The sequence below is a fragment of the Peromyscus maniculatus genome, chromosome X (assembly GCF_049852395.1).
Source record: "Peromyscus maniculatus bairdii isolate BWxNUB_F1_BW_parent chromosome X, HU_Pman_BW_mat_3.1, whole genome shotgun sequence".
Taxonomy (NCBI): domain Eukaryota; kingdom Metazoa; phylum Chordata; class Mammalia; order Rodentia; family Cricetidae; genus Peromyscus; species Peromyscus maniculatus.
The window spans coordinates 134965307-135073230 of record NC_134875.1 but is presented as its reverse complement, the minus strand read 5'-3'; the positions used below and the strand labels follow the sequence as shown (position 1 = coordinate 135073230).

The 107924-nt window shown below is 50.1% G+C and overlaps 7 protein-coding genes and 1 long non-coding RNA gene across 12 annotated transcripts; 5 read left to right on the top strand and 3 right to left on the bottom strand.

Moving 5' to 3' along the window:
• The first annotated feature begins 2027 nt into the window (after positions 1-2027).
• Foxp3 (forkhead box P3) lies at positions 2028-18639 on the top strand. 2 transcript variants are annotated; one of them, XM_076562489.1, is made up of 13 exons: positions 2028-2116; positions 2289-4176; positions 10788-11012; positions 11530-11634; positions 11732-11870; positions 12257-12344; positions 12427-12531; positions 13351-13441; positions 13574-13654; positions 16537-16687; positions 17336-17412; positions 17543-17644; positions 17809-18639. In XM_076562489.1, the coding sequence occupies exons 2-13, from the start codon at positions 4120-4122 to the stop codon at positions 17950-17952; spliced, it is 1365 nt and encodes a 454-aa protein (XP_076418604.1). In that variant the 5' UTR covers positions 2028-2116; positions 2289-4119; the 3' UTR covers positions 17953-18639. The 2 variants fall into 2 exon arrangements, with proteins under 2 accessions (XP_076418604.1, XP_015844090.2); XM_015988604.3 differs by lacking the exons at positions 2028-2116; positions 2289-4176 and having other exon boundaries at positions 10408-11012.
• A 96-nt stretch (positions 18640-18735) lies between these two features.
• Positions 18736-30385, bottom strand: Ccdc22 (CCC complex scaffolding subunit CCDC22). Its single transcript, XM_006995060.4, has 17 exons — positions 30176-30385; positions 28851-29028; positions 25384-25516; positions 24427-24533; positions 24229-24295; positions 23959-24137; positions 22353-22547; positions 21684-21746; positions 21364-21483; positions 20784-20903; positions 20585-20701; positions 20389-20490; positions 20199-20306; positions 19842-19937; positions 19588-19647; positions 19437-19511; positions 18736-19082 (listed from the first exon to the last, which is right to left on the bottom strand). The coding sequence occupies exons 1-17, from the start codon at positions 30223-30225 to the stop codon at positions 18969-18971; spliced, it is 1884 nt and encodes a 627-aa protein (XP_006995122.1). The 5' UTR covers positions 30226-30385; the 3' UTR covers positions 18736-18968.
• Positions 30386-32186: 1801 nt separating this feature from the next.
• Cacna1f (calcium voltage-gated channel subunit alpha1 F) lies at positions 32187-59090 on the top strand. Its single transcript, XM_006995061.3, has 48 exons — positions 32187-32211; positions 33793-34042; positions 34557-34662; positions 34868-35007; positions 35248-35390; positions 35478-35630; positions 36228-36424; positions 36532-36635; positions 37199-37389; positions 37617-37709; positions 37824-37917; positions 38065-38091; positions 38240-38400; positions 39375-39600; positions 40442-40649; positions 40810-40930; positions 41042-41123; positions 42198-42243; positions 43117-43168; positions 43911-44064; positions 44223-44352; positions 45310-45369; positions 45516-45622; positions 45712-45799; positions 46199-46306; positions 46385-46437; positions 47958-48104; positions 49243-49444; positions 49537-49695; positions 50419-50529; positions 50770-50853; positions 51582-51602; positions 51950-52078; positions 52340-52405; positions 52658-52749; positions 53336-53495; positions 53728-53855; positions 54114-54210; positions 54396-54498; positions 54748-54849; positions 54971-55101; positions 55323-55466; positions 55728-55900; positions 56515-56622; positions 56730-56857; positions 56943-57055; positions 58349-58546; positions 58790-59090. The coding sequence occupies exons 1-48, from the start codon at positions 32187-32189 to the stop codon at positions 59018-59020; spliced, it is 5946 nt and encodes a 1981-aa protein (XP_006995123.1). The 3' UTR covers positions 59021-59090.
• Positions 59091-62267: 3177 nt separating this feature from the next.
• Positions 62268-77443, top strand: Syp (synaptophysin). The gene is made up of 7 exons (XM_006995062.4): positions 62268-62362; positions 63471-63536; positions 64387-64511; positions 67621-67816; positions 68515-68706; positions 72857-73187; positions 76005-77443. The coding sequence occupies exons 1-6, from the start codon at positions 62327-62329 to the stop codon at positions 73181-73183; spliced, it is 942 nt and encodes a 313-aa protein (XP_006995124.1). The 5' UTR covers positions 62268-62326; the 3' UTR covers positions 73184-73187; positions 76005-77443.
• Positions 77444-78675: 1232 nt separating this feature from the next.
• On the top strand, positions 78676-88998 carry Prickle3 (prickle planar cell polarity protein 3). Of its 3 annotated transcripts, XM_076562228.1 has the most exons (10): positions 78720-78824; positions 79318-79466; positions 79955-80040; positions 80865-81048; positions 84425-84538; positions 84993-85130; positions 86065-86268; positions 86361-86547; positions 87304-87612; positions 88156-88998. In XM_076562228.1, the coding sequence occupies exons 2-10, from the start codon at positions 79335-79337 to the stop codon at positions 88755-88757; spliced, it is 1956 nt and encodes a 651-aa protein (XP_076418343.1). In that variant the 5' UTR covers positions 78720-78824; positions 79318-79334; the 3' UTR covers positions 88758-88998. The 3 variants fall into 3 exon arrangements, with proteins under 3 accessions (XP_006995125.1, XP_076418343.1, XP_076418342.1); XM_006995063.4 differs by lacking the exon at positions 79318-79466 and having other exon boundaries at positions 78676-78824; XM_076562227.1 differs by lacking the exon at positions 78720-78824 and having other exon boundaries at positions 78861-79466.
• Plp2 (proteolipid protein 2) lies at positions 88981-92430 on the bottom strand. The gene is made up of 5 exons (XM_006995064.4): positions 92194-92430; positions 90715-90867; positions 90515-90610; positions 89942-90032; positions 88981-89546 (listed from the first exon to the last, which is right to left on the bottom strand). The coding sequence occupies exons 1-5, from the start codon at positions 92287-92289 to the stop codon at positions 89527-89529; spliced, it is 456 nt and encodes a 151-aa protein (XP_006995126.1). The 5' UTR covers positions 92290-92430; the 3' UTR covers positions 88981-89526.
• Positions 92431-92450: 20 nt separating this feature from the next.
• LOC143270908 (uncharacterized) lies at positions 92451-95908 on the top strand. Its single transcript, XR_013048118.1, has 2 exons — positions 92451-92770; positions 93418-95908. It is a non-coding gene; the product is annotated as an uncharacterized LOC143270908 (long non-coding RNA).
• Positions 95721-101556, bottom strand: Magix (MAGI family member, X-linked). 2 transcript variants are annotated; one of them, XM_006995065.4, is made up of 6 exons: positions 101404-101556; positions 100396-100542; positions 98280-98362; positions 97443-97679; positions 97181-97349; positions 95721-96282 (listed from the first exon to the last, which is right to left on the bottom strand). In XM_006995065.4, exons 1-6 carry the CDS (start codon positions 101450-101452, stop codon positions 95990-95992), a joined length of 978 nt encoding a protein of 325 aa, XP_006995127.1. In that variant the 5' UTR covers positions 101453-101556; the 3' UTR covers positions 95721-95989. The 2 variants fall into 2 exon arrangements, with proteins under 2 accessions (XP_006995127.1, XP_042125446.1); XM_042269512.2 differs by lacking the exon at positions 100396-100542 and having other exon boundaries at positions 101404-101518.
• Between the last annotated feature and the right edge of the window lie 6368 nt (positions 101557-107924).

Here is a 107924-nt window from a genome sequence, read left to right as displayed (position 1 = left end):
CACGTTGCACCCCACAGCGGCTTCCTCTCCCCCACTTTCGTTCCCCATCTCTGTTGAGACCATCTCCTCTGCCCAGGGTGCTGTCTCATCTGTTTCCTTCCTCTAGTGAATTCCTTTCGTTCTCCCTTTGAGACCTCACCTACTATGGGAATGGAATAGACTCTGCCAGCATGTTCATTCACACATCACCGTTTCCGTCTTCCTAACTTACTTATTAGGCCCTACCGTCCGCCATATGCCAGGGTCGGGGAACGCTTTTATCTAGCCCTCACAGTCCCCCTAGCAGGAAGGCCATCTCTTGGCTCCTCCAGTCTCTCTGCTCCTCCAGTCTGTGGCCGGGGTCATGAAAGGAGTATGTTCAGCTACAAGAAGCAGAAAAATAATAAAAATGATGAAGGCTTAAACAAAGCAGAACTTTTCTTTTTTTTTTCTCATCTGAAAGTTCAAGGTGGCAAGTACTCTCAGGATTCTTATCCTGTCTGCCCGTTTTAGGTATCAACTGTGCCCTGGGCTCATTCTTTAGCAAATCCTGTAGGTTATTTATCCAAAGCATTTCCCAAGCAGAATATGGTGATGCACATCTGTAATCCCAGCACTCAGGAGGCTGAGGCAGGAGGATCACTGAATTCAAGACCAGCCTAGGCTACAAGTGTGATCTTGTCTTTAAAAAGAATGGTTAGGTGCATTGCAGCTCAGTGGTAAATCACTTCCTAGCAAGTGCATGGGCCCCACCTCTAGCACCATTTTTTAAAGTCCCAAATCCACCTTTGCACTATCACTCTACCCACAGGACCAGCCCCAGTGCCAGTCACCTGGGCTACTATAGTAGCCGCCTTCTGCTTGGTCTCTGCCCCATGTCCCTACAGCCTATTCCACACTCAGCAATCTAAGGTATCATCCTAAGTCCTGACAGTGATGTCCCTCCTCTGCTCCCGACACTCCAGTGGCTTCCTCCGCACTTGGAGGAAAAGCCAACCCTCCAGGGTGTTGTAAAAGGCATAATCTAAAGAGTCCTCTTTGACCTTACCTCTCGTTCCTCTTGCTTTCGCTCACTGCACTCAAGGCACACCAGACTTCTTGTTGCCGCTCTCCAAATCCAGTACACTCACCTCAGGGCATTCCCATTGGCCCTTCCCTCCAGGTCTGCAGACCTCTCCATGGCTCTCTTCCTCACCTATGCCAGATCTTTGTCAAAGATCCCTTTCCCTGGGAACTTTCCCTGACCTGTTCAATTCTACCCATTCATCTTCAACCCGCAGCCCTCCAGATCTTCTTCCCCAGAATCCTACATGAGCAGATATAGTTAAGGTGGAGCGGAGATGCTGACCTCTGACAACCTGACCCCCCCTCCAGCCCTTGTTCTGCAAAGATCCTGGCTTTCGGCTTCAGTAACCTTAGCCCTCCCTCACCTGAAGCCCCACTCAAGTAGACTCCTGGGAATCTCTGTCGCTAACCCTCACTCGTGGTGTTCCCTGCCACCTCTCTGGCCAGTCTTCTCCACAGAGTGGCAGGAACAGGCAGATGGTCACGGGGATATAAAGGAGGATGCAGACCATAGCATGACCCCTGAGAAAGCCAGCACCTATTCCAGAAAGAGACGGGTGCCAGGGCAGGGACCAGAACTGTCTCAGTCACATAGAAGATGCAAGGGACTATTCGGGCCCAAGTGTACAGGGAGCAGGGATCATTAACTCTGGGCATGCCCACAGTCAGCTGCCCAGGACTCCCTGTTAGGTATGCTCTTCCCCCTCCCCCTCTCCCCTCCCACACACAACCACTCTGTTAAGCTCCTAGGATCCCTGCAAAGCTCCAAAGTCAGAAAGGAGACCTCATCCCACCTCTGTACCTCCCTTTCGCCTCGGCACCTCCCTCTGCTTCCAGCCACCACACAGGCCATGTTTGCGCTTAGATATATGTCCCACCAACTTAGAAGCCCCAGCCAGTGAAAGTTCTGCTTTGAGCTAATGGTAGGAAGGGTGGAGGGTTTTTTTTTTTATTGTTGTTGTTGTTGGCTGATATTTTTAGGTCTTTTTTTTTTCTATTCACTTTTTTCCCCTCTTGTCTTTACAAAGCCAGGCCATCATCAGTTCCACTCTTGTCTTTCTTTTCTAGAAAGGTGAGTTAAGTTGAAGAAAGCCACTCTCTCTTTTATTTTGGCGGGGGGTGGGGGGTGAAGATAGGCAGAAGGAAAAGGGGGCAAAGGAGGAGGGAAGCGGTAAAGGGCTGGGTATTTGCCACTAGACTAGTATCGTGTGAATAAAAACTCACTTCTACTTTCTCTTCATCAGGCCCGAAGCCGGTCTTGCAAAGAAGTTGCAGTTGGATACCTGGAACTCTACGCTCTCCGGGGTGCCAGGGCACCAAAAGCTGGAAGCTTTGGCCATGCCTGGTCAGGAGAAATCTGTAGAGGCTGGTCTGTGTTAAGCAGTGCTTGGAGGGAGCGGGTCTGGGCCGAAGCGAGAAAATGCAACTGCCAATCTTGTACAAAAACTCTAAAAGCTCCCAAGCGTCAAGCTCCAGAAGAGTCTCCAAATCCCAGAACTTCCCTGTCATCGAAGCCTAGAAATTAAAACCCGACACTGTGGGCTTCAGGAAAACTGGGCGCTTCAGAACCCAGTGCTAAGGACCCCTATTTTCCATCTTTGTGACCTTGGGCAAGTTGTACCTCCCTTTTCCCCATCGGTTTATTAGCAATACAGTAATGATGAGATGGACCTCAAAGGGTGAGGATTGGACACAATTATTTGTGAGAAATGGTCAGCTCTGTGACTGGAATGCGGACATTTCTAGATAAATGTTGGCTACCAAAATTATGGCAGTGACTTAGAATCCTAAACCTTTGGGAACTGTAGCTTTTCTTTCGTTTTGTTGTTTAGGTTTTTGAGACAGAATTTGGCTATATAGCCCCAGGCAGCCTTCAACTCTTGATCCTTCTGCCTCAACCTCCTGGGTGCTGGGATTACTGGTGTGTGTTAGGATGCTGGGTGAAACTGGGGCTTTTCATAGTAGAATGTCACAAAGGCTGGGGCGGGGGGGCGGTAATCAGAATCATCAGGCTATATAGTTATATTGTTCCTGACAGGATGGGAACCCTGGGCTGCCTTGTGTATGACTTTTTTTTCCTTAATCTTGTGTTGGTGGTGCTGAGGATGGACCCAGGAGTCTTGCACATGTTAAGCAAGCCCTCTGCCTCTGAGCTGCATGGCGGGCGAGCCTTTCTTACCCTAGCCCTTGGGTGTGATGTTTGATGCATTAGTATGGGGCCGTTAGGACCCGTTCGGGCTGTTCCCAGGTGGGTGACGGCTGGGTCAGAGCGCTGAAGCATAAACAGCATGTGGAGAGTCTTTCCTCTTCACACAGAGACTCGCAGCAGATTCTAGGAGCCAGTGATTCTGAGACTGGTTGATTCTATGAATTTGTGGTAGGAGTACACCCCACTTTCTTTCTCCATGAACTGCATTACATAGCTCTTGCCTTCTATGGGAAGGAAGGTTACAGAGGTGTCCAGCTCTCCCACCCTCTGGCAGCAGGAATGGTGATGATCATATTGATTCTACCTGAGGAAAAAGCGAGGCCTGAAGCAGGATGCAGCCTCTGGAAACCAAGCACTAGTCCATCTCTTTCTTTGCTGTTTCCCATCCAAATGTTGGGCTTCAGATCCCTTCTCCTGTTCTCCTGTTCAGACCAGGGGTACTCAAACATCCTGCCATGCACAGAACCGTGTCTCTACCTGCCTTGGGATGCCTTTGTGATTTATCTTCCCTTATTTTTTTTTTCTGACTCTACACACTTTTGTTTAAGAAATTGTGGTTTCTCATGAGCCCTGTTATCTCATTGATACCTTTTACCTCTGTGGTGAGGGGAAGAAATCATATTTTCAGATGACTTGTAAAGGGCAAAGAAAAAACCCAAAATTTCAAAATTTCCGTTTAAGTCTCATAAGAAAAGAATAAACAAAGCGAGAGAGAGAGAAAAAAAAAACTATGAGAACCCCCCCCACCCTGTGATTATCAGCACACACACTCATCAAAAAAAAAATTGGATTATTAGAAGAGAGAGGTCTGCGGCTTCCACACCGTGGTTTTTCTTCTCGGTATAAAAGCAAAGTTGTTTTTGATAATGTGGCAGTTTCCCACAAGCCAGGCTGATCCTTCTCTGTCAGTCCACTTCACCAAGGTGAGTGTCCCTGCTCTCCCCCACCAGACACAGCTCTGCTGGAGAAAGTGTCAGGGAGATAGCAGTTAGGGGGGTCAGGAGCCCTCCAGTCCAGCTGGACACACTCAGCCACTGTCAACTCCAGGTAAGGACTTTTGAAACTAATACCATTTATCCTAAGTACCAGATAGGTGGAGCAGTCAGTCCTTAGACAGGGACAAAAAGAAGAAAATTGATGGTTTGAGGCACAGATGGACAGGGTTTTTAAATGCAAGTCTCTATGAATGCCAGAGCTTTGGGCCACTCAGCATCTTGTCCAGCTGGAACTGGGCACTTGAACTGCATCTCATTTCTTTCCTCTTGATGCCCCCCACTTCTTTTCCTGTCTCACCCTGTTCCTTTGTCTGTCTCTGTCTTTCTCCGGTGAATGGCCACTCACTGTCCATGTCTTTAAGAGGCTCTGACTAGATTCCTCTCTGTCTCTTCCATCCTGACCACCTGTGTCCCATTGCTTTCCTCCACCTCTCCGACTCTCTGGGCTCGCCTTCCTCCACCTGCTTCTCCCCCCAGTATCCAGCACAGAGAGTGGACCACCGCTGGTGCTTGCTAATAATGACTGGAGAGCTCCGTTTTCCAAAAATGGCTATCAGTTTTGTTGGTCCTCTGGGGAGGAGGGTTGTGAGCAGCAGGTCAATCTTAGCATTTAATTGAACTTCTGCTGTGTCACATAATAGAACACGCTCTCAAAAGGCACTTCACAGCGTGGTCAACCATGGTTTATCTAAGGACTGTGTGAGTGTGACCAGAGTTCATGTCCATGGAGAACAGGCAGTTCAGGACAAGGGTGAGCTAGTCTCTTCAGGCTTAGTCCTGTGGCACTGTATCTGGTATATGGTAAGTTCTCACTGTTAGCTGTTAGTATTTTTAAACAAATTAGAATCACGCTGTATTTGGGGTTTGTTCCTGCTTTATTCAATCAACACCATTTTTGTAGCATACTAAAAAAATGAACACGTGATCTTTTATGTCTGCCATGACTGTCCTCACATCACGCTCTGAATTGCCTGAATTAAGTGCTGATGGTTGGATATTCAGGTTTCTTCTAATTACAAAAATCCATGTCTGACTCCTTGGACCCTGAAAATGGAGTAGCTGGGGAAGAAGGAGTATTCGTTTTTTAAGGCTTTTTGTGTTTTGTTTTGTTTTATTTTATTTTTTGTTCTCTCTGCAAATTGCTTTTCCAAAATGCTGTCTTGTTTTATGTTGTTTCTATTCAAGCTAATCTTAGAATTGTAGGTGGGTATTACCACTTTTAATCCATCATAAGAAGAAGTTACATTGTCAAATTTTGCATTCTTTGGTGACTTTTAATGACTACTGGCCATTTGTGCTTTGTGAACAAGAGTTGTATGATCATGTTCTTACTCCTAATAGAGTACTCAAGATTTTTTTCTACAGATCTTAATTTGGAAAGGATAATAACTTTCTATTGGCTATATGTATATGGCAAACATTTGCCCCAAGTTCATCATTTGTGAATATGTGTGTTTTAATTTTATTTATTTACTTATTTTATGGGTATGCATGTTTGCCTGCATGTGTACCATATGCGTGCCTGGTGCCCATAGAGGCCAGAAGAGGGTGTGGGATCCCATGGGACTAGAGTTACAGATGTTTGTGATTTGCCACATGGATGCTGGGAATTGAAGCCACCTCCTCGGGAAGAGCAACCATTGTTCTTAACCAGTGAGCCATCTTTCCAGCTCCATTTGTGTGCTTTTCTATTGTTTTTGTTTTGAGACAGGGTCTCACTGTATAGCCCTGGCTGGCCTAGAGAACTCACTGTGTAGACCAGGCTGACCTCACATTCACAGAGACCCAGCCATCTGCCACTGTCTCACGGGTGCTTGGATTAAAGGCACACGTCACTATACCTGACTGTCATCTGCTTTTTTTCCTACTTATTGTGCTTTGTAATGCACATGTGTTTTATGTATTCAGACTACTCTTTTCTCATGTGGCTTCTGTCTATGGCTTTGTGCTTTAAAAGTATTTTGCCACTTGAAAATGAGATAGTTGTTCACCCCATATTGGCTTCCAGTCTCCTTTATGGCTTCATTTTTTCCATTTACTACAGAGGTCAAAAGTGTGGGTACTGGAGCCAGACTGTCTGGAACAACCTAGCCTCACCTCAAGTCATCTATGTGAATTTTAACCATCACTCAACCTCTCTGTCCCTCCATTTCCTCGTATGTACTGTGATGGTTATATTAGTACCTACCTCAAAGGCTCTTTCTGGGGATTGGATCTATTAATCATGCTAGGTGCTTAGCACAAGGCTGAACACACAATGACAGGCATTAAAATGTATGTCTTCGGGGGATCTGGAAATTATTCTAGAGCCTGTGATGCTGGAGACATTTCAAGTGGGCAGAGAGCTGCTGGTGGGAAAGTGGACTGATCATTCTATCCAGTCACTTGACTTTCTCCTGTCTCAGAAGCATTTGTTAACCTAGCCTGCACGATCCCTCATGTTGAAACATTGCATTCATCACAAATCCCATTCTCTGCATGCATAAGTCTATGGCCAAAGCTTTCTACTCTGCTCTGGTCCTTAGTAGTTGTCCTTGTACAAGACCAATACTGCTTTTCTGATGTTGCTTTGCAAAACAATTCAATACCAGCCATGGATGTCTCTGGCAGCTAGCGGCCAGAGGCCAGTGATTATTTGAGTCAATCCTCTCTCTATCTCTCTGTTTCTTTCACTCTTTTTCTCATTATTTCTCCATCACTGTTTCTCTAAATAGCTCTCACATCTCTGTGATCTATTTCTGTTCCATCTCATGTCCCTCACTCTATATCTCTATCTCTCTCTCTCCACCTGTATCTCTTCTTCCGTGTCTGTTTCCCCATGTCTTTGTTCATACACATATGGGCACACACAAACACACATGATGGATGGATGCATGGATGGATGGATGCATGCATGGATGGGTGGGTGGGTGGATGACAGGACAGAAAGACCCTGGCCTTCCTCCATCCCATACTCTTTCCAGGCCTCACAGAGATGTTGTGTCAGTTAAACTCAAGATCAGATCTCAGAATTCTCAGTGGGACCTTGCCTCTGACCATCCCCCATTGTGGCCTCAGTTTACCCCCACAGTACCCAGGAGACTTGAGATGTCAGTCCCCCTTTCTGCCTTCTCAAAAATTGGATCCAGATTTCAGCAAGATGATCCATAATCATGGAATGAGGCCAAGCCTCAGAAACTCTGGCCTATGTAAGACCCCGGGCCCCATGAGTCAGAAGCCCTAGCTGACCAGAGAATAGTAATGATGAAGGGATATCAGTAAGAATGTGTCCTCAGAGTTGGTGCTAGATTCCTGGAGATCACTATTCTGAGGTCTTTCCAAAGAGCCTGGTGGTGTGCTCTTTCCATGAGTCCCAGGCCAAATGTCTTCCTCTTGCCCCTATCTCTGGCAGAATGTTATGATTTGGGGAATGCTGTCCCAGGATAGGGGGCTGGAGGAGCCATATGTAAGTGTCCATTTATCAGCGAGACATTTTGCTCAGCATTTTATATGTACTAACTTTGGCAAGTGGCCCCTGTTACTGTCCCAAATTAGAAAGGAGGGCAAAGCCTGTCCTGCAGATCAGGGCAGAAGAGGGTCCTTCCAATTCTCTGCCTTTAGGGAGCTCGGGGAGGAAGCTGAGGAGAACTTGCTGACATTCCAGGCCCAGCAAGAGGCCTTATAGAGTTTTGGGCTTCCTAGCCTTTAGGTGGTTCCCATTTCTTTGGACTCTGGGACAGGGATCTACACAGTGAGGTGAATCCATGCACCCTACAAAGTTTGTATTCCTAATATCCTGAAATCCATTGGCTCTAAGAAATGAGACCCTATAGTTCTAAGTTTCGGTTACTCTACCATTTGAAGACCCAACGGGTCCCAATATCCATGAGGCCTGCCTAACACCCACCAAGCGTCCAACCTTGGGCCTCTCTGACATCCAAGAAATACAGGATCTACAGAACTTGGGGTTTGCATGGTGGCCAGATGGACGTCACCTACCACATCCGCTAGCACCCACATCACCCTACCTGGGCCTATCCGGCTATGGGATGGACCAGGCAGTTCTCGGAACGAAACCTGTGGGGTGGGTTGTCTGCCCCCTTCTCTTCCTCTCTGTTGCCGATGAAGCCCGGTGCATCCGGCCGCCATGACGTCAATGGCAGAAAAATCTGGCCAAGTTGGGGTTGTGACAACAGGGCCCAGATGTAGACCCCGATAGGAAAACATATTCTATGTCCCAGAAACAACCTCCATACAGCTTCTGAGAAACAGTCAAAAAGGGACGCCCCAACAGACAGTGCAGGAAGCTGGCTGGCCAGCCCAGCCCTCTAGGTCCCTACTGCCACCAGACAGACCATATCCAATTTGGGTCCCCTTTCTGAGAATGTACTGATGCTTCCCAGAGTCAGTTCCAGATGTATTTAGGGAGATTTCTTATAAGTTCTGGCCAAATATCTAGACTGCTTCAAAAGTGACCATGGTCCGCCCATGAGGGCTAAGCCATTATGGTGGAAAATTCTACTCACCGAACTTGATACATGTTTGCTTGGACTGCTATAATGAAGTATCACAAACTGGGTGACTTATACAGCATAGTTTATTGTGTCACAGTTCTGGAGGCTAGAAGACCAAGATCAAGATGTCAGCAGGGTTGGCTCCTTTTATAATCTCTTCCTGGCCTTCTCCTAGTTTCTGATTGTTTTCTTTGCTGCCCTTTGCCTTGGAGAAGCATCACCTCGTGGCTGCCTGCCTTCATTCAGTCTTTCACCTCCTCTTCTCATCACTGTTGTATGAAGCCCGTGTCCTCAGCCTCCACAGACCCAGACCCCTGGTTCTCACGCTAACGGTTTAACCCCTGAGACACTACAGTTTTAATACCCAGGTATTAAACGCACACCAGTCTCTGTCAGGACCACAGTTCTGATGATCCCCATGACATGACAGCAAAGAAGAAACTGCCTTCCAGAACACTTCTGTGCTCCCTGGCTGTTTTCAGAAGCCGTCTGCCCAACCCATGTAGACTAGAGAAGGACATACACACGCGCACACATATACAGAGCAGGGAGTTTCTGACCTGTAGACACGGACACGGACTTCCTAGAGGAAGATGTGGAGACAACAGCCTGGAATGGTGGCTTGTAATCCCAGCACTCAGAAAGCAGAGGCTAACAGTTCAAGAACAACACAGCTATGTAATGAGTTCCAGGACAGCCCAGGCTAAATGAGACCCTGTCCAAAAAGGCTATGGAAAGACTATAGACTTATGAACCTGGGCACCCCTTTAATTTAAAAGGGGGGGTAGAATTATATAGTCACTTCAAGATCTGGTTGCCTCTCTGACTAGAACTGTAAGATCCTGAAGGAAAAAAAAAAACCATGCCTCTCAGGGGCTGTAAGGTACTGGGGCTCAGCAGAGAAGCCTGGGTCACCACACAGGGCTTTGAGGAGGAACACCAAAGACTGAGGTGTGGCTAAGGGAAGAGGATATGGTGTAGGCATTCCAACCTTGAGGAACATAGATTGGGGCAAGTAGGGGTGAGGCTAATTTGGGGGGCACCCAAAGGCCCTAGATCAAGAAATCCTACCCCTCTTTTTTTTTTTCTGGCACCTGCCATGCTAACTCCGTGCAGGACAGAAGCCCAGAGAAGACTAACCCCCACCGCGGCCCTGAGCTCTGCAGTCTTGAATTCAGTTCCCTGCCCGCAGGTCTATCCAGGCATCTAATGCTTACCTTTGCGTCTAGCCACGGCTGAGTGTTACCACCGCAAACTCTGCTCCTCAACCCTCCATCTCTGGTAGTGCCCACTTTGCCACAGCTGCTTATGCTCAACCCCAGAAGTCATCTTGACCCTTTCTCTCATCTCCTACACCCAAGCTTCCAGCAACTTTGCCCGACTCTGTCTTCAAAGGAGACTTAGTATCCAGCCATTTCTTCCCAGCTCCCTCGGCCATTATCCACGTTAGCAGCAGCAGCAGCAGCATCACTTGCCTACACTATTGCTGTAGACTTCTCACTAGTAGTACTAGTTCCCTGGAACCTTCCCTCGCATAGCTTCCAGCTGAATCTTTGAGCTCATGCCCAAGTCACTGGAATAAAATAATGAGAAGAGAGCCTAAGACGAGCCCCAGCAGAGTCAGCAAAGATTGCAGCCTGTACAGAATGCAGGGAGTACCAGAAGGCTGAGGCCCCGCCAACCAACTCCCATTGCCCCACATTCACAACAGGGCTCTGTGGTGCATGCAGACAAGTCAGGTGCTGGACATGTACATGTGGGGGATATACATATATGTGATATAGATAGATAGATAGATAGATAGATAGATAGATAGATAGATAGATAGATAGATAGATAGATAGATAGATACACACATACACACGTATCAGGGTAGGGTGTATGTGTGTAAGACACACAAGGGCTGGGGTATAGTTATGGGCCCCTTTGGGGCATGCCCTAGCCAACATCTGCTCTGACCAGAGGCTATGTGTATGGTCCAATTGGATGACCATCTTACACTACCCCTGGAACGCATGTGACTCCATTCCACTGTTGTCCCTGCAGCCTGCCTCTGACAAGAACCCAATGCCCAACCCCAGGCCAGCCAAGCCCGTGGCCCCTTCCCTGGCCCTTGGTCCATCCCCAGGAGTCTTGCCAAGCTGGAAGACTGCACCCAAGGCCTCAGAGCTCCTAGGGACCAGGGGTCCTGGGGGAGCCTTCCAAGGCCGGGACCTTCGAGGTGGGGCTCACACTTCTTCCTTGAACCCCCTGCCACCATCACAGCTGCAGGTGAGGCCCGGGGCCCAGAATGGGGCAAGCAGGGTGGGGTACCTGAGCCTATAGGTGCCGACCTTTACTGTGGCATGTGGCAGGAGGGGGGCTGGTTGGGGCACAGGAAGTGGTTTATGGGTCCCAGGCAAGTCTATGACTTATGCAGATGTTGCAGGGCCAAGAAAATCCCCACTCTCCAGGCCTCAGAGATTCGAGGCTTCCCCCACCCTCCCAATCCTTGTCCCAAAAGGAGACCTTATTATGATCCCTTGGGCATAGCCATGTGTCTTCATCTCACTGTGACAAGAGGAGATGGCTGGAGCCCAGAAAGGTAAGGTGACCGTGTTGGGGCCAACTCTACCACTTGTAACTGTTGGATACTGGTGAGTCGTGTCTCCATGAGCCCCAGAGTCCACGTGTGAACTGGCTATGTGAATAGTTGCTACCACGTGGAACTTTAGTGAAAAGCTGATGAACGAGACACAGGACTGTGACGACGAGGCTAGCATCTCATGGCGTCTGCCTCCCCTTCCAGCTGCCTACAGTACCCCTGGTCATGGTGGCACCCTCTGGAGCCCGACTAGGCCCCTCACCCCACCTGCAGGCACTTCTCCAGGACAGACCACACTTCATGCATCAGGTATGGAATCTGAACAGGCTGGGAAGAGGGAGCAAACAGGACAACCGGGAGGCAGAGCCCGAGCCAGGCTGAGCCATGGCCCATGTCTGTTCCTCAGCTCTCCACTGTGGATGCCCATGCCCAGACCCCTGTGCTACAAGTGCGCCCGCTGGACAACCCGGCCATGATCAGCCTCCCACCACCTTCTGCTGCCACTGGGGTCTTCTCCCTCAAGGCCCGGCCTGGCCTGCCACCTGGTAAACACCTCAGCTTTCTCCCTATGGCTTCACAGAATCTCCAAGTCCTCAGATCTTCGAACATACACCATGTAAACTTGTCTGAATTGCAGCCCTATGGAGGTCTAGAGGGGTCTTAAGAGTCATGAAAACTCCAACTTCCAAAAACCCCCAGGCTTAGAACCCTGAAGACATAGAATGTCAAAAACCATAAATCGCTGCCATTCGTCAAAATGTCACTACTTGCCAGTGGGCATCTTTAGGCTGCCCTGTCGGAAGCCCTGCTCTGTGGGAACAGCAGTGCCCTATGAGTCAGAATCTTCAAGATTCAGGGAACGGAGAAGCCTTCTGGGACAAGCTGCAGGGCCTGGCTTGCAGCTCCAGAAGGACACGGTCTCTGCCCACAGGGATCAACGTAGCCAGTCTGGAATGGGTGTCCAGGGAGCCGGCTCTACTCTGCACCTTCCCACGCTCAGGGACACCCAGGAAAGATAAGTAAGTTGGCAGTGTTGGGAAGACCCCGTTCTCTCTGGCCACCCCTCTGCTCATATCCTGGGTTCTCTCACCCCCAACCTAGCAACCTTCTGGCTGCCCCGCAAGGATCCTACCCACTGCTGGTAAACGGAGTCTGCAAGTGGCCTGGTTGCGAGAAGGTCTTCGAGGAGCCAGAAGAGTTTCTTAAGTGAGTATCCTGACTCTACCCATGGGGTTCTGGTGTCTGAGCAGAGGTCTGGACTGCATATCTCAACTCAGAATCCTTTTGATGGATGACAAGGAGAAAGTGGTGAAGGCTGAGACTTCATCCCTCCCTGGTCTGTGATCGTGGACAAGTTACTGGGCTTCTCTAGGCCCAGGCTGTCTCACCTCTATGACGAAACATAATAATGAAGGTATATGCTGAGAGTTATCTTAGTTCCATTGTATACACAAAGGAACTAAGGCCCAAACAGAATTAAGTCTCAATGAAGCGCACACAGGTGTGATGACTGTTGGCCATGAACCCAACTGCTCCCCCACCCCACCCCACCCCCTGCTTCCCCCCACGCAACACACATTTCTGAGCCTCCCATTTCGGCCCCTCTAGATGGCTGTGGCTCTTTCCCCTCGGCTTCCTATCTGCTCCCTTCCCCTTCTGTATTTCACTACTCACCTAACTCTTGGCAACGACACAGGCCCTGTACGGCCAGGCCATTGCCTAGGCTGTGCCCACCACCTGAGGTACCGTTCTCCCTCACCACCTTTCTGATAGCTCAGGCCTGGAAGCCAGAGTGTGTTGTTACCGCGGTCCAGATGGGAGAGAGAGAGAGAGAGAGAGAGAGAGAGAGAGAGAGAGAGAGAGAGAGAGAGAGAGAGAGAGAGAGAGATGGGGCTCTGGTTGGGTGTAGAGAAACTGACTCTCAGGAGAAATCTCCCAAAGGGTCTTGGCTGTCCCTAAATGGAACACCAAGCCAGGAGGCCTGAGCCGGCACGGTCAGCTACATGGAATCTTCTCCTTGCTCAGGCATTGCCAAGCAGATCACCTCCTGGATGAGAAGGGCAAAGCGCAGTGCCTCCTGCAGCAGCGAGAAGTGGTGCAGTCTCTGGAACAGCAGGTAATGCCTGCAGGGGGGGTGGCTGAGGGCAAAGAAGGAGGGGGCGGCACTCCAAGGGAAGGCCTTAGTGCAGCCAAAGGTGTGGCTGAGAAAGACCAGGTGGAGAGCTCACTTTGGTGGACATCCCCACAGCTGGAGCTGGAAAAGGAGAAGCTGGGTGCTATGCAGGCCCACCTGGCCGGGAAGATGGCACTGTCAAAGGCTCCAGCTATGGTGAGTACCCCAAGTCCAGAGGCAGAAGACTTTAACGTCTAGGGGCAAGAGAGAAGCCCTTACAGGCCAAGTGGCCTCTTCTCGCATACCAGCCCTGGCCTGTACAGGCCATTCCCGCCTCTTTAATACGCGTACACACCCTCCGACCTTGTGACCCCAAAACATCACGATTCTGCTTTTTCAAAGCAATAATAGGTAGCCACATACAGGGGGCAGACAGTAACCCCAGTGCACCAGTGGCAGACTCAGAGGGTGCACTGCAAAAAGAAAACGGAGGGCCCTAGATTCAAATTTCAGGATAGCAACCTCAGAACACTGAACGCTGTAGGGTCGGTCCTGTGTGACCCTACATTTCACACAGCCAGTCCCAGGCACTTTGCTCATGTGAGCTTACTCAAGTCTCATACTACACCTGAGGTAGCTACCACTGTCGTCCTAATGACCACATGAAGACAACTGAGGCCAGGAAGACTTAGCTGATTCTCTCAAATTCACAGGTGGATGCTAGGGGATCCCAATTCAGCCCCTGCTCACCCCCAGCCTCAGCATCTCTGGCGTCATAGCATGCTCACTCCTGTATCTAATCAAGATGTTCCACAGCTACTTTGTGGAGTTCCGCCACAGCCTGCAATTGGCAAGAGGGTGGTGCCCTTCTCAAAAGCACTGACCTCACTGGACACACGCTATGCACCTGTAGTTCTAGCTACTTGAAGGAGGATCACTTGACCCCTTGAGTTCAAAACAATCCTGACCAACACAGAAGACCTTGTCTCTAAAAAAAAAAAAAAAAAAAAAACTGAGCTGCCACATCCAGCCATGATATGAGGGTCTGTGCCCAGTCTTATTTAAATCAGAAACAAGAGGAGTTGATCTGGGGGAGAGCGGATGTGGAGGGAGGAACTGGGAAGAGTGGAGGGAGGGGAAACTATGGGTGGGATGTAATGTATGAGAGGAGAATAAAAGTTTAAAAAATACAAATAGCCAGAGGGTGGTGGTGCACACCTTTAATCCCAGCACTCAGGAGGCAGAGCCAGGTGGATCTCTGTGAGTTCGAGGCCAGCCTGGTCTACAGAGTGAGTTCCAGGACAGCCAGGGCTGTTACATAGAAACCTTGTCTTGAAAAACAAAACAAAAAACCCAAATAAACAGGAGGAGTTGGGGAGAATGTTCAATGGGAAGAGTGCTTGCCATACAAGTAAAAGGATCTGAGTTTGGATCCCAGCATCCACACCAGATGCAGAGTATACAAGTCTGTAATCCCAGCGCACTCAGGTGGAGACACAATTACCCAAAATGCTGTGCATGTTAGCACAAGCCTTTAATCCCAGCACCTAGGAGACAGAGGCAGTCAGATCCCTATAAATTCAGGCCAGACTGGTCTACATAGGGAAACTCTGTCTGAAAAAAACAGAACCTCCCAAACTCAAAGCTCATAGGCCGGCTAGCCTGGCATAAGCAGAGGCATACAAGAGATCCTGTCTCAAACAAGGTGAAAGGTTAGGACTAACATCCAAGATTGCCCTCCGATCTCTACACATGCACCAGCACTTACACACATACAAACATGTATGTGTATACACATCATACATACACACAAGTGAGATATAAATATAACCAAATAAGTAAATGCAAATTTTAAAATCAAGTGGGGTTGGAGGACTGGAGAGATGGATCAGGGATTAAGAGAACCTGCTGCTCTTCCAGGGGACCAGAGTTTCCCAGCACCCACAGGGCAGCTCACAACTGTCTCTAACTCCAGTTCCAGTGAATCCAGTGCACTTTTCTGGCTTCCACAGGCACCAGGCACATATGTGGTGCACAGACATGCATGCAGGCAAAATGTCCATACACACAAAATCCTTTTGTTCATTTACAATCAAAATAGAATGGAAGCTGGGTATAATGACTCGTACCTGTAATCCCAGCACTCCAGAGGTGGAGGCAAGAGGATCACGAGTGTCAAGGTCATCCTACCATACATAACAAGCTAGAGGGCCAGCATGGGCTACATGAGACCCTGCCTCAGAAAAACATTTTTAAAGTAAAAATAAAATGGAAACTGAGTGGTGGTTAGGCAGAAATCTCAGCACTTGGGAGGTTGATACAGCAAGCGCGTGCCCCAAATTTGAGGCCATCCTGTGCTACATAGTAAATTGCAGACTAGCCTGTATTACAATGTGAGACCCTGCATAAGTAAATAAAGAAACAAGCAAACATTTTTAAAAGTAAAATGGAAAGCCAGTATGGTGGCACACGCCTTTAATCCCAGAACTTGGGAGGAAGAGGTAGGTGGATCGCTGTGAGTTTGAAGCCAGCCAGGTCTGCAGAGTGGGCTCCAGGACAGCCAGGACTACACAGAGAGACCCTGTCTAAAAAAATAAAATATAAAATAAAAATAGAAGCTACAAGTGTTGACACACACTTATAATCCCGAACTCCAGAGGTAGAGCTAGGAGATGGGAGGTACAGGTCAGCCAGATTTATATAGTGAGACTATCTCAGAAAAATAATTAAGTAACACAAAAATAAAATGAATAGACAAGGCATGGTGGTACACTCAGGATGCAGAGGCAGGTAAGTTTCTGTAAGTTCCAGGCCAGCCAGGGCTACATAGTAAGACCCCATCTCTAATAGTAATAATAATAAAATTAATATTTTTTAAACAAAATAGACATGGATGAGAGAGAGATCTGTGAGGAGGAAGCGGGTAAGCAGTAGAGGGAGGAAGTAGGGTGAAGTGGTCTGTACGTATTGCATACATGTGCAAAATTGTCCAGAAACAAATTTAATTAATAATACAAATACAGAATCATTTTGGAAAGGATAAGAGGAAATGAAAAGCTTAAGCCTCTCAATCACGAGCCTCTCCTAACTCCGCCCAGGCCTCGGTGGACAAGAACTCCTGCTGCATTGTAGCTGCGAGCTCGCAGGGCAGTGTTCTCCCAGCCTGGTCTGCTCCCCGGGAGCCCTCAGACAGCCTGTTTGCCGTGCGGAGGCACCTCTGGGGAAGCCATGGAAACGGCACCTTTCCAGGTCAGTGGACTCTGCACCCCATCTGACGACCCCACGCTCCTAATACCAATTGGTGCCAGGAGGTACAAAGGAGTTCCCCGTTCCCCTCTCACCCTCACCAGCGGCTGGGAGGAAAGGGCACCCGAGTTTATTAGGCCTAGAAGCCTGCAGTGGGTACAAATCCATAGCTCCGGGCCCCTGTCTTTTGGGGATTGGAGCCATGCCCCACCCACCTGGCATCAGCTGTTTCATTTGGTCATGAGAGAGGGACCTAGCTAAGGAATTCCAAGGAACCCTCCCTTCTTCCTACCTCAAGGGGAATCAGGTGGATTCTTCCAAGCTCACCAATCCACTCCCACCTGCCAGGCCTAGGTTGTGGATTTACCAGGAACCACAACTCTTTGGTGTCATACCGGCTACACCACTTGAACTGCTTACATGCCTTGGATGTGCACGTTACCCAACTTCTTTTTAATGGGGGGGGGCGTTATTTTGGGAAAAGTGGTGCAAGGAAGAGTTAGCTGATGGCGGGTACTGAGTAAACAGTACCTGTGTGTGATCACAGACCCACCCCCTCCACCCTTGGTGCTAATGGGGGGCTTTCAGGCCTTGGAGACAAAGGTGGGTGTGAGGAGGTCGTGGGGCCTGATCTATCCCAACCCTCTGCAGAGTTCTTCCACAACATGGACTATTTCAAGTTCCACAACATGAGACCGCCCTTCACCTACGCCACCCTCATCCGATGGGTAAGCGGGCCAGCCTAGGCCTGGCAGCTGGGGGTCGGGGCTGCTTGCCTCCCACCCTGCTGCGTCCCTCTGCACCGAGAGTGCACAATTCTGAGGAAGCATGCTCACCCCACCCGACTCCACCTTCCAGGCCATCCTGGAAGCTCCAGAGAAGCAGAGAACACTCAATGAAATCTACCACTGGTTCACATGCATGTTTGCCTACTTCAGAAACCACCCGGCCACCTGGAAAGTGAGCACCTCCGTACACAGCCGGGGGGGCTGGGATGGCTCCAAGGGGTGGTTAACCTTGGGCTAAACATGTGGGGAAGGGGCAGGTCAGGGCTGAGGTCTGCTGAACTCACTGGATGACTGTCCACCCCCTCCCCGCCCGGGGGCCTGGTCTTCCTTCCACAGAATGCCATCCGCCACAACCTGAGCTTGCACAAGTGCTTTGTGCGAGTGGAGAGTGAGAAGGGAGCAGTGTGGACCGTAGATGAGTTCGAGTTTCGCAAGAAGAGGAGCCAACGCCCCAGCAAGTGCTCCAACCCTTGCCCTTGACCTCAAAACCAAGACAAGAAAGATGGACAGGGGCCAAAACACGCAACTTAGGCTGTGGAGGCAAGGAGGCAAGTCCCGGACATATCTACAGAGACCAGGCAATGATGCTTCCACCGTCTTGCCTGTCTGCTCCCGGTCTAGCTGCCCTCCTGGATTGTATCTTCTGCCGTAAGGCTGAGGGACACCAATCCCAGCCCAGCCCCTATCCCCAACCCATTCCCAAGATGGGCTTTCCAGCCAAACAGCCCTCATACATACATATACATACATACAGCCTGCCTTGGCCACTCCCAAGCAGGAAAATGACACAGACACACACAGTCATAATCCTGTCCCCTGGACTCAACCCAAACCCTAAAACACAAAGAGCCTGCCTTGGTACATTCTTCTGCCCTCAAAGTTGCATGGTCCTGCAGTCTCACACGACTGCAATCTTATTGACTCCTACCCCAAAGCCCTCACGCACAACATCTGGAACCATGGGCACTATCACATATAGGTGTATAAGCAGACCCTTGCACAAGAGCAGCACTGGAACCTTCCAGATTACATCCCAGAAAACCACACAGGCATAACTGGTCATACACAGCCTCATGCAATGCCCCCAAATAATCAACAGTCAGACACAGCTTGTCAGAACTCACACATGCACACACATGTAGCCCCCTCCACTGTATGTCCTGAGCTCCATGAATACACACTGACTCACCAAAATGTACCCCATGTCTCACTTGCCACTGACCCCAGTCCCCGACCCCAAGCCCCAATCGATGCCTCAGCGTGGACCACAGAAGAATTTCTCTTTTATTTGGGATCCAAGCCCCCTGGCCCCCAGTGCCCATCCAATAAACCGTGGCCAAGCTAGACAATCACCCTGATCAAAGAAAGATGGGACCAGATAAGCAGGCACCTGGGTTTAAGATGCCAAACAGAAGGCAGTGCTGGAACAAGTGCTTGGGCACTGTCTCCAGCACCCCCAAATTCGTGCCTGTGGCTAGGAGACCTCCATCAGGGCTCTAGGCCTCCCGGACCCGGCCCAAGAGGCCAGCATTCTCCTGGCGAAGGGCTCGGTAGTCCTCACAGATCTTCTCCAGGTTGCTCAGAGTCTTCTTGCCCATCTCTGTCTCAATCTAAGACAACAGGATGCACACATCTTTAGCATGCAGGGCCCATTTTCCAGCCCCTACTGGCTGCCCCTCTACTGCGTTACTCTGCTCCTCCCACCCCTGGAACAGTGGCCTGTCCCTTCCCATCACCAGGCCATTGTGTATGTCCTTCCCTCCGCCTAAAGTCACAGCTTCTGCCATGGGTTCTGGGAGGTGGGCATTAAGAGCCTCAAGCTAGAAGCCAGGGCCCAGAGTAGACAACTGGCTAGCTCCAGGTCCCAGGCACAGCAGACACTCTGGCTGAGCCTCTAGCTGTAAGTTGTCTGCTTTCACGGAGCTACCCTCTGGCCTGCCTCCATTCCCCTTCCCAGATCTCACCTGCTCCTCAAGGTCTCGAACTTCCCTCATAATAGTGCCTGTGTCCTCAATGGTCTGGATGAGCTGACTGCAATTCTGGAGACAGGAATACAAGGCTTGCATCTGTGCTAGCCCTCCACAGCCAGCCCACCGGGAACATGGCTCCCCTCACCTCATGCAGGGCCGCTAGGTATTTGTAAGCTTTCCGAACAGCATCATCCTTCTTAGCATCCTGAAAAGACAGAAGGGACCACAAACGTGTCAGCCAGACATTCCCGCTTTTTCCACTACTCCATTCCCCTACAGAGCCATCCTCTACTACCTACCACTTTACCTCCAGCCTCCACAGAGCAAAGCCAGGCCCAAGCCACAGGCACCAGTGCCCAGTCCCACCCCTCCCCTCCCCCAGGCCAGCCTGCTTCATACCTTGAACACCAGCTCATCAGTCACCGCAAATGTCCGGTCCAGCTTCCCAGAGAGAGAGTTGATTTCCTTCTGAAGTTCCTTTGTGTCCGACAAGATCTGGCAGAAACCAGGGTAGCCATCAGTCCATGTCTGGGGGCATGGTGGCTGGCCAGGGATGGTACTCATGTGCCTGTACTTACATCCAGTCAGGGCCTGTGTCACTCACTGTGTTGGGGTGGCTGGGGTAGACTGTATGTGACTATTATATGCTGGGGGGTGCTGAAGCAGCTCTACCTATCAGAGACCATACAGTCCCTGTGTAACTACCCTATTCCTGTCTGCCCACATGACCCACCCATCAGAGCCACAGTGGCACACCTTAGTGATCTCTTCCTTCTGCTTCCGGATGTTGCCCACAATCTCCAGGATGCGCTGGGTATAGGCCAGCCGGGACACATCTTTTGGCAGACTCTCCAGCTCCGACACCTAGACAGGAACATGGCAGGCATGAGCCCAAGCCCCACACCTCACCCACCATGACAACCCGGGGCCCTAAAATCGGCCTCACCAGCTGCTTATAGACCTCCTCCTTCCTGCGAGCCTCTTCTGCAGCTGCTCGAACACTCTGGTGCAGCTCCTGGATTTCTGCCAGCCGTCGAGATGATTCCAGCTGCCAGGAACCCATAGACAGAAGGCAGTGAGCAGAGCTCAGAGACAGCCCCCAATGGAAGCAGTACATCTCCGCTCAGGACTCTGCCACCTACCTCCCTACAGTCCTGGAGTTTTCGGAGGTGGCGGTACTCAGCAAGAAGCGGGACTCGATGTTTCTCCCACTGACTGGCGAGATGAATGACCCGCTGGGCACTACTCTCCACCACATGCTGGCAGGAGTCGGGGAGTATGTCAAAACGGGCTGGACCCATCCACCCCGCCCTTCTCAGCCCAACCCCAACCCCAGCCCACCTGCAGCTTGGCGAGGTTGGCAGCCCCGTCAGGCAGCAATTCCACCGCCCTGCTCTTCAAGCGTAGGGCCTGCTCCTGCTCAGCCACGCTGAGTTCACTTTGTCGACACTCGGTTTCCACCTGGTATACTCACAGGCAAGCCCCCAGTCATATACACAGCTCACAATCCTAGTGAGCCCATCATGGCCCTGGCCCAGCTCAAGGCCTTACAGAGCACCCCATGGCCTCTACCTACTCCAGGCCTCTGGATCTTCAGCTCCATACCGACAGCCAGAAGCCCCAAGAAGCCCTGCAAGTCCCTGCCCATACAGACCCATCTTGCTCCACTGATGCCCATAGCTGCTATGTCCCCCAACAAAGCCTGACTGGTACCCAAATGTGCCTCTAACCCCTATAGGTCCACCAAGCCATCAATCCAACATCTTTCTTTGCCTCACAAGTTCTCCCGAACCTTCAATAACACCAGAGGTCCCTAGCATCCTCCATCAACAAGCCTGGCATCTATGCACCTCTACGGAGCATCTCTCAAGGCCCTAGTTTGGGACCTGATCCAGCCCAAGTCCCTCTCCCAGCCCCTCACCTGCATAAGGTTCATTCCCAGGGTCTTCATGTCAGCTTCAACCTCCTCAATGTTGTGGTTCACACTTGCCAGCTGCTCCCGAAGGGACTCTAACTCCTGCTCTTGAGCTGCCCGTGTGTCCTGGGAAGCACAGGCCAGTCTAGGTGGAGCTACCAAGTCCAGGAGACAGGCAATAGCCCAGCTGGACTGACAGAGACACACACACACACACACACACACACACACACACACACACACCCTCTCTCTCTCTCTCTCTCTTTCTGTGTGTGTGTGTGTGTGTGTGTGTGTGTGTGTGTGTGTGTGTGTGTGTGTGTCCTTACCTGTTCAGGCCTCTGGGAGGTAGCTGGTACGTCTGGTACCTGGGTGGCCTGGACCTGGGGCTCCTATGGGTAGAAGCAGCAACCTGGTTGTCAGTCACACAAGGTCCTATCCTTCACAGCCTAGCCTTAGACCCCAAAGCACCCTCAAGCACTGTACCCATGTCCGCTCAACCACTGACAGTTTTCAGACTGTGACTACAGCAGAGTGAAGCACCATCTGTAACTACAGGTTAGAGTGGCGACCACAAGGAAACCTCCCTGACCACCCCGACCCTATAACCACCCGGTCCTATAACCACCCTGACCCTGTAGCCACCCCGACCCTATAACCACCCGGTCCTATAACCACCCTGGCCAAAATGTCCATGAGAAAGGCAGGTGTTCCTCTGGGTGAGTGTCCAAGAAGAAAAGATATTCTCAAAGCAAACATGTTAACCAAAGGAAAGCCCAAGGAATGATGGGATTTGTGTGGGAGCACTGCACACCTCTTACACAAGTCCCATCTATCTGCCCGTTCTCCACTCAAGTCCCAGGAAGCTAGGGGAGTCTCTCCCAGTTAGACAGGGCCTCTTCAGTGGGCACAGGGAACTTGTATAGAATACAGTGGTGTTAATACATAAGGCAACCCTCAAAGTCAGCCATCAACACAGTCCACTCTGGCCTACCCACCAGATGGAAGGTAAACTTCTCTGAATGGGTGAAGCGGGAGCCTTTGGGGGTACTAGTCTTATCCCTAGCACCCCAGGCCTGTAGCATCTCTCCTAGATCTCGGACTTGTGTCGGGGCTCCAAGTGGGCCCCAGCTTTGACGCAGATGTTCAGCCAGCTGCTTGTATAGTCGCTGCTGTGGAGCCCGGGAATCCTCCTGGAAAGAAAAGACGGGAAGAGGAAGGCATAAGGACCTGCTGGTTCTTAGAACCCTGCCTTCCCACCAAGGCCGTCCCTGCCCTATTGGCCTAGGAGCTCCCCACGGACAGAGAGGTGCCTTTCTCCACAGCTACATCTCTCTACCCGCTCACTCCTCACCCTGCAGAAGAATGTGAGAAGAGAGCAAAGTGAGCCTGGAGCTTTCCAATCAGAAGGAGACAGAAAGGATGGTGGGCAGCAGACACAAAAGGGAGAGTACCAGACCAAAATGGTTCCAAGTTCGGGACAGAGGAAGATAAGTAAAGGAGAGAAGAAAAGAGACCATTTCAGTGATAAAGGGTACTAAGAAATCATTCATTTCATTCAGTATGAAAATGGCAGAATGGTTACATAAAAAATGTTCCTATGAGTAATGACACGTCATCTGGACTCCTTAAGAGTTGAAATTGTGTGGCAGATTGGGTTGGCTAGGGTTTGATCCTGAACATAGAACCCAGGGCCTTGTATATGCCAGGTAAGTGTTCTACCATGGAGCTACATCCCAAGCTCTGGGATTTACTCTGAAATATAAGGAGAAAGTTAAAAGAGAATGGAAGAAAGGCGGGAATCATTAGAATAACCCCTCTATATTTATGCTTCCAAATGCCTGCCAACTTAGAGAGGAGACATGCTTGTAATCCCCGAACTCAGGAGGCCGAGGCAGGGGGATTGTAAATTGTGATGCCGGCTTGGGTTATATAGTGAGACTCTGTCTCAAATCTCTCCTAAAAAACCTGAGAGGAGGCAGGGAGAGAGAAAGAAGAAGCAAACGGCAACCGGAGTAGCAGAGATAGATAGAAAGAGACACAGCGGAAATGGACTGGGGGGCGGGGTGCAGTGGGGAGGGGGGACAGGTGGAGAAGCAGATATGGGGGAGAGGGGACAGATACAGAAGTGGGCAGAGGTGGAGAAAGAAGATGAAGAGGTAGGAGGGGACAAGAAGGGACAGGCAAAACTGAACAGAGAGATGCCGTATACAAATGGAGAGGCAGAAAGGGTGAGAAGGAGGGACAGGGAAACTCCACAACAAGAAAGACAGGAACAGGGGGAGATGGTGCAGACACCCAGAGCCAGAACCCATGAGGATCACTGACAAAGGCAGAGACAGAGACAGAGCTCAGGGACGTGCCCCAGTCTGCACAGTCCCGGGGAAAATCCATGCAAGGTCACTACCCCACCATCCCCCGTTTTCAGAACAGGAAAGCAGGCAAAGGGGGAAGACTTGCTGCAGGCTCCGTCCTTCTCATCCGTTCTTTCAGGCAGGGAGAACAATGAAGAGAGGGACAGAGTGGGGGAAAATGAGATGCGGAGAGCTAACAGGAGCCACCGGAAGCAGAAGCCTTGGGACGAGAGCTGAACACTGGTGGTACCTGGGTTTGCAGGCGGTGTGCCCAGCACACTCGGTCTTCATCTCCTGGGCTGTCCCTGTTCACAGGCTGGCAGAGCTGGACGGCATGATGTTCGAGGAGGGAGGCTGCCCTCCGCATCAGCTGGGGCACCTGTGTGGGGGCTGGTAGCAGCAGAGGACTTGCCTGGAACTCCCGTGGCTCTGGAGGCAGAAACAGTGTCAGCCAGCTGCCCCACCGTGCACCAGCGCCCATACACACACCTCTCCCCTCCTCACTTAGCTGCAGCCTCACCTCCTCTGGAACTCAGTTCAGACAGAACCAACCTGCTCGTGTGGAACGACTGCTCCAGGCCGGAACCCTGTGGGGAGAGCAGAGTCAGCCTCGGGAATGAGGCCCTAGGGAAAGGGGGCCAACAACCTGGGCAAGTGGCTGAGGACCAAGAAGGCAAGGAGGGGGCAAGTCCAGATGGATAGGAGGTGGGGATCCCACCTGGAGGCGTTGCAGCTTGGGAGTTCGAAGGAGAGGTGGGACCCAGGGCACGGCCAGCTGGTCCCGGATTTGGCTCCCAATGGCCCGGAGGAAAATAGCCGAGTCACCTATGGGGTGAGGGATGGGGGGGACATGCCACAAATCTGAAAGGACTGGGAAGCCAGCCAGAGCCCCTGATCCCTCGCCTCCAGATGCAGTTGGACTCAAGTAGCATTCTCAGGCATTCAACAGTTACTGAGCTTAAACTAGGTAGGTACCAGTTACCGGGTTAAACACCACTTCAGGGGAAAAAGTGATAAGGTCCCCCATCTTCATGGAGTCAGCAAGATAACAGAAAAGAAACTTCATGAATAGGACCATCTATTCTAAGCAGGAGAGAGAAGGATTGCTAAAAGGAGCCAGAATGTTCCAAAGAGCAGGCAGTGAAAGGCCCTGCTGAGGTAACAGAGCAGAAGCCACAGAGAGTGAAGGATGTATTTAACCTTTTGACATTCTGACATGATGTTATCATCTACAAAGTTCATGCTCAAGAACAGTGCAATTGAGTCACGCCAAAAAAATCTCCTAACATTTTAAACAGCTTTGCAGCTGTGTCTTGGTTGACATTCACGGCTATCTTCAGCAGCCTGTGCCCCCAGGGCTGGACTCACCTGACACGGAGTTGACTATGAAGAGATCTGAGAGAAGAATAATCCAGGGACCCAAACACCCTGAGGCTAGACTGTGCCTGGCACATTTAGAGAACACCAAGAACACCCACGTAATGAGCATGGAGTGAGTGAGGATCAGAGGTACAGGAGCTCCTAGCTACTTGTCTGGTATCCATCTGCTCTCGGTCCTCGGTCCCACCCAGGTCCCCTGAAGCTACATCCTGCCCCCTACCCTTCCTGCCACCTCTCTCAGCCCCTGTCACCCTGGAAACACAGTCCGTTTCCCCAGTCCTGCAGGACCCCGTACCTGCAGGCTGATCTGCATCCTCAGAGGCATCAGTGGGTAGCCGCTCAGCCAAGAAGAGAAGCAGGTCTCGGAGGTCAGGCTCACTGGGATAGAGGAAGTTCTGATAGCCAAGCTCCAAGGGATAGCCCAGGTCCTGGGGGTTGGCAAGTACAACCAGACAATGAGACTGAGGGTAAGAAGGCAAGCCCGCATTTGCCAAGCAGGGAGGCGCCTCCTGCTCTGGGGGCCACGGGACTATCTATCACACCTTCCCTGACTCTCACCTGCCATCACCCTCTCACGTCCCCCCTGCATCACCAAGGCATCCAGGCCTCAGCGACAGCCACAAAGCCTTCATAGTCAGTATTGCAAGGTCAAGAAAAGAGATCAGAGCTCAGCAGGCTTGCTGCTAGTGGCGGCGCACGCCTTTAATCCCAGCACTCGGGAGGCAGAGGCAGGAGGATCTCTGTGAGTTCGAGGCCAGCCTGGGCTACACAGTGAGTTCCCGGACAGCCAGGGCTACACAGAGAAACCCTGTCTTGAAAAACAAAAACAAAAGCAAAGCTCAGCCTTGCTAACTATTACTCAAAATCCAAAGGCCATAAAAGAACACAGGATTTCTGCTCATATGAAAAGACAGAAACAACTTTAAGAAAAATATAATTAACAAAATCAAAAGAGCAGTGACAGCTTAGGAAAACAATATCTATTATCTACGTACTGCCTAAAAAAGAGAACTGGGGATGTGGGTCAGAGTGCTTGCTTACATGAGCAAGGCCCTGGGTTCCATCCCTAGTACCCACAAAATAATTATCACCATACCATCATCATCATCACCACCACCACCAACAGGCAAAGATCAGCAAACACACAGCTCAGGAAGGAAGGACTAGCAAGGGTTCTAGATAGGTTCAAAGACGTCCAGACCCTGAAAGCAAACTGCCTAGACGCAAACCCAAGCTTTGCCTCTTACCAACTGTGTGACCTCGGGCCAATACTTCTCTGTACTTCACTTTTGCTATGTAAGAAAAAAATTATACCAAGGGCTAGAGAGATGGCTCAGTGGTTAGAAACACTGGCTGCTCTTCCGAAGGACCTTGGTTCAATTCTCAGCACCCACATGGCAGCTCATGACCACCTGTAACTTCGGTTGAGGGGGTCACAATGCCTTCTTCTGACATCTGCCAATACCAGGCACACAAATGGTACATACACATACATGTGGACAAAAGCTCTCATATGCATAGAATAAAACATAAATCTAAACAAATACAAATTTGAAATATTTTTTTAAAAAGATACTAAAACATCTGAGACAGCTGTCACATGCTCAAATGAGTTGTCAACATGTTACCACAATGCCTGGGCACAGAGTATCGACTCAAAAACCATCATTATGATATGTATCCATGTATTGTCACAACAGACGCTGTGTTAGAGGCCCATGGCCACACAAGTGTAAAAACAACTGGCTTCTATGCTACATTATTTAGTTTTTTTTTTTTTAACCTGACATCTATGATCTAAGAGTTGTCACTGATATAGAAACTCATTCCAGGAGTGGGCTGTTGTGGTGGTTTGAATAAGAATAGCCCCATAGGTTCATAGATTTGAATGCTTGGTCACCAGGGAATGGTACTATTTGAAAGGACTAGGAGGTGTGGCCTTGTTAGAAGAAATGTGTCACTGGGGGTGAGCTTTGAGGTTCCAGAAGCCCATGCCAACCAAGCCTAGAGTCTCTCTCTCTTCCTGCTGCCTTGGGATCCAGACATAGAATTCTCAGCTACTGCTCCAGCCTGTGTGCTACCACGCTCCCCGCCAAGCTGATAATGGACTAAACCTCTGAAATTGTAAGCCAGCCCCAATCAAATGCTTTCTCTTATAAGAGTTGCCGTGGTCATGGTGTCTCTTCACAGCAATGGAACACTGACTAAGCAGCCATATACAGTGACAAATGCCAAAACACAGGTGGTTTGGATACAGAAGTGGATACCAGAAGCAAGATACATAGAGAGGAAGACACCAGAACACACAATGCTGAATTGGAGACCCTTTCTGATTGCTGCTGGCAAACCATGGCTGCTGAACTAGACAATCACATGTATCTCTTGGCCACCAAGTTCTTTGCCCCACACTGAAATTCACATGAGCCACAATTTCCAGAGGCAGACAGCACCGAGAAGGGAACCTCAGAGAAAGCCTCATCCCAGCACCTTGGTGCTTCCCACTGAGCATACTCCACACCCGACAGAAGACAGAGCTTCTCTCTTGGAAGGCCATCTTCCAGAACGCGGCCCCAAACAGGGGCAGGCTGATCACTTCATGAGGCCACCAAGCGCCCTAGACAGAAGAATATGAGACCTCCTGACAGCTAGGTGAACCTTAGAGTAATGAGCTAGCTAGGCAGAGCTAACGAGGGTACTGCTCAGGTCAAAACTGCGTGAACATTGGTCCAAGGCAAACAGCTGTGATGACCCTGTCCCCTTTGGTCTGCAAGGAAGTTTTCACTGGCTATTCTAATGGCCTGCCACCATAGACTAGCAACTGACCGAGTATGCTCGAAGTGTCTACATTCACTCCATAGCAACAGGCTGCTGGGATGCAGGCAGCCAGATGATGCTACCAACTGTTCCTATAGCAACTTAGTTTTTGACTGAATCCAGGACCTCATGCATATGAAGTACACACTGTAAAACTGAGCTACACTCGGACTCAGTTTAGCTTTCACACTCATTCTACACAGACAGAAACTGAGGACCCAAAGGTTAAAAAGCAGGCCCAAAGTCACCAAGACAGTGAGCTACAAGAAAAGGCAGAACTCTCAGCTCTGGACCACAGGAACTGCTCTGAAATGGAGGGATGGGCGCTTCATTGAAGAAGTTCTCTATTCCACCTAACAGAGTAGCATTTTGGGAACCAGGAGAGGCATAATACAATGTAACAGACAATGTTTTCCTTAAACAGAATGCCTTTCTCTGGGGAAACATCCCTTCTCCAGCTCTATGGGATGAAACCGCAGCTAATCCATCCTATAGGCTGTGTCCATATGATCTGGGCAGAACTAAGCAGAGCTTTGTTTAGGAGTATACAACCCAACCAAGGTCTTTCTTCAGCCCTAGTAAGTAGGTAAATGACCACTCTGTGACACTGGGGTGAAATCTGGATGCCAAGCTTAAAAGACGGGTGCTGAAGGTAGTCCGCGTGTAAACTGAGCCGGCTCGCTTACTCCACACAGCCTTCCTTTTATCGTCTCCATTTCACGGATAAGGAAACAGGCATGGAAGGGTTGGGGTCACACAGCCAGCATGGGTAGAGCTAGGTGGAGTCCGGACTGGCCACGCAGTGTGGCCTCCGAGGAGGCAGCTTTAACCATTAATGAATGCCAAGCCACCAAGAGGGGCAGAGAGGAAGGCAAGGGGGTCAAAGAACTTGGTGACTCTGTGAAAAGGGAAGGAAGATGGTGTGCATCCTGGGAGGAGGGCACTCACCATGCAGGCCTGAGCCAGGTTCATGGCCAGGCGGAACCGGGCAGACATGGCTGGTGGCAGCAAGTGGCTGAGGCCAGAGCCCACATCAGGATTGATCACTCGAAGGCATCGGACGACAGCCTCTACAACCAGCTCCGTGGTGAAGGCTCGCAGAGTCTGCACTTCTGGAGGGACTGCCCTAAAGAGGAAGGCAGCAGGCTTAAGGAGGAGCAGTTAGGAAGAAAAAAAAAACAACAGCCTTCTAGAGAAGGAAGCTCTAGAACCCGGGTGGGGGCGGGGAAGAAAGAACCTAGGCTTCAACAGACCCTGGGTGTTAGCAACTCTGACTTCTACTTGGTCCTAAGACCTCAGTGAATACAAGTGACCCGGGTTCAGCAAAGTCTCAAACTCCCCTGCACTTCAAAGTTTCAAACCTCTGCGATCTGAAAAGGTGAAAATGCTCCCAGTGGCATGGTCTCCACAGCTCTAGGTCCCGAGACATTGTGTTCTTTGCATGGCAAGGCCTCCTAGATCTACCAGGCTTTGAAAAAACTACACGGTAAGAGGCTGGGGTTTTCAGAAGTCTCAAATGCCAGGGTCCCTGAATAGAAACAAAAATCAGGCACCTTAAATCTTGGCATCCAGGACTTTTAGGGCCCTCAAACAGAAGATTCCTTGTGTGTCAATGGTTTTGTTGTTTTGTTTTGTTCTGTTTTTTTTTTTTTTTTTTCAAGACAGGGTTTCACTGTGTAACAGCCCTGGCTGTCCTGGGACTCTCGCTGTAGACCAGGCTGGCCTCGAACTCACAGAGATCTGCCTGGCTCTGCCTCCCCAGTGCTAGGATTAAAGGCGTGTGTCACCCCCACCCAGTGTGTGTGTCAGTATTACCATCTGCTGCTGCGGCCAGAATTTAGGGCCCCGGTGTTTTGAAAAGCCCTGAGTGTTTCAAGAGCTAAAGTCTTAAGATCCTCAAGTATCCAGTTTCAGGGATTCTGGAGACTCTGAGTGCCAGTCCTGGGTTGTAAGCTTCCTGAATCTCAGAGTCCAGGTGTCCTACAGCCTCTAAATATCAGGGTCTCAGCGTATTAGTGTCCAGACCACACATTTCAGGTCTCAGTTCCTAAGGTTCCAGACTTGTAAGGTGTCTGAGTCCTTTGGGCTTACCAAATGTCCAGATCAAAGGGTCTGGGAGATCCATGATGTTAAAGTGTAGGGGGGCTTAGGATCCTGTAAGTTGGGGCCCTTGGGTGCCAAGGTCTCGATTTTAAGGTTCCCGGGTAATGGGGTCCAAGGTTTTGGAGTCCCGGATGTGAGCAATTGGAGGAGAGTGGGAGCTGCGTACTTACGTGCCCGCCTGGCGCAAGGAATGGATGAGGATTCGGTCGGCCTCTTCCATGGTGGAGTCAGTTCTAACTCTGGGGCTGGGTCCAGGACCAGATCAGAGAAAGTGGAGCAATGCTGTAGCAACTGCTCTCCCCGCGCCCAAGGAGGACAGAGCATCACGTGCCACGCAAGGAACATTGGGAAGTGTAGTTCTGAAAGTGATCGCTGGGCAGGCAGGATGCCTGGAGGCGTGGTATGTTGTATACACTCAGAGCTAGGCACGCAATGGCTGCTGGAAGCTGTAGTTCTTCCACCTGAAGTCCCGCAGACTCCTCCAAGGGAAAAAACCGAATTGTGCTAGCCGCTAAGGGACAGGACAGAGAAAAATTTCATTTAAGGACGCGTTCATCTTCCAAGTTGCAAAAGCCTACAAGTATAGAAAATGACTGTTCCCCTCTGTCTTGCTTTCCTCATCTGTAAAATGAGAATCTTGATAATACCTATGTCCTAGGGTTAAGATATAATTACTGCTACTGGGGAGGCGGCTCAGGATAAGGGCTCCTGCTACCAAGCCTCACAACCTGAATTTTCTCCCTGAGATCCACATGGTAGAAGGCGAGAAATGACTCAATAGAGTCTGAACTCCACATGTACACTGTGACACATGTATGCCTGCGTGTGCACACACAAACAATCAAATAATACATCTTAAATAAATAAGCAAACATAATTACTGGACCAGTAAGATGGTTCATCATGTAAAGTCTCTTGCCACAAACGCTGATAAACTGAGTTAGATCCCTAGGACCCACAGGGCATATAAAGAGAATGGACGTCTACAAAGTGTCCTCTGACATCCACACATATGCTGCAGTACCACTGGCGCGCACACACACACACACACACACACACACACACACACACACACACACACACACACGACGATGAAAAAAGAAACAGAATTACTAAGCCGGGTGCAGTAGAAAACACCTGCAATCTCAGCACCTGGTTGGAGTGTAGATTGGGCTACACAGGGAGACTACCACAAGAGAAAAGAAGAAGAGAGTGAGGGAAGAGAGAAAGAGCTGTCAGTTATACCTATTCATTCAATCAATAAATGGGCCATTTTAATATGCTATACATGCATGTTCAATCAAAAAATATTGACACAGCAAATATCTATATAACCATTACTTATTGAACAGCCTACTTTGTCTCCACTGCCCAATAGTGCTAAAATTTGTCATACATCACACACACATATACACACACATCACATGCATGGCTCAGTTTCCGAACTATACTTTTTTTTTTATTGTTGTGCTGTTTTGTCTCCGTTTGGTTTGGTTTTAAGACAACCGAGTCTTGCAATGTAGCCCAGGATGACCTCAAATTTGTAATGATAATACTCCTTTCTCCCAAGTTCCGGGATTAAAAGCTTGTGCCACCACCCATGGCTGTAATCTATTTTTAATTACTGTAGATTTATAATAAGCCTTGATATCAGATACGGCAAGTCTTCCCATCTTGTTTTTTTTTCCCAAAAAGGTTTTGGCTTTTCTTGGTCTTTTGTATCTCAAAGATATCAATTCCAAAGAAAAATATGCTGAGATTTTGTTTGGTATAGCCAATGCAAAATGCCAAACCAATCACGTTGGGAAAAACTTACATCATCACTAGATGTTATATATTTCTCCATTTTATATCCCTTTGATATTTACTATTTGACTCTTTTTTTTCATAGAGATAATGCACATGCTAGTTTTGTCCTAAGTACTTAAAATTTTGTTATTGGAAAATGACACCATTTTTTTCTTATTTTAGCTTTTGCCTGCTTAGTGCAGGTATCTATTTGGTAAACTCTTAACCAGTGCCGTTTCACTTGCCAGCCTCTGGCTTACAAATATCCCATTTGCTCCCTGTTCACCCTCCCAACTGACACTATTATTCCCCGCCCCCTGACCTTAATCCCTCTAAGGCTGGAGGAGAAGAGGGGGGACTGTGTGCAGATGGCCCTTACATCTCCAGAGGAGGATGTCGGAATCTGAAGGAAGGAAAGGTGAGAGCAGCCATCCACCCCTGAAGACCCTTGGAGTCACCCTGGGCTCTGGTCCACCCTCACCCTCTCACCTACCCACTGCCCACCTGGATCCTACTCCTGGAGAGTCTCTGGTTCCCCAGAGTATCATCACCCTCTTCCTGCCCTAGCCACCCCTAAATAGAGCTTCTTTGCCACCTGATCTCAGATGCACCACAACCCAGCTCATATGCTATCCCCAAGAGCCCCCCAACCTTATTCATAGCCTTAGTTCCCAAATGAAACCCTGGCTCAATCCTGACCCTAGCACTCCGTCCAACTCAAACTCCAAATCCAGCCTCACTCTAAATCTTAATCTAAACCCTCCTAACCAGAAGACAATCCCCTACATGAGACATTAGAATCCAAACCTCACAATGGCTACAGACTTTAAGGTCATCTAACCTCTAGATGCCAGTACTGCTATTGAATGATTTTCCCTGGCTGTCCAGAAATAGCACAGACCCCTTTTCAAATTTCTATTCATATATGTTTTATAAGTATATGTATGTGCCCGAGTTTACGTATGAATGTCATATATGTTCAGTGCCAGGAGAGGCGAGAAAAGGATGTCAGATCCCCTGGAACTGGAGTTACAGGAGACTATGAGCTGCTGTGTAGGTGCTGGGAACCAAACTCCCCTCATCTGGAAGAGCGGTGTGTGCTCTTAACCACAGAGCCACCTCTCCAGGTTGAACAGACCCTTTTCCAAATACAAAACGAATACAGAGAAAGAGCATACAGCTGATGTTGTTGATAGTCAGAACCCCTGGTTTGGCCCCTACAGCAAATTACTAACGCCTTTCAATTTCCTCATTTTCAAAATAGAAATAATACTACCTCCTAGGCATTCTTATGACTAGTGAGCTCAATTACTCCTCACAACACCCTTATAACGCAGGCAGCCATTATTGTCTTCCCCATTATACAGATAAGAAAATTGAGGCTCAAGAGTAATCCCATAATTTACTCAAGGCAATACACAACTTCTAAATAGTAGTCAGAATTTGAAATCAGACAGCTTATTTCTTTCAAATCTGGGCATCTTAACCAGGCCAACCTACCACCCATCTCAGAAGCTGAAACAAAGCCACAGAATCTTGATACTGAGGGATGAAACCCCAATGAAAAAATGCAAATTCTACTCAAAATTTATCCCTCACTTTGATCCCAATTCCAAGCTCAACTCATTCAAATACCCAGCTTCAACCCTAAATAAAATCTCAACCAAACTCCATTCTTGCCTATATCAAGTAAGGCTAAGCCCACTCTGACCCAAAATCCACCACTCAGATTTGACCTTTAGTTGAAGTACACTGCATGGCGATCATCCAGCCAAGCCCTTCCTTGCTTGAAATCACTCTTACCTCCATCCCTCAACAAAACACACTCCACCCTAAACTTGATTCCAGCATTGATTCTTAACCCTCAACCCTTAACCCAAGCATCCTCCATTTCTCCATAGCTTTCCATGTTCTTCCTTTAAAAGAGGGATAGGACTGGACAAGAAGTTGCCATAACTGTCCTATGCCATCCCTTCCCTGACTCTGTTTCTCCACACAGACACCACTCCAGAGCCCAGTCCAGCCAATGGGACAGGCCCTGGTCCTGAATGGGGACTGTGTCCCGGGCCTCCAGCCGTGGGGGCTGATACCAGTGGGGCATCAGGCCTAGGGACCCCAAAACGAAGGACCCAGCATAACAAACACAAGACTGTGGCAGTGGCCAGTGCCCAGCGATCACCTCGAGCACTCTTCTGCCTCACCTTAACCAATCCCCTTCGGCGGTCCTGCATCAGCATTGTGGAGTGGAAGTATCCTAGGAGGCTCTGGGGTAAGGATTCCCAGGGTATGAAGAGTCAAGGATTAGGTCAGGCCTGGAATGGAGGAGGGCTGAGATGACCAGGGACCAAAGATCAAATATTGGGGGGAAAAAAGATTCCTGGGGTGGGACTGGATAGCTCAGTGGTAGAGCATTTACTTAGTGTGTTAGATGCCCTGAGTTCAATCCAAATCATTACAAATTGAGAGAGAGAGAGAGAGAGAGAGAGAGAGAGAGAGAGAGAGAGAGAGAGAGATCAAGAACTAGAATAGAAAGGGAGTCCAGAGAGATGACAGTCACCAAGATCAAGCACTAAGCTAGCCATACGTGCACACACCTATAATCCCATAACTCAGGAAGCTGAGGTAGGAGAACTGAAAATTCAAAGACAGCCTGGGCTACATAGCATGATCCAGTCTAGAGTCAGCACCGGGTGGAGAGGGCACCAAGGGAATGTGGGGGTTTCAACGTCACTCTTCCTGGGTCCTTGACTGTGTTCACCTGAGACCTTTTGACATTCTCATCCTCCTGACCATCTTTGCCAATTGCGTGGCCCTGGGAGTATACATTCCCTTCCCTGAGGACGACTCCAACACTGCTAACCACAACTTGGTGAGGCCTACCCCATCCCCAGCCAGACTGCAGTCCCTTAGAGTCACAGCTTAAGCCACCCAGCCAGGCCCCACCCCTCCCGGACCTACCTTATTCCACTCGGTTCTGGCAAAAAATAACCTTAACCTGTGCCCACACCCACCGGGTCTGACCCTGCCCCCAATAAGTCCCGGTCTTCACGCCCCGCCCCCGGCTCCGCCCTCAGGAACAGGTAGAATACGTGTTCCTGGTGATTTTCACCGTGGAAACAGTGCTCAAGATCGTGGCCTATGGGCTGGTGCTCCATCCCAGCGCCTACATTCGCAATGGTTGGAATCTACTCGACTTCATCATCGTCGTGGTCGGGTGCGCGTTTGCAGGGGGAGGGGCACCCCACCCTAGTTTGCAGTCCACTGAATTCTGGGGCTCAGGGAAGCGACTGACTCAGACAGCCCTTATTCTGCAGCTAAAATCACGAATATTAACATATATAAAACCATTTGCGTTTCCAGTTACAGAGACTTGTGCTTTTCTGAACAGAAAGGAGGGAAGGGGCGGGAGCCAATGGTCTCACTCTCCCCTCCTCGTCCCCTGCTCCCCAATCAGGCTGTTTAGCGTGCTTCTGGAGCAAGGACCCGGGCGGCCAGGCGATGCCCCTCATACTGGAGGCAAGCCGGGAGGTTTCGATGTGAAGGCACTGCGGGCATTTAGGGTGCTACGGCCACTGAGGCTGGTGTCTGGGGTCCCAAGTAAGTGTATACGTCCCCGACCCCCGAGTTGGAGGTGGGGCTCCAGGCCGAGAGCAAATGCGCTGAGCCCGCCCATCCCTGCCACAGGCCTGCACATAGTGCTCAATTCCATCATGAAGGCGCTTGTGCCGCTGCTGCACATTGCCCTGCTGGTGCTCTTCGTCATTATCATTTACGCCATCATCGGACTCGAGCTGTTCCTCGGCCGCATGCACAAGACGTGCTACTTCCTGGGATCTGGTCAGCCACCCCCTTTTCACAGGACAGGACACGCCCCCTGCCCTCACTTCTGGGGCCCCCTCTTGCTTCTAGAAAGCCCACTCGGTTTTGCAAGACTCGGTCTCTAGGCTCAGGTTCTACCTCTGTATAGTCAATCCCCACCCCTGTATTCAAGACTCCGCCCTAAATACCAGAATACAACCCCCTCCCTCAATAATGGCTGTGCAGGTATCCCAAGACTCCACGCACAGGACCAGTCTGCCTAGCTGCATTTCAGACTTCAAACTCCACGACTCGCCTTTTTAGGCATTTATGGAGACCCCTTTTCTCTGCCCTCTTTTCGAGACCCTCATACTCACAAGATTCACTGTTATTTAAGATTCTATACAGGATTTACACTTCACAATTCCCGGATCCATATTGGAAGGACTCAGCTTCCCAGTGGTTCAAATTAATACCTCCAGGGGTTTGGCCCTAGCAGAGGAAACAAGAATTACTTTTGCCTTTAAAATATCTAGGGCACTAAAACAAAATTCCTATGAGGAGGAGGCTGCAGTGGCAAGGAACTAGTTAGTGTGTGACTTTCCTTCATAGCCCCGGGCTTCAATTTTTCTGCAGATGTGGAGGCAGAGGAGGACCCATCGCCTTGTGCGTCTTCTGGCTCTGGGCGTTCATGCACACTGAACCAGACTGAGTGCCGCGGGCGCTGGCCAGGGCCCAACGGTGGCATCACGAACTTTGACAATTTTTTCTTTGCCATGCTAACTGTGTTCCAGTGTATTACTATGGAAGGCTGGACAGACGTCCTCTACTGGGTGAGGTGAACAAGCCCTCACAACAGTGTGGGGGCTGCACCTGCCCTTCTCTCCCAGCTCGGGTTGTCCTGTCTGCACGCCATGAGGGAAATATGCTCTCTCTCCAGATGCAGGATGCCATGGGGTATGAGCTACCCTGGGTGTACTTTGTGAGCCTCGTCATCTTTGGCTCCTTCTTTGTCCTCAACCTTGTACTTGGCGTCCTAAGTGGGTGAGAAGCCCGGATAGTCTCCCCTACAATCCCCTTCCACCCTTTTGTGCTACCAAATTCTTTTAAAAATCAGGAAAGACCTCTTGAGAAGGTGTTGATAGTATTCTTTTTTCCCCTTTTTTATTAAGAAATTTTCTATTCACTTTACATACCAACCACAGACTCCCCTCTCTTCCTTCTTCCCACCCCCCAGCCTCCCCCCCAACCCATCCCCCATCCCCACATTTTCCAAATCAAGGTCTCCCATAGGGAGACAGCAAAGCCTGGCATACTCAGCTGAGGCCGGTCCAAGCTCCTCCCCCCTGCACCAAGGCTGTGCAAGGTGTCACACCCTAGGCACTGGGCTCCCAAAAGCCCACCCATGCACCAGGGATGGATCCCGATTCCCCTGCCTGTGGGCCCCCCAAACAGTCTAAGCCATAGGAACAACCAATGCAAACGCTTGGAGGCTAGAATGCCCTTGGCATATCCAAAGAACAATTAGAAAGCTATTGCGACTGGTGTGGTAAAGGCAAGGTGACTGGGGTGACTGCCCTATGGAGTCTTCTGCCCTCCTCCTCCAGGGAGTTCTCCAAGGAAAGAGAAAAGGCAAAAGCACGAGGTGACTTCCAGAAGCTTCGAGAGAAGCAGCAGATGGAAGAGGACCTTCGGGGCTACCTGGACTGGATCACACAGGCTGAGGAGTTAGACCTCCACGACCCTTCCATAGATGGCAACTTGGCTTCTCTTGCTGAAGAGGGACGGGCCGGCCATCGTAGGCAATTCACTTCTAAGCCAGCTTCATTCCCACCCCAGATGTGAATTTGCCCTCCTGAGACTCAGACCAAGCCTGCAGCCACCCTAGGCTTTGCCCCAGATCTGGCTCAGGACACAGAATCTCAACCCAGACTCAGACACAGACTCCAACCAGCCCCTTCTCCCCTAGATTTGACCCTACTTCTGCCTCCAGGCCATCCTTCCCAGTTGGCTCTATCCCCACAGGACCACAGCTGTCAGAGCTGACCAATAGGAGGCGTGGACGACTGCGATGGTTCAGTCACTCTACGAGATCTACACACTCCACCAGCAGCCATGGTGAGAACCAACCCAGCAAGGGGCAGGGTAGAGCTGGGGTAGTAGACGGAGGGAAAAACCAAACGTGGGACCTAGGGTCTTGGGTCCTAACCTCTATCCTCACTTTGCCCACAGCCAGCCTCCCAGCCAGTGACACTGGCTCCATGACAGACACCCCAGGAGATGAGGATGAAGAAGAGGGGTCTCTGGCTAGCTGTACACGCTGCCTGTAAGGGATCCCAGCCCTTGAACCCTAAGTAGCCCAAACCTCCATCCTTCCTTTAGCTTCAAATCTTGACCTCAGTCCTGACCTCTAGTCTGGATGCTGATTCCCTCAGCCCCTTATGACACCCCATCCCTTTCCAATCATTTCTAGAAACAAGATCATGAAAACCAAGGTCTGGTAAGTTGTGAAAGTTGTGCAGCCTTTTGACCCCATGGCTTTGAGACCGGTCCACCGCCAAGGACCATGTGACTTCTGGGCTCCCCGACCTGAACCCCTGGGCGGACCTAGGCCATCTCAGTGATGTGATGGGCTCTCCTCTGTCCAGCCGCCACTTCCGCAGAGCCAACAGGGGTCTCCGTGCACGCTGCCGCCGGGCTGTCAAGTCCAACGCCTGCTATTGGGCCGTACTGCTGCTCGTCTTCCTCAACACATTGACTATCGCTTCGGAACACCATGGGCAGCCTGTGTGGCTCACCCAGACCCAGGGTGTGCCTCCACTTGCCAGCTCTCTTCTTCATCCCTTGCTTCCTCCACCCCCGAAGTTTAAATGCAGGCTCTCTAGAGAGTCTTAGACCCCAGATACTATCTTCCAATCCGTATGAGTGCAGAAACCTTAACCTGCCCTATCCCACCCTGCAAACCACACTTATGTGGTACTTACTATGTGCATCAGTCTCTAGTATTTCACATGTCCAAACTCAAACTGTATTCTGCTAGACCCTTAGTACCTAAGTACTAAAGCCAGCCAGAGGTCCTGATCACCACAGCACTGATGTTAAGCAATTAACCCCAGGACTCAGCTCCTGAGGGGCAGAGCAGGAATCCTAATCCAGGCTTTTAACATCATGCCATCTGGACAAGTTAACTCCTCTGTGCCTCAGTTTCCCCATGCACAAAATGGAGATAATTCTAGCTATCCACGGCCTGGAGTGGTTGGGAGGATTAAATGAGATCAGCTTAGAATATTGTTTGGCCCACATCATGTCAACTGTTGCTATCATTCCTTGCAATAGAAACCCCAATTTTACCACTGATCCTGCTCCTAACCCCACCCCAAACCAGTTCAGTCCTAAAGAAACCCTGGGTTTGGAGTTGGGGGTATGGCTCATTGGTAGAGAACCTGTGTGAGCCCCTGGGTTCCATCCCCAGAACTAAAAACATAAGACATAAACATAAAAAAAATAATTTGAAAATAATAAATCCTAGATACTAACTGTACCATTGAATTTGGAGTTGTCTTGGACTCACATAGGCTGACTCTGGTCCCCATCTCAATTCTACCCTCTACCCCAGCTCCAAACCTCACTTGCTCTGACCTACAAATTCACCTCAGTCCCTAACCCCAGTTAAACCCTAGCCCACACCTGGCTGGCTCCCTGCTACCCCGAGATCATGCCAAGGTTCCTGGCTTCCTGCATGCTGCCATGGCCAGCTCAGTCACCTTCCTGCTCTCCCTACAGAGTACGCCAACAAAGTGCTGCTCTGTCTCTTCACGGTGGAGATGCTGCTCAAACTCTACGGTCTGGGCCCCTCTGTCTATGTTGCCTCCTTTTTCAACCGCTTTGACTGCTTCGTGGTCTGTGGGGGCATCCTAGAGACCACTCTGGTGGAAGTGGGGGCCATGCAGCCCCTCGGGATCTCAGTGCTCCGATGTGTGCGCCTCCTTAGGATCTTCAAGGTCACCAGGTGTGTATACATGGGGCCCAAAATGCAGACCTAATTCCCCACCCCAGCTCTGGAGATAATTCCATCAGCCTCATCATTCATTTAGCAAACATCCATTGAGCGCCTACTGTCGTGTGCTGACCTTCTAGGCCCCAGGGAAACACCAGAAAGCAAAGCAAACACAAGTTCCTGTCCTCTTGGAGGGGAGAGTCACCTAGGGATAGTGCCTCTTCCATCTCCATCCCATTTCCCGACATGACTTTACCCCCAAGTCCACCTCCATGCTCATCTCCAGTCCCAGCCACACTACCCTCTCTAATAAGCCCAGCTACATGTCATCCACAGGTCCACTATCTAACCCCAAGCCCAGTCCAACCTCCCACCTCAGCGCTAACTCCCAGCCCCAGCCCCAGCCCCATCACTGACCACCAACCACAAGGCCTCTCTCAATTGTCTGATGCATGCCTACTCCTGGCCAGCAACCTTTCTCCAACTGCAACCCCAGTTATGGCTCTCCCCATACCAACCTTCAATCATAACCTTCTCCCAACTCCTCCAACCCCAAATCACCACAACCCCATGCCCAATTCATCCCAGTCCCAACATGCAACCCAATTCTATCTATAACTCCTTCCTAGTTTCACTTCCCACCACACCCTGAATGCCAACTCTAACTCCAAGGTTAGGGGTCCCCTCCTTTCTTACTCTTATCACACTTTGATTCCAAAAATCACCTCCACCCTCAGCACCACAACCTATTTTAACCCCATGTGTCCCAGTGTATCCCAAGTTGGAGGCCTGCCTGGCTCAGGAGTCTACAGGGAACAAAACGTCAACCCTGCTCTTTCGACCTCTGCCGCAGGCACTGGGCATCTCTGAGCAATCTGGTCGCATCCCTGCTCAATTCCATGAAGTCCATCGCATCCTTGCTGCTTCTCCTCTTTCTCTTTATCATCATCTTCTCCCTGCTTGGCATGCAGCTGTTTGGGGGCAAGTTCAACTTCGACCAAACCCAAACCAAGAGAAGCACCTTTGACACCTTCCCCCAAGCCCTCCTCACTGTCTTTCAGGTATGGCCTGGAGACCCTGAGGGGCGTGGGGGTGGTGGTGTGGTGTGTGTGTGTGTGTGTGTGTGTGTGTGTGTGTGTGTGTGTGTGTGTGTGTGGTGTGTTAGTAGGACCTGGAGTTATAGGGGGTCCCAAGAACTTTGTGATGACTTCCTACCCTCAGATCCTGACAGGTGAGGATTGGAACGTGGTCATGTATGACGGTATCATGGCCTACGGCGGCCCCTTCTTCCCAGGGATGCTGGTGTGTGTTTATTTCATCATCCTCTTCATCTGCGGCAACTGTATCCTCGGAGCTTTGGGAAACAGGACAGAGCAGGGTGAGGGGTGGAGGGGAGTGCTGGGCAGACCACAGGCAGGCACTCCTCCATCTTTGCAGCCTGAGCTCACTCCAGACATCCTGTTGAACGTGTTCCTTGCCATTGCTGTGGATAACCTAGCCAGCGGGGATGCAGGCACGGCCAAAGACAAGGGCAGGTGAGCTCCATCTCCAAGACATCCTTTCCCTATGATCGCTGACTTGGCTCTCACACACGCACATCCTACAGGTCTTCGTTTGTGATGGCAGTTCCCAGCTCCAGATACAGGCCTCATTCGCTCATCCCTTCAACATGAATTTATTGAGCACACACTCAATAATTTTGTGCTGGGCCCTGCTGCAAATGCTAGGGAGACCGCATGGGTTCAGGCAGACAGAGTCCTTGCTGTTCGTAATTGAAGAAGACGAGCAAACTACAAGAAAATAGATACAAACTTTTAAGGTTATGTTAGTAAGCCAGGTGCTGTGGCACATGCCTTTAATTCCAGCTCTCAGGAGGCAGAGGCAGGTTTGTTTATCTGTGAGTTAGAGACCCTCCTGGTCTACATAGTGGGTTCCAGTCCAGTTATGGACTATCTCAAAAAAAAGAATATGTTAATAATAAGTAGTGAAGGAACAGAAAACAGAAAAAAGCAATAGTGAAAAATGAAACCAAATTATATATCTAGCTATATAGTAAGCTAGAAAGCCATACCTATATTCCCTGCATTTGGAAGGCTGACACAGGAGGATAAGGAGTTCAAGGCCAGCCTGGGCTCCACAGTGAAACTGTAGCAGACAAGGTTCAATAAATTTGCTCCTTTGAAGTTGTGGTGTTATCAGCACATTGACAACAGAACGCCATGGCTTGGGACCTAGCTGAGAGGAAGAAAACTGACCTGTTTAAAGTTGTGCTTTCTACCCCAGCGCCATAAACAAGCAAACAAAACCCATCAGTGAGGTACGAATGCATCAGAGAGGGAGTGGTAGGAAACATGGGTAGATGTTGGGAGGAATAAAAGAACCAGACTTTGATTCTGGGTCAAGATGAGATTCTGGCTTTTGTTCTTGCTGGAGAGAGGCATGAGAGTGGTGGGTTTTCATGGGCTCCTTCTGTGTGCTGTGAGGATAGACTATAGGCATTGGGAACAGAAGCAGGAAGCCCCAAGAAAGGTCTGTCCTGACAGCACTGTCCACCCAGCTTTATCCATCTGTTCCCACCTGCAGCAATCACCCCTTATTTCCTTGAACAGAGAGAAGAGCAGTGAAGGAAACCCCCCACCAGAGAACAGAGTGTTGGTGAGTTCGAAGCCTGGGTGTGCTGATGCATGCCTTTGATCCTAGCACTTGGAAAGCAGAAGCAGGGGAGTGTCTATGAGTTTTAAATTAGCCTGGTCTACATAGTGAGTTCCAGGCAGTTAGGGCTATATAGTAAGACCCTGTCTTTAAAAAAAAAAAAAAAAAAAAAGGTGGGGGAGCTGGAGTTAGGAGTGCTTGCTGCTCTTCTAAAGGGACTGAGATCACAACTACCTGTTATTCAGGTCCAAGAGTTCCAAGGCGTTGGAACTCTTGCATTCACACGCGCATACCCACACACAGATACACATAATTTAAAAAAAATAATAAATCCCAGCACTCGGGAGGCAGAGGCAGGCGGATCTCTGTGAGTTCGAGGCCAGCCTGGTCTCCAAAGCGAGTTCCAGGAAAGGCACAAAGCTACACAGAGAAACCCTGTCTCGAAAAACCAAAAAATAAATAAATAAATAAATAATAATAATAATAATCTTAAAGTTGGGCAGTGGTGGTGCACATCTTTGATCCCAGCACTCATGAGGCAAAGGCAGGTGGATCTCTGTGAGTTTGAGGCCAGCCTGGTCTACAAAGTGAGTTCTGGGACAGCCAGGGCTGTTATACAGAGAAACCCTGTTGCAAAAAAAAAAAAAAAAAAAAAAAAAAAAAAAGCCTAAATAAATAAATGAATAAATGTTAAAGGAAAGAAGCCCGGGAGTTGTCTGTACCTCCTCCTACCACCCACACCTACGGGTGTGTACACGGTTTAACCCCATCCTCTGCCAATCCATTTCCACAGTATCCTGTCTCTTCCATACCTCCTTTGTGTCCATTTCCTGGTGTCTCTAGCATAGTCAATAACTCCAATTTTCCTATCTCCAGGAGCCTGGTGGAGAGAACGAGGAAGCAGAGGGTGCAAAGAGTGAAGGAGCAGGCAAGTAGGCAGGTCAGATGGAAGAGGTATGGAGTCTTGGGAAAGAACCCAGGCAGAGAACTCCCGACCCCTGACAAGGTCCTCTCTGGCCAGCAGACTCTTCCAAGGCCATCCTGAAGGCAGTAGGCAGAGTGGCACATGCCTGTAGTCCCAAAACTTGGGAAGGGTGGCAAATTCAAAAACACCTTGTGCTAAACAGTGAGTTCCAGATCAGCCTGGACTATATTAGAGACACTGGACACTATCTCAAAAATGAAATAAACACACAAATAAGAACTGGGGATATAGCTCAGTGGTAGAGTGCCTACATAGCATGTACCAGGCCCTAAGTACAGTCTTAAGGACTGCAAAAACGATTATTCTGAGAGGAATGAATAGGCTTGATTCCTAGACAGCAACATTTGGGACACCAAGGTTAAACAAGACAAATGGACATTTTATTTTACTGTGGACCTTCTCAGAGCCTTTGTATTAAATTGTGTGTGTGTGTGTGTGTGTGTGTGTGTGTGTGTGTGTGTGTGTGTGTGTGTAGCACTCACTAAACACACTCACCAGGTTCTCACTGTGTCCCAGGAATTGTTCTAAAAGCTAGGCATCTGTTAAACAAAACAGACTTAAGAACCTTTCCCTGAGGAGCGGAGATTCTGGGCAGGAAATGAGAAGAATTTGTCCTGTACCAAGCACAGTTCCAGGAGCTTTCCATTGCCTTCTCAACCAGTTTCGCTTCTTGCTCTTTTTCCAGCACCAGGCGTAGAGGAAGAGGAAGAAGAAGAGGAGGAGGAGGACGAGGAAGGCGGTGCAGGGCATGTGGAACTCTTGCAGGAAGTTGTACCCAAGGAGAAGGTGGTACCCATTCCTGAAGGCAGTGCCTTCTTCTGCCTCAGCCAAACCAATCCGTGAGTGCTAGAAGGGGCAGTGGGGCAGGGTAACAGGGCTGGCCAGCTGGAGAGCCCTAGAACTACCCAGGAGGCACTGGGGCACAGATGTTTCCCTGGAGGTCTCCCCATAAACACTGATCCTGGTTTCTGATCACTGCCTTTTTCCCACTCCCCAGACTTCGGAAGGCCTGCCACACCCTCATACATCATCATATCTTCACCAGTCTCATCCTGGTGTTCATCATCCTCAGCAGCGTGTCCCTGGCCGCTGAGGACCCCATCCGAGCCCACTCCTTCCGCAACCATGTGAGCCCGTGCTGAGGGCTAGGACGAACTCACAGGGGCATGCTCCTGGGCACAAGTTCCACCCAGTGAGGAGAAGACCCCTCACTGGGCTGGGGAAGAGGATCAGTAATGGTGGAGACTACAGTGCCAGCAGTCATTTCCATACTCCAAGAAGTGCGGGCAGGGGATCAGGATTAGACTGGGAATGAGAGGAACCTGTGCTCAAAGAGGTTAAACAGGCCAAGGGCACTCATGCAGCTGGGTAGAGACAAAGGAGTCTAAATCTGAGCCCTCATCTCAGATGGCCAAGCCTTTGGCATGTGTACAAAGGTCTTTCCTAATGCTGAGAGGAGGGAAGGAGGGAGAGCAAGGCTTACACTGAGTGGTGCACACACAAGCTGCCGTGGTGGTACCTGCCTGGATTTCTAGCACTTAGGAGACTGAAGCTGGAGGATTACTGCAACTCAGAGGTCAGCCTGGGCTGCAGAGTGAGGCTTTGTCTCAGAGAGAGAGAGAGAGAGAGAGAGAGAGAGAGAGAGAGAGAGAGAGAGAGAGAGAGAGAGAGAATAGATAGATACAAAGATAGATACATAGATAGATATAGATACATAGATAGATACATAGATACATAAGTGATAGATAGATAGATGATAGATAGATGACAGATACATAGATACATGGATAGATAGATATGTAGATGGATGATAGATAGATAGATAGATAGATAGATAGATAGATAGATAGATAGAAGTGATAGATGATAGATATGTAGATAGGTAGATGATAGATAGATATGCAGATAGATAGATGATAGATAGATATGTAGATAGGTAGGTAGATGATAGATAGATAGATAGATAGATAGATAGATAGATAGATAGATAGATAGATAGATAGATAGAGAAGGAAAAAGAAACACACATACCTATCTATCTCCTTTAGTAATGACAGTGTTCCTCATCTTTCTCATTTCCTCAGATTCTGGGATACTTCGATTATGCCTTCACCTCCATTTTCACTGTGGAGATTCTACTAAAGGTGATAACTGAACCCCCAACCATACCCTCAGTTGCCCCCCATACATTCCCCGCCACCCCTACCACCTATCTCTCTGGTCTCTCTCCCATCCTACCCACCAGCTCGCCTCATATCCGAGGTCTAATCTAATGTCATCTGATCCCCAGATGACAGTGTTTGGAGCCTTCCTGCACCGAGGCTCTTTCTGCCGCAGCTGGTTCAATATGTTGGATCTGCTTGTGGTCAGTGTGTCCCTCATCTCCTTCGGCATCCAGTGAGTAACACCTGCCCCTGCCCGCCCCACTCCTCCCAGAACCAGGAGCAAGCCCTAATTAAGGCCTGAAACTCCCCACCCCACCCCAGCTCCAGTGCCATCTCAGTTGTGAAGATTCTCCGAGTCCTCCGTGTCCTCCGGCCCCTCAGAGCCATCAACAGGGCCAAGGGACTCAAGGTAAGCCCAGCTTACCCAAGCCCACAGAACCCAGGGCCTGGGTCAAGATCACAGATCCAACTGACCGTTGGCAACCTGAATCCAACATGTGACCACAGATTCTTGACTACTGGCCATGTGGTCTGACCCATGTTCCTTACAAGTGACTATACCATTGGCCACAATTTTCTGACTCATGTCCTTGACATGTGACTGACTACATGTCCCTTACCTAGAAAACACTTATTCTTTGTTAATACCCATACATGCTAGCCCACAATCTGCCTTTGACCATGTATGTGTTCCTGACTTGTAACCACATACCCCTGGCCCAAGTCCCTAAGCTGTATCCATCACCCAAGTCCCCATTACATGCTATGGCCTGCGATGCCCATTAGTCATGTGTGTGTGTGTCTGCAGCACGTGGTGCAGTGTGTGTTCGTGGCCATCCGGACCATTGGAAACATCATGATCGTCACCACCCTCCTGCAGTTCATGTTCGCCTGCATTGGTGTGCAGCTCTTCAAGGTGGGGGAGAGCCAGGGAGAGGCCCAGGTCAAGGTGGGGGTGAAAGGTGAACCTGTTTGACCGATGTCCTCCGTACAGGGAAAATTCTACAGTTGCACTGATGAGGCCAAACACACCCTGAAAGAATGCAAGTAAGTGTTTGAGGCTCGCCTTCTGTGGAATCCAGAACCCCTTCCCAATCACATAGAGAAACACAGGCCTCTCTCTCTAAGGTCCCGGGAGCCACTTAGAGTCTTTTGCCAAGAACTCTAGACATCTCCGGTTTCCTCAAAATCCCTAAGACCCTCAGAAGAACTCTCCCAATAATTGTAGAGGCCTTCATATCAGAGCAAGCACTCTAAGTCGCCCCATACCCTTTCTCCACATTCTTCAGCATTACCTACATTCCACCCCAGAAGCCCTAGCAATCCCTGCTCCCCCCCCAGAATCCCAGCTTCCCTCTAGAGATGTTTGGAGGGGGAGGTGGTTTCAAGCAAAAACCATGAGGCCAGGAATCCCTGGCTCGAACCCACTTCACAAGGCTTGGAGGCATTTAGTCACTTTGCTGGGTCCCAGGTAGCTCAACTGAAAATGGGGATAAAAAGAGTGCTTGTCCAGCCTGGTCTAGAGAGCGAGTTCCAGGACAGCCAGGACTGTTATACAGAGAAACCCTGTCTCAAAAAAACAGAGAAAAGGGAGTGCCTATTTCACAGGGCTTAGGAGAGGCAGCGAGTCAGGGCATGGAATATGTAGACACAGTAAATTACCTACAGGGCAGGCCGCCACAGTACCTGGGAGAGTCAGCGCTAAGAAACTTTGGCCACTTGGAGAACTACTTTCCCCTGGTGGCAAAAAAATGCTAATGGCCATGGTGACGATGCTATCCCAACTGTGTTCCAGAAATTAGGCTTGGTTTTTTTCTTAAGTTCTCGTATTTATTCATATGGGGAACCCGCCTGCCACTGCAGGTGTGGAGACCAGAGACCAGCTTGAGGGGGTCGCTTCTCTCCTCCCACCCTGTGGATTCTGAGGCGCAAACTCAGATCATCAGGTTGGCAGCAAGGACCTTTACCCACCAAGCCATTTTGCCGGCCCTTGTTCGGTTTCTGTTGTTGTTGTTTTGAGGGGCATGGTTGTTTGTTTGAGCCTTGGTCTCGGTATGTCTCCAGCCAGCCTTAAGCTCTCAAGCCAGCCTTAAACTCACAAGTTGCCTGTCTTCTGTCACCTGAGTCGCTGGGATTATAAGCATGTGCCACTATGCCTGGCTTTGTTTGTTTGTTTGTTTGTTTTGTTTGTTTGTTTGTTGTGAGACATGGTCTTAATGTGCAGCCCTGGAAGACCTGGAAATCATGTAGGCCAGGCTGGCCTCAAACGCTAAAAATCTTCCTGCCTCTGCCATGATTAACTGTCGGTTATTGACTTAATCCTAGTGAGAAAGGGGAAATGAATTCTGTTAGAATCCTCATTTTTTGAGATAGATGATGAAAACAAAAAGTCCACAGACAGAGACTGAACGTTTACAATAATCCAGGCAGGAAATTAAAGGGCAGGGTGTGAACTCAAGCTGTCTAGGTACACCACTGTGCCCTGCTACATCCATAATAAAGACCCTAGGCCCTTCCCACAGCTCCTCACTCCTCCTCCCTCACTAGCCTGTCTACAACATTCACAGGGGCTCCTTCCTCATCTACCCTGACGGAGATGTGTCACGGCCCTTGGTCCGAGAGCGGCTCTGGGTCAACAGTGATTTCAACTTTGACAACGTCCTTTCAGCCATGATGGCCCTGTTCACTGTCTCTACCTTTGAAGGCTGGCCTGCGTGAGGGGCAGGGCCTTGGGGATCGCAGGGGACTGGGCAGATGATTGCAGATAATTGCCTGGGATCAACTGGGAGTGAATGGGAGTGTAGCTTAAGGACGCATGGAAAGTCTCTTAAGCCATGATAGGGTTTTCCTTCTTTCCTTTTTCCTCTTTTCAATGCTTGAGAGTGGAACCCGGGGTTTGTAGATGCTAGGCAAATGGTATAACATTAAGCTACATCCCTACCACCCCCAAAATTCTTGAGTCAGGGTCTTACCATGCACCCACTTTGACCTCAAACTGGTGGTCCTCCTTCCTCATCCTCTTGAGTGCTGGGATTTAGGTTGGCACCCCCACTTCCCATTGGGTGTAGCTTTCTAGAGACTGGTGAGTGTGTTGGAAGACTGGGTGGGAATTTCCCAGAACCTCACTGTGGATTCATTGGGACTTTGGAGAAAGGTCTCTACAAATTGGGAAAAGGTTTCTGAGGGAATAGGTGAATCTAGAAAAAACTGGGTGAGTGTTATAGGGTGATACAGAATGTAGAGGGATTCAAAGGGGGGTTCACTGAGGAGATAGGATTCAGAAGTTTACAGAAAGCTACAAAAGCCTTTGGGTATACTAGCTAGAAAGTTCTGGGGGGGAATTGAGCAGATTATTCAAGGCTGTGGGATGGGTTCCAGGATCTTAGAAGCTTGTGGGGGAGTTCTGGAGAACCCCATGGGGGAGGTGCTCCAGGGACCATTGTAAGGGGATAAGGTATCTGTAGATACATAGGGGATTTTGAAAGGTCTGGATAGGATTCTTTTGAGGGCTGCATGGGAATCTCTGAAACTTTGAGGTGTCTGGGATAAAATATTTGGGATCCTGGCCTACATAGTTGAGTTCCAGGACAGCCAAGGTTACATAGTGAGGCCCTGTCTCAAAAAAAAAAAAAAAGGAAAAACAAAAAACAAAGACTTAGGACCCTTTAAAAGGCCTGTGGGAGGTTCTTTGTGGATGTATAGAAGTCCCAAGTGATTGGGTTGTAAATTTAGGGAGGTTGGTATGCCAGGAGATTTGGGAGGTGAGTATGATAAGTAGCCTGGGAAGAAGTCTGAGGGGACTGGGGTTCCCCTGCCCATGCCCTCATCTCTACCTCCCACCGTCTCCCACAGGCTGCTATACAAAGCTATAGATGCACACGCAGAAGATGAGGGCCCTATCTACAATTACCACGTGGAGATCTCAGTCTTCTTCATTGTCTACATCATCATCATTGCCTTCTTCATGATGAACATCTTCGTGGGCTTTGTTATCATCACCTTCCGTGCCCAGGGAGAGCAGGAATACCAAAACTGTGAGCTGGACAAGAACCAGGTGACTTCTCATTCCCGACCAATGACCACCAACCTGTCTCTCCTTGTCTTGTGAACCTCCTCTGCTCACTCATGCCCTATACCATTATGCAGCGCCAGTGTGTAGAATATGCCCTCAAAGCCCAGCCACTCCGCCGATACATCCCCAAGAATCCACATCAGTACCGCGTGTGGGCCACTGTGAACTCTGCTGCCTTTGAGTACCTCATGTTTCTGCTCATCCTGCTCAACACGGTTGCTCTGGCCATGCAGGTCGGTCTGAGCCCCCACCCCCATCTTGATCGTGGTCAGACATTTGTTCTTTTCACACCATCCCTTGAGAGCTATTAGGAATACATTAGGCAGCAAGTAACAACCCCACGCCCCACCCCCACGTAACTGACAGAGCCTTAAGTTATCATGACATTTGTAACTTTTCTTCAAATCTAAGGCCAAAAATGGAATTCTGCTTTTAAAGATGCAGGAATGTGAAAACAACGGTCCATGACTGTTGCAAACTGTCACAGATTATAAACTGCGCTCCAGACTCAGATTCTAAAAGGAAAGTGGTTGTGCATCCTAGAGTCAGTGTAGTTTGTTTAGTTACCTCAAGTGTTGAGGAACACGTTGTTGATTAGTGACCCAGGCTCTGTCCATCTTCCTGCCACGCCATTCTGCTGTAAGTTGGTTGTTGTTTCAGGGTCACAAAACAACTATTCCAGACATCAGTTCCATGCTCAAGGCAGGGGGAAGAAAAGAGAAAAAGTTGAACCAAGCAGTAACTCTTGCATATTTTAATGAAATAAAATTTTTTTCACAGAAGCTGCCAACCATGGCAGTCTGGGAATCGAGAACCAGGCTTTGCAATATCCATAATGAGAGACAATGCAAACAGTGTTTCCATGTCCCCAGACTCCTCAGCTCAAGCCAGGGACTATGTGTTTGTGTGTAGGGTGTCTCTGCCTTAGGCTCTGTTCCCATCTGATCTCCCCACAGCACTATGAGCAGACTGCTCCCTTTAACTATGCCATGGACATCCTCAACATGGTCTTCACTGGCCTCTTCACCATTGAGATGGTGCTCAAAATCATTGCCTTCAAACCCAAGGTACACCCTAGACCCACTCCCTGTGAATAAACTCCCAGGGGAGGAAGCACATTCCACAGCGCTGGGAGGAGGGGTCGTAATCAAGCATTCATAAGACTAAGGAATGAGAGGGACCCAGATACAGACCATCTGAGGCCCAAGCCAGGCCCTGTCTCCTCAATACCACCTATCCTTTACTGGTCCCCTACCCTGGTCTGCCGGCTAAGAGAACATAGTACACTGCTTTCCTCCTGTCTACAGCATTATTTTGCCGATGCCTGGAATACGTTCGATGCTCTTATTGTAGTGGGCAGCGTAGTGGACATTGCCGTCACAGAAGTCAATGTGAGAACTGGGCTTTGTGCTAACCCTTCTACCTTCTCCCTAGAGCCTTCCTTCACTTGGGTAGGCAGCTTCTACTCACATCCTCCCTGGTTCTAGAGACTGAGCACTCCTCATTCTAGATCTGCCTTTCTTGAATCCTTGCTAGGCTCTGGCAAAGTACTCCTCCCTCTCACCAACCCCTTATTCCATTTGCAGCCCACCCAGTGGCTCTGCTGCCTCCTAAAATGCCTCCCTTGTTATTTCTGTTATCTCTTCCATTGTCTCTACCCCACTCCGATGTCTCTATCATCTCCATTGACTCCTGCTTTGGCTGCATCATCTGACTACTTCATTGGCTCCATTTTCTCCACCAATTCCATCATCTCTACTGGCTCTTCCCTGGCTCTGTAACCACAACTGATTGCATCATTGGCTCCATCATTTCATCCAATGGGTACTGACTGATGATAACCCTGACTGACAATGCTTCTCCAATGATCACCCATTGGTTCTCATTTCCATGAAACTTTGGCTCCATCGTTTCCTTCAATGTCTTTGCTCCACCATCTCCTTGACCTGATCCTTTTACTCCCACCCCATTAAAACTTTGTCTACAACCATTATGATCTACTACCGTATACCCTTCCCCACCATTCACTGAGTATGCACCATCATTTCCCCCTATCCGTTTGGGCATATGATCACATCATCTCCTTTATCACCTCTGTTTTGGTCACATGTCCCACCAGAATGGAGGCCATCTTGGCGAGGTAGCGTCTCACCCCTAACAGGAATAATTTTTTCAACCATCCCTCCCAGCCCAAGAGACCTTAGACATGCTCCCTGACAGCTGGGCAGTGGTGGTGCATGCCTTTAATCCCAGCACCTGGGAGGCAGAGGAAGGCAGATCTCTGAGTTCAAGTCAAGGCCAGTCTGGTCCAGGGCAGAGCTACACAGAGAAACTCTGTCTCGAAAAGCAAACAAACAAAAAATGCCCTGTGACCACTCTTGGGCCTGGGTTCTGAGAGATTTGGGGACTGAGAGGGCCAAGGCATGAGGAAAAGAAGTTGCTAGACCTGATGCAAACTGATCCCCCCCACTGCATCCCTAACTCCAGAGTTCAGAGGACAGCTCCCGAATATCTATCACATTCTTTCGCCTCTTCCGAGTCATGAGGCTGGTCAAGCTTCTCAGTAAGGGTGAGGGGATCCGCACACTTCTCTGGACGTTCATCAAGTCTTTCCAGGTAATTCCCCACTCCGAACTACAGTTCCCAGTCTGCCATATCATTTCCAACTTTCTTTCTCTGAGCTCTCAATCTTTAACAAGCCTCTAGTTCACTGACTTTACCCTATTCTATTTAATATTGTGTCGACATTTGGGAGGCACATGTAATCCAGGAAACTTTGAGGGTAGACTACATCCCCAGTAGGCCCAGGCTGTGCATTCTGGGATTTATAGTTCCATGACTGCACCTGAGATGTCTGTCCCCTTCCCATTCTCCCAGGCCTTGCCCTATGTGGCTCTTCTCATAGCAATGATATTCTTCATCTATGCAGTCATTGGCATGCAGGTAAGTGGAGAGCGGAGAGAACACCCCTCTGGAACCCTTCTGTCAGAGAGACTTGGTAGGAATAACCCCAAGGTGAGGCTGGAGGAGCAGAAAGACAGACAGACTGGATGACCCTGGGTAAGCCTGCATGTGTGAAATGAGCTCATTAGGAAGAGATTTCAAGATTAGGAAGATCCCTTCGGCAACAGGAAATGTGAAGTAAATGGGAACGCGTGGGTTCCCTCCTGGCACGCAGCCTTTGTATGTCTACAGATGTTTGGCAAGGTGGCTCTTCAGGATGGCACACAGATAAATCGAAACAACAATTTCCAGACCTTTCCACAGGCTGTGCTGCTTCTGTTCAGGTAATATACTCTCAGTTCCCTGCTACCTTGCTCCCCAGAATACCTAGGGTCCCCACATACCCTCTCTGGGCCCCAACATGCCTGAACTGTGGAAATATCAGGGCAGCCTGAGTTCCACGTAAGCTGAGGCCATTTCTGACTGTGATCTGAAGAGTCTTCCAAAATATTCAAGTCTCAGCCATTCCTTTTCTGGCTGTAAGATGGGCCTCCTTTGAGTCCACAGTGCCCTCATCTGTAAGAGGCCTTCTATAACTGCCATTGTCATGGTCATGTTAGTTGTTAGTGTTGCCATGGAAGCTGGTGAGACGGTACAGCAAGCAAAGGCATTTGCCGTCAAGCCTGGCAACCTGAGTTCCGATTCCCAGAATCCACATGGGGAAACGAAAGAAAAGACTCCCACAGATTGTCTACACACACACACACACACACACACACACACACACACACACACACACACACACACTAAATGTAAAGTATAGCTTCAGTGAGAAGTAGGTCATCCCCTCACTCCTCTAGACCCCCACAACTGTACTTGACATAACTTTAGAGCCTCTCCAGAATGCCACCCCTCTGTGACCCTCCCCAGGTGTGCCACTGGTGAGGCATGGCAAGAGATAATGCTTGCTAGCCTTCCCGGAAATCGATGCGACCCTGAATCTGACTTTGGCCCAGGCGAGGAATTTACCTGTGGTAGCAATTTTGCCATTGCCTATTTTATCAGCTTCTTCATGCTCTGTGCCTTCCTGGTAAGGAAACATTTCTCCACTACCACCATCATTGCCATGGGGGCTGGCCCTGAGTGGTTCAGAGATGTCCAAATGAATTAGGCAGCCCACATCTTGAGAGGGCTGCCCCAACAATAAGATCAACCAAGGAACTTGTGACCCAATGGCCATATAAGATCATCCTAGCTCCTACCCACCCCCCAAAACCCAGCTCTGTTCCTTTACTTAATTCTGCTTGCTCATTGGCCCACAGATTATAAATCTCTTTGTGGCTGTGATCATGGATAACTTTGATTATCTAACCAGAGATTGGTCTATCCTGGGCCCCCACCACCTTGATGAATTCAAGAGGATCTGGTCTGAATATGACCCTGGAGCCAAGTATACCCTCTAACTTCTTATCCCGAATCCTAGAGATAATGTGCTGTCCTCCATGGCCCCTAGAACTTCAGACCCACACATTCCATTACCCAACGATAAAAAAGTTTCTACTGCCTTAGCCTCTGTCTTCTCCATCTGTGCTCTTCCCTGGAAAGCCTTGAGGTGTTGGTTTGGGAGATAATGATTCACTTGGGGCAGGGCTTAAGAAAAGTCTAAAGGAGTACTGTTGATCCAGTGGCATCTCCCCGACTGCCCCAGGGGCCGCATCAAGCACCTGGACGTCGTTGCCCTGCTGAGACGCATCCAGCCCCCACTGGGATTCGGAAAATTGTGCCCACACCGAGTGGCCTGCAAGGTCTGTGCACTTGCCCATCTACTTACCTGCTGACCTCCAAGAAGGCTCTATACTCTATGGGAACAGGCAGGGACTTTCTTTGGTAGGGATGGGTGTATGACTGCATCCACAAAGGTTTCTACCCTGGGAATTCGGAGTATATCTAGCATTTTCCCAAAATGAGTTCTATGTCTCTGCTGTTACAGAGACTTGTGGCAATGAATGTGCCCCTCAACTCAGATGGAACAGTGACATTCAACGCTACACTCTTTGCCCTGGTTCGGACATCCCTGAAGATCAAGACAGAAGGTGTGGGGGCGAGGAGGAAGGAGCGGGAGTGAAAGGGTCCCTGGGGAGGGATCAGGGGGCAAATGCAAAGAACGACAGATATGCATCTCCAAACTCTGGACCTCAAAATGGGTGGCTTTGGCTTCTCCAGGCCTGCTTCCACACCCTATCTGATATCAGGGATGTGAAGCTTCAAATCAAAGCCCCACCCCCCAGCAATGAGGAGCAGCTTCTCCTATTTCCCCTACCCCACACTCTCCTGCGTTGCAGGGAACCTGGATCAAGCCAACCAGGAGCTTCGGATGGTCATCAAAAAAATCTGGAAGCGGATAAAGCAGAAACTGTTGGATGAGGTCATCCCCCCTCCAGATGGTGAGCTGCCCACCCCCAATTCCTTAATTGTCTGCTCGGATCATTGCTGGTGGGTAGGAACTAGGAGGCAGTAGCAGTATAGAGGACCCCCGCCTGACTTTGCCCTCTTTTCTTGTCCCAGAGGAGGAAGTCACCGTGGGCAAATTCTATGCCACATTTCTGATCCAAGATTATTTCCGAAAATTCCGGAGAAGGAAAGAAAAAGGACTACTAGGAACAGAGGCCCCAACAAGCACATCCTCTGTCCTTCAGGTCTTAAGGACAGGGCCTGGTGTGGTCATGTGTGTAGAGGCTGACCTCCCTCTTGATCTCCTAAAACCCATGGCACAGAGGAAGAAAGTGAGACCTAGGCCTCACAGTCAAGGGAGCCTCAGAGCCCTGGCACACACACGTCCACATGGGAAGCAAGCTCATAGAGGGCCACTCTGGACCATGAGCTACCAATTTCCTTATTTTTCCATCCATCCCCACAGGTTGGTCTAAGAAGCCTACAGGACTTGGGTCCTGAGATCCGCCAGGCCCTCACCTATGACACTGAGGAAGAAGAAGAAGAGGAAGAGGCAGTGGGTCCGGAGGGGGAGGAGGAGGAAGCTGAGAACAACCCAGAAACATACAAAGTGAGGACAAGTTTCTACTCCCCTCCAAACTCTTGCCTGGAAAATGCTCCCTCAGACCCCTAAGTCAATTCAATACTGTCTCTGGGGAGAAGCCTCCTCTACAGTGGAAAACTGTTCAATATCTATCACCGGCTGTTGGAAAACAAGACCCAGATTCAGCCCTCAGGGAGTGATGGTCCCCATGGACCAGTGAGGGAAGCACCGATGAAGTAACCTAGCCATTGCATTAACAAAACACTCAGCCAAGTAATTTCTCCTCAGGACTCCATAGACTCCCAGCCCCAAGCTCAGTGGAACTCCAAGATTGCAGTGTCTCTACCTGTGAGGGAGAAACTCCCAGATTCTCTCTCACCCGGGCCTAGTGATGATGATGATGGACTGGCTCCCAACCCCAAGCAGCCCAGTGCGCTCCAGGCTGGATCCCAAGCACACAGGTATGGTCAAGCATCTGGGGAAGGTTGTGAGAATGAAGAAAGACTAGCCACTGTATTGGATGAGCTGGAAGAAGGGCTAGAGGCATTGAAAAAGAAATTTGGGAAGGATAGATGTGTTTCAAGGGCTCAAGTGAGAGTCAGATGTAGTGGGCCACAGCACCTGGGAGGTGGGGGCATGGGGATACAGAGTTCAAGGCCATCCTTGGCTATATAGTGAGTGTGAGACCCTGTTTTTAAAAAAGACGAAGATAAATCAAGGGCTCAAATAGGAATAGAGGATAACAAGAGAAAAATGGAAAAGAGAATAGCAAGAAAATATGAGAAATGCAGTGCAAAAGGTTAATGCAAATCAAGTGTGGTGGCACGTGCCTTTAATCCCAGCACTCAGTAGGTAGAAGGAAACAGCTCTCTGTGAGTTCAAGGCCAGCCTGGTCTACATAGTGAGTTCCAGGCCAGCCAGGATTACATGGTAAGACCCTGTCTAAAAGTAACTGTATATCCTGGTGTTTGTATAGAGAATGGAACATGCATGGGATGAGAGGATCAGGGAGCCTTGGATCATATATTGGGGGTTGGGACATGGTCTAACTAATATGCATCACCCACTCCCCCAGGAGGAGCTCTGGAGTTTTCATGTTCACTATCCCAGAAGAAGGAAGTACTCAGCTCAAGGGAATTCACGGGCAGGACAATCAGAATGAGGAGCAGGAAGTCCCTGACTGGTACACTGGCCACACCACAGGGGCTGTGGAGAGGAGGGCAGGAGCGTTGATAACCCCAACTCTGAATCTCAGACCTCAGTTCACCGCTAGCTCTGCCTTCTCCACAGGACTCCCCACCTGGATGAGCAGGCAGGGACTCCCTCCAATCCAGTCCTTTTGCCACCCCACTGGCCCCAGAGACACGTAAATGGGCACCAGGGACCACGCCGACGTTTGCTGCCTCCGACACCTGCAGGTAAGCAGACGAATGGGCCCGATGGAACCCTAAGGGCTAGCAGAACAGAACAAGGGAAGGATTGCCATTGTCCTTTGCCCACCAGGTCGGAAACCCTCCTTCACCATTCAGTGTCTGCAACGCCAGGGCAGTTGTGAAGATTTACCCATCCCAGGCACCTACCATCGTGGACGGACCTCAGGACCAGGCAGGGCTCAGGTGAGGAAAAGGGACACTGTGGCCTTCAGAGATGTAGCATCTGGGGCTGAACTCTACAAACGTACTCCGTCTCAAGGCCTTCCAAAGAATGGGGCACTTAAAGGACTTAGGAAATGGGTTTGCTGTCCCCGGTTTACAGGTGAGGAAACTGAGGCTCAGAGAAGTTTATCCTCCTGTGATCACATAGTTAGTAAGCAGCACAAGCGACATTTTAAAAAACTTAGTATTTATTTGTTTATTCATTAACTCTTGTATGTGTCTTTGTGTCTTTGTGTGTGTGTGTGTGCGCGCGCAGAGTCCAGAAGAAGGTGTCAGTGTCCTCCTCTATCTGTCTCCACTTATTACTTTAAAGCGGTTTCTTTCCCTGAACCTAGGACTCACATTTTTGTGGCTAGGCTGGAAGCCAGCAACCTCCAGTGATCCTCCTGTCTCTGCTCCCCTTAGAGTTAGGGTTAGCCCCGACACACACACACACACACACACACACACACACACACACACACACACACAAACACAGGGTTTCTCCGTGTAGTTTTGGTGCCTTTCCTGGAACTCACTCTGTAGACCAGGCTGGCCTTGAACTCACAGAGATCTGCCTGCCTCTGCCTCCCAAATGCTGGAATTAAAGGCATGAGCCACCACCGCCCAGCATCACAACTGACATTTAAATCCAGGTTTTTGAGTCAGATATGATGGATGGCACATGCCTGTAACCCTGTCACTTGGAAGGTAGGCACAGGAAGATCAAGAGTTCAAAGTTATTCTCAGCTACATATAGAGTTGAGGCTAGCCTGGGCCACATGAGACTCTATTTCAAAAGAACCAAAACAAGCAGATGAGGTGGTTCATGCCTATAATCCCAGCTCCTGTGAGGCTGGTACAGGAGGATGACTGCAAACTTGAGGCCAACCTGGGCTACATAGTAAATTACAGGCCTTGATAATAGAGTAAAGCCCTGTCTCAAATAAATGAATGGATGGATGGATGGATGGATGGATGGATGGATGGATGGATGGATGGATGGATGAATAACACGTAATGCACACAAACAAAGGCTTTCTGTACTCTGACATAAACTCAAGTCTGGAGCTGGTGACACATTTGCCTAGCATGTTTATGACTCTGGGTTTGATCCCCACAAATAAAGAAGTCATTTATTTTTCCCCTGATTTACATCCATGCAGCATGACTCCGGTTATGTATATTAGAGAAGAGGGACAGAACTCACAAGAGTGAATCATAGCCCCTCACACTCATCAATCTTTGCCCTCTCGGGGGTTTATTCTGACCCAGGGTTCCTGGGCAGCCCCTCCTCAGAAGGGTCGACTGCTGTATGCCCCCCTGTTGTTGGTGGAGGAAGGCACAGTGGGCGAAGGATACCTCAACAAACTCAGCGGGCCACTGCGTACCTTCACCTGCCTGCAAGTGCCTGGAGCTCATTCAGATCCCAGTCGCCGCAAGAGGGGCAGTGCCGACAGTTTGGTGGAGGCTGTGAGTCCTGATGGGGGGCGGCGGGGGGGGGGGGAGGCGGAAGGGGTTAGTGCTGGAGTAGAAGGGGCAGAGGTGGGAGCAGGGAACAGGCACCAAGGAGTGGCCAGACGCTCTGTTGAGCTTGTATACTGTACTTGACTCTGCCCCCCTGCATTCTGCCATCAGCACATCATTTATTCGCAGTGACTACTCTGCACATTGTGCTGTTGATCACCATTATTCCCACCTGAACCCCCTCCCCAGGTGCTCATCTCTGAAGGCCTGGGTCTCTTTGCCCAAGACCCACGATTTGTGGCCCTGGCCAAGCAGGAGATTGCGGATGCCTGCCACCTGACCCTGGATGAGATGGACAGCGCTGCCAGTGACCTGCTAGCACAGAGAACCACCTCCCTTTATAGCGACGAGGAGTCCATTCTCTCCCGCTTCGATGAAGAAGATCTGAGAGATGAGATGGCCTGCGTCCATGCCCTTTAATTTCGTACCCCCCCCCCATCCACTGCTCAATAAACCCCCTGCCCTTCCTTTGCCCAGAAGGAGGCAAGCATTGACCACACACTGCTGGATTTTAGTGTCTTTGCACTGGCAGTCTGGGGCAGCCCAGCAGTTTCCATCCATCCCTTATTGCATCCCTGAGCCACTGCCCACACATGAGTATTTCCAGAAACCAGGACAGCTAGGCCTGATTATTCAGCGTCAGGGAAGGAGGGAGGAGGAGGAGGAGAAAGAGACAGCAGCCAAAAAAAGCTGGAGACAGAGTGGAGGTGGGGGAGAAGGAGAGCACTGGGCAGATAGGGGGAAGGGAGCAGAGGAGATACTGGGTGTCCGGATAACAGGGAAAGGCAGCGACGTCACAAGGGGTCAGTCAGGTCAGCCCAGAGAAGGATGGACTGTAGAAGAGTTTGGACAGGGCAAAGGCCTGGAGGTTAGAGTTGGTAGCTTAAGCAGAAATGTCCTCTCACAGCATCAAGAAGAAAAGTCTAAATCCATTGGTAGAAATTTTAGGGGACAGCAAACAGTGGTGCTTCCGGCTCCAGGGAACCCATTCCGAGCCCCCCCCCCCCCCGTGATCTCCCGGAAACACCTGAGAGTGACTCTCTTCCCACACAGATGCCTGAGCTCCTCTTTCTGCTTCTCGCTCTGCCTTGGGGACCTCATTCATTCAGGGAAAGCTTATCAGGCACTTGGCGTGGGCCAGGTACCTTGCTGGTTTCCCTCGGTTTGGCAAACTAAGGTGGCTTAGACACATGACACGTTTATCTAAAGTGGGAGTCAGCGCCACTGCAAAGGAATTGACCACCGTTTAATCATCCTTCCTCACTCCTGAAGCAAGGGGTTCTTAGCTGTATCTTTTGTGTCAACCAAGCCAGGGAATTTGGGGGGAGCCACAATCGAAAACCGGGACTTCTGAGCACACGATTAATTACACTGGGCCTTGAAACAAAGGTTTGAAGAAGTTGGGCTGGTGTGTGATGAAAGCGCAAGTTAGGGGAAAGCGTGGAGAATGGAAACAGACTACTGAGAACTAAGGCTGGAGGCCAGATCACGCAGTCTTGAAGGCCAGGTCCTGAGATGTCTGCTCTTTCTATCTAAAAGCATGGGGAACCACAGGAAAGCTTGAGTAAGGTGGTGACATAGTTAACTACGCATTCTAAACAGATGCTCTGGTGGTGTGCTGAAAACAGACCAGAGGGGAAGAGAATGGAGATGCTAAAATTGTCAGAAATGATGGTTACCTTAGCCAGGGAAGGTAACAGGGGAGATGGTGGGAAGTCAGTGGATTCCAGAATAGTAAGGAAAATAAAATGATCCATGCCATGATCCCTGTACTAAGTACATTAGAGTTGATTGTCTTTTTTAATCAGTATGACAACCCTACATATAACATTTTAAAACATTTTACATGTCTAAGGTCAAACAGCAGTAAATATTAGAAATGAGATTCAAGCAACTGAGTGCCCAAATCCAAACAACTAGGAAGTATCTATTACATACTTGTGTTTTTTAAAATAAATATAGGGGCCAGGTACGGTGGTGCATGCCTTTAATACCAGCACTTGGGAGGCAGAGGCAGGCAGATCTCTGTGAGTTCAAGGCCAGCCTGGTCTACATAGTGAGTTCCAGCCAGGGCTACACAGAGAGACCTTGTTTCAAAAAAGTAAAATAAAATAAAGTAAATATGGGGGCTAAGGAGATAGCTCAGCAGTTAAAAATGATTACCACCAAGACCTGAAGACCTGAGTTGGATCCCCAGGACCCAAGGTAAAAAGAATTGACTCCCACAAGCTGTCTTCTGTCCTCCCCCTGTGCATCCACGCACACACACAGTAAATAATTAAATGTAAAAAAAAAATAGGTATAAAAGCCAGAGCAAGCCTAGCTGTGGTGGCTCACGCCTTTAATCCCAGCACTTGTGAGGCACAGGCAGGAGGATCTCTGAGTTCAAGGCCATCCTGGTCTACAGATCAACAGCCAGGACTGTTACACAGAGAAACCTTGTCTGGAAAAAAACAAAACAAACAAACAAACAAAAAAGCCAGAGATAGCATGATGGTACTTACCTATAATTCCAGCATCTGGGAAGTAGAGGAAAGAGGATAAGGAATTTAAGGTCACCCTCAGCTGCACATGAAATTCAAGGCCAACCTGGGCTATATGAAATTCTAATAAATAAATAAATAAATAAATAAATAAATAAATAAATAAATGGCATCCATTCAAATGTTTCGAAACCCAAGCATACCGAGGGTTATAAAATGATGTTCTTTTTCCGCTGCTGACAGTGTTATCCATTATCTTTTATTATCCGTGTAAGATGATGCACTCATGGGTTAGCACTTAGAATCTTAGTGCTTTTTATATGCATTTCTTAATGTGGGGTTGACCATCTTAACCTCAACTATATTTTATCCCTTGGATTTTGTAACATGGCAATCATCACTGACCTTGATGGGTCTCGGTTTAGTATCATGAAAGAGGGCAGTCCATTAAGAGATGGAGGACCCACACAGTGAAAAGAGAGAGCCTACTCTGGCAAGCTGACCTTTGATCTCCACACCTGCATTATAGTGTCCCCCCCTTCCTTCCCTCCCTACATCCCTCTCTCCGTACTAAGTAAATGTAGTTATAAAAAGAAAGAGGGTTAACACACAATAAATAAATGTATTAAAAGAGAAGGCCAAGGGAAAAACAGAAGGTGAAGTACAGAGTTAAAGTAGGCAATAATTTACCAAGAAGAAGAGCGAAATTGAGGTGGTTAGAGTTTGGGGATGTGCTTAAAAAGGCAGATTTCGCAAAAGGAATCCTCTAGACCTTGAACTGTCTTTTAAACTGTGGAGACGTTTAAACTGCAAAGGCTCTGAACACTGCCGATTACTAACTGTGTGACCTTGTGCAAGTCACTTAATCTCTCTGGAGACTCATTTTCCTCATCTGTAAAAACAGAACTAACAGTCACTGCTACACAGGGATTAAATGAGTGAACACACGTAACAAACACAGCGCTCGGCTTGGCCAAATATCGTAGAACTGAGCGGTCCTCCTGCCCCTAGACCGCTACCAGTGTTTTCTGAAAGATTTACCGACTCCAGCCTCCAGGATGGAATGGCCGCAGGCAAGCTGGGGGAAGGGAGTGCCGTGGTGCGCAGGCGCTTGCGCGAAAGAGAGACAGGGTGTGAGGGGCGGGGCTGCCGCCGACTGGGCTGTTCCGACGAGCGCGCGCCGCCCCCGCCGCGCCCCGCGCCCGCCCTTGCTAGCAGGCACCTTCCGCCCCCTGCATTGCTGATGCTGCTGCTGGCAGACATGGACGTGGTGAATCAGGTACGCGCTCCAGCACCGTGGACAGAGCCCGGCGCTTGCTGGAACCCCGATAGCTTTGGCCCTCCAACCCGGAGAGGTGGTGGCCAGGGTAGCCGAGATAGGGTCACCGGGGCTGGGGCCTGGGGGGGTCTGCAGCAGGCTAGGGGAGGGAGGAAGGTGGAGAAAAAGGAGTGCGCTCTTTGCCGCATCGAGGACTGTCCTCACTGCCGCAGAGGGGGCCTCCAGAGCCCCATAAGAATTGTCGGCGGGGGGAGAGAGGGGATCTCGGGGGGTAGGAAGAGGGCAAAGGGGTAGGGGAGGGGAGAGTGAAAAGAAGACTTGGGGGGGGCTGCAGATGAGCTAGGAAATAGAGCGACAGAAGGTGTGGGGGCGGGGTGGGGGAGGGCTGGCACCCGCCCCTCCCAGAGATTTCACCCCGGTAGATGACCACCTTTTCCCCACTTCCCGGGGCAGATCTAGGGAGACGATCCGATTTTCCCTCTCCAAAGCCCCCAGCCTCCTCATTCCCAGCTCATATCCAGTGAATCCATGCCCCAGCTCTCTCCCACCTTAATCATTCCAGACCATCTCCGCCATCTCCCTCTTCTTCGTCACCTCAGAATCGGCTTCCTCCCTAAGCAGTAGCGACCCCTCCCCACCCGCATCTGCTCAGACACAACCACCATCATCGGATTCACCTTTACCGCTGCCGACCTCTCCTCTATGCTGTTGGGACTCACCTTCAGCATTCAGTGCCCCCTCCCCCACTTAGCGAACCCCGTCTTCTTCTACTCAACCTTTTTCCCTATCTGAGTCACCTTTAAGCAGTTCAGACCTTCCTTTCCTAACTAGTCTGGACCCCCATCTATTTTCTACACCCAAGCTCCTCTGCCATGTGACTCATCACCTCACACTTCACCACTCCTGAATCCTGGGGGGTTTCTCTGAGACCCTGGTGTTTACTCTTTCCCCAAAGCATCGTTTTCTGCTCCTCACTCCCTCTCTATATGTCACCCACTCTCAGGGGTCACATGCCATATCCCCAGGGATCGTTGCCTGGCAGCCTGGCCCCCTCGCCTCCATCTCTATTCCCCATAACCCTTCCCCTTGCCCACTTTTTTCTCCTCAGCTGGTGGCTGGGGGTCAGTTCCGGGTGGTCAAGGAGCCCCTTGGCTTCGTGAAGGTGCTGCAGTGGGTGAGTGTGGTCTGGGTTGTGGGGTGAGGGAAGTGCAAGGAGACAGGGTGGTGATGGGGTCCAGAAGATTAGGGGTGTAGAAGAGTCAGGGAGCCAGAAAAGAACTGGAGTGAAGGAGATGAGGGAATTGGGTTCCAGAGTAAGGTCCCAGGGGTTTAGGGACAGGGGACAGATCAGCTATGACGTCACATAATGCCGAGGGTACCCCTGTTGTGGAGTGACAGATTATGACGTCCTATCTCCTCTCTTGAACTAAAGGAGGGAGGGATGGGAGGTGGAGCCTGAGGCCGCCTGCTGAGAAAGAGAAAGATGCAAAACCAGAAAAATCCAGAGACAGTGAAGGAGACAGAGAGTGAGAGGCAGGGATGGATGGTACAGACAGTGATGGAGATGCTGAGAAAAAAACGAGATGAGAGCCAGAGAACTGGGTATGAAGCAGGAAAACGTGGTGGAGAGAGAGAGAGAGAGAGAGAGAGAGAGAGAGAGAGAGAGAGAGAGAGAGAGAGAGAGAGGCAAAAGACAGAGATACGACGAGTGACAGAAGAGGAGAAAATGGAGGGGAGAGGAGAAAAAGAAGGGGGGCTGAGAGAGAGGGAGGGGGGGGAGAAAGGGAAGGGGAGGAGAAGCCAGAGCACCTAGAGGTAAAAACAGAGACACAGGGAGAGAGAAACAGCCACACCCCTGTAATCAGCTTGTGCTAGGACCCGGTGAGCCCTGATTAGGGGGGTGGGGGTGGGGACCTCTCCATCTGCTGCTGTCTCTGCTGCCCCCCTCAATCTGTCCAGAGGAGGGCACTCCCTCCCGCATGCATCCAGGCTCACTGCAGCCATCCACTTCCCTGCTCCCCAAGGTCTTCGCCATCTTCGCCTTTGCCACATGTGGCAGCTACAGCGGAGAGCTTCGGCTGAGCGTGGAGTGTGCCAACAAGACGCAGAGTGCCCTCAACATCGAAGTTGAATTTGAGTACCCCTTCAGGTGTGCTCCCGCCCTGGTATCCTGAGACGTGGGAGAGGCAGGGGCAGGGTGAGGGTGGGTCTGGGCAATCCTTCCCCGTGACCTTCACACAGCTCACACCTTTGAGGCCACAGCCACTGGGATCCCTGGCCATGCACTGAACACCTGCTGCGTAACTGGCACTGATCTAGATCTCTGTGGCGATGCGGTGCGCAAGAGAAGACACAGGGTGTCACCCTCTCTAGCTATATTCTGGCCAAAGGAAGGAATTGAAGACAGGAAATAAATGAGATTCATAAGCAAATGACGGAGATGGGGCTGTAGTGCAGTGGTAGACAGCAGGCCCTGGGCTACAGAGAGACAGAGACAGAGACACAGAGAGCTACATGGCTGTACACACACATACGGACACGTTCATGCAGCCAAGGTTCAATTAATGTTAGTTGCTGGGTATGGTGGCAAATGCCTGTAATCCCAGCACTTGGGAAGCTATGCAAGAAAGACTGTGGTAAGTTCCAGGCCACCCTCAGATACAAAGTCAGATCGTGTCTCAAAATAAGGGGTATGCAATGGCTCAGCAGATAAAGGCACTTGTCACTAAGCCTGACAACTTGAGTTTGATCTCCAAGTCACATGAGGTAGAAAGAAAGACCAGACTCGCTGCAAATTGTTCTCTGACCTCCACACATGAGCTGCACGCACACACACACACACACACACACACACACACACACACACACACACACGCATCTGCCTACATACACAAAGGCATGCATACACTAAAGGCAATTTTAAAAAGACGTATTTTAAAATAATGTTAGTTAACGTTATTTACGTCTCAAAGTGCTGGGGTTTAACAGTGACTGAAGCAGACCAAGTTCCTGGTCCTTGTGACTCTCCATTAGAATAAACAAAAGAAGATAACTGCACATGCAGAGAACTACTAGAAGCATATCCTCATGTGGGGGCTTTGCTAGACAAGAATGGGGATGCTAATGGGTCATGGGACCAAATTAGAAGTTCCTGATATTTACCGAGTCCCAAACATGTAACAGGCGCTGTACTGGGTGCTAGGTGTACATGAGAAAGGACAAGCTGAATGAACTGCTGCATCTTAAGGATGGGGAGACAGACGCCCAGTTTCACTTGACTTTCCTTGACTACTGAATTAAATCATATAACAGTTTGAGGGTCAACGTCCTCATTTGTAAACAGAGATAATATTGGTGCTCCACAAGGTGATGGGGCATCTTTCTCTAAGTCGATACTTGTAAAGCACTCAGTGCAGTGTCTGGGACCAAGAAGTGCTCAGCATATGCTTATAAAGTATAAGAAATCAGATTTAGGAACTTGGGGAAGAGTTGGAAGCTGGGAGCTGGAGAGCACTAAGGGCAAATGGAGGCCCAAGAGATCACACAGTTGGGAGAGGGAAGACAGCTCAGGCCCTGAGCAGGGATAGAAACAGAAGATGGTAGGGGAGCATGGCCTGAGAGAGCGCAGCCAGGGGTATCCAGCTTCACATAAGCCAGGGAGAAAAGAGCTGGGGGGGGGGGCTAAGGGTGTAGCTCAGTGGCAAAGCACTCTGTCTAGCATGCCCTGGTCCATCCCCAGTACCTCGGAGGAGGAGACACACAGAGAGAGACACACACATGATGTTGGGGGTGAAGGGTAGTTAGCAGCATAAGAGCCAGCCTTTGGGGAATTCCCTAAAGGCCGCAGAAGCCTTCCATGACCCCCCTCCAGCCCCAGCACCTTCCATGCTCGGGACCCCTGCTATACAAGGACACCAGTTCTATTTCCTCAGGCTCAGGATCTGATCTCCAAGCTGAGACCGGAGCTGCAGGCCCCTAGTCCAGTTCTATGAGGCTGTCCCCCATGAGGCTGTCCCCCACCACAGCACAGGCAAGGCCTTTGTCTCAGAACACCTTCCCAGGCTGCCCTTCGCACGTCCTGTCCCAAGGTCCCTTGGACCCTTCTGTCTTTGCCTATTTCATAGCTGGTTGGCTGCTCTGCCACACATACTTTCTTTTTTAAATCTCAGGGACCTAAAAAGAATTTCTAAACAGAGAAAGGAGTCAACATGATTTAGGAGGAGACAGAAGTCATACAGGGGCTCTGTCCTTCCTCCACTAGCCGCATGACTTTATACAAGCAAATTCACCCCCTAAGCCTGTTCCCATCTCTGGGTGTTTCACCCTAAAAACACTGCTTGAGGACCTAATAGGTGCCAGCACTGTTCCAGACCCTTGGGATCTGTCAGTGCATGAAAAAGAGGAGCAAGCCTGCTCCCTCATAGTTACAGGGGGGAAATCAAGGTGAAAAAGCAAAGCCTAGCCCTGGGGAGACAGCTCCATCAGGAAAGTGCTTGCCTTACAGGCTTGAGGACTTGAACTTGAGTCCCAGAGCCCACATTAAACAAAGCCCAGCACGGTGGTTCATGCTGGAATCCCTGGCACTCCGTGGCCAGCCAGCTTAGGGTAACTGGCAAGTTCCAAGCCACAGAGAGAGCCTGTTTCAAAAAGAGGGGGGATGGCACCTGAGGAACAACCCATGAGGTTCAAATTTGGCCATCACAAGTCTGTGCAACTGCATACACACCAACAAATGTGCACCTGCACATACATGCACGTGTACACACACACACACACACACTCCTATGTTCAATCAACAGCACCAAAAAAAAATGAAGTTTTTAAGGTGAGGTGCAGGAAGTCTTTAATGAGAAGGTGATTCTTAAGCCAAGTTTGAAGGAGCTGGAAGAATAAGACATCTTAAGGAAGAGCATTCCTACATTTGATCTTAGCCAAACAATCTGAGAAACAGAAAGGTGAGAGCATTCCTGCTGAAGAGAACAGCCAGCGCAAAGATCCTAGAGCAGAAAGGTATGATATGACACCTGGCACGTTCTGGGATGAACTGAGAAGCAAAAGTCCCTGGGTCGCAGTGAGGGGAGGATACCACGTATCTCACCAGGCTGCTTTCAGCATCCAGTGGGATATTGCAAGTGCTCAGTGCACGGTTCTTTCCTCCCCTTCCTGGGACCTCAAAACAGTCTGGGAGAGCCGTGGCTGGGAAGGTGAGAAAGGGATTCTTAAGAGTGTGGGCCACACCTGCACACCTCTCTCCACAGGCTGCACCAAGTGTACTTTGATGCACCCACCTGCCAAGGGGGCAACACCAAGGTCTTCCTAATTGGGGACTACTCGTCATCCGCTGAATTCTTCGTCACTGTGGCTGTGTTTGCCTTCCTCTACTCCATGGGGGCCCTGGCCACCTACATCTTCCTGCAGAACAAGTATCGCGAGAACAACAAAGGCCCCATGATGGTGAGTCCCCACCGCTGATTGCATGCTTTGGCCAGGGACATGAGGCTGCAGGGACGAAGCTCATTTGGCTCACGGGCCAAACCAACTTCAAGACAGGCCCAGACCCAAGCAACCCGACACTGCTGGGTCTGCCGCCGCTGCCTCCTTAACTCTACACTGGGCAGCTGGCTTGTGAAGTCACAGAGTCACAGGGACATACTCGCAGCCCACACAGAATGCCAGACCAGCCCACAACCTGACCCTGTTATCTCGCACACAACCACACAGACTAGATCAAAGGAAGGAGTACTGAGATTCACCGTGACAGTCGAGCATGTCACCCTGCCACACAGACACTGATTCCTACACAGAGATATTCTCACACCCTCATCCCAGACATAAAATAAAAATAAAAGTGGTAAGACACACTTTCTCACCGATTCAGAAGCATCCCACAGAGTTAGTTCCTCCCTCAACATCCGCACCCACATGTCACCAGGCACACTCCCACATCCTCTGTATCATACACACTCACGGGAGTGCAAGCTGAGAGGGCTATCTCCAAGTGAATATACTGAGAGCTTCAGCGCTGCAAAGGCCGAAGAGAGGCAGGCCCCTTCTAGAGGACCCCTCCCACAAACGCTTGTGAGCTGGAAGGGGCGGGGGGCTCCACATGAAGCAGTCCATTCGTAGTGACATCTTCCTCATCCCCTGCCTAGGACTTCCTGGCCACGGCAGTGTTCGCCTTCATGTGGCTCGTTAGCTCATCTGCTTGGGCCAAAGGCCTGTCCGATGTGAAGATGGCCACCGACCCAGAGAACGTTATCAAAGAGATGGCTATGTGCCATCAGAAAGGGAACACATGCAAGGAAGTGAGGGACCCTGTGACTTCGGGACTCAACACCTCAGTGGTAAGCCCTGGGAAGCTGGCTGGGCTGGAAGAGAAAAGCTAAGAGACATAGTCTGGCGGGAGAGGTGGGAGAGATGGAGAATGAGAGGAGAGTAAGTATCCATGGGGTTCCCAGGAGGAGGCATGCCAACAAAAGAAGGCTGAACAATTATAACCACTAGGATACCACACAGTGTCTGTCCCCAATAGCGGGGAGCGTGCGGCCTTTCAGATTAGGCTGGGACCCAGCCCAATCTCCTGAAACTCAGTATCCTCCTAGGGCCTGTTTCCTTAAGCACAAAAGAAAAGACTATCTAGAAATGTTTCCCTACTTGGACGCCCCCTACTGGCTAGAATCAGTCTGAACATAGATCCTGCCACTTGCAAGCACTGTGACCTATAACTAGGGACAAGCCTCTCAGGGATCATTTTGAGCGTGTAATTCAAGACTAATGATAGGTCCGGCTCCAAAGTTGAGTACTCACTGAATTCACAACACACAAAGTGCTTAGGAAAGAACCTAGCACAAGATCACATTCTGTATCACTGTTGTAGGTGCTAAGATTTGAACTCTTCTTTCCCGCCACTTACTGACTGGGTTATCTTGGGTAATTCAGCCTCTCTGGACTTGACTTTAAAATGGACATATCAGGGCTGGAGAAACAGCTTACGGGTTAAGAGCACGGGCTGCTCTTCCCAGAGGACCCACACTCAATTCCCAGCACCCACATGGCAGCTCACATCTCTCTGTGACTGCAGTTCCAGGGGACCTGACACCCTCACACAAACATGCATGCATCCAAAACACCAATGCACATAAAATAGAAATAATTAATTAAAATAAATAAGTAAAATAAAATGGACATATCAAGAGATGGATCAGTGGTTAAGAGCACTTGGTACTCAGTTGGGCAGTGGTGGCGCACGTCTTTAATCCCAGCACTCAGAAGGCAGAAGCAGGCAGATCTCTGAGTTCGAAGCCAGCCCAGACTACAGAGTGAGTTTGAGGGCAGCCAGGGCCACACAGGGAAACTTTGTCTCAGGGGAGAGGGGTGGGAGGGAGTGGAAATCACTTGCTACTCCTGCAAAGGACCCATATTCAGTTCCTAGCACCCACTCATTGACTCTGAACCCTCCATAATTCTAATTCCAAGGAACTTGTGACCTCTTCTGATCGTCTCAAGGACCAGGCATGCAGGTGCCACACATACACACGTGTGGGCAAAATGCTTACATACCTAAATGAAATATAAAAACTTTTTAAAAGGTAAAATAAAATGGAGATATCAGCCCAAGTGTGGTGGCACGTGCCTGTAATTCTAGCACTTGAGAGGCTGGGGCAGGAGGATTGCTAAGAGTTTGAGACTCTGGGCTCTATAGTGAGTTCCAGGACAGCCTAGGCTACAGAGTGAGATCTTGTCTCAAAAAAGAAAAATAAACTGAAAACACTACAAATAAATAAACTGGGGCTGTCAACTGGGTGTGGTGGTGCATGTCTGTAGTCTCGGCTACTAGGCAAGCAGAGGCACCAGATCGATCACTTGAGCCCAGGAGTTCTGGGTCAGCCTGGGCAACATTTCAAGACACACACACACACACACACACACACACACACACACACACACACACCACAAAAGAATAAAATGAAATGTAGGTTTTACTTCCTGTTCAAACATAGAACTTGAAGTGAACTAATAACACATAAGGTACTCAGGAGAGGGAGTACCTTATGTGTTATTAGTAAATAGCATATAGCATTTTGTTTTTTAAATAGTTTATATATTTTTTTTAATTTTTAAATTGTTTTTCTTTAAGAGCATATACTTAGCTAGGCATGGTAGCATATACCTTTAATCCTAGCATTTGGGAGCAGAGGCAAGTGGATCTCTGTGAGTTCGAGGCCAGCCTGGGCTACATAATGAGTTCCAGGTCAGCCAGGGCTACACAGAGAAACCTTGTCTCAAAAAAACAAAAACATAGAAACAAACAAAAAGGATATATTTAGAGTCAGGGATGTTAATACATGCCTGTAAACCTAGCACTTAAAACACTAATTTTTAAAAAATATTTATTTGTTATGTGTATGAGTATTTACTTACACATGTGTATATGCACCACTTATATTCTTGGTGCCTATGGAAGTTAAGAAGAGGGTGTCAAGAAACAGACATAAGGGGTTGGGGATTTAGCTCAGTGGTACAGCGCTTGCCTATCAAGCACAAGGCCCTGGGTTCAGTCCTCAGCTCCGGAAAATTTAAAAAAAAATTAAATTAAGGAAAAAAAAAAAACAGACATAAGGGCTATAGAGATGGCTCAGAGGTTAAGAGCATTAACTGCTCTTCCAGAAGTCCTGGGTTCAATTACCAGTAACCACATGATGGCTCACAACCATCTGTAATGAGATCTGGCGCCCTCTTCTGGTGTGCAGACATACTTGCAGACAGAACACTATATACATAATAAATAAATAAATCTTTAAAAGAGAGAGAGAGAGAGAACCAGACATAATGGTGCACACCTTTAGTCCCAGCACTCAGAAGACAGAGGCAGAGCCAGGTGGATCTCTGTGAGTTCAAGGCCACTTGGTAAGTGAGCTCCAGGACAACAAGAGTTACATAGTGAGACCCTGTCTCAAAAAAGCTTTAAAAAGAATAGGATGCCAGATACCCTGAACCTGGAGTTACAAGTGTTTGTGAGCCACCATGAGAGTGCTGGAAATCGAACTGAGCCTAGATCCTCTTAACCCTGAGCCAATTCTCCATCCCCGGGGCTAATTTAAAGCCAGACTGGCCTACATAGTGAGCTCCAAGCCATCCTGGGATAAATGACAAACTCCTGTCTCAAAAACAAATAAAAATCAAACAGGGGCTAGACCTCCACAGGCACACCATGTCTCTGGCACTCTTGAGCGCGCGCGCACACACACACACACACACACACACACACACACTATAAATAAATGAATTTAATAAAAAAAAATAAAGCCAAGAATATCTGTTTTAAAAAGTCAAAGAAAACAGGGGGTGGACAGATGGCTCAGTGGTTAAGGAAGGGCACTTACTGCTTTTCCTGAGGATGGGCGTTCAATTCCTAGAACTCTTTCATCCCATCACTTGGAAGGCAGAGGCCAGCTTGGCCTACATGGTGAGTTCCAGGGCTGCCAGGCTACACAGTAAAACCCTGTCTCAATAACCACAAGAAGCACTTGGAAGGCAGAGGCAGGTGGATCTCTGAGTTTGAGGCCAGACTGGTCTACATAACAAGTTCCAAGACAGCCAGGGCTACATAGAGAGACCCTGTCTCAAAAAAACAAAACAAAAAAAAATTATATATATATATATATATATATATATATATATATATATATATATATATATATCATGTACATTTGTTTTATACATATGCATCTGTGCTAATTTGTGTATATATATATGTGTACATATGCATCAATTAGTGATGTCCATTTCTTTAAAATGTATACTTCTATTTTATCAATTTAAATTTATTATATTTCGGCCGGGCGTTGGTGGCACACGCCTTTAATCCCAGCACTCGGGAGGCAGAGCCAGGCGGATCTCTGTGAGTTCGAGGCCAGCCTGGGCTACCAAGTGAGCTCCAGGAAAGGCGCAAAGCTACACAGAGAAACCCTGTCTCGAAAAACCAAAAAAAAAAAAAAAATTTTATTATATTTCATACATGTATAAACATGTATACTTAATAAGTGTGTACTTAAATACAATTTTTAAATTATGTTTTCTTTCTTTTGAGACAGGCCTGATCTGTCTACATGGTCCTGGTTGTTCTGGAACTCACTCTGTAGACAGAGTGGCCTCAAACTCACAGATATTCACCTGCCCTAAAAATTAGTTGTTTGAGGCTGACTTTCATGTAGCCCAGGCTGGCCTCAAACTATGGAGCTAAAGCTAGCCTTGAATGGATCGTCCTGCCTCCAGCTCCCTAGGATTACAGGTGTGGGCCACCAGGCTCAATAAATATTTGTATGCTGAATCCTAACAAACACCCCAGTCCCAGACTTTTCTGTACATCGATAGTCACAGAGATCCACGAATTTATACCCTAAAAATGCCCGTTCTTGTTGGCTCAGCCTCAAAGTCCCCGGGGCTGCCAAGGCAATGGGTGAGAGACAACAGCTTGGTCTTGTCTTCCGGCAGGTGTTTGGCTTCCTGAACCTGGTGCTCTGGGTTGGCAACCTCTGGTTCGTGTTCAAAGAGACAGGCTGGGCCGCCCCGTTCATGCGCGCACCTCCAGGCGCCCCGGAAAAGCAACCAGCACCTGGGGATGCCTACGGCGATGCGGGCTACGGGCAGGGCCCCGGAGGATATGGGCCCCAGGACTCCTACGGGCCTCAGGGTGGCTACCAACCCGACTACGGGCAGCCAGCGGGTGGCGGTGGCGGCGGCTACGGGCCTCAGGGCGACTATGGGCAACAAGGCTATGGCCCGCAGGGAGCGCCCACCTCCTTCTCCAATCAGATGTAATCTGGTGAGTGACGGATGGGAGGATGCGGTAGGGAGGTACAAGAAATGAAGTTTGAAGGAACCAATAGACAGACAGAGCTACAAAAAAATTGAACGCAGAAAAACTAGCCAATGAGTGGCGAACAGGAGAAGGAAGGGGAAGGAGTAGTGCTCAGAGTAACCAATGAATGGAGTGCAGGAGCACTTGCGCAATGGAGAATCACCAAAGTAATGTAGTTTCCAGGTAGGGAAGGGGAGGTGGGTCTTCGGAATGATTGATAAACCAGTAGGAGAGAAAGCCAGTAGAGGGGTCGGGGCACGGTAAGCACGGTGGGCTTTGAGGGTCACCAGCGCAGGAGCAGGATGTAGATCTGCTGCAACCTCTCCTTAACTCTTGTAGCGAAAGAGATGGTGTGCAATTTCAAATGAGGAAAAGGGGAGGGCCAGGGGCATTGGAAACACGCGTGTGCCTTCTTGTTGGGCCGTAAAAGAAATGAATGCCTGGCGTGATGGAGCACATATATGATTCCAGCACTTGAGAGGCTGCGGCACAGGGATTGCGCGTCCTGCTTGGTCTATATAGCCAAATGCTGTCTCAGAGAGTGGAAGGTGGCGTAGATTTGGTAGGGGGTGAGCCGGGAGGGAGAGTCTTCCAAAGCAGCCCACATTTAATTAATCAAAAAGTCTTTGGCCATGTGTGGTGGTCCCAGTGCCTTTAATCCCAGCACTGGAGAGGCAGAGACAAGCCGGGCTCAGTAAGTTCAAGACCAGCCTGGTTTACAAAGCAACTTCCAGGTCACTCAGAGCCACACAGTGAGACCCGAACTCAAAAAAAAAAAGAAGGAAAGAAAGGTCTTTTTCTGTTGGTTCCTAGTTTTCAAAATATCTCCAGCCTTTACATTTTTCAAAATCATCTGAGAGAGAGAGAGAGAAGGAGGGAGGGAGGGAAGAAGGAAGGAAGGAAGTCAGTCTTGTCCTGTTGGTTCCTAGTTTTCAAAATATCTCCAGCCTTTCCATTTTTCAAAATCATCCTCCCTGTTCACAAGTGCCTAGTCTATCCCATTTACAACCTGTTCTGCCCCAGCATCCACGAGGATTCTGCTAGGCCACTGGTCTCCTCCATTCAGAAATCGCTGCCCTGTAGTCCGAAGTCAGTTGTAGCACCTCACTTAAAGGCAAACTCGTTCAGAGTGGTCACAAGGCCCACATATGCAGCGCTATCCCCTCTTCCCCCAAGACACGTGGCCTGGCCTGCTGGCACTGAGCACCTGCTCTTATCACTCTGCTCCAGTCAGTCTGGCCCGTACCAGGTCCAGTTCTACTTCAGGGCTTTTCCACTTGCCTCCCCACCAGAGTTTTACACATACACATCTTTCCCTAGCCATTGCTTTGGCCTCTCACTCAGTGAGGCCTGTTTGTTTGTTTGTTTGTTTGTTTGGGGAGTCGTTTTGTTTTGCAAGTACTAAGAATTGAGCTCAGGCCTCCCTCATGCTAAGCAAGTGCTCTACCACTGAACTACATAACCAGCCTCTTTTTACTTTTTATTTTGAGACGGAGTTTTACTAAGTTGCCCAGGTTTATTTGGAACTGGCTCTGTAGCCCAGGCTGGCTTTGAATTTGCAATCCTCTCACCTCCCATGTGACTGGGGTCACAGGCCTACACCGTCACAGCTGGTGCTGCGTTGTTGATGTTATTTTTGAGGCAAGATCTCCTGTAGCCCGCACTGGCCTGGAGTTCATTGTGTTAGCTCAAGATGACCTTGAATTCCTGATTGGGCCTCCACCTCCCTGTCTTGCTTTTTGTTTGAGCTAGGGTCCCACTAATGTAGTCCAGGCTAGCCTCCAACTTGTTTTCCTCATGCCTCTGCCTCCTAAATTGTGGGGTCATAGGCATATACTAGCAGCTCCACAGCAGTGATTATTTGTCTAAAACAAATCCCCCTTATTATCTCTCTCTCATCCCACCCTGTGTTTTCCCTTATCACAAATTTTAATTACTAACTTACAGTTTATGACTGTACTCCACTAGATTGGAGGTGCAACCAAGACTTATTCATGCTATACACACATCACTTAGAGCACTTTTTAAAAAGATTTTATTTGTATTTAATTATGTACATGTGTGTGAGTATATGCGTGTGAGTTCAAGTGCCCATGGAGACCAGGAGAAGGGTCAGATTCCTTGGAGCTGAATTACTGATGGTTGTGACCACCCAGAGTGGGTGCTGGGAGTCAAATGTGGATCCTCCGGAAGAGCAGCAGGCACTCTTCACTTCTGAGCCGTCTCGACAGCCTCACTTAGAGAATTTTTTGGTTTGGGGTGACAGGGTCTCTATATAGCATTGGCTATCCTGGGAGTTGCTTTGAAGACCAGGCTGGCCTTGAACTCACAGAGATCCACCTGCCTCTGCCTCCTGAGTGCTGAGAGTAAAGGTGTGCACTGCTATGCCTGGCCTATTATCATCTTATATTAGATAATAACTAATATGTCATGTTCATCCTGTGAAGCCTGTCTCCCCTGATATAATGTAAGCCCCATAAAGAGAGGGCTACTTGCCTTGATGTCCAACTGTGACTAGAACGGTACTGGTTAGTGGGCTTTCTTGTCTAGGAGAGGGGACCTTAATTGTTCCTTTGGTACCCAGTTTGAGCAAGGTTGGTAATATCTCCCTAGTGAGAGTAGCTAGGATGAGGCTGACTCCAGAGCTGTTAGAGCAGAGAACATGCCAGGCAGAAGAAAAAGTGTAGTGGCCCCGTCCCTCCCTGGGGATATCCCCCTCATCTGGGAGGGTACCACCCTCATCTGCACCCCTTCTCTGTTCTGTGTCTTTTGTCTCTACAGGTCAGTGAAGCCCACGAAGACCCCATGGGTGGGCAAGAGCTCAAGAGAAGGCCTGCCCCCCTTCCCATCCCACACCCTAGGTCTCCACCCCTCAACCCGGGAGACCCTAACTGTCTTTGCTGTTTATATATATATTATATTATATATAAATATCTATTTATCTGTCTGAACCCTACCCTCACCCACTTCTCCATGCACTAGGGGCCCAGTCCTGAATGGGCTCCTCCCTTACCCTGCCCTTGCATTCCTCAGCCCCTATCTGTTCCCTAGCCCTGTCCCTTGAGGTAAGGGGGCTCTAGAAAGAGGACAGGAAGGGGACCAGACCTTGGCTGCATGGAGAGGGTCAGTGTGGCTTTTCCTTTCCTTCTCTCCCTCTGCTCCTCCTAACTCTGGCCTTGGTTCCTCCAGCACCGCCTGAACAGAAGCTAGAATGGAGTCCAACCCCAAGAGTAGGACAGTGGTTTGGGTGGGGATATGGGAGAAACAGGTGGAGCGGGGAGGAAGTCTGGATAGCGAAGACTAGTCAGCAGAGAGTTGACTTCCAGACATGCTGGACGTGGAACCTAAAAGGGTAGTGATGTCCTACAGGATTCTGGACCGGGCTGGAAGGGACCGAGGCAGTGATTCTGAGAGGGGCGTGGCTGTAACACACGGTGGGCTCTGAGTGGGCCCGCCTGGGTTGGAACCAGCATCTCTGGAAGGGTTGTGTCTTGAAACATGCAGGAGTCGGTGTTTGATTCCAAAGAGCTTGAGAAGGGATAGAAATGGGGTTCAGGAATGATCTAAGCTTGAGATGAGGTCCTGGTCAGGATTCCCGACAGGCATATGAAGAGTATGAGGAGTGTGTGATGGTTTCAGAAGGGGAAGCCCTTCCTGTAATGGGGCAGTAAAGAAAATACGTTTCAAATGAGTGGGGTTTGAGCAGTGGGTGTGGGCGGCCGTAGTTAGGAGCTGTGAGAGCAGTTTTGTTAAAAGTAGGAGGGAGAATACTCCTGGCCCCCTGGGAACTGAGGTAACCTGGGAAGAGCCAAGTATTGTGGTTTGGAGGGTGAGGGGTGGGATCCAGAGAGAAATGTCCCTGGCTCACCCCCTCAAGAGACAGCTAGATTATCAGAGGACAGAGTCTACAGGTCTGCGGGGCTGACCCACCCTCTCCCCCCCCCTCTACCCTCTCCCTCCACCCTTCCATGTGTCCCGGAATACTTGGAGGCTGGGTCTGGAGCCCCCACCCTGTACCCTCTGCTGTGTCTGTGATGGTGGTAGTGCCTGTGATCGTGTGTATTGCCATTTTGTCTGACTGTGGCCCCTCCCTCTTCCCTCCAGACCCCCCTACTTTCCCTTCGGTATTGTTTGAAGACTCCCTCCCCGAGGAAGAACAAATACGAGAAATTCCCTTCTCCCAAATAAACTCCTCAACCACCTAGCCCACCCGGCTCTGATTTCTCAGTGTGTCTTTTTTTGAGGGGTGCGGACGAAGGGAGAGGAAACCAGAGGAAGCTCAGCCCCCAGGAGCATCCTGCTGACGCCTCACCTACAAAGTATTCCCGTCGAGGCTTTCCAGGGCGTGGTCCTGGTGCTGATCCCTTAGCCACCACCCTCCCTGGTCCCAATGAAGTCTTCTCAAATTCTCAAGGCTCTCTACCTAGGGAGACTCCACAAGACCTCGTCCTACCCAAGCCCTTAGGTCCTGTGGTAGCTGTCTCCTTCTGTCTCAGCCTAAGCAGGAGAACCAGAGACCTACCAGGTGGGGAGGCTGATGAACTGATGAACATACTCCTCCCCGGACCCCAGTTCCTCCCTGGACAAGGGTCAGGAAGTGACAGGGTTGTGTGTAATGGGGTTGGGGGGGGGGTGGAAGGGGGAGTTCCTGGGCGCCCAAGATGAAAGGCCTGTCTGACCAATTGCCGCCTCATGCCTAATTAAAGACTCCACTCGGGCGCCTGAGTTCTGAGTTGTGGCTGCCAATACTTGACCCCTTCCTAGCCCCAAGGCCCAGAGATGCCAAGAGCAGGAAAGAGAGACCCAGCTCTGGAAGTGCGCTCAGGGAAGGTGAGATCTACCTGGCTAGAGAAAAATAGGGAGCAGGAAGGAGAGCTGTAAGACCTACTTCTTTGGGCTGGGGTCGGTGAGCACAGTGGCTGGATGTGGATGCCTTGGAAAGACGTGGAACAGGCCTCGGAACCTGGCCAGTGACTTCAGTCTCTTCCACATAAATCTTAGGTCTGGTTCTGAAAATGGAATAGGTCTAGGACCGTCAGAGCACCAGAGCACCAACTAGGACTGGAGATGAGGTTGGAACCATTCTTGTAACATTCATCCTGAAAAAAGACTCTGGGAAGGGACCAAGAGGTGCCTTTGACCCTTGCCCCCCAAAGCTTTCAAGATAAATCGACCTTATTCGTCCAAGCAAGCACTCTAGTATACCATCATGTCTCCACGTCCAACCTTGCTCGCTTCCAGCTTTCAAACTCTAAAGGCCCTGTGGCACCGCAGGGACACTGGAGGTTCAGCCTCCTGACACCTTGCTCTGGCTCTAGCCCTGGGATGAACTCCCAACTCCAGGCTTTCCAGCAAGGCGCTCACTAACCTTTGCATTGGGGCCGCGTGGTGGTGACTTAGACACTCCAGGCCGGGGGGGCGGGCCCTACGAGGCGTGCTCCTCCCACCCGGGAGTCAAGTTTACGGAATAGCGCTGCCAGGCCGGACGCGCCGTGGCCTGGCGGCCCGGAGGACTACATCCGCCTGACCCAGCTGAGCTTGACTCTGTCTAGGCGCGCCATGTTCGCGCGTGGGTCCCGGAGGCGCCGCTCCGGGCGTGCGGTGAGCAGGGCTCAAGGGCAGTGGTGGGGGTCAGGGGTAAACTGAGACCCGGGCGAGGGGGCAAGGCACTCGGACAGAAGGGAGGCGCCCCAAGGAGGGCCTGGAAATTCCCTTCTCCAGCTTTCCCTAGACTTGGGCGCTGGGATCGAAGCACACTCGTGGATGCAGAAACGTGTAGATATGGTGGCTCAACCCCCTAACACATCTCACACTTTTATCCCCGCTGCAATCTGGGGACACCTCCCTTTCCTGTGATTTAATCCTAAAGGTGAAAAGAATAGAGTCTTGGGATATGCGGTTGGGCAGGGACGTCCTGAGTTTGTGAATAAGGAACCGCTTACATTGGAGGACTGTAAAATGAGACTGGGGGTCCTTCACTTGTGAGTACCAAGAGTCAATAAACTAAGATTTAGTATAAGATTTCCAGGCTTCCATCGGAGTTTGGAAGCTTTTGACTTCCTAGATAGGAGGATTTCCTCTCTTTCTTTGAAAGATCTCTAACCAAGAAAGATGGAATCTGGACCAAAGAAGAGAATAGTCCTCAATATGAAGGGTAAAGGCAAAGATTTCTTGGGCTGGGGCCTTCTGAATGGAACAGGGACATCCTGTGGTCCTAAAGATAGATACTCCTCAATTTCTCAGGTAGGAGAGATGGAAGCAGGGTTTGGGGGAGGGGCAGCAGCACTTCTTAGGGAAGGGCATTGCCCAGAGTTCATGAGGGATTTCAGGGAAGGATGGGTTCGCAGACGCCTACCTTGTGGAACTGGATGTTGAAAGGGTCAGAATGAGCCTTGAGAGGGAATGCCCATATTAGGGACCCTTCTCTTAATAGGGAGAGGACTCTCTCTGACGGACCTGTCTGAGAACTAGACAGGGGACAGAGCAGCCCAGACTGGAGAATTCCCTGAAAAAGGAACGTACAGGAAAGTGGTCTCAGCTGCCCTGCCTCTGGTTTGATTGTTTCCTCCTCCCCCGCGCTCCAGGCGCGGTCTCAGCCTGCCCAGCGCTGCCCCCAGTGAGACAGGCCCCAGCCTGCGGTTGCGAGCCTGGGAGTGGAGAAACGGGCGTTGACTTCTCCCTCCCCACTCCCGCACCTTATTTCGTCTTGCATCTGCCCTCACCCACTACAGCCTCCCGAAGCAGAGGACCCTGCTCATGGTCAGCCCTGCAATTCCTGCAGGGAACAGTGCCCAGGCTTCCTGCTGCACGGCTGGAGGTAAGTGACCCTAGCCTTGGTCAGAGCCCCGCCCCAAGGCTTGGGCTCCGCCCACAGAGCAGAGTTGGGAAAGGAGCCTCCAAGTCCTTTCCAGAGCCCCGCCCCTTGACTCATTCCCAAGAGACCTGTTCCCAAGAGAGTTCCATAGCCCTGCCCCCCCCCCCAAAGAGTCTTCTCCCAAGTCTGAGTCCCAGCTCTAAAGGGACCTTCTAGCCCTTACCACAGACTCCCTCAGCCCTCTTCTTGGGCTCCGAACTTTTCTTCTAGACCCAGTATTCTCTCCTACCGGAGCCTTGCACCCAAAGTCTAAGAATCCATAGTCCCACAGACTCACAGTCATGTTCCCACTCCCCCTATACAGAAATTCAGGGCCTCAACACAAGATCTGCCTTCAGGGGTAGTTACCCCACAGAGTACAGACTCTTTCGCCTTGATTTGTGACATCAGTCTCAGTCCCGGAGTCCCGCCCCCGTTGTCCTGAGAATCTGACCCACGTACCAGAGCTGGAAGAGTTAGGTGATGTCCTTCAGCCCCTGAAGCCCCACCCCTTAATATCCTGCATACCAGGATCACACCAACCCCCAGTCCTCTAGGCCCCAGAAGCTGAGCCTGGCACAGTCAGTGTCCCATGGCCTGGTCACAAGCAGAGTCAGACCTTGGCTTAGCCCCAACTCCTGTCAGCCCTGGTCCCAGCACAGAGCTCTATCCCAGCTCGGAGCCCTTTGGTGTTAATCTGCGTGTCCTGCCCTTCTGCCGGACCTGGGCTGCCTAGGGGTCCGGGTGGACAACTCCTTAGTAACTGACTCCTCTCCTGGCTCTCGCAGAAAGATCTGCCAGCACTGCAAATGCCCGCGGGAGGAGCATGCCGTGCACACCGTGCCTGTGGACCTCGAACGCATCATGTGCCGGCTCATCTCAGACTTCCAGCGCCACTCCATTTCTGATGACGACTCAGGCTGTGCCTCAGAGGAGTATGCCTGGGTACCCCCTGGCCTTAAGCCAGAGCAGGTGACCACCCTGCTGGCCACCCACTCTCATTCTCCAGTGGGTGCACACATATGCAAGCACATATGGATTTGAGTGCGAACCTATTTCTGGAGTAATGCTGGAGTGTGGTCCAACTGTCAGTGTCTCTCTGTTCTGAGTGATCACTGGGCCAGTTCCTCTGGGTCTTGTTCACTTTTCATCCCATTTCTTTTTTCTTTTTTTTAAAGTGTGTGTGTGTGTGTGTGTGTGTGTGTGTGTGTGTGTGTGTGTGTGTGTTTATGCACCAGGTGTGTATGGGTGCCTGAAGAGGCCAGAAGATGGTATCAGATCTCTTGGAAGCGGAGTTATAGGAGGTTGTCAGCTGTCATGTGTGTGCTGGGAACTGAATTCCGGTTCTCTGGTGAGCAAGAGAGCACTTTTAATGGCTAAATCATCTCTCCAGCCCCATTTCTAGTCTATCCATACTTTGTTCATCACATCACCATGGATGTATTCGTTCAATTGTTACTGAGCATTTTTTGTATGTCAGCCATGTCTAGGCACCGAGGACAGTAAAGAAACCATAAAACAGGGCTTGGGGATTTAGCTCAGTGGTAGAGCGCTTGCCTAGCAAGCGCAAGGCCCTAGGTTCGGTCCTTAGCTCTGGAAAAAAGAAAGAAAGAAAGAAAGAAAGAAAGAAAGAAAGAAAGAAAGAAAGAAAGAAAGAAAGAAAGAAAGAAAGAAAGAAAGAAAGAAAGAAAAACATAAGCTGGAGGTATGGTTCAGGGATAGAGCATTTGTCCTAGCATGCATTTGACCCTGGATTCCAACTCCAGCACTAAAATACACATAGATGCACATGCATGCAGATACTTATTTTCCTACATAGGAATACCAAATTCCAAAGATGCTTGTCTCTTACATAAACTTGCATAGCAATGTATGTAACCTATGCCTTACGTAAAATGGCATACTATTTGTATAGAACCTACAAACATCTTCCCATACACTTTAAATCTTCTTTAGATTATAATACTTGATATGCTGTAAATGCTATAAGAAGTTATATTATTTATGAGCTGGGTTGTAGCTCTGTTGTGAAGAATATGCCTAGCATGTGCAAGGCCTTGGAATCAAGCCCAGAACCAGAAAAAAATATAGTGTTTAGGAAAAAATAGCTGGGTGTGGTGATACATGTCTGTAATCTCAGCACTGGGGAGGCTGAAGCAGGAGGATTACCACAAGTTCAAGACTATAAAATACCAGGCCATCCAGGGCTAATAATAAGACCCCATCTTTAAAAAAAAAAATAACAACAGCACAAAAAAAAAAGTCTGTGTGTAGGTGTTCAGTTCATATGGATCTTTTAAAAATACCTTTGGTTAGTTAAACCCTCAAATATGGAACTCTCACATGCACAGGGATGACTGTGTGTCAGGCGGTAGAAGGACTGGGGAATAAAAAAAGAAAGTTGAGGGGAAGAGAGGGAGGGCGGCCAGGATTATAAATAGAGTGTCCAGGCAAGCCCTGTCTGAGCTGCCCTGGAGAAGGTGAAGACATGAGCGTTGCCGAAATCTGAGCTTGGCACAGTCCAGGCCAAGTGAGTAGTGAGCACCGAGGCCGGATGTGCTTGGCACATCCGTGGGAGGAAATGTGAGGCAGGAGCAGAGTGAGCCAAGCGAGAGGAGTTACAGGAAAGGTCAGAGGGACTGGGGGTCACGGGGCGAACTTGGCTCCGAATGAGGGGAGAGGCTCAAGAGGGGTGTGAGAAGAGGGACCGACTTGTCTCATCCCGCAACAGTGTATCTGGCTGGCTGCAGTCACAACCTGTAGCAGTGAGGAGGAAACTGTGTCAATCGTCTGGGTGACTACTGAGGGAGGCTTGGGTCTGGAAATACATAGAGAGCTAGGAAGAGCACACTGGGCCTTTGCACATGCTAGTGCACTACCACTGAGTGGGTGACACCTCCTGGCCTCAATTCTGGGATACATTGCCTTTTGTTGTTGGGGGAGGATTTTCTGACACAGGGCTTTTTTATCCCTTGATTGGTGTGGAACTCACTACGTGACCCAGCCTGGGCTAGACTACTTAACAAGTCCCCAGTCTTTAAGGAAAGAAATTGAGCAAGGCAGAGGAAGGCAGATCTCTGAGTTCATGGCCAGCCTGGTCTACAGAGTAAGTTCCAGGACAGCCAGAACTATGCAGAGAAACCCTGTCTAGGGAAAAAAAGAAAAGAAAAGAAATTGAAAGCCAGGCACAGTTTCACAGGCCTTTAGTCCCAGCACCCAGGATGCTGAAGCAGGTAGATCTCTGTGAGTTCAAGGCCAACCTGGTCTACATATCAAGTTCCAGGCCAGCTAGGTCTACAGAGTGGGACCATGTCTCAATATTTACCTATTTCCATATGTATATGTATACATAGATGTATAATACATGTGTGTATATACACATATATATTCAGTAATGGTTAGAGTGAGAGAGGAGTGAAGAGCGAAAGAATACCTTACAGATGAATGGATGAGTTAAGTAGTATGAAAAAAATCAAGGCAAACCAGGCATGGTAGTGCATGCCTGTATTCTCAGCTCTCAGGAAGCTGAGGCCAGCCTGATGGAAACAGCAAGGTCCAAACCAGCAAGAACTACATATGGAGACCCCCCCATCTCAAAGGAAAATGGAAGGGAAGGGAAGAAGAGAGAAAAGAAAGACAATCTGAGCATGTTTGAGTCACCGTTGGTGGTGCTAGTTAGCTAGGACTTGGAGACAGGTCACAGGGCTGCGTGTAAGACACCTTAGCCAGCAGATGGTAGTCACAGCCACGAAGGTGCATGCAGTTTCTAAGAAGGACCAAGGACTAAGCCCCATAACCATCCCATATTCAGGGGTCCACTGGTTGCAGAACAATTTAAAAGAGGAGAAGAACAGGCAGTGAGGAAGGCAGGAAACCAGGGCTCTGCGGTATTCTGGAGGCCAAAGGAAGAAACTGTTTGCAGGAAGAGAGCGTAATCAGCTGGGGCCTGAACTACTGATGGTCTAACCAATGAGGACTAAGACCCGAACAATGGTTTTTACAATGCAGACGTCCCCAGTGACCTTAATAGCTTTGCGGGTGGGCAGGGCCCGAAGCCTGGCTGGAGTGGGCCCAAGATACAATGGGAGCCGAGGAAGTAGACTGCCTGGGAATGCTCACAAGTCTTGAGAAGTTTTACTGTAAAGGGAAGAAGGAAGCGGGGCTTGGAGCTTTGCTCTGTAGGTCACTTCAACCACGCAGGGGCTTTGGGAAAGAGGATGGCATCAGGAGAAGTGCCCTTCGGGGGATTTTAATTTTCCCATAGAACCAGGGACCCGTGACCACTCTGTATCCTGGCTCACCCCTAACTGTAACTGTTTTCTTCTCTCCCCCTTCCATGTCCTCCCAGGTTTACCAGTTTTTCAGCTGCCTCCCAGAGGACAAGGTCCCCTATGTCAACAGTCCTGGGGAGAAATACAGGATAAAGCAGCTGCTGCACCAGCTGCCCCCGCATGACAGTGAGGTGAGTGAAGGAGACCAGGAGTGGGGCACAGCCTGGACAAATTCGGGGTGACTGGAAAGAAATGAACCGGGCCAGCTAAGAAAAGGTGAGCTGAAGCCGGGCAGTGGTGGCACATGCCTTTAATTCCAGCACTCGGGAGGCAGAGGCAGGTGGATCTCTGTGAGTTCCAGGCCAGCCTGGGCTACAGAGGGAGTTCCAGAGAAACCTACACAGAGAAACCCTGTCTTGGGGGGAAAAAAAAGAAAAGGTGAGCTGAGCTGAAGTGAAAGGTCTGGGGAAGCAGGAGCCAGAAGGGGACATTCCTTAACCAAACATAGCTAAGCCTTGAGAGAAGAGGTGAGGACTGGGTATTTCCAATAGGTGGCTACGTGGCTAGGTGGCTATATATATATAATGGCCTAGAAGTCAACTCCATGAACATGGATGAAGTCTAGAAGACTCCTCCTCTCCCCAGGCACAATACTGCACGGCCCTGGAAGAGGAGGAGAAGAAAGAGTTGAGAGCCTTCAGCCAGCAGCGGAAGCGGGAGAATCTGGGACGGGGTACCGTTCGAATCTTCCCAGTGACCATTACTGGGGCCATCTGCGAGGAGGTGAGCTATAGGGGGCCTCGCCAAGTGAAGACCCCGAGGCCTACTACCTAACGCCCAGTGGGGAGTCTCTAGAGCCCTCTGATGAATAGAACCTGTCCCCTAGACACCACTGTTGGGTCCAAGCTGTCTCTGAGAAGGCCTTGATGTACATTTCTGTGGTTTCCTCTCCTCCATGCAGAGGGCATCAAGCAGGGACTGTCTTTGGTCTTCTTGTGATCGGGACTTGTTATTAAGATTTGACCCACATAGCTGGGCATGGGGGCTCACACCTGTAATCTCAACATTTAGGAGGCTGTAGCAGAAGGATTGTTGAAAGTTCAAGGGCAGCCCAGGCTACATAGTAAGACCCCGTCTCAAAACAAAGAACTGACTTACAAGTCCATCCCCAACAATGGAAATTAATAACACCAACAAATAATAAACTGATGTATAGTGGTAGTCTGAATCCTGAGATAGAGCCCTCCACAGTTGGTGGAATTTGTCTCCAAGGCCATCTCTGGTGGGTGGGAACCTGTCTTTAAAACTATTTGGTGAGGTCCATTGGCTGAGACCTCCTCTGGATTTCCCCACTTAAGATTTCCCCCAACCACCTAGAGGAAGGATTGCCTGTAAGGCCACCCATGGTGGTTGAGGCCTGTCTTTATGGTTTTCCCATGAGCAGAGTCAGTCTCTTAGGTGTCCCCCCTCCTCCTTGTGAGTGAGAACTATCTCAAATCTATCCTGTAGGTGGTGCTAGTTACTGGAGAATGAGGAGTTCAGGGCCAGCCACAGCTGTGTATTAAATTCAGAGCCAGCCTGGGCTACATGAGACCTTGTCCAAAAAATATATATATATACAAGGTTCACCATGGGAGAGGTTCAAGTTGTCCCATGCTTGGCTGACCCCATCCCTCCGACTCTCTTGGTGACTGTGGTGCTGTCTGTTATTTGGCAGTGTGGGAAGCAGATCGGAGGTGGGGACATTGCAGTATTTGCCAGTCGAGCAGGCCTTGGTGCCTGTTGGCACCCTCAGTGCTTTGTGTGCACCACATGCCAGGAGCTGCTGGTTGACCTCATCTACTTCTACCACGCCGGCAAGGTCTACTGTGGGCGCCACCATGCCGAATGCTTGCGCCCTCGCTGCCAAGCATGTGACGAGGTTTGTGCCTCCCTGGCCGGAGGTGGGAATGGAGGGTGGAGAGAGGCCGAAGCAAGCTCTCCTGACAGCCCCAGGGGCTCTGTGCCCTGCAGATCATCTTCTCCCCGGAATGCACGGAGGCCGAGGGCCGGCACTGGCACATGGGTCACTTCTGCTGTTTCGAGTGTGAGGCTTCTCTAGGAGGGCAGCGCTATGTGATGCGTCAGAGCCGCCCCCACTGCTGCGCCTGCTACGAGGCTCGCCATGCCGAGTACTGTGATGCCTGTGGGGAACACATCGGTGGGTGAACGTGATGGGACAGGACAGATGCGTGTAGAACAGCTGGGCCCACTCGCCTTCTCTGTCTCTGTCTCCCCGCTCCACTGCCGCCTCCTCCTCCTCTTCCCTCCTAACCCTCCCCGCCCTTTGGTGCAGGAGACGGGTCTCAGGGCCAGGGTCTCCAACGTCCTCAACAGACTTTCTGCCACTGAGCTATATTCCTCAACCCATGTGCCATGCTTTGTAAATGCCACCTGCACATCAGTCCCCCACCACACGCCTAAATCCACCTGCAGAGCACCCTCTGATCTCAGCACTCGAAAAGGAAGCCTTCACTGCCCAGAGCTACGCTCTATTCTTTCCCACTCTCCTCCCTCATCCTACCTTCTAAAACTGGCTTATTTCCCACCAAAGCCATGTCTTACCTAAGCCCTGCCGGCACTGTGCATGCCTCTTTTCAGATCCAGCCTTCCGTTTGCCTGAAACCCCTAGTGTCCACATAGTAGAGCTCAGTGCCCATCTGTGCCCTTTAAATGGGCATCCCAGGGAAGAAAGAGGAGAGGGCACCATTGCCAGCCCCTCTCCTCCAAGGGATAAGAAAGATGAGGGCCAAATCTCACATTATCTGCTTTCTTCAGAGAAAGGGCCCCTTCTGGGAGTGGGGAAGAAAATCAGGGTACCCTACCTCAAATACCCCCACATCTTCCTAAGATCCCACCATAGCGGGATAGCCTATGGATGCTGCCTCAGTTTTCCTCCTCCTCTTGGTCCCCACAGGCCTGGACCAAGGCCAGATGGCTTATGAGGGCCAACACTGGCACGCTTCAGATCGCTGCTTCTGCTGTAGCCGTTGTGGTCGAGCCCTGCTGGGCCGCCCCTTTCTCCCACGCCGCGGCCTTATCTTCTGTTCCCGAGCCTGCAGCCTTGGGGCCGAGACCCCCGCCCCAGGACCTGGCCGCCGCAGCTGGAGCGCCGGCACAGTCACCGCACCGCTCACAGCTTCCTCGGCCTCTTTCCCGGCGGCGGCGGCGGCGGAGGGGACATCTGAGACAGCCAGCAAAGGCACCTGTACCAAAGCAGAGCCTGGTGAGCCCTGCCTTTTTCCCAGCCTTGCCTGAAGCATTCTGGCTCCCAAGTAGCTGGGCCCATCCTCCTCCTCCTCGGCTCCATTTCAGGCCATTTCAGGCCTCGGTCTCTGACTCCACCTGTCTGCTGAACCCTGGGTCTGCCCTGCACCTGCACAGAGGTCATAGGACACCTAAACTGGTCCCATCTTGAGGCCAAGTACTTCCCTCACTTCCTCCAACTGGTCACCCTCCACCCAGGCGTCCCCTCCATTCTGTCTCAAACCAAATCTACTCCAGCCTTTGATATATCCCCTTCTGGCCAATCCACCCCATTCCCAGACCACAACCTATACAGCAAACCTTCCCTACTCAGGCTGATTTACTTCCTATCCATCCCTCCACCTAAAGCCTGCACCAACAGTCAAACTTTGGGGTGCCCCATCTCTGACCCCTGCTCCACTTCCCAGTCCCGGTAGAGGAAAGAAGGAATTCCCAAGTCTTCCCTCAGGTAAAGGCCAGAGAGAGCGGGCAGATACCAAGTCTTACATCTTTCTTTTTATAGCTGCAGGCCCAGACGAGCCTCCCCGCTTTCTGAGAGGGGCCCCTCACCGCCACTCTATGCCTGAGCTGGGGCTCCGCAGTGCTCCTGAGCCACCCCCAGAAACTCCTGGCCATCCTGCCCTGCACTCAGATGATAATGCCTTTGGTCGCCAGAGTACCCCGCGTGTCAGCTTTCGCGACCCTTTGGTGTCTGAGGGAGGTCCACGACGGACCCTGAGTGCACCCCCAGCCCAGCGCCGCAGGCCACGAAGTCCCCCACCCCGGGCCCCCAGCTGCCGCCACCGCCGGCGCCGACGCCGGCGCCGCGGGAGCCACCATCACCACCACCATCCTGGCAGACATGGCCACCACCGATGTAACGTGGGATCGGGATCGGATTCAGGATCTTGTTCCAGCTCGCCCTCTAGCCCCAGTTCAGAGTCCTCTGAGGATGATGGCTTCTTCCTAGGGGAACGGATCCCGCTGCCCCCTCACCTGTCCAGGGCCAGGGCCACTCAGGACACCGCAACTGAAACCTTTAACTCCCCAGCCCCGCCACTTGTCCAGGTGTCTCACCCAGTGATGCCTCGCCAGACCCGAGACAAGAACTGCATCGTGGCTTGAAGGCAGGCAACGTTAGAAGGGATTCTACTGTCCAGTCAGTGTAATCGATGATTCCCCTACACTAAGTCATGGCCCCCTTTCCACCCTCTGTTTGTATTAGTGGAACAATGCAATAGTTCTTTAAAAAAAAAAAAAAACAGGCCTGGCTTCCTTGCTCCGGTGGCTTTGCCTCAGTTTCCCTCCTGGTGCTAACGTACAATTGATCAAAAAATTAACTTATTCATTATAGATTTTAACAATCTGTTTATTATTTATTTAGCCCTTCACAGCTCACCCCACAGAGAGAAAAGGTAATTTGTAGTGGGTTCACTCATCTTGTAGCTTATGTGGGGGGATGGTTCAAGCAGAACTCATGTCAGCTGCTGGTACTGCAGAGCAATGGGGGGGAGGGGGGACCGGACACAGACACGGGACCTAGGCACACCCAGGAGGACAAAACTGTCCCATCAAAGGCACTTTTTACAGGGGATGGAGCTCAGCGGAGAGTGCTCGCCTAGTATGCGGATGGCTCCAGGTTCAATCTCCTGTACCATAAGCACTTTCAGTGGGGTCAGAGAAGTGGCTGGGAGTGTTGTAGAAACAGGAGGAGGTATTTTTTTTTTCTGAAACAAGGTCTCACTGTGTCGCTCTGGCTGGCCTCGAACTCACAGAGATCCACGCGTCTCTGCCTCCTGAGTGCTGGGATTAAAGGCACGGACCACCACATCTGGCAAGAGGAAGTTTTTGATGGAGGAGCTATTTGCAGGTAGCAGAGACAGGTGACTGGGGATCACGGGCCATCTGTGGGGTCTGCGAGAGGAAGAAAGAAAGCTTTGCTAGATCGACCTTTTACCGGCAGGAATGCTCACACACTTAGAATATTTCCTGGCACATCAATACAGGACAGATTTGGCAATCAGACCCTTCCCTGGGAGGTCCTTTTCCTTTTTCCTTCTTTTTTTTTCCCTTTTAAGTTTTTTGAGACAGAGTCTCACTATGTAGCCCTGGCCGTCCTGGAACTCAGAGATCCACCTGCCTGACTGCTGGGATTGATAGACACTTGCCACTACACCTGTCCCTTTTTCTTTTTCTGCTCTCAGTATGCATGCACGTGTGTGCACACACTCACACAGGTACGCACACACACATCCTCTCTCTCTCTCTCTCTCTCTCTCTCTCTCTCTCTCTCTCTCTCTCTCTCTTACCAGTAGGGGCTGCTGTATGTCTTTGCTGCTTCAGAGGGAAGGTAAAGTAGGCATCACAGCCAAAGAGCAATGTAGCAAATATTCCCAGTACCTGAGGAGACAGGAGCGAGGGGAATGGATTAGAGGATGTACCTACCTACTCAGGCTCTTGTACCCACCTCCAGGGACCGGCCTATGTGGGATAATGACCATCCAGCCCTATGCTAGGAAACCAGGGGACCTCAGGGAAAGAAAGGTCAGGAGTCTGAATGCGAACTACCCCACCATCTCCCCAGTTACCTCGCAGCACAGGTCAGGCACCCCCATTGGCTCATATGTAGAGGGCATGCTTCATACTACATTTGAGGCAAAGTTCTAGCAGATGGTACCCTACCATGTTGACAAAGGTCTCTATGTCAGACACGGGACAGTGTTTTACAGCAAATGATCTTGGCAGATAAAATCAAAGTCCGGGGCCAGACTTTGCGCCAAGTCCTGCTAGCAACTTTGGCCTGGTGTGGCTCACACTCCTGCAGAGGTCCCTAGATCCTCAGGCCTTCTTCCTGTCTTGGGATCTGCTTCTTGGGCTCTTACCCCAGCGGCAATTTTGGAGCTGCCTTTTCCTTCTACAAGGACAACAATGGAGGTGATCAGGTAGAGGATGGCCGCCACGAGGGCTCTGAAGAAGTCCTGTGGATGGAGAAAGGTGGTAATCTCAGCATCCAGAGTGCCCCAGACCATTCCAACTTCCCAAGCCCGCTGCCCGCCCTCCGCAGTCCTGGCCCCTTCCTCACAGTCCACGGCCAGTTGATGAATGATATCTTGGAGTGCAGGTCACACATGTAGAAGACAAATAGGACAGCAGCAATGATCATCTCAATCACAGACAGGGACGAGTATGCTGACGTCGAAGCACTGAAGCAAATTAAAATCACCAGGCACAGTATCTAAGAGGGGGACAGAGGACCGCAATCAGCCGCGGGTTAAGAGCAACGGTTTAAATTAAAAAAGCGGTATCTCAGGAGGCGGTGGTGGCGCACGCCTTTAATCCCAGCACTGTGAGTTTGAGGCCAGCCTGGGCTACAGAGCGAGTTCCAGTACAGGCTCCAAAACTGCACAGAGAAACCCTGTCTCGAAAAACCAAAAGGAAAAAGAAAGAATGAAAGAAAAGAAGAGAATAGATCTCAAACTCAAATCCACTTCCCAAGACTGGTGATGTGCTCTGTGGCCGAGCATCTGCGAGCATTTGCCTAACATGTGCGAGGCCCCAAGTTCTGCCCACTCAGCAGAGAGAGGTGGGGGTGGGGAGGAAAGAAAAAATCCCTTTTCTCAAGAACTACCAGGAGTGAGAAAATGACACACAAGAATTGCGAAACCCCTCTCGCGTGCTCTGTGTTCTCCAAGCATTGTCTTAGAGTTTTACATGTCTTCTTTCGCTTAATCATCACAACAATCTAATGAGCTAGCTACTATTCTATTTTACACATGAGAGATTTGAGTCATAGAGAGGTTAAGTGGCTTGCCCAGGGTCACCCGGTAAGAAAGGAGCAGAATTATGTGCTTCGGTTCCCCTTTCCCTGAGGGGAGTGGCTCTGCCAGGTGTTTTGTGAGCGCTGGTGGCGCCAGCGTCCATGCCTTTAGGGGAGGGACGTGCGGTTCCCCAGGCAACCCCTTTGGGCAGGGGTGAGACTGACACTAGAAGGGCAGGGCTCCGTTAAAGGCGCCGCACCTCTTTTATAAGTGACCCAAAGCCAGTGTCCACTTGGAGGGGGATGGAAAACCAAAGTTCCCTATAACCATCCAAAGAGCTAAGGACCTCCCATCCAGTCCCAAACTGGCAAGGGAAAACTGGCGAAGGGTGGAGAGCCCTACCCTAGGGGACTAGCTCTACCCCACCCCAACAGGCCCCGCCTTTGGGCGCGTTGCCAGCCCGCCAGCCAGTGCCCAGGCCGGCCACGCCCTGCCACGAGAGACATCCACTCCCCAGGACCCCTTCTCTGGATCCACTATGAGTCTACGCCCCCCACACCGAACCCCCAATATAAGTTATGGACTCGTCGCCTCACCAGTGCACCTCCAGCTCTCCACTACTTCGCCCATGCCCCACCGAACCCCCTGCACCTTGGCTTCGATCCTCCTCCACGAACTCACCCACCTGCACCCCACTGCCAATCAGCCTGGCCACGTGCCTGCCTCAACCCGAACAGTCCAGGACCGAGCGGTCCAGCCTGCACACGCGGCCTCTGCCCACCCTCCGGTCCCAGAACACTCACAATCTCAGCAAACAGGAAAATTCCCTTTTTGGTGCGAGAGAAGCTGGTACAGGCTAACCAGCAGCCAGGAGCTGAGAGGCGCTCAGAGTCCGCCATGGTGTGTGCTGGAGTCGCTGGGGCGCAGAAGCTCTGTTTTCTGGCTCACGAGTTCGAGTCGCTGCACACCCAACCGTTTGTCCCGCCGTCTGGCCGGGAAGGGGGCCCCCGGGCAAAGGAGGGAATGAATCACCGCGCCTAGCTGAAGCGGGCGGGGCCGGAGGGGGCCGGGCCAGGTGGCTGCCGCCCCGGAAGCCCCCTTTGCCCTCCGGCCAAAGACAGTACGGGTCCTGTGCACACCTCCATCTTCGAGGTGTCTGGCAACTCCAGATACCAGGTGCAAGAATATAGAGACCCTTAGCTTTTCAAAAAATGCAAAAGCGCTACTTCCACTCCGAACCGAGCGACTCTGACTTCCTACATTTGATCTTAACCAAAAGGCCAACACGCAATAGAGCAATAGAGTGACTCAGTTTCCTTGGCTGGGGAAAAAAAAAAAAACAGCCGAGGCCCTGTTTAAACCCGAAATTCTCGAGACCAGGTATGTTTTCTGAATTCGGAGTGCTTTGACTTTTAGAAGGTTTTCCCTTTGCGTATATAGCGATGGTTCTCAACCTGTGGGTCGCGACCCCCTTTGCGTCTAACGACCTTTTCACAGGGGTCGCCTCAGACCACCAGAAAACAGATGTTTCCATTAGGATTCATAACAGTAGCAAAATTACAGCTATGAAGTAACAATGAAAATAATTTTATGGTTGGGGATCACCACAACGTGAGGAACTATATTAAAGGGTCACAGCATTAGGAAAGGTGAGAACTACTGATAGATAGTATATTACCTAACACTCTCTGCAGGATCTGGGGTATTAAAACTCAATTACCTCAAGAAATGGTGTAAATGTTCACAATAAGTGAGATGAAGAAAGATTGAACATTGTTCCTGAGTAGGTCAGGTCACGTGCTGTAGTCAAATGATACCAAGCTGGGGTGGGGAGGGTGCAGTCGGTTTCCAGAGTTTGGGAAGCTTTGGTTATATACAAAGGATAGTGCAGTGTGAAATGTGTCAATAGTGCTGCAAAGGCTGGGTGAGAACAGGACCCGGTGGTCACCTGGTAAAGAGTAGTGCATATCAGTAATCTGCTTAGAGCCGAGGGAACCAGTGGCTTACTCTGTGCTGGGCAATTCCAGGGAAGTCTTCAGCCTACGTGCTGGACCTCAGCTTTCTGCTTCTGAGAAGAGAGGCCAAGGCAGCTTTGGTGAAGAATAGGGAAAGTACACACTTTTGCTGAGAGCTGGGCAAGGTAAGGGGATGGTTCTTGGAATGCAATTTTGGGTAAGAAAGATGACATTTTGCACTGTGTTCCTGAGCAATTAATTTCTCCTAGCCATGTTAGTGTCTGACTCTGAAATCAGGACACACACCCCCACACACAGTGTCTTCTGAACATTGGTTTTATACTCGTCTCAAGTGTCAAGACATCATTGGAAGGCCCGAATTCAATCTAAGGTCCTGCCTGCCCCCACCCCAAACACAGATCCCTTTCAAATGAAGGAGCTCCCGTTTACAATTGCCATTGTTGAAGGAGTGACTGAGTAATGGAAAGGTTGAAACATTTTTCTCCCTGTTGAGTGCATGCGTTCAAGCAGCGGCAAATACCTGCACTTGTAGAACAGGACAAATTTAGCTGCCTCTGGCCTTTGTGCTTGCCGGTCTCATTACTGGATGCCCTTCCCCCAGCCTTTCATTCACTTGGCTTCTGGTTTTTCAGGTTCCACTTCAAACGCTATGTCTTCAGTCGAAGCCAGCAGCCCACCACCATCTCCCACAACATGACCCCTCCTTTTCTTTGTTTTTCGTTTCCTTTGATGTTTGAAACAGTCTCACTGTGTAGCCCAAGGTGGCTTAGGGCTTAGAACTTGTGATTCTCTTATCTCACTCAGCTGCCCACATGGAGGAATTATAGGGATACACAATCTCCAGCCAGAACCCCCCTTTTTTTAGATGACTTCTCTTAGAAGTTCTCTTTTGTGCATTCCTGCCATTCTTGTCTGGCATCAGTCTGTTTTCACTATCCTAGCCGCACAACGATAGAGCTTTGTCTAGCTCCCTGCTGTCCACCATAGAACTCTCGAGAGCAGGTATCCAGTTGAGGTCCAGCTGCTGTTTGTCAAGTAGGGGCGAGATTAAGACGAAAGGTTTCAAAACCAAGCTTTGGCTGATCCTGCTTTGAGCTCTGCCCCCGCCAACCGATTGGCACTCTCTGGGCCTCATTTCCCTCTTTGTGAGATGATCTCTCCGAGTCGGTGAGCAGGTGTGTAACGAGATGAGAATAAATACCCCATTAAAGCTAGGGGCAGGGATGAAGGTAAACTAAGGAAATGGTGGCTGCGGTTACTATATTAGTCCCCATGGGTGTGACTGTTTAGGATTATAGACTAGAACCCTTTCCTGACTTCTGGGGAGCCATACTCCCACTCTACTCTGAGTCATGAGTAGCTGGAAGTCACCCCCACACACCCGCACACTGTTCACAGCACTAACACTTCAAGTGTTCGCTTCTCTCTATCCCAGCTGCCAGCTGTCCCTGTTTAGTTTTGCAGTCTGCCCCACCCCCACCCTCAGAGCCACCTGAGACTCTGGTCCTGTCATTTCTCTCCCCTCCCTGTATCCTCCTTAGAGGAGCGAAAGTTGCCTGTTTGGACCACAACTTCCCTCTTTGGGGGATGGGACTGAGTGTTCAGGATGTGGTTAACAGCAAAGGTGACTGGACATTTGTAGCATTGGCTAGAGCCTGCGTTGTGGCTCCCCGGGTTGTCCATATAAGCCTTTTGACAGTAGGACTCAGCTCCCAGGGTGGAGGAAACTCGTCTCTTCCCGAGACCAGGACCGCCCAGAGCAGTTTACCACCTTCTAAGGAAAAGAGGAGGCGTGGACCAAAGATTTCTAACAGCCCTTTTTAGCATGAACCACTCCAGGCGCTGACTCAGACCTTCCCCACTCTGTCCCTAAGTGGGGTCCAGGGCCCCAGCCCGCGCCTCCAGGGTAGCAGTAGGGTAGCAGTCTACGTGCCGGTTAAAGCTAGTTTTTCAAGCAGGAAGTAGGAGACCGCAGACTCTGGGTGGAGGAAGGCGCCAGGTTTCTAGATTTGCTTATCTTGATGTCTGTCGGCTGAGGGTCTGAAGGATTCCATGCGGGAACCCTGAGCCTACTGGGGCACGCCCACAGCTGGCCCACTTCTGCATTCCCCATGCCACATGCAAAAATATGCGTTCTCCAAACGTGAAATGAATGAATAGGAAGAAGTGCAGGGCTTAGCAAAGCAAAGTAAACTGGGGAGCAAACAGAAATAAGGATCCATCTGGAGGCATGAACACGCAGCTTTCGGATGGTTTCATAGGACCTTCATCGAAACCAGATCAACCCAGCCCTCCCTTCCAGGGTGGACTGGGAGGAAGCCTCACCCCGCCTAGAGCACCTGGCAAGTCAGGACTAGATCCAGCTTTTTTATTACCTCCCGACCGGGAAAGAACTAGGAGAATCTGAGGCGCGCGGGGGTGGGAGGGAGTGCGAGCACTCTGGGCTCCGGCAGGGCCGTACCACTGGCATCTTGAAGGGGTGGGGACCAGTCCACTGAGCAATGCGCAATGGGAAGGGACTAGACCAGGTTAAAACTCTAAGGGGAAAGCTAGAGCCAGGCGATCAGGCATGCTAAAACCACGTGAGACGTCACCAAGTGAGCACAGAGCTGTCTGTTGGTGCTCAGTGCCTCCGCCTACCAGCTGCCATTTCCTGAGCGAGCTGCGCGCCCCCGCCCCGAACCCCTAGAGCCTGTGAGAGCCGGTCCTCACTGGGCACCAGCCAGGGCCCAGGGGTGCCAGGGAGGCGGTCGTCCAAGTCTTCTGTGGGGTGCTCCACTGCAGGGACCACGTGGCCAGCAGCCACTGCCTCGGGACTAGGTTCCAGACTGGTCCGGGTCTTGGGCGGGTGATGAACTGGGGAAATAGTGCTGCGAGACTTTGTCATCCTGCTTCCCCTAGGATCCGGGCTGCAATCTGGAGAGAGCAATGCTGAGGGTTAGATTGGGTGGTGGAGTGGGGAAATGGACATCGGTGCCTTGGCTAAGAGTGGCCAGAAAAGCCTTCGAGAACGATCTCTTCAAGGCCTAGAAGTGCCACTCCCTCACAAACCCAGACATTACCCCCTCCAGATATACCTCTGCAATCCAGGACATGGCCTCCACGGAAATCATTGCCCAAAGGAAGTCAAACCTTTGGAGCGTGAGGCTTTCCTATGTGAGACTTCTGAACGCCCCTCTCTCGCTCCTTCTCCCTTGGTTCCCTGCCCTCTCACCTGCTGATCAGTGCTTAAACATTGGAGGGGGGGAAGCTCACGTATGGAGGTCAGAGAGGACAACTTGAGTGGACCAAGTCTCTCCTCCCACTCTGTGGGTCCCGGGGATCAAACTCATGTCGTTAGGCTTGGTGGCAAGCACTTTTATCTGCTGAGCTGCCTTGCCAGCCCCCTTTACTTGTCTCTCACAACTAAACCCCTTACTCTGTAAATACAGAGCGTATCTGGGAGATGGACTCCACACGGCTTCTCAGATGGCAAGCGCCGGCCCACAGAACTGCATCCCAGACGGCAGAGTCCTCCGTCTCTGTAATCTTACCCCATTTTCCTGAGACTGACCCTTCTAAAAAACAGCTTTTATCCCGGACTCTCCTCTCCTAGGACCTCAAAAGCACTCTCTCTGAAGTTCCTGCTCTGGGATGCCCCCCTCCCTGTCTCAGATTTTGTGAATTCTATAACCCAGCCCCGGCACCGGACCTCTACAGTCCCCACGGAGACCACTAAACCCTTTCTACCCAGGATCCAGCCTCTCTACTCTCTGATCCTCTCCTTCCCCTCTCTGATCCCTGCTTCTCTTCCCTGGGAAACTCAGCACCTCACCTCTCTTCTGATGGCCTCCACCCTCCTCAATCCTTCTAGCATCCATCTCTTGAGGCCGGCGGAGTACTAGGCAAAGTCGGGGGCCTCCCGTGCGTATGCGCTCCACCACCTGGGCATGAGTGAGTCCCTGTGTTGACTCTCCATTGATATGGAGCACGAGGTCACCGGCCTGCAAGAACACAGTGGCGTATGAAGGGCAGACGAAGAACACTTGGCAAGGACAGGGACCATATCTATGAATGGCCTGCTGCTGAGAGCTAACCTGCAAACGACCACATCGCTGGGCTGGCCCATTCTTCAGCAGTCCATGTATGGCCAGCGGCGCAGGCCCAGATACACCTCGTCCTCCTTTTAAAGTGAAACCAAAGCCTGCAGGACCTCGGACCAGCTCCACAGAAAATTGACCAGTGGCTTGGGGTACTTTCAAAGCATAGCTTGCCTTATTCTGGGTTACTGGAGGTGGTTCCATACATGTCCCCAGAGTCTCAGGCCTTCGATGCTGGAATAAGGGCAAGAGTATACATAAATTAGCTGGGTGAATGTCTTAGTTAGGGTTATTACTGCTGTGATGAAATGCTGTGACCAAAGCAACTTGGGGAGGAAAGGGTTTATTAGGCTTACACTTCCACATCACTGTTCATCATCAAAAGAAGTCGGGACAGGAACTCAAACAGGGCAGGAACCTGCAGGCAGGAGCTGATGCAGAGGCCACGGAGGGCGCTGCTTACTGGCTTGCTCCCCATTGTTTGCTCAGCCTGCTTTCTTATAGAACCCAGGACGACCAGGCCAGGGATGGCACCACCCACAGTGGGCTGGGCGCCCCCACACCAATCGCTAATTTAAAAAAAGGCCTTATAGCCAGATCTTATGGCGGCATTTTCTCAGTTGAGGTTCCCTCCTTTCAGAGAACTCCCTTGTGTCAAGTTGACATAAGACTAGCCAGCACAGTGTAGAAAGTGAATGCCTGTAATCCTAGCACCGGAGAGTCTGAGGCAGAGGGATCACCATGAATTTGAGGGCAGCCTAGTCTACTTATCAAGTTCCAGGCCACCCTGGGCTACAGGGGATGCAACAAAAGCACAGCACTGAGTAGTGGTACCTGGGATCGATGTTCCACAAGAGTGGTATGAGGCAGGCGACTGTCTGTGACTTCTATATCTGCAGAATCCAGAACACTAACAGCTAAGATATGGAAGAGACAAAGAGGAATATCAAAAGATGCTGACATGGAAACAACCTGGGACTCCTGGGTTAACTTTTTCAAAATTATTTTTACTGGGGGCTGGGAAGAGGGTTCAGTGGTTAAGAGCACCGTCTGTTCTTTCAGAGGACCCAGGTTCAATTCCCAGGACCCACATGGTGGCTCACAACTGTCTGTCACTCCAGTTCAAGAGGGTCTAACGCCCTCTTCGGCCTCCATAGGCACTGGGTGTGCGTGTGGTACACAGACATACGTGCAGGCATAATATTCACACATAAAATTAAAACATGGAAATTTTGTTTCTACTTTATTTTATGTGTATGGGTGTTTTGCTTGCATGTCTGTCTGTGCAGCACCTGTATTCCTGGTGTCAGATCCTCTGGAACTGGCATTACATCATGAACCACCATGTGTGTGTGCTGGGAACTGAACCTGGTTCTTCTGTAAGAGCAACCAGTGCCCCCTTTTTTTGTTTGTTTGTTTTGTTTTGTTTTTCAAGACAGGGTTTCTTTGTGTAACAGCCCTAGCTGTCCTGGAACTTTGGAACTTGCTACGTTGACCAGGCTGGCCTTGAACTCACAGAGATCTGCCTGCCTCTGACTCCCCAAGTGCTGGGATTAAACGCATGCACCACCCCCATCTGGCTTCAACTCCTTAAAAATTAATCCTATACCATCCATTTGAATACTCCATGCCTTCCTCCCAGATGTTAATAATACATTGGCTACATGCATTAGGTAACACCCTAAGTGGCTGTAGCTTAGTAGTAATGTGACTTCCTAGCATGTGCCACATCCTGAGTTTGGCCCCAGTACCTAAAGAGTTAAATAAACACAATAATTTTAAAAAAAAAAGTACCTAAGGCCTTCAGGAAGGTTACCATCCCCAGATTAGGTTCCTGAAAATCTAGACTACAACCTCTCATTAGCCTACAAAATTTATTTCATTTCTCACATTTCAAGATCCACCCACAGCAGAAGACTATAATCCCAAAATTCTAGAAGCTGGGGCAGGAATATTGGCTCAAATTTGAGGCCAATGTGGCCTCCAGCATGAGACCTTGTCTCGTGAAACCAAACAAGGGACTGGAGAGATAGTTCAGCAGTTAAGAGTTCCCACTACTCCTGCAGGGCAACCAGAGTTCAATTCCCAACACGCATATGGAGGCTCACACCTGCCTGTAACTGCAGCTCCGGGTAGATCTGATACAGTCATGTGTACATACCTACACACACACACACACACACACACACACACACACACACACACACAAGTAAATAGATAGATAAAGAAATAAATAAAAGCCAGGCATGGTGGTGCACACCTTTAATCCCAGCACTCAGGAGGCAGAGGCAGACGGACCTCTGAGCTCTAGGCCAGCCTGGTCCAAGTAATGGGTTCTGGTACATCCAGGGCTACATAGAGAGACGGATGCTGTCTATAAAATTAAATAAAAACTAAAACATTAAACACACACACACACACACACACACACACACACACACAAGAAACTAAGCAAAGAACGATCTCCTCTGATATGTCCAGAGCTTCCACGGGTTGACTGGAATTTCAGGCTCACCCCTTTGTAGAGAACTCATCTCTCCCTAAGTGCTGCCTCTTGGAAATGACATTTTGGACGATTTCATACATGTATAAAATGTATTGAAATCATCCTTACTTCCATTATGCCCTCTTAACCCTCTTCCACTCCTGCTAACTCCCTTCTTCCCAGCCACCCCCTCCTGCACCCTGGTTTGTGTATGTGTTGCAGGTAGCTACAGTTGCTGAGTGTCCAAGATTACGAATGCCAAATCGGAGCCTCTTAATAACCACCCAGCCCAGCACTTTCCACATATGTTCTGAAACTCATCTATCGCAATAACCCTGAAGGAATACACTCTAGTTCGCGAGGTCTCGCTCCCTCCTAACCCCTCCCTGCGGAATCACACTCCTTAACAGTTCTTGGCCTTCTGGCTGCAAAACCTGCCCCGCCCTACCGAGTCCTTGCACCTACCCTCCTTGTGGCGCAGGCGCAATGTGGCACCTGCCTTTCGTGCCAGCGCTGACAAGTCCGCTGCGGCTCTGGCCGCCAGGGGGCGTGCGTCCAGCCGCTCCAGGAGCTGCCGAGCGCGGGAGCCCCCGGACCCAGGTAGGCCACCTCCTGCCCAGGAGAAGGAGACAAGTCATCATGGACCCAGAGCCGTGCAGCCCCGACCTGAGTGATTCCTAAGTCCAAAGACCTAGAAATGTCCCTCCAGATATACGGAGATTCCTGGCTACTCCTATAGTTCCAGAGATCGCCGACAGTCCCCTCCTCTCCTGGGACCACCACCACCACCACCACCATCCCCCAACTGCCCCATCTGTATGCACTGCCAGCTGCCTTGCCCCATAAAGTCCCGGGAGGCAGCCATTTGACAGCAATAGACCTGGACACCTCTGAGCACCCAACAAATTTCTTTGGAGCTCACCACAGGGTCCTCTAGTAACACTAGATGCCAGAATTCTTTCGCCGTGTCTCTGGGGACCCTGCTTGGACTCTCCCACCTAAACCTCTCCTTGCAAGCAACCCTGAAGCCCCCAATTTCACCTCTAGTAAACTAGGCAATCCCTCCTACACCCAGGAGTTTCCTTAAAGGCCCAGTGTCCCTCCCCTCAGGGTACAAGTATCTCCAGGTACCCCCTCCACAGACCCCCCCCCAGCCCACCCTCCTAATGCCCTACAGACTGCCTGCCTCTAGGTTCTTCTGGATGAGCTAGGTCTCCAGAGTCTGATGTGCCCCTCCAACACACACACACACACACACACACACACACACACACACACACACACACACACCCTTGAGTCTGTAGGGACCTGAAATACAGTTTCCATGCTGGGCCCCTGGTTGCTACCCGGACAGCCTGCGCACTAAGGCTGATGTTTACCACTTGGGGGATGAAATGGTTAAGAGCCGACAGGCAAGACAAGGTGGCCTGGGACGTCTCCCTCCCTTCCTCTCTTCTCCACCCACGCCAGTACCTCCTCTGCTCCCTCTAGGGTCTGCGGTGTTCCCAGAGCGAGAGTCCATGGCCTGTGGAGCGCCTGGTGGACTCGGGGCAGCCAGGTGACTAGTTTTTAGCACAGGGGCGCGCTCAGTTGGCTCCTAGCCCAGGCCTGGACGCGGCTGTTGCCTGGCCAGTCCCAGGCCTGGCGTCCGGACCTGCGAGGTGACCTACCTGGCCGCAGGCGAGGAGGCCTGGTTGTGGGAGCCTGTAAAGTCCGAGTTTAGCCTTGCTCTGCCCCAGGCGCTTCTAACTGGGAACTGGTTAAAACTGAAAAGCCAGAGTATTGCAATTGTTAAACAAGATATGCAGGAAATGGAACTTAACTAGACTGCTGGAAGTGTAAAAAGGTATACTAACTTTAGAAAACAGCTTGTGAGTATTTTTTTAAATTAAACAATCAGAAAGAAGACTAATTAAACATACACATATGATCCACCTATTCCACTCCTGAGTACTTATCTAAAAGGATGCACACTTTCCATAAAGACTTGAGTATGAGTGTTTATGAAGCCTTTGTTTCTTGTCGCCTTCTCCTTGGGCAGCCATAACAAAATATTACAGAGTGGAAGGCTGAAACAGCACAAATTTATTTCCTCTTGTTCTGGAAACTGGAAAATGAAATATCAAGGAGCTGGCCAATTTGGTCCCGAATATTTGTTTGTTTGTTTGTTTGTTTCTTGGTTTGAAGGTAACTGTTCGCCGGGCAGTAGTGGTGCACGCCTTTAATCCCAGCACTGGGGAGGCAGAGGCAGGTGGATCTCTGTGAGTTCGAGGCCAGCCTGGACTAAAAAGCAAGTTCCAGGACAGCCAGGGCTGTTACACAGAGAAACCCTGTCTCGAAAACAAACAAATAAAAAAAATGTTAGTGGGGTGTAATGGAACACATCCTTAATCCCAGCACTAGGGGGGCAGAGACAGGTGGATCTCTGTGAGTTCAAGGTCAGCCTGGTCTACAGAGCAAGCTCCTGGCCAGCTAAAGTACATGGTGAGACCCTGTCTCAAACAACAACAAAAATTTAAATGTTGGGTAGGGTGGCATAGTCCTGAATCCCAGGTACTTGGGAAGCTAAAGCAGAAGCATCAGGAGTCCAAGGTTATTTGACTACGCAGCTTGATGGAAAAGAGCCAGAGATACAGGGGACTTTATCAAAAGATGTGGTTGAGGTTAGGGGATGTAGCAGAGAGCCGAGTGCTTATCTAGCATAGATAATGCACTGAATACTACCATATCCAGTTCTCTCTCTCTCTCTCTCTCTCTCTCTCTCTCTCTCTCTCTCTCTCTCTCTCACACACACACACACACACACACACACACACACACACACATTAAAAATAAAAAATACAGTGGAATGCAACTCAACTCAACATAAAATTGCAACATAAAAGAATGAATAATCTGAACTAAAATGATTCTGAATGATTCTGGTATGGACTGGAGGTATAGCTCAGTAGTAGAGTACATGTTTAGCTTGAGGTTCTGGGCTCCATCCTCAGAACTGCAAAAAAGAAATTCACCAAAATAACTATAGTATGTGAAAGAATTCAAACACACCTCTGTAAAGAGTACATGCTATATGACTCCAGTTATATAAAAAAAATCTAGTAAAATGCAAACTGGTGTACAGTGACAAAAAGTGAGCCAGAGATTGCCGGGACCACAGTCAGGAAGGAGGAATTAGAAAGAAATAATAGAAAACCCTTGATGGTACGGCTGTGTTCAGTATCATGATTACAATAATAGCTTCATGATTATTAGCATCCTGTATTCAAAACTTATCAAGTCTATGAAGCCAGACATGGTGGTGGTAGTGATTGCCTATAATCTATAGCACTTGGGAGGCTGACTAGGGAATCATGAGTTCAAGACCAGCCTGTGATACATAGAAAGAATCTGTCTCAGAAAGATAGTGTCTGGGACTGGAAAGATGGCTCAGTAGTTAAGAGTACTTGTTGGTCTTCCAGAGGACCATGTTTGATCCCCAGCACCCATATGGTGGCTCACACCTGTCTGTAGCTCTAGTTCCAGGAGAACTCACACCCTCTTCTAGCCTCTTCAGCACTAGACATGCATGTGGTGCACATACATACATGCAGGGAAAATATCTTGTGGTGCATGCCTTTAATATCAGCACTAAGGAGGGAGAAGCAGGAGAATCTCTGTGAATCTGAGGTCAGCCTGGTCTACATACCAAGTTGTAGGACAGCCAGGGCTACATAGAGAGACTCTGTCTAAAAATCAAAGTAAGCCGGGCAGTGGTGGCTCACGCCTTTAATTCCAGAACTCAGGAGGCAGAGCCAGACGGATCTCTGTGAGTTTGAGGCCAGCCTGGGCTACAGAGCGAGATACAGAACAGGCACCAAAACTACAAGAGAAACCCTGTCTCGAAAAACCAAAGGAAAAAAAAATAGTGACCAGATGATTCAATGTGTAATGGCATTTGCTGCCACCAAGCATGATGACCTGATTTCAGTCCCCAAGACCCACACAGTAGAAGGAGAGACCTATCTCCTGCAGGTTGTACTCTGACCTCACATGTGTGTTCTAGAATGTTCATGCCTCCCCCTCAAATACTTTTTAAGTTTTCATTTAAAAAAAAAAAAGTAAAGTGAAACGTCCTGCGGGGGGACAGTGAAATGGCTCAAAAGACTAGTCTCTGGAACCCAGGTCAATGTGGAAGGAGAGAACCACTACATGTATGTCATGCAGGCTTACCACACGTGTCACCATCCCCACTTTCCAAAGGGGTACAATGAAGCTCTAGATGGTGCAGTGGCTAGGGTTCCACTCTGTCTGCATCCTGTTGAGTCCTGTAGCATGAACCTTTCCTATTCACCCCACTAACAACAAACCAAAGAGACGATTCCACCAAACCCTCTAGCTTAGTGAAGCAATGAGTGGAATTGGGATTACTGTCAAGTTTAATTTAATGTAATGTGTATGGGTGTTTTGTTTGCATATATGTCTGTGCAGTATGTATGTGCCTAGTGCTTACAGAGGCCAGAAAGGGGGCGTGGGACCTCAGGAACTGGAGTTGCAGATGATTGGGAGCTGCCATGTGGGTGATGGGAATTGAACCCTGGTCCTCTGAAAAAGCATCAAGAGCTCTTAACCACTGAGTTGTTAAGGGATCAACAGATGGCTTTTGGAGTAAGGCAATTGCCACCAAGGCACCGGACCTGAGTTGTGTTCCTGTGACCTACATGATTTAAGGAGAAATCCGATTCCTTCCAGTTGTCCTCTGACCTTCACACACATACAAACATGAATAAAATAGAGTAAAAAAAATGTAATCCCTCTCTCCACCAACGCGTCTACAATTTTAAAGTCACTGAGGCAGGGGGAAGCGTGTATATACACGACACAGAAAGCCTGAGTTCAGAGGAAAATGAGAATTGCCTTCCCCCCAGCAAGCTCAGGTTGGCAGGCTGGTCACCAAAGCCATTAGCTGCAGAGCCCACTCGCTAGTCCAGCCATTACTAATAGTCTATAAATCCTCGGGAGACTGTGGCCTCATAAGCCCCTCTTCCTAGAAACTATTATAGCCGTAAATCCTCGAGAAGGGGCATGGCCTCATGAACCCTTAATGTCAACTGTTTCATAGTTTTTCGAGACAGGGTTTCTCTGTGTACTTTTGTTGCCTGTCCTAGATCTCGCTCTGTAGACCAGGCTTGGCCTCAAACTCACAGAGATCCACCTGGCTCTGCCTCCGGAGTGCTGGGATTAAAGGTGTGCGCCACCACCGCCCGGCTAGTAAAGGTACTTTCTGACAAGCCTAAGGTTTGACTTCTGAGATCCACATAATGGAAAGAGAAAATCAGCTTCCTAAGATATCTTCTGAAGTCCACACACATGCAGTGGCACATGTGTGCAAAAACAATAAATGTAATAAATTTTTTGTTGTTGTTGTTGTTTGTTTGCTTTTGAGACAGGGATTCTCTGTGTAGCCCTGGCTGTCCTGGAACTCGTTCTGTAGACCAGGCTGACCTCAGATTCAGAGATCCGGTAAAGGTGGGTGTCACCACCATCCTGGCTTTGAAATAAGTTTTTAAAGAGGGCAACAGGCTTAGCCATGCCCAAGGACAGGGTTCCACAGTAAACCTCCCCCCTTGCTGCCATCCTCCAGTGATACAAGCTTCACTGCTCAGTCCGTTCTTGCCCTTGTCTCTTGAATCTCAGCTTTTGACATCATCTGCCCCAGTGAGTCCTCATCTAGCATCCTGGGCCCCATCTCTGAGGATGACCTTGGAACTGCCCATTCCTTCTCAAGTACCCATGCCCGAACATCTCCCAGTCTGGAAGTAGATCTCCATTCCCAAAGCCTTGAACCTGTCATCTAATTGGCACACCCCCTAAGGTGCTCACCAGGCCCTTCACTGTCCACCTGTCCCCAGCCTTGGACAATGCCCTAACCCTCAAGGCTCTCACATCCTTGGAGCTAAAAGGTTTCAAGCCTCCCTTCTTCAGATTACAATCACCCTGCTACCCATCCACAGGTTCCCAAAAGCTCAAGCCCCTGGTGGGAAGCTGCCCTGTACATCACCTAGACCTGAATATCTCAACCAAAACTGAGCATAGGGACTAGAGAGATGGCTCAGAGGTTAAGAGCACTGGCTGCTCTTCCAGAGGACCCATATTGGTCTATAACTCCAGCTCCAAGGAATCTGACACCCTTTTCTGGGACTCTGCAAACACACACACATACATACATGTAAATAAAAGTAAACGTTTTTTTTAAAACCCGGGGAAAACCAGGTATCGTGGCACGCACCTGTAATCCTAGCCCTCAGGAGGCTGTCAGGAAGATTGCTATCAACTTGAGGCAAGCTTTGGCTACAGAGTAAGTAAGGCCTTGTATCAAACGAGGAAAAAAAATAAAAAGACTGAGCAGAGTAGTGGGTCCAATGTGTCTTCCCTCACACATGGTCAGGCCAAAACTGCAAGGCAAGGGACCGCAAGAATAAAAGCAGGAACTGTTCAAGCCCTTGTCGCCTGCCAACACCTTGGCTCTCTTAGCTGAACCGGAGAGGTTGTTTGGCCCGCTAGTATACATGGCGGGACCCAATGTGTCCACGCCACCTAATGAAATCGTCACCGACCCATGGGCGGAAGCTGACAGACACCAGCGAGGTTCGGTGGCATTGGTGTTCTGAGCAGGTCTATGAGGTTTCTTCTGTAAAGTGGTGGCCGTTGGCCATCTTACTTCAGCCTCATTACTCCTTCCGGGACAGCCTCACTGTGCCCAAGTGCACCTCCCAAGTCCCCAAATATGCCTTTGACAAAACAAGGTGGGGCTCGTTCCTCCACCGGTGGTATCTCATCCCACCCCCAAGCTCTCGGAGCCTCCAGCTCATCTCCATTACGTTATTCTTCCGGGGACTTGTCCTACTTATTTTTTTAGTCCTCCAGCCCTATGATGTTCAGGACCCCCAAACGTCCTGTGGTCTCCAAAACTCCAAGGAAGGGTACTCCCCACCCCAACCCAACCATATCATTCCAATTCCTGAGTAGAGACCGTGTTAAGGAAACATTTACTGAGTGCCTGCTGTTTACAAAGATCCGATGGAATGTTGCAGAATGTCCTGAGAAAACGTGGCCTCCCATTTTGCCTGCCAATTTTTGGTTGTCAAAGCTCAGAAAGTGCTCTAACTTCTCTGTATCTCAGTTTCTGCTTCCTGTGCTTGGAATAACAGTATCTCAAGAGTGGGAAGAGGTGCCTGAGCCAGGCTCCTCAGCTAAGGGGGGTAGCACCTGAGGCCAAATGAATCCCAGTGTTCCTACGGGCTCCCACACAGGTCTCCTTGCTGGCAGCCAGATCGAGCATGAGTTCCAGCTCCAGGCATGGGACAAGTCAACCTCAGTGTCTAGACCTGAGCAGGCCACCAGATGACTGGCTACATCTTTACTCAAAACATGTCACAGGTGGCTATCTGTCCACTGAGGAGACTACCAGTCATATCCCCATGCAGGGGGTGCCAGTGCCTATGATGAGCAGAGGAGGTAACTATGTGGGCCAAAGAAAAAAGAGGGCCTGTCCCTATCACCCCTGCCCTGGCCTATCTGCTATCACCTTTTCTGTCCTATGGGTGGTAAAATACGATTCTGTTCGCCAACCAGCAAAGGCAAGAACAGGTGTCCAGCACCTCTTAACCACACCAGAACCCACACCCAAGCAGAAGGATGCTGCACAAGACAAAACAAGAGACGATAGCGAAGAAGCTCTAGGGAATCCCTTGGGAGATAGATGTTGGGGGAGGGGCCAGCCCCAGGTCACTCTGGGTACCAGGGCATGCAGGATCTGTAGTGAACTGGTAGAAGAATTGAAGGCTTCTGGACTCCTGTGGAGGGGAAATCTGGAAGTACTTGGGCTTTGCTGGGAAAATGAGGCATCTTAGGGAACTTCTGGGGGTAAGCAGGGGTTATTAAGACTATCTGAAGGAGCCGAGTGTGGTGCGCACTCCTTTAATCCCAGCACTCAGGAGACAGAAGCAAGCAGA

Coding starts and splice junctions, on each gene's coding strand:
- Plp2 (XM_006995064.4), bottom strand. CDS start 92,289: ATGGCGGACTCTGAGCGCCTCTCAGCTCCTGGCTGCTGGTTAGCCTGT. Junction 90,611..90,714: donor TCATCAACTGGCCGTGGACT/GTGAGGAAGGGG, acceptor CTCCATCCACAG/GACTTCTTCAGAGCCCTCGT. Junction 90,033..90,514: donor GCTCCAAAATTGCCGCTGGG/GTAAGAGCCCAA, acceptor CTGTCTCCTCAG/GTACTGGGAATATTTGCTAC.
- Syp (XM_006995062.4), top strand. CDS start 62,327: ATGCTGCTGCTGGCAGACATGGACGTGGTGAATCAG. Junction 63,537..64,386: donor TCGTGAAGGTGCTGCAGTGG/GTGAGTGTGGTC, acceptor CTGCTCCCCAAG/GTCTTCGCCATCTTCGCCTT. Junction 67,817..68,514: donor ACAACAAAGGCCCCATGATG/GTGAGTCCCCAC, acceptor TCCCCTGCCTAG/GACTTCCTGGCCACGGCAGT.
- Foxp3 (XM_015988604.3), top strand. CDS start 10,728: ATGACCATCTTACACTACCCCTGGAACGCATGTGACTCCATTCCACTG. Junction 11,871..12,256: donor CCGGCCTGGCCTGCCACCTG/GTAAACACCTCA, acceptor CTCTGCCCACAG/GGATCAACGTAGCCAGTCTG. Junction 16,688..17,335: donor TGGAAACGGCACCTTTCCAG/GTCAGTGGACTC, acceptor AACCCTCTGCAG/AGTTCTTCCACAACATGGAC.
- Cacna1f (XM_006995061.3), top strand. CDS start 32,187: ATGTCGGAATCTGAAGGAAGGAAAG. Junction 53,496..53,727: donor TCATGCTCTGTGCCTTCCTG/GTAAGGAAACAT, acceptor ATTGGCCCACAG/ATTATAAATCTCTTTGTGGC. Junction 54,499..54,747: donor CCTGAAGATCAAGACAGAAG/GTGTGGGGGCGA, acceptor CCTGCGTTGCAG/GGAACCTGGATCAAGCCAAC.
- Magix (XM_006995065.4), bottom strand. CDS start 101,452: ATGGACTCTCGCTCTGGGAACACCGCAGACCCTAGAGGGAGCAGAGGA. Junction 100,543..101,403: donor CCCTAGAGGGAGCAGAGGAG/GTACTGGCGTGG, acceptor TCTCCTGGGCAG/GAGGTGGCCTACCTGGGTCC. Junction 96,283..97,180: donor TGGAGGCCATCAGAAGAGAG/GTGAGGTGCTGA, acceptor TGCTCTCTCCAG/ATTGCAGCCCGGATCCTAGG.
- Prickle3 (XM_076562228.1), top strand. CDS start 79,335: ATGGAATCTGGACCAAAGAAGAGAATAGTCCTCAATATGAAGGGTAAA. Junction 81,049..84,424: donor CTGGCCTTAAGCCAGAGCAG/GTGACCACCCTG, acceptor ATGTCCTCCCAG/GTTTACCAGTTTTTCAGCTG. Junction 84,539..84,992: donor TGCCCCCGCATGACAGTGAG/GTGAGTGAAGGA, acceptor TCCTCTCCCCAG/GCACAATACTGCACGGCCCT.
- Ccdc22 (XM_006995060.4), bottom strand. CDS start 30,225: ATGGAAGAGGCCGACCGAATCCTCATCCATTCCTTGCGCCAGGCGGGC. Junction 20,702..20,783: donor CCAACCTCGCCAAGCTGCAG/GTGGGCTGGGGT, acceptor GACTCCTGCCAG/CATGTGGTGGAGAGTAGTGC. Junction 19,512..19,587: donor ACCTAGCGGCCCTGCATGAG/GTGAGGGGAGCC, acceptor TCCTGTCTCCAG/AATTGCAGTCAGCTCATCCA.